Source organism: Hyperolius riggenbachi, chromosome 10 (assembly GCF_040937935.1).
Source record: "Hyperolius riggenbachi isolate aHypRig1 chromosome 10, aHypRig1.pri, whole genome shotgun sequence".
NCBI lineage: Eukaryota > Metazoa > Chordata > Amphibia > Anura > Hyperoliidae > Hyperolius > Hyperolius riggenbachi.
The window spans coordinates 43,676,039-43,820,217 of NC_090655.1; the positions used below are offsets into that span (position 1 = coordinate 43,676,039).

The 144,179-nt window shown below is 46.1% G+C and overlaps 1 protein-coding gene across 2 annotated transcripts; it reads left to right on the forward strand.

Annotated features, from left to right (window-relative positions):
• The first annotated feature begins 7,715 nt into the window (after window positions 1-7,715).
• Window positions 7,716-69,253, forward strand: CASP2 (caspase 2). 2 transcript variants are annotated; one of them, XM_068257879.1, is made up of 11 exons: window positions 7,716-7,943; window positions 33,192-33,336; window positions 35,521-35,679; window positions 46,397-46,457; window positions 48,703-48,800; window positions 51,320-51,493; window positions 53,381-53,509; window positions 55,955-56,045; window positions 58,999-59,145; window positions 60,519-60,628; window positions 62,127-69,253. In XM_068257879.1, exons 2-11 carry the CDS (start codon window positions 33,193-33,195, stop codon window positions 62,247-62,249), a joined length of 1,236 nt encoding a protein of 411 aa, XP_068113980.1. In that variant the 5' UTR covers window positions 7,716-7,943; window position 33,192; the 3' UTR covers window positions 62,250-69,253. The 2 variants fall into 2 exon arrangements, with proteins under 2 accessions (XP_068113980.1, XP_068113981.1); XM_068257880.1 differs by lacking the exon at window positions 7,716-7,943 and adding an exon at window positions 24,995-25,158.
• The last annotated feature ends 74,926 nt before the right edge of the window (window positions 69,254-144,179 follow it).

The window sequence follows — 144,179 nt, forward strand, 5'->3', positions numbered from 1 at the left end:
CTGACTGAGCTTTGAATTTCTTATCTTAGTTAAGTAGTCTGTAACCTAGCAACTCTTCATTTGGAAAGTGAAAACGAATCTTTCAACTCACGCAGTGCTCAGATTTGTAATGAAAATGGTGAAGATGAAAATTGGTGCCGCCACAAGCATGGCCGATTGACGATTTGACTCAATTTCAGGTTCAAATTGGTTGTATGTATCGATCAGACATGCGAGAAATCTGGGGGTGACGCGGTTGATCGGGTGAGCGGTGGTAATGACGTGCGATCATCGCAAACAACTAATGAGATGGAACCCCAGGAAGGGTTTTATGTGCCCATGCCAGTGCTGGCCTTTGGGCGGGGGTGAGCGAGGGAATAGCAGCGCAGGAAGGGGGAGCAGCAGGCACACAGTAGTCAGGAGGGAGACCTGACCCCCCCCCCCCCCCACTGCACCTGCCTTCGCTCCCAGAATTTAACGTTCCAGGAGACAGAGCTCTGCGTGCCGCATGGCTGGTCTTCTACGTCTGCAATGCCCCTCACTGTATTTCCTGATTAGTGTATTGGAGACTGAGAAGACCAGCGGCTCGCAGAGCTCTGGTGCCTGGAACCAGGAAGAGGTGAGTTGTTCCCCATCTACTGCCGAATTTTGGAGGGGGGAGTGTGGAAGGGGGCTCCAGGTGAGGAAGGGGTCGGATTCCATTCCCCACCGCTGTGTGCCTGCTGCTCTCCCCCCCCCCCCCTCCAGGCTACCTATACTGGGGGCACCTATGCCTGGTTACCTATACTGTGGGAACCTATAGTTGGCTACCTATACTGGGGGCACCTATAGCTGGCTACCTATACTGGGGGCACATATAGCTGGTTACCTATACTAGGGGCACCTATAGCTGGCTACCTATACTGGGGCAACTATACTTGGCTACCTATAATGCGGGCATCTACACTCACCTAAAGGATTATTAGGAACACCTAAAGGATTATTAGGAACACCTATCAATTTCTCATTAATGCAGTTATCTAATCAACCAATCACATGGCAGTTGCTTCAATGCATTTAGGGGTGTGGTCCTGGTCAAGACAATCTCCTGACCTCCAAACTGAATGTCAGAATGGGAAAGAAAGGTGATTTAAGCAATTTTGAGTGTGGCATGGTTGTTGGGGCCCGGTCTGAGTATTTCACAATCTGCTCAGTTACTGGGATTTTCATGCACAACCATTCTTAGGGTTTACAAAGAATGGTGTGAAAAGGGAAAAACATCCAGTATGCGGCAGTCCTGTGGGCAAAAATACCTTGTTGATGCTAGAGGTCAAAGGAGAATGGACCGACTGATTCAAGCTGATAGATGAGCAACGTTGACTGAAATAATCACTCGTTACAACCGAGGTATGCAGCAAAGCATTTGTGAAGCCACAACACGCACAACCTTGAGGCAGATGGGCTACAACAGCAGAAGACCCCACCGGGTACCACTCATCTCCACTACAAATAGGAACAAAGAGGCTACAAATTGGAACAGGCTCACCAAAATTGGACAGTTCAAGACTGGAAAAATGTTGCCTGGTCTCGATAGTCAGAATTTGGCGTAAACAGAATGAGAACATGGATCCATCATGCCTTGTTACCACTGTGCAGGCTGGTGGTGGTGGTGTAACAGTGTGGGGGATGTTTTCTTGGCACACTTTAGGCCCCTTAGTGCCAATTGGGCATCGTTGAAATGCCATGTGCTACCTGAGCATTGTTTCTGACCATGTCCTTCCCTTCATGACCACCATGTACCCATCCTCTGATGGCTACTTTCAGGAGGATAATGCACCATCTCACAAAGCTCGAATCATTTCAAATTGGTTTCTTGAACATGACAATGTGCTCAATGTACTAAAATGGCCCCCACAGTCACCAGATCTCAACCCAATAGAGCATCTTTGGGATGTGATGGAACGGGAGCTTCATGCACTGGATGTGCATCCCACAAATCTCCATCAACTGCAAGATGCTATCCTATCAATATGGGCCAACATTTCTAAAGAATGCTTTCAGCACCTTGTTGAATCAATGCCACGAAGAATTAAGGCAGTTCTGAAGGCGAAAGGGGGTCCTATGACGATTTAGGTTGGCACAGGGGGGAGAGAGGGAAGGAGAGGGAGGAAGGAGGGAGTAAAAAGCCTCCCTTCTGTCAATAAAAAAAAAATCGCAGCAACGATCAGAGACCTCTGGCAAAGTCCTATTAAGGACACTAAAATGAGGTAATATTCAATTGTGTGCTTAGTTGTAGGGCTGTGTAGCACGCTGACCAAGCTGCACAGCCGTGTTGTAAAAAATGGCCTGGTCACTAGGGGGGGTGTAAGCCTGAGGTTCTGAAGTGGTTATGACACGCGCCTGCCACACCTCTAACCACACCCCTCACAATGCATATTGCACAAGAATTTAGAATCTAAAGCCCCATACACACGCTCAACTGCCGTCTTTTACAGCTAGCGAAAATCAAACAATTAAAAAAAAAGTCCGACAGTTGTCACGTGTGGATGACTGAGAGAGAAAATAGATAAGAAGCGGCAAACGACAGATAAGATGAGGTTGAATCATTCCGGTTGTCGGATTGATTTCGGAAAAGACGGTGCACACGGCCGCGTCGCGCACACACATGGCCGCCCTGCTCCCAGACCCAACCTCCCGTCCCAACGGCTGTCTATACTGCGCACATGCGCAGTACAAAAAAAAAACACGGACGAACAGACAGGGTAGGTAAATGACGCAGGGACAGTTAGGTTTTATTGTATAGGATTATCGACTATGGTGAAGAGACTTCTCTGTGGAGCTTTAACGATATGGTAAACACGTCTTTAAGGAAGTCGCTTGTTTTGTCGTGCGGTGTGTATTATTATCGTGTGGGAGTAGTAGAGGCCGTCACCATCCAATGTATTATGCTCTTTTATTGTTGCATGATCTGTCACAGAAAAATGACGACGTTTTCAAGTTGGTGGCAGTCTAACAATTACGTATACATACTCAAACTTATATAGCCCACACATAAATCATAGCCAATCACAGGCTGGAATACATACCCAGCCAATAGCAAGTCCAGAAGCACTAAGCAGACCTGATGGGGAACTCTTGTGCAATAGAGAGGGCCAAAGGGCTGTCAGAACGCTCCTCTGAGTGTGCGGCGCTCCCCCCTCTACGTCACCAAGCCGCCTCGTCATCCTTGTCCATCTACGCAAATCTTCGCCCACTGAAGGACAGAGTTCACGCATTGGTGTGTCAGAGAAGGAGTGGAGGACAAATGTCATGCAGCGTTATGAGAGGGGAGAGGAAACATCGCAGCCACACGCATGTCACTTAGCCATCACATGTCTCCCCTCTCATGACTCTGCATGACGTTTGTCCTCCACTCCTTCTCTGACACACCAATGCGTGAACTCCGTCCTTCAGTGGGCGGAGATTTGCGTAGATGGACGCGGATGACGAGGCAGCTTGGTGACGTAGCGGGGGGAGCGCTGCACACTCAGAGGAGTGTTCTGACAGCCCATTGGCCCTCCCTATTGCACAAGAGTTCCCCATCAGGTCCGCATAGTGCATCTGCACTTGCTATTGGCTGGGTACCGTCTTTCCCCGAATTTAAGATCTCCCCCTAAAGTAAGACCTCCCATTTATTTAAAGTTTGCTCGAAATATAAGACATCCCCCTAATTTAAGACCTAGTGGCAGACCTGTTCCTGCCCACTCCCTTTATCTCCCCTGCTCTTGCTGCTGTCCCCCTCCTTAAAGGAGAACTGTAGTGAGAGGTATATGGAGGCTGCCATATTTATTTCCTTTTAAGCAATACCAGTTGCCTGGCTATTCAGCTAATCCTCTGCCTCTAATACTTTCAGCCATAGGCCCCGAACAAGCATGCAGCAGATCAGGTGTTTCTGAGAAATTTAGACAGATATGACAAGATTAGCTGCATGCTTGTTTCTGGTGTGATTCAGACACTTCTTTAGGCAAATAGACCATCAGGGCTGCCAGGCAACTGGTATTGCTTAAAAGGAAATAAATATGGCAGCCTCCATATCCCTCTCACTACAGTTCTCCTTTAAAGTCCGGAAGCCTCTGCTGATTATGCCTGTCATAATTCACACCGCAAATTAGCGGTGACTCGCGGTGAAAGCAGCTACGGTAATGTATCCAGTAACAGCGCTGCCCTATACAGGAAGTGATCTCAGTTTATTTTCTGTCAGCACTTTTACTGGATACATTGCCGTAGCTGCTTTCACCGCAAGTCACCACTAATCTGTGGTGTGAATTATGACAGGCATAATCAGCAGAGGCTTCCGGACTTTAACCACTTCACAACTGAGGGGTTTTACCCCTTGAGCACCAGAGCAATTTTCACCTTTCACCGCTTCTTCCATTCATTTGTCTACAACTTTATCATTACTTATCGCAATGAAATGAACTATATCTTGTTTTTTTTCGCCACCAATTAGGCTTTCTTTAGGTGGGACATTATGCCAAGAATTATTTTATTCTAAATGTGTTTTAATGGGAAAATAGGAAAAAATGTGGGAAAAAAATAATATTTTTTCAGTTTTTGGCCATTACAGTTTTTAAATAATGCATGCTACTGTAAATAAAAACCCATGAAATGTATTTGCCCATTTGTCCCGGTTATAAAACCGTTTAAATTATGTCCCTATCACAATGTTTGGCGCCAATATTTTATTTGGAAATAAAGGTGCATGTTTTTCAGTTTTGCGTCCATCCCTAATTACAAGCCCATAGTTTACAAAGTAACAGTGTTTTACCCTCTTGACATAAATATTTAAAAAGTCCAGTCCCTAAAGTAACTATTTATGTATTTTTTTTTTATTGTAATTTTTTTTATTTTTTTTTTATTATAAAAAAAAATATTGGGGAGTGTGGGAGGTAATGAGTTGATTTTTAGTGTAAAACTATTGTATTTGTGTATGAAAAATGCTTTAGGGTGTAGTTTTACTATTTGGCCACAAGATGGCCACAGTAACTTTTTGTTCATGCGACCTGCAAGCGTACAGGAAGTACGCTTGCAGGAGGTGTTAGGAGGCTGGGAAACTTTTTTTTTTCTCACAATGATCGCTGCTTCTCATAGAAGCAGCTGATCATTGCGGGGGCTTAGATCAACGAACGGGAATGGTTTTTCTCGTTCATTGATCCCCGGGCGAGCGGGCGGCGGCGTGCATGAGAGCGGGAGCCCGCGAGCGAGCGGGAGCGCGGGCAGTGATGGGAGGTACGGATATCTCCGTCCATGGGGGTGAAAGGATGGAAAAAGGGACAGACATATCCGTACCGCTGGGGGTAAAGTGGTTAAGGAGGGGGACAGCAACAAGAGCAGAGGACGTAAAGGGAGCGGGCAGGTGGGGGGAATATTCCGGTAGCTACGGTATTATATACACTAAAGGGGATCTGGCTACCACCATAGAATATAAGACCTCCCCGAAAATAAGACCTAGCACAACTTTTGAAAGACAAATTAATATAAGACAGGGTCTTATTTTCGGGGAAACACGGGTATGTATTCCAGCCTGTGATTGGCTATGATTCATGTGTGGGCTATATAAATTTGAGTGTATGTATACTTGATTGTTAGACTGCCACCAACTTGAAAAAGGAGCATAATGCTCCGAAACGTTGTCGTTTTTCTGTGACAGATCATGCAACAATAAAAGAGCATAATACATTGGATGGTGCCGGCTTTTTCTTCTCCTACATGTATATCCGTTTGGGGACCGGATAGCCTAGCACATCCTTCTGATACTATTACTGGATGGTGTGCTCCTTCCTTGATTTCTATTATTATCGTGTGCACATCAAGGCGTATCTTTTTATTGCTTAAATTTGTCTTCTCGTTTGTACTGAGCGTCCTTGGCTGAGCGTGTGTATGGGGCCTAAAGATGTAGTTTTATCATTCAAACCACACTGGTCCTCTCTCCCATCATTAGTTTTTCTTCATTTTAACATTGGCAAATAAGAAATATATTAATTTAATTGATGGGAATACAGTTTATAGTCAGTCAAATAAATGTTTCAATACACAAATACCTATATTAACACAGATCTGTATGTCAGTCCTAAAAGAAGGACAAAGGAGGAAGAAAGAGGGACGGCGGTATTTGGTTTCAAAAGAGGGACTGCCCTGGGAACTATGCATCACTAGATGTATGACACCTTTAAGGGGTTCTCTGGTATGTTTAAAAAAGCTAAAACTGACAGTTACCTGGGGCTTCTATCGGCCCCCTGCAGCTGTCATGTCCCGCGCCGTCCTCCTCCGATCAGAATCAATTTATTTCACCAAGTAAGTTTGCACTTACAAGGAATTTGCCTTGGCAGTTGCATAACAAACGCAAACACAAACAAAAACAATACAAGGACAGACCGTATGTATATTACAAGTCAAGTATGTGAGTATAGTAGCAGTAAGCAAGGTGAGAATTGTTCATTTTCAGTTCTGTGCTGATTACTTTCAAGTCCTAGCAGCTCTAGCGTGGTTCAGTTAAGTATGGCTACCGCCTGAGGAAAAAAGCTGTTCCTGTGTCTAGAGGTTTTAGTTGCAATTGACCGGAATCTTACCCCTGAAGGCATGCACTGGAAGATGGAGTGAGCTGGGTGAGAGGGGTCAGAGGCAATTTTGGTTGCTCTCTTTCTGCACCTGCTAGTGTAAAGATCCTGCAGGGAAGGTAAGCTACAGCCAATTATCCTTTCCACTATTCGGATGATGCGCTGCAGCCTCCCTTTTTCTAATGCTGAGCAGGAGCTGAACTATACAGATGCTCCATTACCCGCCGCCGGTAACCTGCTAATTCGTCTAACTAGACGAATAGAACTGCGGCCGGGCGCGTCCTCGGTAACTTACTGCGCAGTACAAGAAAACTTCATGCTGCACCTGCACAGTAAGCTCCTGACGCGCGCAGCCAGGAGCGAGCAAGCGCGTGGCCGCACAGCTACAGTTCTATTCGAATTAGACAAATAATTAGCAGCGGCAGGGAGGACGGCGCGGGTCATTACAGCTGCAGGGGGCAAAATCGGCGCCGGTAGACTTGGGCGCAGGATACAGCCGGTATATGGCTGATCCTGCTTCTGCACAAGTCCGGGCCGTTTTAATTACTATTCCCCCTCCAGGCCGACATGGATAGTGGGGGAATGAAATAATTCAGCTTCCAGCGATTGCTGGAGGCCGAATTATTGTGTTTTTTAACCAACTTCGGCTCCGTCTTATGACAGAGCTGACGTTACTCACTGAGCACCGCTATAAACTGATTCCCATTACAGTCTATGGCGGCGCTGGCTGCGCCCAAATCTAGCAGCGCTGAAAAGCACTGCTCCGCCGATAGAAGCCCCAGGAAAGTGTCGGTTTTAGCTTTTTTTTAAACATACCAGAGAACTCCTTTAAGTGGACAGAGCAGACATTGCCAGTCCTATCAAGCCCCTCCCAACACTTCTTCCGATTGGACGGCAATAAGCAGCAGCAGCAGCAGCATTGCCAGACACTGTGAGCAGCCCTGGTACTACATGTGTGTCTTGTTTATTTATATACAGTTTGCACAATGTGCAACTTCCGATACAGCAACTCGTCCCACGCAGGAGGCCGGGCAGCCATGACAGCCGCCAGCTTCCTGCTTCTTCTCAATGCGAAATACGCGGGAAAACCGCAAGTCCACCAATGGCCTCTAAGCGCGCGAAATCAGCTGTGACGTCACCACCCTGCAGCCATCGAGCGCGCAGGCGCAGCTGAGACAAGCGCAGCTCGTTCACAGGCGGAGGAGAGTGTGACGGGTCTCCGGTACTTCGTACGGGGGCGCCACTACCGGAGGTCTCGCGCTGCAGGGAGGGGCATGCAGGGAAGCCCCGCCTCTCCCCGCCATTTGTACCAGGGGCCGAAGTATTCATTTTGTTAATTACACCAACCACGTGACCAAGTGGGCCGGGCTTCCTCGCCGCAATAGCCAGGTGAGTGACAGCATGGCCCCCATTGGGACCTGCTAACTGCGCATGCGCCGTTGAGCGATGTGTGGTTGCCAGTGAAGGATCAGTCAGCTGTCACGTGATTGCCATTGTATTGCATTAGCTATTTTATGTCAGAATTTTGATTACCTCCTATGAATATGAAATGATAGATTGGAGTGAGATTTTCATTATAATGCATTTAGGTACAGGTACATCATTTTATTAATGGTTAGATTAGACTTTAAATTTACATAAGGGTCTGGTACTAGAGATGGTTTTAAAACACCTGCAGAATTTCCGATCGTAAATTGGATTTCCGCAGCAGTATTTGGAGTGTGTAAATCAGAATTATGCAGAAATACAGCATTACTGCGACTTGGACATTTTAAGCCAATCACAGGACTTGGAAGTATTTGACCAGTCAGAGAATGCAAACGTTTACTGCGGAAATTCTGCTGAAGTGATTGGGTGGATGGCACCCTCTGCTAGGTTTCAGATAGGTTGTACTAGTAAACTACGGAGCAGCGCTGCTAGATTTGGGCGCAGCCGGCGCCTCCATAGACTTCAATAGGAATCATTCCTATTGAAGCGCTCAGTGAGTAACGTCGGCTCCGTTAGAAGACGGAGCCGAGGTTGCTTAAAGGGAAGGTTCAAGCAAAAAAAAAAAATGAGATTCACTTACCTGGGGCTTCTACCAGCCCCATGTAGCCATCCTGTGCCCTCGTAGTCACTCACTGCTGCTCCAGTTCCCCGCTGGCAGCTTTCTGACCTCGGAGGTCAGGGCCACATTGCATACATTTTTACGCATTCCAGCTAGTGCAGGAACAAAAATGTACGCGTTTCACCACTAACGCGTAAAAATGTATGTGTTAATGTTCCTGCACTAGCGGGAATGTGTAAAAATGTATGCAATGTGGCCCTGACCTCCGAGGTCAGAAAGCTTCCAGCGGGGGACTGGAGCAGCAGTGAGTGACTACAAGGGCACAGGATGGCTACATGGGGCTGGTAGAAGCCCCAGGTAAGTGAATCTCATTTTTTTTTTTTTGCTTGGACCTTCCCTTTAAAAACATAATAATTCGGCCTCCAGCAATCGCTGGAAGCCGAATTATTTCATTCCCCCACTATCCATGTCGGCCTGGAGGGGGAATAGTAATTAAATCGGCCCGGACTTGTGCAGAAGCAGGATCAGCTATATACCGCTGTATCCTGCGCCCAAGTCTACCGGCGACGATTTCAAATGTACTCAGTAAACTACCCCTACACTATTTAGCCAGTCACAACCACAAAGTACCAGGGAACTGTATAGGAGAGAGCGGGCCACTAGACACCAGGGAACTGTATAGGGGAGAGAGCGGGGCCATTAGACTCTAGAGAACTTCATAAGGTAAGGAAGGGGGCCACTAAACATTAAAGTTGTCCCACAAATTGGTTCCATGGTTCAGTTTCGGCCTACTTTGCGGAGTGTTTTTTTGGCAAGAGGGGGCCCCAGTCAAAGTTTTGCAGGTGGGCCCAGTGATTTCTAGTTGGATTGTTTATCTATCGGGAATGATAGTACATACCTCCTAACTTTGTGAGATGAGAAAGAGGGACATTTAAGCTACGCCCCTGCCACACCCCTGATCACGCCCTGCCACACCCCTAGTCATGCATACCATAAAGATTTCATAAGAAAAGTGTTTTATAATTTAAACCACACTGTTTTTTTTCTATTCTGGTTCATTATCCTTCATAGTAACATTTTAAAATTTGTAATATATCAATTTAAAGGATGGGAATAAAGTTTAGCGTCAATTAAACACATATTTTAGTAGAGAAATACATATATTTACATAGAAATGGGGACAAAGTCCTGAAAGAGGGACGAATGAGGAGGACAGAGGGATAGAGGGACAGGGCTTCCAAAGAGGGACTGTCCCTCCAAAAGAGGGACAGTTGGGAGCTATGATAGTACCAGCAATGAAAGTGGACATACGTTGTTCTATTTAACTTATTTTGGAACAAAGCTTCTGGTCCCTTTAAACCAGTGGCTTTTTCTTTTTTTCAGTTTAGGAGCCAATGAAAACAGCTCTTGATCAATGTAGGAACTTGGTTGTCTTTAGACCAGGGGTAGGGAACCTACGGCTCAGGAGCCAGATGTAGCTCTTTTGATGGCTACATCTGGCTCACAGACAAATCAGTAGGGGTTGATTCACTAAGCTACACTGCTCAAGCAGCGCAGCTTAGTGTGGCAGTGCAAGTAACATTTTCAAAGTAGTACTAACTAACTTACTCGTGCTCCCCCCAAAACAAACAGCTTCTTCAATTGCCCTACCCTGGACCCTGTCAGGTCCAGTGACTTTGTAGGATGAGATCCCTGCACTTTTATTGGCCTAACACCGCTCCCTGTCACTTGACAGGCAGCCTATTTGGCCAAAGTGCAGGGATCTCGTCCTACAAAGTGAATCAACCCCCCAAGTCAGCAAGCTAATTGTACAAGCTGTTAGTCGTTATTTTTCCTGTCTGGCTATCTGGGAAATTGCTGATTTTGCTGAAATCCAAGAGACGCTGAAGGCGTGTCTGCTGCGTATGCGCTCTGTCCCAGTGTGAAACATATTGTTTGGCTCTCACGGAAATACATTTTAGGCACGGTTCACATTAGCGTTCGCTATCCGGATTTTCCGGATCTGATCCGGACCGCATACTGTACAAACGGAACGTACGTTCCGCATAGCAATGTAAAGGCTATGCGGACGTTCACACGTGTCCAGGGGCGCCTCTAGCCTTCTTGTCACTCCAGGCAAGAAATCCCGTGGCGCCCCCCCCCCCCATAAAAAATAAAACAAAAATCATATACATTATAGAACACTTCACACATGATATAAGCCTTCATAGAGGGATAACGATGAAACGGGGCCCTGGGCAAGATAACACTTTGCCCTCCACTGATGGTCATCTGGCTTATTTAGTTAGATTTGGTGGGGGCTAGCAACCACCAGGCCCCTAAACTCTCTCTAGACCCTAGGCAGCTGCCTAAGTTTGCCTTGTGGATGATCAGCATTGTATGCCATACAGCACATGCTGCCAGTATGCACCTCAAATAAATACAACACCCACACTACAAGTTCCAATGGTAGTCACATTGCAAGATTGTATTATCAAGCAAGACATTGTTACTTTCAAAATAATTTTTCACAAACATTATGAGATATGCAGATATGTTACCACCTGTTAGGGTAGGACTAGAGTGGCTATTTCATGACATTGAAGGGCTGATATGGTAAGGTGGTTTAAGGTCCAGTGCACACCGAGTGGTTTTAGCAGCGATCCGCCAACCGCATCTGTCTGTGAAAACGCTTGGCTAATGTATTTCAATGGGATGGTGCACACCAGCGGTTTGAGGTTTTTTAGAAAACTGCAAGCGTGCCTCCTGCTGCACATTTGCGGTTTGCAGAAGCGATTCTGCCTCAATATAAAGTATAGGAAAAATGCAAACCGCTTTGAAAAACGCTAGATCAGAGCGGTTTTTCAGGCGTTTTTGTTACAGAAGCTGTTCAGTAACAGCTTTTACTGTAACAGTATTTGTAATCTGCTTCACAAAAACACTCGCCATGTTTAGAAAATGTCTCTAAACATGCAATCGCTCTGAAATCTGCTCCAAATACTGCTAGCGTTTTGAGGATCTGCTAGCGGTTTTGGTGTGCACTGGGCCTAATGGTTTGATTCATAATCCATTCTGGAGATAAGCACAGTGTGTTTGTAGTGTAAGTGATACAAGAGAAGAAAAGTAGAATGGAGGGAGGAAGGGTAGTAGAGGGTCAGAATTGATGACATGGATGAGCAGATATCTATGAGTAGAATAGAGGCTCAGTGGGTAGTACTACTGCATTTCTGTGCTGAGTCCTAGGCTTGAACATTGGCCAGGGCAAAATCTGCATGGAGTTTCTGTCTTCAGATACTTCAGACATTTTCTGCATCCTAAAAAACATACTAATAAGTCAACTGTTTACCCCAAAACAATCCTATATTGAAAATATTAGACTATAACTGTCGTAGGGATTAGATTGTGAGCTCCTCTGAGGACAGTCAGTGACATGACTATGTACTCTGTAAAGTGCTGCAGGAGATGTCAGTGCTATATAAATACATAATAATAATATGAAAGGACATTATACTATAACTACGGTAGGGTTAGATTGTGAGCTCCTCTGAGGACAGTCAGTGACATGACTATGTACTCTGTAAAGTGCTGCAGAATATGTCAGTGCTATATGAATGCATAATAATAATATGGTAGGACATTAGACTATGACTATGGTTGGATTAGATTGTGAGCTCCTCTGGGGACAGTCAGTGACATGACTATGTACTCTGTAAAGTACTGCAGAAGATGTCAGTGCTATATAAAGTACTGCAGAAGATGTCAGTGCTATATAAATACATGATAATAATATGGTCGGACATTACAGTTTGACTATGGTAGGGATGAAATTGTAAGCTCCAGTGAGCAGTCAGTGACATGACTATGTACTCTGTAAAGTGCTGAAGATGTCAGTGCTACATAAATACTCAATAATAGTTCCAAATGCTACTGGTTCCCCTGAAGAGTGCTCAGACTAGTGTACATAGTTGTGCACATTGTTCCCCAAGTAGCAGTTGTTTGGTCAGAGAGACAGTGGGAGAGGGAGCATGAGCAGAGGGTGAGGGCGAGCAAAGTTAAGCTCCACACTCACCACAGTGACTGCAACAACACAGGAAGATGGATCCAGCGAGGTGTCCCCTCATGACAAGCGTCCAGCGATTCATCTTTCTGCCAGATGTCACGTGACATTACAGGACGGGCGCGAACGAGAAGTCAAGCGACCGCAGTACTTAACTTTACGGGGTGTCGTCAAGGATCTTAAAGATCCGATCCTCAGTGACGGTCACTTTTCACCACACAACGCTAAGCGATGTCACGACATCGTGTAAATCCTAGGTTCTCAACATGTGGTACGCGTACCCCTGGGGGTACTTCTGATGGTTCCAGGGGGTACTCAGGCTTGATATACTTAACCAAGAATAACAAATTTAGATTTTTAGAAAATGATCAATCTTATTTAAACAACAACAAATTAGTATTTTAGTTGATTAAAAGCAATAGTAAATGCTTGGAAATTGTTTAGAACCAATTATCATATACTACGATTAAGTATATATTTGTCAAGGGGTACTTGTGATAATGTTTACTATGCTAGGGGGTACTTGGTGAGTTCAGGGTTTTAAAAGGGGTACATACCAATAAAATGTTGAGAAACACTGGTGTAAATGACTACTTGTCGCTCAAAAAAAAAATAATTGATGGACATCGGGAAAATCGTTGGAAAAATCGTGAGGTGGTACATAGCATTAGAGAGAGGGCAAACAGACAGCATTAATGGAAATACATTATTATGCCAGCTTCAATTATAAGTAGTGATGGATGTAATTACACACATTGCTTACATGTCCATTATCATTGTTTGAGCTTTAGATGCTGCCCTCATATTCACTCTCTCACAATGAAAGACAAAACCTGCAACCCCCACTGTGTCCATTACACACTTCAAACACTGTCCTTGTGAATTCAGGGAGAAGTGCAGGCTGTGTAGGGGAGAGGATCAGATGATCCTACTGCTCCATAGCTAGATCCTCCTGACACCTAGACATGCCAGACATTCTAGCAGTAGCAGAGCACACAGCTGTCTGCAAAGTTTACTGTTTGTTTGTTTGTCTCGCTCGCTCCCTCTGCAGACTCAGTAACATTTGGGGGTAGGGCGCTGTCACAGCTGTACACTGAATAGTGAGGGACTGTCTCAAATCTTTCTATGAATCCTTATTAGATGCATTCCTAAAAACACTTGTGAGAGTAGAAAACTTTCACTACATACCCTTAAATGTCAGTCAGGCTCAGGGTGGACTCATGGAGGGGCAGAGAACAGCTATAAACCAGACACCTTCTTCTTAGGGAGTATCTATAAATCTGAACTCTGAATGATTCTTTATTAGTGACTTAGCAGAAGGCTATTTGTGAAAAGAGCAGAGTAACTAAGCAGCTCAGGGTGACCCAAGCTACTAGGAATATATAGGGGGATAAAATGAACCAAAATGCCCTCCTACTAAAAAAGCAAAGCTTGGTGTAATTTGCCTTCTTTAAACAGAAGGAAATCTATTTCTCTCCAGTCCCTTACAACGGTCTTTCAGGACAGGAATTTTTATTTCCCCTTGGACTGACAGTAATTTATTGCGCCTTCCCCATTAAAGCCGCTCCAAGCCGCTGCCTGGGTGGTCAGTAGGTTAAGGCGCCCCTGCATGTGTCCGTTCCGTACAGTACGGAGCCGGATCGGATCCGGACTCCGGACTCTTTTCCAACATGCGCTATTTTTTGGGTCTGGCTCTCCGGCCCACGCACCCGGACCGGAGCCGGACCTGAGCCTGACGGCACCATCAGGAACACAGAAACCAATGGGGAACGGAAGGCACAGAACACACTGCCTACAAAAACCTGATGTTCTACCCCACTTCCTATGCGTTTCCAAGCGGCCATTTCGGATGGGGACACATGGGCCAAGCATGTCTGGAGTGAAGCAGCAGTGACAGACGTGCTGGAGCTGTTTGGCAGAATGTCGGAGGTGGAGGTGAGGCCTACAGCGGAGGAACCTGATTCTACAGGTGCACCAGGTGCACCTTCTGCTGACCCCAACATTTTTTTTTTTTAAATTTCGCTATTTTTTGCCCACGGATCCAGATGGCAGCCTGATGCATGCCTGATACAAACGGACCGGATCGGAACCGTACGGTTCTGATCAGGATCCGGTCCGTTTACTTGCCAAAACGCAAGTGTGAACGGGTCCTTAAAATATGTGGCATTTATGACTCTCTCTGCCAAAAAGGTTCCTGACCCCTGCTGTAGACAGTGGAGATCTGTGTCAATAGGGACGTGCTAATGTGTCTTGTGCTCAGGAGCCACCGGCTTGGGCAACCACAAGTGTGGCATAGTTTTGCGTACATATCAGTTTGCCGCTCTGGCGCAGGGTAAGCTGAATGATGGCTCACCCTGCTGCTGATGAAATTTCAGACGGCGTTAATTACTATTCCCCCTCCAAGTCGTGACAACTCGGAGGGCAACGGCAATTGCAGGAATCCAGAATTACGGCTACGCGGGCCGCACACTATAGCATTGTGGCAAGAGCGGCGTCCAATTCAGGTGCTATACGGCGCGTGCCGGGCGCCAGAAAACGCTGCCTTGGTAGTGTTAACTATTGGCAGTCCTGAAATGGTTTTAAATGATTAATTCCCTGCAGAGCCTTTTTATGCATCCATATTGTGCAGACTATTATTTTAACTAGGTGCACACTTAGCAGAAACCCAAGTGTTGCAGAAAACACTGCATTTTTGCAGCTAATGGAAGTCTATGGGCTGCATGAAAAAAACGCATATGCGTTTTGTACGTGTGCGTTTTTAAAAACGCTGGTTTTTGTTGCATGATATTCAAAAACGCACATAATGAAAGTCAATGGGAACGCAGTGTATTGAGTTTTGTATGTGTTTTTTTTTTTTTTTTTTATTGTTTTGTGATGTATTTCCGCTTCCTGTTTTCTTCCTAGTGATTTGCATAAAATGCATATAAAACGCATATGCGTTTTGTATATGTGAACCAAAAGCGTAAAAACGCATGAAAAACGCTAGAAAAATGCATATGCGGAAAAAAATGCAAACACATTAAAAACGCACACAAAACCCACACATGACAGAAAACACAACGTTTCATGCTCTATTATGTGTGCACCGAGTCTTTGCCTCACTTCACACTGAGCTGTTCACATCAGTGACAACCACAGTCTAGGGAAAAGGAGTTTCCAGGCTGGAAGCATGAAGATGTTGGAGAGAGTTGCAAAGAAGAGGTGACACAAAGAGGAAGTGACCAGTGGGCATAAGAAGTTGAGGTTATTGGTGTGTTTTCTATCATTGCGGTAGCTACGAATAAGGAAGTAGTGAGAGAAGGTGGAAGTATCTCAGTTTCCATTTTACTCATACAAAGCAGGATGAAACTCTATATATGATGAATTTAGAAAAACATTATTTGGCATCCTCACAATAAATGTCCTGTCCCTGGAAGGGCTGGTTTACACTTGAGCAGGTGCAGAACAGAAATGGTAAGCAAGGCGGATGCATACCGTCCGTACTGCATCCGCATGCAACAATTTGGATCCATCCGCAGCGTTGATCATGTTCACATCGCCACTTATCTGTTTTGCTGCTGCTTTGTCCCTTCAACAACCCTGAGGCCAGCAGAAGCATGCAGCTCTCCATAGGCTGCAACAGGCCAATTCTCTCTAGCAACAGGAAGAATTTTCATTGGTCCAACATGAACCAATGAGAATTTTCCCTATTGCTGAGGATTCCCATTGGTCTTTTGCAGCCCAATGGAGGTGTCTCAGCCCCAGGCTGTTTTGAAGGGATGAGCGACGGTGTTGGGTGGCAGGTAACGTAAGTATATCGTCATGGTGAGTATGATGCAGAAACAGGCGACTAGCCTAGAATGTCCGTTCTCATAGGCTTTCATTGGGCACATTTTCCCGTCCGGTCCGGGAAAATGTGCAAAGTTGTGACTCTGTGTTCCATCTCGCATTCCGCGGCACACGGATCTGTGTAGGATCCAAGATTTCTAATAATTGGAAGAGGATTCTATTGTTAACATTGAGGAAACGGGATGGCGTGAATGCAGAAAAAGCACATAGACAGTTGGGGATTCGAGATCATAGTATAGCATTGCCAGAGGCTGAGTGACAGATTTGAGTGTCATCAGCGGAGAGGGGATACTGGAATCTAAAAGAGTGTATTCATTGTCCCAGGCCATGAGTGTAGATGGAAAAGAGAAGGGGTTCAAGGACAGAACCTTGTGGTACACCAACAGACAGCGGGTGTGGAGAGGAGTTAGTATTGGAATACTGAATGTCCAGAAAGGTAAGTTTAAATATACTAGCCTAGGATAGTCTGGAAAAGGAGAGGGTGATTGACAGTGTCAAAGGCAGAGCAAAGGTCAAGGAGTATCCGCATTGAGAATTGGCCTATGGATTTTGCAACCAGTAGTTTATTAGAAAATTCAGTAAGGGCTGTTTCATTGGAATGGAGGGGTCAGAAGCCAATCTGGAAGGGTTCTAATAAGTTTGAAAAAAAGTCAAGCAGTTCTGAATGGATGTGCCGCTCCCGCAGTTTGGAAGCAAAGGTGGTGGCTACAGAGGGCTTAGGGCTCATTCACACTTATGTATGGTGCGGTGCTGTCCGCCATGATGCACCGCACATAGTGTCTGCAAGTCTATAGTGTCCGAAAGTCTGTAGACTTTAATGCTACCATTCACACTAGTATGCTTTCCTGTGTGCTGCGTTATAACGAGGTTGAAACAGTCCTAGAGCCCGCATTTACATCCTTTTTTTTTTTTTTTTTTTCAATGCATGAAAGCTTATGCGATTTAGGGCGTTGCAACGCGTGCTTCCATCCGTTGCAACTAATGCACAAATTGCATTATTGCATGCTTTGCCGAGCGTGAATGAGCCCCTAGTTGCATATACAGGATAGTGTGTGCCGATTTCTTCGAAGTTATTAGGCAATACAGCTGTCCTTGTAAACTAGCCCTGATGGGGTGAACTCACATGGCTGTGCAAAGGGCCTGACAAGGTGCACAAGAGAAATCTCCGCCGGGAGACTTGGGCGCAGGATACAGCCGATATATGGCTTACCCTTCTCCTGCACAAGTCCCGGCGGCGTTGGTTACTATTCCCCCTCCAAGGTCCACGTGGTTGGTGGGTAATGATGTAATTTTGCTTCCAGCTATTGCTGGCGGCCGAATTACAGTGTTTTAAAAGTAATTTCAGCTCCGTCTTCTGACGGCACGAAGTTACTCACTGTGCACCGCTATAGCCGTAATTCCTATTATGGTCTATGGTGGCGCCGTCTGCGCCCAAATCTCCTTTGCTGCAATTAACGTGTTCGCTGACAAGTGGTTATCAGGCATTTGCTGTATAGCAGACCCTTTTTACAGACGCCCATTGTATGGCTTTCCAGTACCAGTCTGTTGCGGTGGTTCTGGAACTGTGTGGTAGATGCTAAGTAAGTGTTCCATAACTGCTGCCGGTATTCTTCATCGTGGTGAATGAACACACATGTAACCACCAATCTAACTGCTTTCTGCAGTGTTTCCATTGGAATAAATTGAATACCAGAGGATCTGTATTTGCACTATACTGCAAACTCAATGGGCCTAATGTTTTTATAGGGCTTTACAGGCTAAGAACTATGGAGCTTCTCCCTGTTTTATCTATGACTCCCGCTCCCTGTAGGAATTGGGCAGTGTGATCAGTGCAGAGCTCATTGCACCTCTAACGACAGAATTATTCTAGCACAGAACACAAAGCAGCAAGTTACAGGTTTGAGGCTGCAGAACATGGCTTCATAGAGAGCTGCAGGGACAGGAAGCCAGCTGAAACTCCGCCTGTAACCAAACACCCCTGTGTTCTGCTCACAGCAACTTTTCCACATGTCCGCAGCTATCTTTCTTAAAGGGGAAGCAGAAGTGTCCAATTCTCGCACCTGAAACTTCTCTGGGGAAGAGGATAAGGGGTACTTATCCGTTAGCCGGGCGCATCCGGCAGGTGGCGCTAATTACTATTCCCCCTCCAGGCCGACATGGATAGTAGGGAAAGATGTAACTCTGGTGGACTTTTGTCGCCACCTAGAGGATGCGCCCGGCTAACGGATAAGTACCGGATAAGGGTTGGTACACACAGTGCAATTTAACGTGAGAGTGGCGGGTCTATGCTCCTGATTGAGAACGGGATCGACTTTTAAATCACCACTATACAAAATTGACCCCATACTCAATCGGGATCAGATCGAACATGCCTGAAATGATCGATTTCAGGCAGGAAATAGCATCGTGTGCACTGCAGATTAGAGCTGTTACAGGTCAGAGCTGTGCTGCAGCTTTCTGCCTGGAGTTCTGCTGTCAGAGCCCATCTAATCCCAAGATCGAGGAAACGCCTCAAAGTATTCATATTGATCAATGTAATCTATACGTATGGTCTATGGAACTACACTTTCCTATTGATCTCAGATTAACCACTTCACCTCGAAGGGTTTTTCCCCTTAAAAAAACCAGAGCAATTTATTTGCCTATAACTTTATTACTACTTACCTTAACTAAACAATCTATATCTTGGTTTTTTTGCCACCAATCAGGCTTTATTTGGGAACTGTATTACGATTCATTAACCACTTGAGGACCACAGTGCTAAACTTCCCTAAAGACCAGGCTGTTTTTTTCTGTAATTGGCCACTGCAGCTTTAAGGCCAAGCTGCAGGGCTGCACAACACAGCAGAGGAGTTGTGTTGGTGGGGTCTGATTGCTCCCCCCCAGTGTTTTTTATTTTTTTTTATCAATATTTGTTTTTATTTTGTTTTGTTTTTTACTCTTTCTTTCTTTTTCTTTTTTTTTTAAACCCTCCCAGCCGGCCAGTCCTGGCGATCGGCTGTCATAGGCTTCTGCCGTGTCACGCGGCTGTCCCCAGTACAGCGCTGCTGCCGATCGCTGCGCTGTATATGTAAATAGACGGCGATCGTCGCTCGGAGACTGAAGAGGGGGTGGAGCTCCGCCCCCCGAGCAGGAGATGCGCGTGCAGCCTGCATGCGATCTCCTGCAAAGTGCAGCCCCAGGACTTGACGCCAATTGGCGTTAGGCGGTCCTGAGGCTGGCACCACGCCCATGGGCGTGGAGTGGTCTCAAGGTAGTTAATCTAGGGGCTACCGATCGGTGGTTAAGGTGTGATCTATCAGGCTGTTATTAAAGCGGATCTAAACTCAGAACTTCCTCTCTGCTCTAAAAAAAAAAAACAGCAAATAACCTTTAAAGAAAAACATTTTTTTTATTAAAGCTGACACCATTCCTGCAATAAATCTGCAGTGTATCTACTTCCTGCTTTCATGGAAGCAGACATAGGCCTCGATTCACTAAAGGGTGCTAAGTGTTAGCACGCCAGTGAAAAGGCACTTAGGACGAGAAAACGGACGCTTCACGCGCTAATATGCGCGCAAAGGTTAGCGCTGCGCGGTGTGCCTGAAAAGCTATATTGCGCGTGAACGGTGCAACGTTTCGGGCGCACCAACTTAACGCGCGATCAGTAACAGCTTTGGACGTGCAAACTACTTAGCACCCTAGTTTGCACGTCCAAAGCTTTTAGGCGTGCTAACTGTGTTAGCACCCTTTTGTGAATAACATCCTGTGTTTACAAATTAGCTGCTCTGCCATGGCAGCCAAGTTTCCTGAGCTGAGAGATCAAATTACAGGTGTGATTAGTCATATTAGACAAGCTAAACTCTCTAAATACATAGTGTGCATTTCTCTGTGTTTTCCTTCTGTCCTGTGCAAGAGTTCAGGTCCACTTTAAGTTAACAAATGCGCTTGTTTAAAGAGACTCTGAAGCGAGAATAAATCTCGCTTCAGAGCTCATAGTTAGCAGGGGCATGTGTGCCCCTGCTAAACCGCCGCTATCGCGCCGCTAAACGGGGTTCCCTTCACCCCCAAACTCACCCCCGCAATAGTTGGTCGTAGACTTGGTCGTGATTTATTTCTTCCTGGAGGCAGGGCTAACGGCTGCAGCCCTGCCTCCAGTCGCGTCTATCAGCGGCGCATCGCCGCCTCTCCCCCGCCCCTCTCAGTGAAGGAAGACTGAGAGGAGCGGGGGAGAGGCGGAGATACGCGCTGACAGACGCGCGTGGGGCAGGGCTGCGGCGGTTAGCCCTGCCCCAATGCGGAAGCGCTCCCCGGCTGTACGGAGGGGATTTGGGGGTGAAGGGACCCCCATTAAGCCGCGGGATAGCGGCGTTTTAGCAGGGGCACACATGCCCCTGCTATCTATGAGGTCTGAAGGGAGATTTATTCTCGCTTCAGGCTCTCTTTAAACATCTTACAGTTCAAAGAACATTAATATTATTTATTTGTACTACAATAAACATTAAAGTGATGTTTGAATGTCAGTTTGCACAGTAGGTCAGCTGGACATCACACTAGTGACACAACTACTGTGCGCTACCAAGTAAAAAAATGTAAAATTTCGCAAAGGTGGATCAGCGCATCACCAGGCCGCCTCCAAATGGCTACCAATCAGAGGTGCGCTGAGCCCCCCCAAGAAACTACAAACTCACCTTATAAATATTTACCTTCCCGGCTCCAGCGCAGGCTCAGTAGCGGCTCTCGGGATATGGTCGGGTCCGCTCTACTGCGCAGGTGCAAGTCGCCTGCACAGTAGAGCTGACCCAATTGGGATCGGCTATTTTCGCCTTAGCCCATCATGGAGCTGCTACTGCGTTTGCGCTACAGCCAGGGAAGGAAAATAGTGCAGGTGCTGCTGCGCCTGCCCCACAGCATGACAATTTGTCGGCTATGGTTTCGAAGGGGCCCAGCAAGACCACCGTTAAATGGGGGAGGACGGGGGAAGCCTCGTTAAAGGGAACCTGAGCAGTCGATAAAAATGAAATTGATGCTTACCTGGGGCTTCCTCCAGCCCACTGTAGGCTGCAAGATCCCCCGGCGTCTTCTAGGCTCCTCTCCGGTCCTGCTGGCGGCTCCGTTACCGGCGACTGTCGGGCTGAAGGTTGGCAGTACACTTCCTGGACGGGCACGTTACACATCATCACGCCAGCCGGTGTGACAGTCCTGTGCATGTTCGGTTTTCTAGCTCTGAACCGCGCATGCACAGGACTGTCACGCCGAACTTCAGCCCGAAAGTCGCCGGTAAGGAAGCCGCCAGTGGGACCGTGAGAGGAGCCAGGGGGACGCAGGGGACCTAGCGGCCTACAGTGGACTGAAGGAAGCCGCAGGTAAGTACCAGTTTCATTTTTATTGACTGTTCAGGGTCCCTTTAGGATCCAGAGGCTTACCCCTCCCGAGGTTAGTACTCCCCGGGGGCACTCTTTTTTTACATTACAGTGTCTCTTTAAGTGTGCTAGGCCCTATTGCGTTGTTGTTGCAGTAAAAAGGCCTAACTTAGAACGTTGCAATGCAAAAGCAATGAGACGTTCGTAGTTTGGCCATTATGGTACGGTCTGACCGCATGCGTCACCCCAATGCACTGCCCAGCAGAGTTATTCCTCCTGTGTTGATCCATGCACTTCCTCGGGGGTTTCTCAGTCTCCTCCGTGTATGAATCATTGCACTGCATACACTTTGCTTGTGTTTGGTTGTTGGATCCTCAGAATGTATAAAGCAAGTCATATTACACACATCGATTTCTTTCGGTGGTTTTTGTTTCGATGCCCAACAGATTTGGTCACTGCCAAAAATCGATGTCCTAATATGTTCCATCAGCTGTAATTTTGACCGAAAATTTATCAGTCGGCATGTACGGAAAATCTTATGCCGGGAATACACGATGCGTTTTTGCGTTCGTTTTTGCCGTCGTTTTCGCTTTCGATAGATTCTACTCTCGATTCACTGCTCGATTCCCCTCTCGATTCCTTATCTTTTCTTATCAATTACATTCACTTGAATGAGGAGAATCGAAACGAAAGTAGAATCGACCAGATCCGACAGGTTGGAATTTATCTATCGAACCCATCTATCTAAAGTAAAAACTTAACGTGTATTCCCAGCATAAGTGGATTGGGGGAGAGGGCAGGACAGGTGATAGATCTGCATTACATCAAGCAGCGTTTCCATGGATTGTCAATAGTTTTTCTTCTAAAATCTATTGAAGATCGATGTGTTGTAGGAATCTCCGAGTAGATTCCAGTCAGAGCGGGATTGATCGTTTTGCCACATCGGGTGGCAATCAATGCATGTATGGCCACCTTAAAGGAAACCTGTGAGGAAAAAAGAAAAGTGCCCCGAATGGGTACTCACTTTGGGAGATGGACGCCCCTTTTGATCCTCCAGAGATTTCCCTCGTTGTCCTCCACCTGCCCGTTCCAGTGCTATCCCATTCAGAAAACCTATTGGCAGTGGCTTGCACTTGCACAGTAGCACGGACCCGCTCTGACTTCAGCCGAAAAAGCAGAGCCTGATCATGCCCGAGCTACTGAGCAAGCGCAAGCCGCCTGCGTGGTGACACAGACCCAATCGGCTCTGCTTTTTCCACCGAAGCCTGAGAGGGTCCATGCTAATGTGCAAGCGTGAGCCGCCTGCGTGGTGGGACAAACCGAATCGGCTCTGCTTTTTCCACCGAAGCCTGAGAGGGTCCGTGCTAATGTGCAAGCGCGAGCCGCCTGCGTGGTGACATAGACCCAATCGGCTCTGCTTTTTCCACCGAAGCCTGAGAGGGTCCATGCTAATGTGCAAGCGTGTGCCGCCTGCGTGGTGGGACAAACCGAATCGGCTCTGCTTTTTTCACCAAAGCCTGAGCGGGTCCGTGCTATTGTGCAAGCGCGAGCCGCCTGCGTGGTGACGAAGACCCAATCGGTTCTGCTTTTTCCACCGAAGCCTGAGCGGGTCCGTGCTAATGTGCAAGCGCGAGCCGCCTGCGTGGTGGGACAGACCCAATCGGTTCTGCTTTTTCCACCGAAGCCTGAGCGGGTCCGTGCTAATGTGCAAGCGCGAGCCGCCTGCGTGGTGACACAGACCCAATCGGCTCTGCTTTTTCCACCGAAGCCTGAGCGGGTCCGTGCTACTGTGCAAGCGCGAGCCGCCTGCGTGGTGGGACAGACCCAATCGGCTCTGCTTTTTCCACTGAAGCCCGAGAGGGTCCGTGCTAATGTGCAAGCGCGAGCCGCCTGCGTGGTGGGACAGACCCAATCGGCTCTGCTTTTTCCACTGAAGCCCGAGAGGGTCTGTGCTACTGAGCAAGCGCGAGCCGCCTGCGTGGTGACAGACCCAATCGGCTCTGCTTTTTCCACCGAAGCCTAAGCGGGTTCGTGCTAATGTGCAAGCGCGAGCCGCCTGCGTGGTGAGACAGACCCAATCGGCTATGCTTTTTCCACCGAAGTCTGAGCGGGTCCGTGCTACTGTGCAAGCGCGAGCCGCCTGCGTGGTGGGACAGACCCAATCGGCTCTGCTTTTTCCACTGAAGCCCGAGAGGGTCTGTGCTACTGTGCAAGCGCGAGCCGCCTGCGTGGTGACAGACCCAATCGGCTCTGCTTTTTCCACCGAAGCCTAAGCGGGTCCGTGCTAATGTGCAAGCGCGAGCCGCCTGCGTGGTGAGACAGACCCAATCGGCTATGCTTTTTCCACCGAAGTCTGAGCGGGTCCCTGCTACTGTGCAAGCGCGAGCCGCCTGCGTGGTGGGACAGACCCAATCGGCTCTGCTTTTTCCACTGAAGCCCGAGAGGGTCTGTGCTACTGTGCAAGCGCGAGCCGCCTGCGTGGTGACATAGACCCAATCGGCTCTGCTTTTTCCACCGAAGCCTAAGCGGGTCCGTGCTAATGTGCAAGCGCGAGCCGCCTGCGTGGTGAGACAGACCCAATCGGCTATGCTTTTTCCACCGAAGTCTGAGCGGGTCCGTGCTACTGTGCAAGCGCGAGCCGCCTGCGTGGTGGGACAGACCCAATCGGCTCTGCTTTTTCCACTGAAGCCCGAGAGGGTCTGTGCTACTGTGCAAGCGCGAGCCGCCTGCGTGGTGGGACAGACCCAATCGGCTCTGCTTTTTCCACTGAAGCCCGAGAGGGTCTGTGCTACTGTGCAAGCACAATGCTGCTGCACTTCAGGGAACCCAGCACTGGAGTGAAGGAATGCAGGGAGACTGGAGATACCAGAGGCTTCTCCCTCCTCTGGTGAGTATCTAAATGTGGGCTTAGCAGACCTGAAGCAGGTGTGAATGCACTGCTGAAAGCAATACAAACACGATGAGAACTTACAAACTCTGGTGTGGATGGCATCCTGACTGGGCTTTGAATCCAGAACTCTAGAGCTGCAATCCCGGAGTTCTGTCCACTCAGCCATCCTGTTTGGTTGGACGTATTTGTGGTGATGAGTTCCCTTTAAGAGTTGAACAGCACACATCCCACACATGGTTCCCCCCTCCCTCTGTGTGTTTTCCTTTCTTCTGACTCCCCCTCCCTGTTACTAGATGTGTGTGTTTCCTCCTGCCCTGTTGTATTCTGTCTTCCTCCTCTGCTCTCTCCTGGCCGCCATGCAGACTGACACTGAAAAGTCCTCTTTGTTGGGCGTTCTGCATAGATCACCATGCTTCCTGTGTGCATAGAGGCCATAGCAGAACCTCTTCTGGTTATCTCAGGTATGCAGCTGCTCACACCCCTTCCGTGCTCGATGCAGAGACTCGTACACGTATGTAGCTGGAATTCACTGCAAGGTATGCTTGTAGACACTTCTATGTGTATGTGTGAGAGCTGGTGCAGGGCTGCAGAGTTCATACATGTTGTATGATGGAAGCAGAGGCAGGACAAGGTCCTTCAGCACCCAAGGCTGAGACACCAAAGTGCACCCCTCCATCCCTACCACCCCAGCCGTCACACACTGATTGCTGTTAGACTGATAGGTGCCCCAAGGCCCCCAACCTCCCCAACACCTTAATATCTAGTTATCTGTCTTGCAGTCACTGTCATGTATCCCCTTTTCTTATTTCTTTCTGCTTCAAACACAATTGGAAATGACAGCTGAATGAATTGTGCGCCCACTCCTACACTGCGCCCTGAGGCTGGAGCCTCTCCAGCCTCGGCCCGGCCCTGGATGGAAGCGTACAGATGCTGGCAGGGTTCAGACTCTCTACAGACAAGACTTTTTTCACGTTTTAATTCCGTATTTATATAGCGCCAGCATTTTACGCTGTGCTGTACAAAGTATATATTGTCTGTCCCTCAGAGGGGCTCACAATCTAATCCCTACCATAGTCCTATGTCTATGTATGTATCATGCAGTGTATGTATTGTAGTCTAAGGCCAATTTAAGGGGAAGCCAATTAAGTTATATGTATGTCTTTGGGATGTGAGAGGAAACCAGAGTGCCCGGAGGAAACCCACACAGACACAGCGAGAATATACAATCTCCTTGCGGATGGTGCCCTGGCTGGGATATGAACCAGGGACCCTGCGCTGCAAGGCGAGAGCGCTAACCACTATGCCACCGTACTGCCCACATTTTTTACACTTTATTTCTTCATTTAGTGTTTCATTTGAGTTATGCCAGCCAGCCAATACATGGTAAATGGGCATCTGATGGCGTTTTACCAAATCTAGACCACCCTCATCCTCGAGTTATGTCTAATGGTTATGCCACCGCTCCAGTTATTGGTCAGAGGGATGTAGCAGGCGTTTGTCACAAATATCGATGAATGGCTGTCTGCCGAGGATGTCAGATCCATCATCCCACACACGCTCAGACTGCAACATATTGTGCAGCCGCACAATAACGCAGGTGATGAGGAAGATCAGAAATGGTGGTGATATTTTACAACCGTTTCCTGAAAACTCCCCCCCCCCCCCCCCCCCAAAAAAAAGGCAACAGATGTCCATCTAATGCTTCATATGCATCAATGGATTTCTGAGCCAGTATGGTTGAGGTGAACCAGAGTGAAAGTCCATAGAGAGCAGTTCTCCAATCGCAGCATTGTCTACATTTTGAAGCGTTATGATTGGTTGAATAGTGTGGGCATATAGTGCTGTCCAGCCAATCACATTAGCAGAATTTCCCTGTGTTCTGTCTCGCTTGCTCGCATCAACCATACTAATGCCAGGAGAATAGTGCGATTGGACAGTTCTCAGGCTTTGGGAATCGCTAAAGATCCGGCATGCTAGATCTTTAGCAGATGTCGTTCGGCCGCTGTACTCACGCTAAAGTAACTCGTGATTTCTCGGCTAAAGCGGTCTTTATCGTCCACCACAGCCGAGTTCATCATTCCATAGTCTGTAAGCAGCTTTAACCTTTTTCCTCGTGATGTCGCCCACTTGACGACTGTATTTCCCAAGAATACTTCTAAAAAACTAAACCAAGTCATATTTAGCTTCATCATGAAACTAAAGGGCAACTGAAGCAAAAGGGATATGGAGGTTGCAATATTTATTTCCTTTTTAACAATACCAGTTGCCTGGTGGTCTGGTGGTCTGTTTGGCTGCAGTAGTGTCTGAATAACACCTGAAACAAGCATGCAGCTATTCTTGTCAGAACTAACAATAATGTCAGAAACACCTGATCTGCTGCATGCTTGTTCACGGTCTATGGCTAAAAGTATTAGAGGGAGAGGATCAGCAGGACTGCCAGGCAACTGGTATGCTTAAAAGGAAATACATTTGGCAGCCTCCATATATCTCTTGCTTCAGGTTCCCTAAAAAAAAAAGGTAATGAGAAGAGATGAAATAGTGTTTTGTTTGTACAGCTGATCGGTCATGTATCGACTAGCTTCCCAGCTCTATCTGCCGAGTATGGACACCGTAAAGCCTGTTACACATTGACGGCTAAAGGCAATAAATGCAACGGCTACACTTCAGTACACCCGTTTGGGGCTGGGAAGCACTCAGTATGGGCAGTGGGGAGACGTCCTTTACATGGAGCCACATCTGGCCACAAAGAAATGTGGGTCCTCCTCCCTCCTTTCTCCTCCCTCCTCCTCTAGCTAAACTGGGCACTGTACTAGCTATACTGGGACACACTGGGTGGATCACGCGGCCTGCACCAATCCAGCATTTCCTACCCTTGGCTTATATGGGGGTCAATCATTTTTCCCTGGTTTTTCAGGAAAAAGTTGGGGGGTCGGCTTATGTGCGGGTCGGCTTATATGCGAGTATATACGGTACTTATTTGTGCAATTTCACAATTTTTTAAGTTTATTCATAAATGTAATTATTTCAGCAATTTTGTGTTCCAGTCTTTTATTTATATGCATATTTAGCATATAAATAAAACACAGCAAAGAAATGAACAGCGCTACTTAAAAACAGATGAGTGCTTACCTGCAAAAAAGTGCACACCCCACTCATGGGATTCAAATACACAATGAGCACACACATGACCTGTCTACCACTTGGAGGATGTTAGTTTCACTAACAATTTGCAATTGTTAGGTACTTGTCCCTCCCACTGTCGTAGAAGTCTTTCCTCCATGGGAGGGGACCTAACACTAACTAAAACCTACCTGTGCATATGCATAGCCTGGGCGCGCTACCAGTAAAATTAAGAATTGCGCAGAAAAAGTGGGATCAGCGCATCACCAGGCCGCCCCTGAATGGCCTCAGCTCAGAGATGCGCTGAGCCCCCCCAGGAACTACGAACGCACCTTGAACCAAACAGAGGCTCTGCATATACACCAAAGAAACACTAACAAGTGGGAGCAGCTGACCAGAATTAAATCAAACACAGCAAAGAAATGAACAGCGCTACTTAAAAACAGATGAGTGCTTACCTGCAAAAAAGTGCACACCCCACTCATGGGATTCAAATACACAATGAGCACACACATGACCTGTCTACCACTTGGAGGATGTTAGTTTCACTAACAATTTGCAATTGTTAGGTACTTGTCCCTCCCACTGTCGTAGAAGTCTTTCCTCCATGGGAGGGGACCTAACACTAACTAAAACCTACCTGTGCATATGCATAGCCTGGGCGCGCTACCAGTAAAATTAAGAATTGCGCAGAAAAAGTGGGATCAGCGCATCACCAGGCCGCCCCTGAATGGCCTCAGCTCAGAGATGCGCTGAGCCCCCCCAGGAAACTAGTGAACTAGTGAAACTAACATCCTCCAAGTGGTAGACAGGTCATGTGTGTGCTCATTGTGTATTTGAATCCCATGAGTGGGGTGTGCACTTTTTTGCAGGTAAGCACTCATCTGTTTTTAAGTAGCGCTGTTCATTTCTTTGCTGTGTTTGATTTAATTCTGGTCAGCTGCTCCCACTTGTTAGTGTTTCTTTGGTGTATATGCAGAGCCTCTGTTTGGTTCAAGGTGCGTTCGTAGTTCCTGGGGGGGCTCAGCGCATCTCTGAGCTGAGGCCATTCAGGGGCGGCCTGGTGATGCGCTGATCCCACTTTTTCTGAGCATATAAATAATAGTTAGCATAGGTGACATAGTTAGCGCTCTTGCCTTGCAACGCTGGGTACCCGTATCGAATCCCAGCCAGGTCAACATCTGCAAGGAGTTTGTATGTTCTCCCTGTGTCTGTGTGGGTTTCCCCCGGGCACTCCGGTTTCCTCCCACATTCCATAAACGTACAGATAAGTTAATTGGCTTCCCCCTAAATTGGCCCTAGACTATGATACATGCACTACACGATACATACATAGACATGACTATGGTAGGGATTTGATTGTGAGCCCCTCTGAGGGACAGTTAGTGACAAGACAATATACTCTGTACAGCGCTGTGTAATATGTCGGCGCTATATAAATACTTAAATATGCAGAATGTCTACCAGGCTTGTATTCTGATATATTTTGGTGAGTTATGACTGAAGAATTGGAGACCTAAAATTCTTGAAAGAAAGAACCGCTTTAGACCCCTAAATCTAGACAAAAATGCACCACCAGGGAGGTTAAAACACATTTTTCAGTAGAAAAATACATTTATTTACACAGATCTGTACATCAGAGAGGGATTTGGTCCCCAAAGAGGGGCTGTCCCTCCATATAGGGACAGTTGGGTCCCTGCGCTATTACAGAGGGTCAGCAGCAGAGTGGTGTGATTTATGCTGCTTGCAGTATTGGAGAAATGTTGTGTTGTGGTAGATGAACATCTGTGTGAAAGCTGATGCAGTTACACTGCCTGTGGAAAGCATTGAATGGTGGGAGATCAGCTGTCAGCCTGCAGGGAAGTGCTGCATAACTGGGCCATATGTATTACATCCAGGGAAGCTCTGGCACACCTCACCTTACAAGCATCTGCTTTCCATTTATGCTGTTTATTATCTTATTTCTGAAATGACTCAAACTGCTCACAGCTGATCAGCGGACAAGTCAGTTACAGTACAATGCAATTCTGCATGAATCTGTAGCATTTAGGCCTGGCATCCATGCGTTTTGAGGACGATTTTTGTGGAGCAGTTTCAGGTTTTCTGGCTTTCCCTTATGAAATCCCTCTGACAATGCTGCATACAGGGTGATTCCAGCAAATGGTAATCTCTCCTGTGGGGTCACGGCTGTTCACTTTCAGCTTTTGGACTAGCCAGCGATTCCTGGAAAGCATAAATCACTGCAGAAAGCGTTGTAGTGGGTCTCAGGCCAAAGTGCCCTTTCCACTGAAAATCACACAGTGAAAACAGACACATGCAATTTTTTTTTGTGTGTGCTTTTTTCTCTTTTTCTTTTCTGTGGGCTGGTGCACACCGAGTGGGTTTTTGGCGTTTTTGCAGCCGCTTGCGGCTGCGGATACGCTTGGTCAGTGTATCTCAATGGGGTGGTTCACACCAGAGCGGGAGGCGTTTTGCAGAAACCTCCCGGGGTGAGGCATATTTTGGATTGCGGAGGCGTTTCTGCCTCCAATGTAAAGTAGAGGAAAAACGCAACCGGCTCTGAAAAACGGCAGTTCAGAGTGGTTTTGCAGGCATTTTTGTTACAGAAGCTGTTCAGTAACAGCTTTACTGTAACAATATATGAAATCTACTACACCAAAAACGCTTCACAAAACAGCAAAACGCTAGCTGAAACGCTACAGAAAAATAAGAAAAAGCATTTCAAAATCTGCTAGCATTTTGCAGACCTGCTAGCGGGTTTTGGTGTGCACCAGGCCTGAGATTGTATGTATTTCAGTGCAAATTTGATAATTACAAATACACATTTTGTGTGCATTTTTGCATGGCTCCTTCTGAAATAATATGGCCTGCACATTTGTTAATGTAAATTATGACCCTTAATACTGAAACCATTGTATACCCCTCATGACCAAGAAAACCACAGGCTGTGTCATCTGGCATATGCCCCATAGATATTTTTACCCACGATACAGTGGGTTGCAAAAGTATTCGGCCCCCTTGAAGTTTTCCACATTTTTTCACATTACTTTCACAAACATGAATCAATTTTATTGGAATTCCACATGAAAGACCAACACAAAGTGGTGTACACATGAGAAGTGGAACAAAAATCATACAGGATTCCCCCCAAAAATTTTTTAAATAAAAAACTGCAAAGTGGTGTGTGCATAATTATTTGGCCCCCTTTGATCTGAGTGCAGTCAGTTGCCTATAGACATTGCCTGATGAGTGCTAATGACTAAATAGAGTCAAAGTCCAGATCTAAATCCAATCGAAAATCTGTGGCAAGATCTGAAAACTGCTGTTCACAAACGCTGTCCATCTAATCTGACTGAGCTGGAGTTTTTTTTTGCAAAGGATGGGCAAGGATTTTAGTCTCTAGATGTGCAAAGCTGGTAGAGACATACCCTAAAAGACTGGCAGCTGTAATTGCAGCAAAAGGTGGTTCTAGAAAGTATTGACTCAGGGGGCTGAATAATTACGCACACCCCACTTAGCAGTTATTTATTTGTAAAAATGTTTGGAATAATGTATGATTTTCGATCCACTTCTCACATGTACACCACTTTGTATTGGTCTTTCACGTGGAATTCCAATAAAATTGATGCATGTTTGTGGCAGTAATGTGACAAAATGTGGAAAACTTCAAGGGGGCCGAATACTTTTGCAACCCACTGTATATGGAATTTGAAGGAGCTAAAGGGGCTATGGCCCAATGTGAAACGTCAAAAGAAATAAACCCTTTGCACACAGAATCACAGCCTCACTGGATACTTGTTACTCAGATGCTGTCAGTTCAGGATACACCCACTTCCACTATAGCTAGTCAGAGGTACATAAAGCATGTAGTCACACAAGCCAGGCAGTGACAGGTGCACTTCAGGGAGAGACCTCTGTTTTCAGTAAATACTTGTATTGTGTTTGCTGTTGTAGAGATCAGCTGAAATTACTTTCTGGTGTGACTCATAATTTTCCGTTTGGCCATTTCGTGCTGTCTCAGCGTTTTTTCTGGAAGATTATATGTTGCCTGCTCTGGTGTCTGTCAGCGCAATAGGATATGAGAATTGCCATTGAAGTCAATGCTAACATATTTTCCAATGCAAACTCCTCAGAACTTTTAAAGCGATCCCGAGCCGAAGCTCAGGTACAAAATAAGATACTTACCTGAAGAGAGGGAAGCCTCAGGATCCTATTGAGGCTTCCCTCCGTGGTCCAGTGTTCCCTAACGTTAAATGCGGCCCCCCTCCACATCAGGGCCGTGTAGCTGCTATTGCAGCATGGCCGCGCAGGAGACACGTGAGCACGGCCGCGCATGGGCAGTAGCACCGAGCCTGCGGCCCCGGCTTACTGCGCATGTGGGTTTGGGCCTGCGCGGCAATGCTGCAAGAAAAGCTACGCAGCCCCCGATATGATAAGCAACAATGCCTTGTTGCCCATACTTGGGAGGCAACACTCAGGGACGGGGGACATCAGAGCAGGGAGGGAAAGCCTCAATAGGATCCTGAGGCTTCCCTCTCTCTAGTTAGAGGAACTCCAGCCTAAACAAACATACTATCATTAAGTTACATTAGTTATGTTAATTAAAATAGATAATATAATCTCTTACCCACCCTGTTTTAAAAGAACAGGCAAAGGTTTGTGATTTCATGAGGGCAGCCATCTTTTTGGTTGAAAGGAGGTGACTGGGAGCATGAGACACAGTTCCAACTGTCCTGTGTCCTTCCTGATCACCCCTCCCAGCTGCTAGGCAACGAGATCAGACATCCGATCATGCTTTGCACAGCATTAGGGGGAAAATGCCCAGGCAGTTTTCTTTGATGGGGCAGAGCTTACCTTCTAAGCAGCTAAAATTTAGGCTTGGGTATGAAAAACAAAGTTCTGATGCTGTGAACCTGTTAAAGATACACCAAGCCTTTTCAGTGCGGCCGAGTAGATTGTTGGTCTGGAGGTTCACTTTAAGTATCTCAATTTATACCCAAACTTCAATTCGGGTACTTTAAAGGACGCTGAACACAAAGTAAATGATCAGTAAGATAATTTCTGTAGTCCTATTCCTGGTACACACAGTGCTATATCCCAGCAGATTGACGCATCAGATCGCTAATTTCCAGCATGCCTGATCTTCTACCGATCGATTATGGTAACTAAAATACCTGGTTATTGTTTTATTCTTTTATCATATTCTAAAACTTCAACGCTTATTATTGTGAATAGTCTGGCAAACACAGTACTCTGAACGCACCACAAGTACCCCTTAGGTACCAGCCATCTAGTATCCGTGCTGCAGAGAACTCTGCTGCCCTCCAGTGTTTGGATGACCATTCTGACTTCTTTGTTTCCTTTGCTGTGACAGGATGTTGGGCGGCATGCAAGAGCACCACAAAGGTGCCCTCACCAAGCTACGGGTGACACTGTTACAAGAAATGGTGCCCGAAGAACTGATAGAACATCTGCTGGCTGAAAATGTCTTAACTCCGTTCATGAAGGAGCATATTGAGGTAAAAGACAAGCCATTGGTTGTTTCACTTCTTGAGGACCAGCGCAGCCCTTTATCACTTGTTTGATAACACCATAGTATAAACTGGCCTTTTAAGTTTAAAAACGGACCTGAACTCACAACTTCCTCTCTGCTCTAAAAGATAAGCAACAGCATAATAACCTTTAAAGAAAAACATTTCTTTGTTACAGCTTATACAAATCCTGCAATAAACCTGCAGTGTGTCTACTTCCTGCTTTCGTGGAAGCAGACATAGGTTTAACATCCTGCATTTACAAATTAGCTGCTCTGCTGAGGCAGCCAGCTGCCGCAGCTGAGAGATCAAATTACACTCGTGATTACTCATAGATAAGGGGGAATTAGACAGGCTAAACTAAATACGTACAGTGTGCATTTTTCTGTTTTCCTTCTGTCTTGTGCAAGAGTTCAAGTCCACTTTAACCACTTGCGTACCAGCAGTCTCTGGTGCCTTAAAGCGGAACTGTAGATACAAATGAAACGCATTGTTTCAATTACCTGGGGCTTCTGCAAGCCCCTAGCAGCTGTCCTGTCCCGCGCTGGTTCTCCACTAGCCTCCATTCTTCTGCCGCTGCTCCGTTCCGTATCTCGACTTGCAAGTCGAGGCCAGCGCAGCCCTGCCAAGCGTATCCTTTCTTTGCGTTCCCCTCTGCAATAGCGGGGAACGCGAAGAAAGGATACGCGTGGCCAGAGCCACGCAGGTGCAGTGGCTCGGCAGCGAAACCGAAAGTAGCTGGCGGTGGGAGAACGGAGGCTCGTCGATGAGAGGCACGGGACAGGACAGCTACTGGGGGCTTGGGGAAGCCCCAGGTAAGTGAAACAATGTGTTTAATTTGTATCTACAGTTCCGCTTTAAGGACTAGAGGCTGCTGGTACCACAAACCAGCTCCTACTGACGAATCTACGCACGGACCCGCCGCTCCCACTGTTTGCGGCAATGAGTGAGCGTTGGTAGCGGCGGGTCCGTATGAGCGCGGTAATTGAAATCTATGCCCTAGCAGGAATTGGCAGCCACAAGCGGCATAGATTTCAATTCCTGCGTTCCCGGAATTGGTAATGAGACATAACCAGAGTTTTGTGGGGGTTTTTGTTTTCCCCCCTAAAAGGGCGGTGCATGCCATTGTGGGTGCTGGGGTTAGGGGAACTATTCCAGGTACTGTAATTGCCCTTAGCCATCGAAAATCTTGATACGATCACGATTTTCACTGCTTTACAAGTGTGCCATGACAGGCTTTTACACTGGAAGCATTCTTTACCCTTCCTGGCAGTATGATTATTTCTGGATTTTAGGATCTAAAAGCGTTGCAGGGGTTTTCTTTTTTTTGCATGCTTTCAGACCCTAAAACTAGGACAAAATCATGCTGCTAAAGAGATCTGCAGCTGCCTTGCACTTACCTCCCTGAGATCCAGCACTGCAATTCTCCATCCCTCCTCAGGGTGGCGGTTTAACCCTGTAGTGAGATTTCCATCTATCATTATGACGTCTTGCAGCGATCTCACCAGAGGGATGCAGAGCCTCCGAGGCCAGGAAGAAGAATGGCTACTGGCATCTAGATCCCGGGGGAGGTGAGTTGAAACACCCGTTGTGTGCAGGCTCTGCCTACACCTAAAGGCGGTTACCACGAGTCAGGCTTGGGGTTACCGCTCTGAGCTGCGGTTTTCCGCCTCGAGCCTGACTCTGGGGTTACCACCAGGAAGGTTGAAGTGGACCTGAACTCTTGCACAGGACAGAAGGAAAACCTAGAGAAATGCACCCTGTATGTAGAGAGTTTAGCCTGTCTACTCCCCCCCCCCCCCCCCCATTTGTATCTGATCACAAGTTGTAATTTGCTCTCCCCCCTGCTCTTTTGAAAGGTTAACAATATGCCTGATTCCACGAAAGCAGGAAGTAGACACACTGCAGATTTATTTCAGGATTTGTATCATCTGTAACAGAGAAATGTTTTTCTTTTTAAAGGTTATTATGCTGTTGCGTTTCTTTTAGAGCAGAGGAAGTTCTGAGTTCAGGTCTGCTTTAAGCTAAAAGCTGGGTTGTCCTTTATATATGGAGTTTATCTGATCTCTCTTGTCCCCCTTATGACTGATGTACAGAATTAAAGACTAGCTTAGGTATTTGGTCTTTATTTATTTTATTCTTTCTCTGCTATTTTCAATGGCCATCAAACAGACCAAAGGTGTGACCTTCAGAAGAAACACGGCATTGCTGGATCTTCTCCCCCGCAGAGGTCCGCACGCCTTCTCTGCTTTCTGCACCGCCCTGCGCAAAACTGGACAGGAGCACCTGGCTGAGCTGCTGGACGAGCAAGTGAGGAATGCCAGACTGCAAGTAAGTGGTGTCTCCTGTATTGGTGGGGTCAGCTCAGAATGGTTTCCATGGACCCCTATTCCATTAACTTTTCTTTTAGGTGATATGCCTTTTAAAGAAAACCCATACTGAAAAAAAGTTCCCCTGGGAGTACTCACCTCAGTAGGGGGAAGCCTCCGGACCCTATCGAGGCTTCCCCCATCCTCCTGTGTCCCACGGCAGTCTCACTGCAGCCCGCGCAACACACAGGCGACAAATCCGACAGCCTGTGCAATATTTACCTTTTCTGGCTACAGCGGGGGCGCTGTTGCTGCTCTTCTGATGGAGATAGGCGAAAATAGCCGATCTCTGTCGGGTCCGCCCTGCTGCGCAGCCGCAGGAGACTTACGCCTGCACAGTAGACCGGCCCGACTGAGATCGGCTATTTTCGCCTATCTCCGTGGGAAGAGCAGATACTGCGCCTGCGCTGGAGCCAAAAGGTAAATATTTACATCACCGCTGCTCCGGGAGGATTTTCTCCGCCGCTGTGGGACACAGGAGGACGGGGGAAGCCTCAATAGGATCCGGAGGCTTCCCCCACCCGAGGTGAGTACCCCTAGGGGAGGTTTTTTCATTACAGATTTTCTTTAAAAAGGAACCTAAGGTGTGAGATCTATTGAAGCTGCCATATTTATTTCCTTTTTAACAATACCAGTTGCCTGGCTATCCTGCTAATCTTTCTGGTCAGTAGGGTTTAAATCGCACACAAAACAAACATGCAGCTAATCTTGTCAGAAACCTCTGATCTGCATGCTTGTTCAGTGTCTATGGCTTAAAGCAGTGGTCCTCAAACTAAGGCCTGCGGGCTGAATGCAGCCTACCAAGGCTTTTCCTCTGGCCCCCAAACATAAAATGTATAACTTATAGATGTGGCCCACTGCACCTTTAAATATTGGCTACCCGCATACAGAATAGCCGTACTGGCTTCACCCATCCATATGCTGTAGAAGTCAGTGAACAGTTATTCGCTGGCATCCAATCCAATTCTGCATCAGTTGACACTGCTGTCCAACTGGTTGTCAACTGGGTATGCTTCACTGTCTGGTGCACAGAGACGTTCTTCGGTCGCCACATGACTGGATGGCTGCTGCTGGGAGTTATCCCAAAGGTAGGATTGGGGGGATAAACACCTAGATTCAATGTGATGTTTTTCAACATCATTTTATGTATACTCCGGCCCCCCAGCCGTCTGAAGTATGTTGACCCCGCACTTGCCCGAAAAAGTTTGGAGACCTCTGGCTTAAAGAGGAACTGTAACGCCAAAACGGCCCCTGGGGGGTACTCACCTCGGGTGGGGGAAGCCTCAGGATCCTAATGAGGCTTCCCACGCCGTCCTGCGTCCCTCGGGGGTCTCGCTGTAGCCCTCCGTGCAGTCCGGGCAGCGGTGACGTCATTATTTACCTTCCTGGCTCCTGCGCAGGCGCTCTGATGCCTCTCGGCGCCGAAGTAGGCGGAAATACCCGATCGCCGTCGGGTCTGCTCTACTGCGCAGGCGCAAGTTTCCGGCGCCTGCGCAGTAGAGCGGACCCGACGGAGATCGGGTATTTCCGTCTATTTCCGTGCCGAAAGTCGCCACAGCGCCCCCGCTGGAGCCAGCAAAGGTAAATATTGAACTGACAGTCGGCACAGTCGCCGGCTGTTCGGAGGGCTGCGGCGAGACCCCCGTGGGACAGAGGACGGCGTGGGAAGCCTCATTAGGATCCGGAGGCTTCCCCCACCCGAGGTGAGTACCCCCCAGGGGAGGTTTTTGTTGTTACAGAGTCTCTTTCAGGGCTCGTTTCCACTATCGCGAATCTGCATGCGTCCAACGCATGCAGATCCGCACATGTAATACAAGTGGATGGGCCTGTTTCCACTGTAGCGTTGTTGAGGTGCGTTTTTTTCAGCGTGAAAAAAACGCACAAAAGAGCCAACGATTTCGCCTGCGTCGGGAATCCGTGCGAATCGCCGCTAATGTATTTAATAGTAAAAACGCATGCATTTGTTACATGCGTTTTTACCCGCGATTTCGCGTGCGATTTCGCACCTTTTTCAATTTTATTTAGCCCTGGCAGTGTCATGGTTAATTTCGCATGGCACCCTGCCATGCGAAATCGCAGGCGAAATCGCGGGTAAAAACGCATGTGGAAACGCATCCGCATGCGTTTTTACAAGCGTCGGAATGCGGCCGAAATCGCGTCGCAACAGTGGGAACGAGCCCTAAAGTATTAGAGGCAGATGATCCGCCGGAAAGCCAGGGAATGTGCATTATTTAAAAGGAAATAAACATGTCAGCCTCCATATCCCTCTCACTTTAGGTTCCCTTTCAGCCACCAGCAAGCAAGAACATACCTATTTTTTGGTTGTTTTGCAGTTGCAGAGTGCTGACAAGTTATTTGAAATGGAAGATGAAAAATTATCTCCTAGCAGAAAACTTAAAGTGCCCCTATATCTAGCGATGTATGGGCAGATTGGCCTAGAGTCACCTGCTCCCGGTCTCGCCTGCTGCTTCCCCGTGAGCACCGCCATCACATGCAGCCACCACACCGTAGCCGCGTGCAGCAAATGGCGCATGTGTGACATCACACGCACACGCCTGACGGTGACGAAGCAGTGAATGAGACTGGAAGCAGGTGAGATCTGAATGCATAAGGGAGGGGTACATTTTCATTTGGGGGGACAGTGGCCGGGGGTTTCCGACGCTGTTACCGCTACTCAGCCGATTAGCCTGAGATTTCCGAGCATGCTTGATTGATACATTTGACCAATTTGATTGAATTGTCGATTGCATATGCTGGTTTCGGGAACGATTTTCATCCGTTTCCGTTATCAAATTGGATGGTCGATCTGGCCACAACATTGATAGATGTGTGGCCGGCTGTAGGAGAAAAAGTGAATTGAATAAGGGCGATGTTCTTTGTTTGAATGCTGGGAAAGCACATCTGCATTACAGCACATCCCACTGTATGTATCAGAGTACTGCATCATTGTGAATGGCCCTCTATACACAATGCATGGCGTTTCACTGTCACCTTCTGGAGAATGAATGGAGGCCTTGCCCTTACAGGAACTGGTTTACAAGTATTTCAGTTCAAAGTCTAGTGAAAGTCTCCAGTGTGTTACTCTATGTGCAAGAACAGCAGGATAAGAAGAAGCAGCATTGTGACTGAACAGCATGATCTTCCCACTATGTACTGGGCCAGATCACTGTTCTTGAAACTGACAGACAGGCAAAAGACAACTTTTGACAATGCCTAAGAACACTATACCTATTGTTTTTAATCAACAAAAACATCCCTCACTTAACATGCCGTATAATGTGCTATGACCCTTTATCACATGTGTAGCTAGCTTGTCCTCCATATATCAGTCATCATGTCCTCAACAAACACAACCATCATGTTCCTCGTAAAAAAAATGTAGCCAACACCCTCTCCATTTAACAAGTTGATCGTGACCAACAACACTAACAAGTGCAGTTATTATCCTCCCCATATAACAAGTGCAGACATCATGCTTGCCATTTAGCAGGTGCAGCTGTCATGCTCGCCATAGAACAGGTGAAGCCATCATGTTCGCTATATAACAATTGCAGCCGTCATCCTCCCCATATAACAGGTGCAGATGTCATCCTCATGAAACAGGTGCAGCCATCATCCACTCCATATAACAGGTGCAGCCATCACGCTCCCCATGTAACAGGTGCCACTATAATCCTCCCATGCAGCCGGCATTCTCGCCATATAACAGGTGCAGATGGTATGCTTCTACATAACCCGTGCAGCCATCATGGTCTCTATGTAACAGGTACTGCCATCATGCTTCCCATATAATAGGTTCAGCTGGCATGCTCCATATATACCAGGTGCAGCCGTCATGCTCCCCACATAGCAGATGCAGCCGTCATGCTCCCCACATAGCAGATGCAGCCGTCATGCTCCCCACATAGCAGATGCAGCCAGCATGCTCCCCACATAGCAGATGCAGCCATCATGCACCCCACATAGCAGATGCAGCCATCATGCTCCCCACATAGCAGATGCAGCTATCATGCGCTATAATAGGTGCAGCTGGCATGATCGCCATATAACAGTTGTAGCCATCATCCTCCCATGCAGCTGGCATGCTTCCCATATAACAGGTGCGGCTATCATGCTCCCCATATGCCAAATGCAGCCATCATGCTCCCCATATAACAAGTGCAGCTATCATTGTGTTCCTTTGCATCCTTAACTAAAATAACAATCCTGTATGTTGGCTAGTAAGCTCACCTAAGTTGTGGTCAGAATCCCCGGATAGCTCATGGTGACCCAGAACCACTAGGAATGTAAGGGATGCAAAGCTTTGCGCTTTATTGCAGACAGTCATTAATCTGGGCGTGTCGTGCAGCATCCTTTGTTCTCTGGCCACAGAGATGTATTTATGAAATTAGGCCAGGGTCCCTCTTTGATGCTCTGAGCTGCCTAAACCCGTCTGTGTGATCCGCCAGATGGAGAGCAGCAGTGTTGTCTCAGCTCTTTGTCTTACTAATGGCTGTACACATAATGGTTCCTTTGTTTGCAGAAGGCTTCTCTCGTGGCAGGTTCCACCCAGACCTGCATGCCTTTCCTCCACTGAGACAACAGTAAAATATAATCTGAATATAATGTGTTGTGTCTGCCAACTCCCCTCCCCCGCCTTGTTAGCACAGGAAGTGCTGCAGTAGTTTATCCAGTTCCTGTGTTACTTTAGCGTGAAATAACCGGTGTGGCCGGAGCATTAGTGACAGGGCCACCAGTGTCCCAGGGGGTTTCTGCCGAGCATCACTGTGCTAGCATGCATGAGCCAGGAGCAGAGCTGCTCCTTTATGTGGTAATGCCAATGAAACTCAAAATTGTGACAGCAGAGATTGTTCAGTGTAATTTATAAGTGTTACTTTTGGGACTGCGTTTTCAAACGTAATAATCTGTTGTTTTGGCTGTGTTCTCCTGCAGCTGTACGCTTATCTGTACAGATTCAGATTCAAGACCTCTGCTCCTTGCTGACTAGCTGTTCAGAAAGTGAGGTCTTGATATTCCACTTCCTGTGAACTCCTAAGTGTATAACAGGCTGTGTTAGCATAGTGGGTGACACAAGCTTCTGCCCATCTCGTGTGCATAGAATTGAATATAGATGAGGTGGGCGACATCTTTGCTGCTAAAGAAACAAATGTGCAAACTAAGGCTCCACCTTTGTACCTGCCTTTGCCAGCACCTCCAGCCACATGTTCAGCTGTAAGGCTGCTTTCAAAGTTGGACGTTGTGGTCTGACGTTACAGCAGCCTGTAACGCAGACCAACTCACAGCAATGACAAATCAATGGGCTGTTCACAGTGCCCACGTTGCGTTAGAGTATAACACTGCACGCTAAATGAAAGTGCAGCATGCTGTGCGTTTATACTCTTATTTCGCCGCGTTAGACTGTTTGCACATGCGCCGTTTTCGTCCGATAGTATGCGTCAAAAAGTATGCATCACGGACGCATAACGCGGCTCTTTATAACGTCCAACTTCAAAGCTCACGTGCGTTGCGTTGGGGGCACGTTATGCGACCTTAACGTCGCATCTAACGCAACGTCTTAGTGGGAAAGAGTCCTAAAGCTAGGAAATGGAGTCTGGCATTGAGAACTTGTTCACACCGGGGAACTTTTCAGGAGTGTTTCAGCGCTTTGCTGATCTCCCGCAATCAGCAGAGCGCTGCAGCTGTGTATCCCACGGGACCTCACTGAAGCGTTAGCAAATTGTATAAATCTTAAAGTGGCCACACATGATACAATAAAATGATGCGGATTTATTTATTTATTTTTACGGAAGTTCAATAAATATGATTGGATCTCCTGAAAATATCGAAAGCTTTTTTTTCCATTCAACTGAAAAATCCGATTGGATTTCCGTTTTTTTTTTTTTTTTAATCGATCCGGAATGCTGGAAATTTTTCTTCAATTTTTCTAAAGATTGTATGGTGTGTGTTAGATTGTCAATTTATTAATATACACACCCTAGCAATTTTCTCAGTTTCCAATCATTTTTATCATAATTGGAGGAAAAATTAAACGTGTGGTATATTGGTCAGATTTTTGAAATGTTACTATCAGTCAGAAAAATGTATTGCAATTCTTCAATTGAACAGATATTTAAAAAAATTGTATGGTGTGTGGTCACCTTTAAATGCGCTGTATGCAGCATTTGGGCCCTGAACGGGAATCGCAAAACACTATCGGTGGGAAATGTCCGAAGATTTGTAATGCAAAATCACGTTTTGCGATCTGAATGTGAACCAGACCTGAGAGTCATGTGATCTTGTCCAACCCATTAGCTATATTGCTGTCCCAGGCACATTTCTCCCATGAGAAGGCATTCTCCTATTCTCATTACCTCAATACCTCTATGCATGGGCACATTTACTTATCATGATTGCTGTTAGAATTTGTTTAGTAGGCTATACAAATCAATGGAAAGGAGTTTTAGTGTTTAGTTATAACAGGATAGTGGCGGCAAGGCTTAATTATATGCAGCTGCTTAAAGTCTCGGGCTTCATGTGGACTTCCTGGTTTAGAATCCCAACTAACGCCTCTCCTGCCCGTATCCCTCCTCCATCTGCCCCAGACACTCCCACCCAGCACTGATTAAACCTGCTCAGCTCCCTGATGACCTCATCGCTGGCCTGTGCAACATTACCAAGGCAGGCGTCTGTCAGGTGGGGAGGGCATTGCTAGCTGAATGACTCCATCACTGGATTTAAAAAAAATTATTATTGCAAAACAAAGCCAATCATTCCACGGGGTTCTTTTTTTCTCTGCCTGAAAGAGTTAAATATCAGGTATGTAAGTGTCTGACTCAGTCCTGACTCAGACAGGAAGTGACTACAGTGTGACCCTCACTGATAAGAAATTCCAACTATAAAACACTTTCCTAGCAGAAAATGGCTTCTGCGAGCAAGAAAGAGATAAAAGGGGGAATTTCTTATCAGTGAGGGTCACACTGTAGTCACTTCCTGTCAAGACTGAGTCAGCCACTTACATACCTGATATTTAACTCTTTCAGGCAGAGAAAGAAATAAAGGAACACAGCATAGTTATTTGTTGGCTAGGCACTGTACATACACATGTCTGCAGTGTTCTCCCCAGAATTTCTAACCAGCCGGGTGGCATGAAAAAGTAGCCGGGTGGGGAAGTAAGGTCACGTTGGGTGGAGTTGAAGGGTGATGCTGGGTGCCACTACTAGGTAGGGAGGGGCAGGGTGGATCGTGTTGGGTGCTACTTGGTAGGGACGAGTGTAGGTGGATCATGCTGGGTGCTTTCGAATGAGGAAGTGGGTAAGGAGGAATCACACTGGGAACTACTGATGGGGAGTTACACTGGATGATTTTGCATGCACACAAGCTTGTTGCTTGTCTATGTGCTAAACAGCATGCAGGGGCGTAGCAATAGGGGGTGCAGAGGTAGCGACTGCATCGGGGCCCTTTGGCCAGAGGGGCTCTCCCTTATCTACATTATTACCTCTCTATTGGTCCTGTGCTCATAATAATCATTTCTATAGATGCTGTGAATAGTAGTAATCACTAACAAACTGTTTCCCAGCCTCTTCTTGCACCTCTGACACTGTAGTTGCCATTGGCAGGTTTTAGCATGCCGTATCAATTGTTATGTCTAGAGTGCTTGGGGGGCCCCATGTAAAAACTTGCATCGGGGCCCACAGCTCCTTAGCTACGCCACTGACAGCATGTACTACAGAGGGGAGGGGGGGGGGGGGGACAAAGGACTGGGAAAGAAAAAACACGGAGGAAAGTGTGTGAGAGACAAAAGTAAAGGTGTGAGAGGGAGAGACAGACTAAGGGCCCGTTTCCACTAGGGCGGTTTCGCCGGCGATTTGGCAGAGTTTCCCCGCACATCATTCGCACGGGGAAACTCTGGCATAGGGGATGACGGCGCCGCGGCGGAATCACTTGCGGGAGCGATTCGCCCGGAACCCCCCGCAGATTTCGCCACGGAGGCTGCGAATCCCATAGCCGTGCATGTCACGGCTCATGGGATTCGCCTGCGATCCCGCCCACCGGCTCAGTGCGGTGTGCGTCTGCGAGACGCACGCCGCACTAGTGGAAACGGGCCCTTAAGAAGAAAAAAATATGTATACCAGTGTGGAAAAGAAAGGAGGGGGGGGGGGGGGGAGGCAATAACAAAAAAAAAAAAAAAACAACAACAATGTGTGGGTCAGAGAGGAGAGGATTGCAGCACTACCATCTAAATATGAATGTAATACAAGAATGCAGCACTCTCACAGCTCTTACTTGCACAGCACACTGCAGGAGGTCTGCAGACAGGTTTACATCAATGCAACATCTCTGAGCAGAGCAGTTGGGGGAAGGACAGCAATATAGTAGTTGTAAAAATGTCTGTCTCCTCTCCTCCCAGCAAAGTGCATCTGAAAGGGGGGCATGCCATAGAGGTGACGCTACACCAGGCACAGCAGCAGAGGCAGCTAATGGCTATCAGTCACCACCTTACCAGGGATTAACAGATAACCATCTGCCCTGCAATGCTGTCTCCCCGGCATGAGCGAGCGCTGCTCCACACTTCCCTGTGCTATGACTTCTGACCTGCGAGGCTGGAGGTGAGGCTGGAACACATTCTGGGAACTTTGCTTCGATGTGAAGACTGGCTGGAGGAGGAGTGCCCGTGGTCTGCACTAGTCACGCAGATCGGGATTCACTAGCTACAGCTCCTTTGAAGTTCCCGCAGTGCCTGTAACTTCAGTTACCAGACTCTCCCCGCCCCTCTACATCACGGAGATGCAGGAGCTGAGAGGAGAGCAGAGATAGTGTGACAGCGGCGGGCTCCAATAACACAGCCGCTGCTCACTGCATTGAATGTGGAGGAAGAAAATCTGATGCACGCTGTAACCACAGGCGGGCGGGAAGCTGAGACCAGCCGGGCGCTCCGCCCGGGTAATAGGCTCTGGGGAGAACACTATCTCATCATGTCACATGTCAGTTCAGGTATCCTTTAACATCCACTAGTGTGGATGTGTCCCAGCCTTCCGCAAGTCTTTGGATTAGTCCAGATATTGCACAGAGCAGAAGCCCTTGTTGCTCATTTTCAACTTATTATTCTTGGAGAAAGATGCTAATTGTAAGGTAAAATGGAAGTGCTAAAGGGGGTGTGGCTAATCAAACAGCCAAATCAATGAACCCTTTGCATACTCTTATGTAAATATTCACTGCAGACCAACCATTCAGGAGCCACTACTATTCCCTACAGCTAAGTTAAAAGATGAAATTTAAGTTTGCAAAAAATTGCATTAATATGCGAAGTCACATACGCCACACAGAGGCTCCCGTGAATTAGTATGTGTCCGAACTCTGACCCTGTAACATGCAGCATGCAAGCATACAGTGCATCAGCCTATCACATGATAATGAGCACATGTCCTTATGTCCTCTCTTGGGCCAGATAGTGCTTTGGACTAAACTCAAAGGATGTTACAATATACATCCATACACACCACACATACAACAGCGTGAGCTGTGTATATGCTGACAGTATGACAAGGGTTCATTGATTTTGCCACGTTTGTGTCTTGAAATGAGGTACAGTCATTGTATTATTCACCACGCTGCAGGTGCTCTTTAATAACACGCAATTATGACTCGTGCTGCACTGATTTATGTTGTTTATTTTTTTAATGAAAGTGAAATTTCACTACTCTCAGGGAATTGGCATCCATATAGTTGGTGTTGTAGTTAGTGTTTGGTGCAGTGTGATTGGCTGTCGAGAGCACAGACAGTCCAGCAGCATACTGCCTCTGCCAGCCCCTGTGCAGTAATCGTGCTACGCTCCATCCATGTGCAGTAGTTAGTGTTTGGTGCAGTGTGATTGGCTGTCGAGAGCACAGACAGCCCAGCAGCATACTGCCTCTGCCAGCCCCTGTGCAGTAATCGTGCTACGCTCCATCCATGTGCAGTAGTTAGTGTTTGGTGCAGTGTGATTGGCTGTCGAGAGCACAGACAGTCCAGCAGCGTACAGCCTCTGCCAGCCCCTGTGCAGTAATAGTACTATGCTTCATCCATGTGCAGTAGTTAGTGTTTGGTGCAGTGTGATTGGCTGTCGAGAGCACAGACAGTCCAACAGCATACTGCCTCTGCCAGCCCCTGTGCAGTAATCGTGCTACGCTCCATCCATGTGCAGTAGTTAGTGTTTGGTGCAGTGTGATTGGCTGTCGAGAGCACAGACAGTCCAGCAGCGTACAGCCTCTGCCAGCCCCTGTGCAGTTATAGCGCTACACTTCATCCATATACAGTAGTTAGTGTTTGGTGCAGTGTGATTGGCTGTCGAGAGCACAGACAGTCCAGCAGCATACTGCCTCTGCCAGACCCTGTGCAGTAATAGTGCTACACTTTATCCATATACAGTAGTTGGTGTTGTGGTGTTAGGAAGGTTTGGTTTGTTGTGATTGGCTGTTGGGAGCACAGACAATCCTGCAGCATACAGCCTCTGCCAGCCCCTGTGCAGTAATAGCGCTACACTTCATCCATATACAGTAGTTCGTGTTGTAGTTTGGGTTTAGTTTGTTGTGATTGGCTGTTGGGAGCACAGACAGTCCAGCAGCGTATTGCCTGTTCCAGCCCCTGTGCAGTAATAGTGCTGCACTTCAGTGACTGCGTGTTATCACTTCTGGTAAATATTTCTCCTGTTCTCTTGGTTACAGGAAACGCATGTGCCATTGTCTGTGCAGGAAAGCTCTCCACGAGGACGAACGTTCCGGCGAGGTGAGGCTGTGGCACTACCCTCTGCACTATTTACTGATCACTTACTCAGCTCTGTTCATAAAGCACAACTCTAGGCAGCTGTTAAAGTGAACCTGAAATGAAAATAAACGTATGAGATTAATTCTATGTGTAGTATGCATGATAAATACAACATTAGTACCATGGAAATGGGTCTCCTATTTTTATTTTCATTTTAATGGCTTAATTGTGCAAGATTGCATCAGACTGTCAGTTGCTGTTTAGAATCCACACTCTGCCTTCTTAAAGGGAACCTTAACTGAGAGGGATATGGATGCTTCCTTTTAAAGAGAACCCGAGGTGTGTTTACAGAAAGTTATCTGCATACAGAGGCTGGATCTGCCTATACAGCCCAGCCTCTGTTGCTATCCCAAACCCCCCTAAGATCCCCCTGCACTGTGCAATCCCTCACAAATCACAGCCGTGCTGTGGGGCTGTGTTTACATCTGTAGTGTCAGTCTCAGCTGCTCCCCCGCCTCCTGCATAGCTCCGGTCCCTGCCCCCGTCCCTTCCCTCCAATCAGCAGGGAGGGAAGGGATGCAGGCGGGGACTGGAGTTCTGCAGGAGGCGTGGAGAGCAGCAGACTGACACTATAGAGATAAACACAGCCAGCTCTGACAAGCTGTTTGTCAGCAGCGTGGCTGTGATTTATGAGGGATTGCAGGGGGACCTTAGGGGGGTTTGGGATAGCAACAGAGGCTGGGCTGTATAGGCAGATCCAGCCTCTGTATTTTCATAAAAAAAAATGTACATATAAAAAAAAAATACATAAATAGTTACCTTAGGGAATTAACTTTTTTGGAATATGTATGTAAAGAGAGTGTATTACTATTACTTTATAAATTTAGGGATGGACGCAAAACTGAAAAAAATGCACCTTTATTTCCAAATAAAATATTGGCGCCATACATTGTACTAGGGACAAATTTTAAACGTGCAATAACCGGGACAAATGGGCGAATCAAGTGTGTGGGTTTTAATTACGTTAGCTATAGTACAAACTACAATGGCTGATAACTGAGAAAGAATTAATTTTTTTCATCTTTTTTCTTATTTTTTTTCCTGTTAAAACACTTTTAGAATAAAATAATTCTTAGCAAAAAGTACCCGCCAAAGAAAGCCTATTTGGTGGCGAAAAAACAAGAAATAGTAATAAAGTTATAGACAAATGAATGGAAGGAGCACTGACAGGTGAAAATTGCTCTGTTTTTTTTTTTAAGGGAAAAACCCTTCCAGGTAAAGTGGTTAAACAATACCAGTTGCTGTCAGTCCTGGTGATCTCTTTGGCTGCAGTAGTGGCTGAATCACACACCTGAAACAAGCATGCAGCTAATCTAGTCTGGCTTAAAGCAGTAGGATCAGCCATACTATGCCAGGGAAAAAAACATATATAAGTAGATAAATACTTGATCTACTTACATAACACATGTATTATACTGTCCAAGTTTTGATTTCAGTGAATGTTATATAGTAAATTACGAGAATTCTGTTCCTGGTGGGGGCCATGTCTTTTGCCCACAGTTAAGGCTAACTCGTGATGTCGGTTCTGCCCATTACTTTTTTCTTGTCTCCTCCAATCGCTGAGTCACCTCAGCCTTGCTTTTAAACACAAGTGAGTAGGGGATTAGGTTTCAGATAAGCAGCTGGCAGGGAAATAAAGGGAAGAGGAGGAATATATTATAGATAAAAATAACCCCCAGAATGCAATTCTTTGGCACCGACTACTAAAGGGCCAGTGCTCTTTAACTATGTGATAACTCCAAATCATAACAGCAGAAAAAGTTTTGATTACAGGCTTAGCATCTTTATCACTTAATACAATCAGACCAGTTGCTATTGAAATTAGATTTTTATGGTGACAATACCGCTTTAAGTCAGAGCACCTGATCTGCATGCTTGTTCAGGGTGTGTGGCTAAAAGTATTAGAGACACAGGATCAGCAGTAGAGTCTGGCAACTGGTATTATTTTAAAAGGAAAAATCCATATCCTTCTTAGTTTAGGTTCCCTCTAAAGTGAACCTAAATGGAAAGGAAAAAAAAATGAGTTTAACTTACCTGGGGATTCTACCAGCCCCCTGCAGCTGCTCTGTGTCCACCCCGTCACTAGGGGATCCTCAAGTCCCCTGCAGCACCCCTCTTTCTTCTGGATGCATGACCCTAGTCTGTGCGCCTCCTTATTGTGCTTCTGTGAACTTTCCTCTGTTGACCGTTCGTGTTCTATATCCAGATTATCAAGAAGGCTATGAGATGAGCATAGATGACGGGGATGGACCAGGAAGCGTGGCCCTCACCAGCGTGAACTTTTACCTCTCCCATCACAAACAGGTGAACACATCTTTGTATCTACTGGATTTGGGGAGAAATTGGGAAACCTCCTTTCTGTTCATTGGCTGGCTTAAAGAGAACCCGAGGTGGGTTCCAAGAATCCTATTAGCACACAGAGGCTGGGTCTGCATATAATGCCCAGCCTCTGTTGCTATATTATCTCTCCCCAGGCCCTCCCTGCACTCTGCTGTGCCCCCCAAAGTAAACCGCCGTGCTAATGACAAGCAGCGTGTCACTATCAGGCTGTTTACATGTACCCTGTCACTTTCCGCCACTCCCCCGCCTCCTCCATATCACCGCCCGCGTCCCTTCCCTCCAATCAGAGGGGAGGGAAGGGACGCGGGTGGGGAGCAGCGACAAAGAGCAGGCGGGAGGAGCGGCGAGAGTAACTGTGTACATGTAAACACCCTGCTGGCGGCACTCCATGAGATCCAATGCAACTCTTTGGCCATCGATCTGCTGCCAGCAGCAGATCGACCTAGATTTTCCATCCTGTCAGATCAAATCGATCGAAATCGGCCGCAAATCGATCAGTCGGCTGCTTTGATAGAATCGGTTTGCGATCGATTCTATAGAATCGATTGATCGCTGAAATCGACCAGTGTATGGGCCCCTTTAGGTTTTCTCGCTTTTTGATTCTCAGCCCTAGGTATACTACAGCCATTCTGTACACTAAAAGAGTGTTAAGCGAGAATAAAACTCGCTTCAGCTCTTATATTCAGCAGGGGCATGTGTGCCCCTGCTAAAACGCCGCTATCCCGCGGCTGAACGGGGGTCCTTTACCTCTCAAATCTCCTCTGTGGTGCCCGGGGATCTCTTCCTGGTGAGGCAGGGCTAATGGCCGCAGCCCTGCCTCACGCGCGTCTATCAGCGCGTATCTCTGCCTCTCCCCCGCCCCTCTCAGTCTTCCATCGCTGAGAGGGGCAGGGGAGAGGCGGCGATGCGCCGCTGAGAGGCAGGGCAGCAGCCATTAGCCCTGCCTCCAGCAGCAGCAAAATCTATGACCAAGTTGGTCATAGATATTGCAAGGGGGGATTTGGGGGGTAAGGGACCCCCGTTCAGCTAGAGGGATATAAGCTCTGAAGCGAGTTTTATTCTCGCTTCAGAGTCTCTTTAAACCTTATTTGGCAAATAAACAGGATGTTAATGGGGAAAATGTGAATTTTAGGGGGGAACAAAACAGACTCCTACTAGTAATTAAATGTTTCCCCATTACTCCTCCTTGATCCAGATTGAACTGCTGTGGTGACCCAACCCCTCCTCCAATGATTCTTGATCCTAGTGACCTTAGTTTGACGTGTGTTCAGGTCCCCTCCTCATTTCCTGCATGGATGTTATAAGTGGTTGGCCAGGCCAAATCTTTTTGTAAGTTTGCTTTGTCCCTAAGTGCCTTTGGCCTTTCCTCCCACTTCCCTCTCTATAGCCAGTACATTCTTCTATGACTAGCCTATCTGTGCCTTGAGGTGCGTACACACATGCGACTATAGTCGTTTGAAACTATCGTTCCCCGATCGTTTCAAACGACGATCGTTTTAAAAAAAGCAACCAACGATCATTAAGTCTAACGACGGACGAGCTAGATCGTTAAAAACTAACGATCTAGCTTGGCGGATTTTTATCAACGACGATCGTTTGCAAAAGTAGTACATCGTTGGAAACGGTCGTTCGTACTAGGCTTGACATGCGCATTTCGCTATTTCTCCATGGAACTTCTCATTTTTATGCGCAAGCGCAATAGTTGCTTTACGTGATGTAACGTTCGTTCTAACGATCAGATCGTTTCACACATTTTAAAACTAACTTTACTCAGGTCGTTCTTTCATCAATTAAAAGTTTGTTGGTCGTTTACAACGAACGATCGTTGTCGCATGTGTGTACGTAGCATTGGAGATCACTGCCTGCACCCTATAGACATTGAGGTACCATGACAACTGCTAGGACAGTGGTGAACTTCATGAAGCTGGCCCCCCTACAATCAGCACAATCATGTTTGGTTAGTGCTATGTGTGCCCATTTGTGCTGCAAAAATTAGGATTTGTGCAGCTTTCATTTTGTAAATAGCACTTATTTTTCCTCAGACAATAACATTGCCCAGCCCCGTACAACAACCTACAGACATGAAACAGGTAAGGTTGGGTAGTACTGTGGTTTGTGCATATTTGTGCTGCAAAAATTATCATTCTATCTTTTTCTATCCTTTTTACAGATTTTTGAGATATTCAAGTTTTTCTAATGTTTCAATGGGGCTGATTGAATGTTTGCCTTATACAACAACTTGAATATCTCAAAAACTATTTAATCGAGCACAAATGCCAACAACTCTGTTGGTGGCAATAGAAGGGGGGGCAGATTCATTTGTGTGCTTAGTTGTACGGCCCTGCAGCAAGCCGGTAAAGCTGCAATGGCCTAAATTGTAAGAAATGGCCTGGTCACTAGAGGGGTGTAAGCCAGTGGTCCTCAAGCTGCTAATGCTGCATTAAGTGTTTGGAATTGAACTCTTCCTTGTTCTACCTCTCTAGGCCTATATTATGAGGTCCCGGCCTCGTGGTCTTGCCCTGATCATCAGCAATATTGAGTTCTCTACCCCTGAATTGGATTACCGGCAAGGAGGGGAGGTTGATTTGATTGCCCTGAAACAGCTGTTTACTCATCTGAACTATCGGCCTATCGTCTGCTGCAATAAAACTGGTGAGGTAAGGAACTGATTTCATGTGTATCGGGGAAAAGCCCTATTGTCTGGACAGCTTCTGGCCATTTAGCATAAAGGATTGCAGCAAAATCACTTTTCAATTGCTGTATAAATTCAGTTTGTATTGCTTTTACTATTAAACCTGTAGAAATCAGTGTGGAAATTACAATTGTTGCACAAATCTCTTACATTAAACTTAGGCTACTTACACACCAAGACGTTGCGTTTTAGGGAACGTTATGGTTGCATAACCTGCCCCTAACTAACGCAACGTATGGTGGTGTTGAAGTTGGACGTCAGATTGAGCTCCATTATGCAGCTCTCAAAGCAGCTGCTCCAGGTTAGTGATAGGAAGTCCGGATCTTTTTAAGGATTCGGATCATTTTAATCGGATCATTGAAAAGATCCGGATCTTTGAACCAAATAATTTGAATCATTTTACTAGGGAAGCACACTGGGTGAAATGACTAGCAGGACAGGACTTTCCCTGCACTGTACATTCTGTATGTTCCTGTTTCTTCCAGACAGACATCCACTGTGAACCGAATCTTTCATTGTGATGATCCGGATGATTCGACTCACAAAAAAGATTCGGATCAAATGAATGATTCGTTCATGATCCGGACAACACTACAGGCCTACCACGAGTCTCTGCAGTGCAGTAAATATTAATTAGCCATGTGGCTGGCTGCAGAGGAGGGGGAGACCTTCTCCTCCAACATTACTGAGCATGTGCAAGCAGTCTAATGCTGCTTAGCCCAGTATAACGTACAGCATGCAGCACTTTGTTTAAACGTGCTGCGTTACTATGTAACGCAACGTGAGCACTATGAACAGCACAATTGGTTTTACAGTGCTGTGAGTTAGGCTGCGTTACTGGCTGCTGTAACGTGGGACTTTAACGTCCCACTGTGAAACCAGCCTTAACCACTTGAGGACCTAGCCTTTACCCCCCCTTAAGGACCAGCGCTGTATTTTCAGATCTGTGCTGGGTGGGCTCTACAGCCCCCAGCACAGATCAGCTGGCATGCAGAGCGATCAGATCGCCCCCCTTTTTTCCCCCCTAGGGGGATGATGTGCTGGGGGGGTCTGATCGCTTCTGCATGCTGTGGGTGTTGCAGGGGGGGGGGGGCACCTCAAAGCCCCCCTCCGCGGCGAAATTCCCCCCTCCCTCTCCTACCTGCTACCCCTCAGGTGATCGGGGCTGCACAGGACGCTATCCGTCCTGTGCAGCCAGTGACAGGCTGTCCCATGTCACATAGCGGCGATCCCCGGCCGCTGATTGGCCGGGGATCGCCGATCTGCCTTACGGCGCTGCTGCGCAGCAGCGCCGTACAATGTAAACAAAGCGGTTTATTTCCGCTTGTGGTTACATTTAGCCTGCGAGCCGCGATCGGCGGCCCGCAGGCTATTCACGGAGCCCCCCGCCGTGAATTGACAGGAAGCAGCCGCTCGCGCGAGCGGCTGCTTCCTGATTAATTAGCCTGCAGCCGGCGACGCAATACTGCGTCGCTGGTCCTGCAGCTGCCACTTTGCCGACGCGCGTTATGAGTGCGCGGTCGGCAAGTGGTTAAAATGTGTTCAAAATGCCAGAAAAACAGCCAAAATTGCACTTTATAGTGCGTCTCCTATAGAAGATTATATCTAGCGGATACAGTAGATAAAGATAAATCGAGATTGTGTAAGTTGTTACGAATGTGACTTTGTTGTATGTTGCATTTCAGTTATTGTATAGAAGGTGTACAATATGAACAGTGACATTAGACGAGGTGTCTTTGGTTTGCTGTGTGTTGTTGCTGCAGGCCCTGGTCTCACATTACACTGAATCTGGAATGAATGAATAAATGTCATAGTTAGCATGTTACCTGCAGCTGTTGGTCTCTGGTTACAGGAAATGACTTCAGAACTGGAGCACTTCTCAGCACTACAGGAGCACTCCAACCTGGACTCGGCCATCATAGCCATCTTGTCTCATGGAGTGGACGGTGCTGTGTATGGAACTGATGGGACACAGGTTCAGGTAGGAGCATCCAGCCTTGTCACTGCTCAATCATGCAGCTTTAAAAAGAACCCGAGGCCAGATAAAACTCTGCATCCTCCAGAGGCTTGCCATGTCCTCCTTTCAAACACAGGGGCTGCCTGGGACCCTCCTGAAGACCACAAGAATCTACGCCGCATCTTTGGCTCTCTATCTCGGATGAGGCGTAGATTCTACACCACGGCCTTCCGCAGTCCCAAGTAGGGCTGCACGGTTTTTCGGTTTAAAACCGAAACCGCGGTTCGTGGCAAGACGATCTGCTGATCGTCAGTACCATCGGGTTTTCGGTCCGCTGTTTAATACTTTGCTTCTGGCCCCGCTGTGCGCGGATTGGTCAGAAGCAGTGAATATGTATGAGTGTTAATGAGCGGGGGGGGTCGGATCCACTCCAGCGAGCGGCCGGGCACATACAGCATTACCAATCACTGGCTAGCGATGGAATGACGGCAGTGGTAGGCGGAGCTGTACAGAGCATACAGCTCCGCCTACCGCTGCCGTCATTCCATCGCTAGCCAGTGATTGGTAATGCTGTATGTGCCTGGCCGCTCGCTGGAGTGGATCCGCCCCCCTCCGCGCACAGCGGGGCCAGAAGCAAAGTATTACAGACAGCGGACCGGGCAGTGCGGACCCCCCCCCCCCCCCCAGCATTTGAAAAAAATCGGGGAAAAATCAAAATTGCAATTTCTGAGAGAAAAATCGCTATTTCGTTTTCTCCCTAAAATCGTGCAGCCCTAGTCCCGGTGTGGAGCCGAGCTTCCTCCTATGGGTAAGGAGCTTCCGCCAGCTTCCTCCAGGCTGATCGCTCCCTCGCCGTCCTTCTGCGCCGCCTGGATTCTCCGCAATTCACCATGGAAAGTCCTTCAGTCGGGGACAGCTGATGCAGGTGCAGTCCGACCGCTCGCGCTCCCCCATCGTGCTCCCGTTGCACATGGCCGGGCCGCGCATTTGCAGTACTCCTCAGACCAAAGGACTTTTCGGGGGTGAATTGCAGAGGTTCCAGGCGGTACAGGATGATGGCAAGGGAGCGATCAGCCTTGATGGGATTTTAGGAAGACCCAGCCATGCAAATTGAGGGCGGAGTTAATACTCTCCCTCTGTGTGTGTCGCTGAGCCTTTCAGAGCTCATACAGCAGGATTTTAAGGATACCAGAGGTGAATAGACCTGTTGAAAAGTGTGGCCACAGGCATGTATGGACAACCATCCTCATGCTATTTGTTCCCCCTGTTTACTGCCACCCCCCTCTGTTTGCTTGTAAAGAACCTTGTTAGTGTGTGCAAACTGGCCAAGTCTCACGCTACTGTGCATGCGCACGATGTTAAGACTTATAGACATGCATGCGCAGAACGCTCCTGACTACAGGAGCGTGATTAAGGAGGCACTCCGCTGGGCCAGCTCATGTGCAGTAGGGCGTGACTTGGCCAACTTGCTCGCACTAGTGGGGACTTTTACAGACTAATAGAGGAGGACAGCAGTGAATGGAGGGAGCAGAAAGCAAGAGGACTCCTTCCCACACATGCCTGTGGTCATTATTAACAGGTTAGCTCACCTCGGGTATCCTTCAAGCTCCGTACACATGCTAGATAAATCTCTGCCAAGCCAGCTGATAATAAACACTTGTGCCAAGATACCCAGTGTGTGTACAGCAGCCCTCGGCCCCTCTCGGCCACTTGTTCAGTGATCTGACTGGCAGATAGCTTGCCTGCAGGCTACCGACACATCTGCCCGGCATCTGCCCTGCAATGTCGGGTTGCTGAACTCTGCCAAGCGGCATACCTTGTACTGATTTACTGGATTTTGAAAGAATCATAGCTGGCTGAATAATGAGGCACTGGTGTTACATAATGATTAGCAAGTTAAACAGATCTCCTGGGCCCATCCAAGTTCATCTCTACCATCTACAGTTGTGTTATACATATTTTCTAAATTATAATAATAAATAGCAGCCTTTTTTTCAGCTGCATGATGACAAATATAAAATATTTTACATTTATTGTAGGAACTCTTCCCTTCCTTTCATATTGTCGGGACAGAATCCGGCAGACTGGTGGAGGAGATAAAAAACAAAAACATAACACAGGCTGCTACTGATGATGTCACAGGGGAGGTGATCTCAGCTTGTGTGAGATTTCACATAGACGACGCCCCTGTGAGGGAGGGTAGCTGATGACACACACTTATGATCTAAAACCTCCTACTAAGCTCAAACGTAATGGCTGCCACGTGTATAACCCTAATTATGAAAAAAGAATGGTGAAAAGTATGCACTGAAATGATCATAGGCTTGAAAGAGTGTTTATTTATCTTTGTATGTGTCAGAGTGGTGCAACTAAATATTTTGAATTAAAAAAAAGTTTGGTTTGGGTCTGCTTTAATGTGTACTGTATACATGTGTATTACTGCGCCTGGTAAAAGCTTCTTCTCTGCAGTTGCAGGAAATCTTCACCAAACTGGACAATGCGCACTGCCAGCGGCTGCAGAACAAGCCAAAAATGTTCTTTATTCAGGCCTGCCGGGGCGGTGAGTGCCGGTCACACGTTCTGCACCTCTTACCTTCACTGTCCATGTAAAGTGTCATCATACCCCTGGGCTCCCCCCACCATCTCTCTCTCTCTCTCTCTCTCTCTCTCTCTCTCTCTCTCTCTCTCTCTCTCTCTCTCTCTCTGAGCTGCCTCTCCTTATTGGCTGAGGGTTTTTCTGCTCAAAGCTTTTTCCATTCCTCAAAGAGAACCCGAGGTGGTTTGTAAGAATGATATCCGCATACAGAGGCTGTGTCTGTCTATACAGCCCAGCCTCTGTTGCTATGTAGTGTCCCCCCAGGCCCCCCCTGCGCTCTGCTATGCCCCCATAAATCACAGTCGCGCTGTCGACACGTAGCGTGTCGCAGCGGGCTGTGTTTACCTCTGTAGTGTCACTCTCGTGGCTCCCCCCGCCTCCTGCATTGCTCTGGTCCCCACCCGCGTCCCTTCCCTCCAATCAGCGGGGAGGGAAGGGACATGGGCAGGGACCGGAGCCATGTAGGAGGCGGGGGGAGCGGCAAGAGTGACACTACATAGGTAAACACAGCCGCTGCGTGTCGACAGCGCGGCTGTGATTTATGGGGGCAGAGCGCGGGGGGGGGGGGGGGGGCCTGGGGGGACACTACATAGCAACAGAGGCTTGGCTGTAGAGGCAGAAACCGCCTCTGTGTGCGGATATAATTATTAGAAAACACCTCGGGTTCTCTTTAAAGGAATTATCAGGCAAAAAAAATTAGTTTCACTTACCTGGGGCTTCTACCAGCCCCATGCAGCCATCCTGTGCCCTCGTAGTCACTCACTGCTGCTCCAGTCTAGTCTAATTCCCTATAAACTAAACAAGCCTCGCCCACAGCTTTTTCACAGTGCCTCGGCACTGTAGCAAGGGCTTATGGGAGCTCAGTCTGGGCAGGAGGAGGAGGAGGTTACTAGCCAGAGATTTCAGGGGAGGAGAGGGGACTGCATTTACACACAGGAAAGCTGATAGCATCTCCAGCCCTCAGCCTGTGACAATGTGACAAACAGAACATGGCTGCCCTCATTGTATCACAGGAATAAATAATCATAAACTGTTGAAACTGTTTGCAGCTAGATATGCTGTGTAAACTATCTAAACTTTAGATAAGATATATAGACAAGTTACTTGTTATATTTAGCTTTTCATCTTGGATCCGCTTCAAAGGAAACCCAAAGTCATTGGGAATAAAAGCAGTTTAACTTACCTGGGGCTTCTACTGCCCCTTGCAGCTGCTCTGAGCCCGCGCCATGACAAACCGATCTTCCAGTCCAGTACGAGAAAATCTCGTATGCGCAGGATGCTTCCAGCATGATAGAGGACACACAGGGCTGCGCAGGCGCAGTGGCCATCGACTTGCTGAGTCGTGGGTAAAGAAATTCTGTCTCTGGGGGACCGGAGAATTGCTTTGTCACGGCGTGGGCACAGGGCAGTTTCAGGGGGCCAGGTGAAGCCCCAGGCAATTTAAAGGGATACTGTAGGGGGTCGGGGGAAAATGAGCTGAACTTACCCGGGGCTTCTAATGGTCCCCCGCAGACATCCTGTGTTGGCGCAGCCACTCACCGATGCTCCGACCCCGCCTCCAGTTCACTTCTGGAATTTCTGACTTTAAAGGCGCAGTGGTTTTCAGACTTTAAAGTCTGAAATTCCAGAAGTGAACTGGAGGTGGGGCCGGAGCATCGGTGAGTGGCTGCGCCAACACAGGATGTCTGCGGGGGACCGTTAGAAGCCCCGGGTAAGTTCAACTCATTTTCCCCTGACCCCCCTACAGTATCCCTTTAAATTATCACAAGTAATTGATCTATATCTTGTTTTTTCCGCCACTAATTAGGCTTTCTTTGGGTGGTACATTTTGCTAAGAATTATTTTTTTCTAAGTCCATTTTAACAGGAAGATTAAGAAAGAAATGGAAAAAATTCATTATTTCTCAGTTTTTGCCCATTATAGTTTTTAAAATTAATACATGCTACCGTAATGAAACCGTAATGAAAAGTCATGTATTTTATTTGCCCAGGTTATTCCCGGTAATTACACGTTTAAATTATGTCCCTATCACAATTTATGGCGCCGATATTTTATTTAGAAATAAAGGAGCATTTTTTTCAATTTGCGTCCAGCACTATTTAAAAGCTTATAATTTAAAAAAATATAATAAGATACTCTCTTGACATGTATATTTAAAAAGTTCATTAGTAGTACACTAGTCCTGTGAACACAGCACCCCTTCATCATTGTCCTCTAAATTGTATCTTCCTCTGTGTCCTAAATTCTATCTTCCCCTTACGTCCTCCTCTGAATGGTATTTTCCTTTAAGTATATTTTCCTGCATTCACCTCTGAATGGTTACTTCTTCTGTGTCCTCCTGCACTGTAATTTCCATTGTATCCTCCTCTAAAAGTGGATCTGAACTCTTGCACAGGACACCCTGTATGTATTTAGAGCATTTAGCCTGTCTAATCCCCCTCTTATCTGTAACTAGTCACCACTGTAATTTGATCTCTCAGCTGTGTCAGCTCAGGAATCTCCTCTCCCATGGCAGAGCAGCTAATTTGTAAACACAGGATGTTAACAATATGTCTGCTTCCATGAGCAGAGAGGAAGTTTGGAGTTCAGGTCTGCTTTAATGGTATCTCCCTCTGTGTACTTTTTTGTCCTTCTCTGAATGGTGTCTTCCTCTTGTTAACCTCTGAATGGTGTCTTCTCCGTGTCCTCCTCTGAATGGTATCCTCCTCTATGTTCAACTCTTAATGGTGTCTCCCCCTTTGTCCTCCTCTGATTGGCACTTTCCGCGTCCTCCTCTGAATGGTGTCTTCTCCGTGTCCTTGTCTGAATGGTATCTCCCTCTGTGTTCCCCTCTGAATGGTATCTCCCTCTGTGTCCTCCTCTGATTGGCAATTTCTGAGTCCTCCTCTGAATGGTATCTTCCTCTTATTTCCTGCAGAAGAAGCAGACCGGGGTGTTGACCAAAGGGATGGCCGGGAGCAGGCTGCTTCTCCTGGCTGTGAGCAGAGCGATGCGGGAAGGGAAGATGGGAAGATCAGACTGCCAACCCAGTCCGACATGATCTGCGCCTACGCGTGTCTCAGGGGTAAGTGTAGACATTTTTTTTTTTAACTGAAAATAGTGTGCGACGCTGAACACCCCCCCCCCCCCCCAGCTTGATCATAAAAATTAAGCTGTAAATCTCTTGGTCATGTGATTATACCTGTGATAAAATAGGCTGTAAGGGCCCAATTACACTAGGGCGATTAGTGGGCGTTTACCACTAACCGCCGAAGCGCTAGCGCAATTGTAAGTATGTGGCAGTGATCTCACTGCTGCGATTGCTGCTGATCGCGGGCGTTTGGCGATTAGCGGCAAATGCGTTGCATGCAGTATTTTGCCGCGATCACGATTAGCATGCTATTGAAGCGCTAATCGTGATTGCAAAACACATGAATTGTACAGTCATTTTACCGCAATAATCGCGGTAAAATCAACCCCAACAAAATGCTAGCGCTAAGTGCTAGCGTTTTTGCGTTTTACGAGTGTGAATGGGCCCTAAATCTCGGTCATGTGATTATGCCTATGAAGATGCATACTTTTTTTTAATGCATTTTTGCATCATCAGTGAAAATGATGTAATAAAAAAAAGTGCTTCATTTTTACAATAATTATGTATAAATGATTTAGTCAATGTTTGCTCATTGTAAAATCTTTTAAATCCCTGATTTATATTCTGACATTTAACACATGGTGACATTTTTACTGCTGGCAGGTCATGTAGCTGCTGCTTGCTGTTTTGGCAGTTGGAAACAGCTGTAAACAGCTATTTCCCACAATGTAACAGGGTTCACAGACAGGAAACTGCCAGAAGTACTTAGTACTCAGAGCTTCTTGTGGGAGGGGTTTCACCACAGTATCAGTCATGCAGCGCCCCCTGATGGTCTGTTTGTGAAAAGGAATAGATTTCTCATGTAAAAGGGGGTATCAGCTACTGATTGGGATTAAAGGGGAACTGAAGAGAGAGGTATACGGAGGCTGCCATATTTATTTCTTTTTAATCAATACCAGTTGCCTGGCAGCCCTGCTGGTCTATTTCTCTGCAGTAGTATCTGAATAACACCAGAAACAAGCATGCAGCTAGTCTTGTCAGATCTGACTTTAAAGTCTGAAACAGCTGATCTGCTGCATGCTTGTTCAGGGGCTATGGCTAATAGTATTAGAGGCAGAGGATCAGCAGGGCAGCCAGGCAACTGGTATTGCTTAAAAGGAAATAAACATGGCGGCCTCTATATACCTCTCTCTTCAGTTCCCCTTTAAGTTCAATTCTTGGTCGGAGTTTCTCTTTAACTTATAATTAAGTGTGTTTTGAAGACGAGGACGTCCTTATTGCAGGCATGCAGGGGTTTGGCGGTTGATTCTGCAGTCTGCATATCGCACCTAACTGTCACATTTTAACTGTCAACTGATCTCTTCCAGGTACCGTGTCACTCCGGAACACAAAACGAGGCTCCTGGTTCATCCAGGACCTCACTGAGGTGTTTTCTAAGCACGCCAAGGACACGCATGTAGCAGACATGCTGGTGAAGGTAAGAATGGCTGGTAGTGCATCTTGTTTTATACATTAATGATAGAGCGTGAGGATTGTTATGTCAGGTTTGCTTCTCTGCTTGTCACGATTAGAAGCACAGATCTGTCCCAAAACAAAGGAATATAGAGAACTCTCGGACGTCATAGCAGTCACGCTAGTGAAGTATTGCGGTCACGTGACCAGCACATTGCAATAGGAATGATCACACGTAAGTTAAGAGCGCACACTACGCTGACAGGACTGCACATAGCATGCGCTTTCTAATAATAACTCGAGCTGCTCGTGTGCTAGGTTTAGTAAATCAGCCCTAAAGTACTGATGAAAGAAACCGAAGCACCCTCATGTGTTTACCATATATATCAGCAGGAACATTAGAGAAAACACCTACCCTGCTCTCTGTTTCATTCTTCACTGCTCAGCCTGCTTGTTAACAGCACTGATAAAATCCCCGACTGAGCATTCAGTCTGGCTTTGCTCAGGAATCAGTATAGCTGAGTCATTATAGCAGAGCCACAAGGGGTAAGGCTTGGGCTTGAAAAGACATCAGAGAAGATAGACTCTGCTATAATGATTCCTGAGCAAAGCCAGACTGAATGCTCAGTCGGGAATTTTATCAGGGCTGGTAAAAAGCAGGCTGAGCAGTGAAGGATGAAACAGAGAGCAGGGTAGGTGTTTTCTCTAATGTTCCCACTGATATATATGGTAAAATACATTAGGGTGCTTAGTAACTTTAATGTGATCTGGTTTCTGTGAAGTAGAGTAAATCTGTGAAAATATTATGTAGGCTGACACTAGTGCTCACTAATGCTGTCACCAATATCACATGATTAATATTGTGAGGCAGGGATGGGTGGGCACAGTTTATGACTCAGACTTCAGCATGAGTTATAAACTGTGCCCGCCCCTTCCTGCCTCACAAAACTCTTCCCTTTGGCCAACTGTCACTATATTGTTAGTCATGTGATATCGGTGACCGTATTAGTGAGCACTAGTCTTCATAAAACAGTTTTTCCTGTGAGAGAGATAAAACTTCAGCCCAGAGCCGTACGTGTGGGAAGTATTTGGGACTCGATGTACATGGGCACCGGGCACATTTCTGGCTTCATTTGTAAATCGGTGCTGTAATGTGGGCTAGAAGCATGACAAACATTTCAGAGGAACCAACAATCTCTCTTGCTTACACTGAGGAAGGCATATGCAGGGCACACACTTCCTGTGCTCTTGTATACCGGTCAGAGATGTAAAACGTGAATCCTTATGCCCACTATTTATATACTAATGTTTACATAACTTGTTAGGCACATTTTTACCACAAGCTTACTTTAATTGGTGCACGGGAAGATGTGTGGCAGTCATGCCTCGCCCAGACTGGAGGTCACATGGTGGTCTCATAGATTTGTGTGTTTCAGCTGTTTGGCTTAATTTCTGCAGGAAACCAATGAAGCATAGCTTGATGTAATAGAATTTTTTCCATTACACCGTGTTCTCTCATGCAGGTAAACGCTTGTATTAAGAAGCGAGAAGGCCACGCTCCAGAGACCGAGTACCATCGCTGCAAAGAGATGTCTGAGTACAGCAGCACCTTGTGCAAGGACCTTTATCTGTTCCCCGGCCTCTGAGCCCCCCTATCCTGCAGTACATAGTTATACACAGAGAGAGAAAATATCTTGTTTTTTTTTTTTTTTTATTACAGACTTCTCTTCATGTCTTCCAAGTTTTGTATTGTCTTGCACCAGATTTGCACGCTTTCCTCGCCTGCGGCGGTATTCAGAGATCGGGAACAGGACACCTCCTCAGAGAATTGCTTCTACTCCTGCCATGTGCTTGAATCCAACATTGAGACCCCTTATTTTGGATCTCGATGAATCTCAGGAGTCTAGAAGACGGGGATCCTGGGAATTCCGTTGATTTGAATTCTGTTGATGCGTTGTTTTCACCGCCTCCTTCACCTTTGTTCTTGGCTTTGAGCTTTGGCCGCTTGACTCCTGAGTTATCTGTTTTGCACACTTGGAAGAGTCAGACAAGGGCATTTAGATTCTGCAGTTCATGAATCGTAACGCTCAGCATTTGCTGTGCTCAGCATTGGTGCTTTATGTGATTTTATCTCCCTCACCGAACAAGTGGGAAGGGAGGGGAAAGACCTATCCTAGGAAATATCACATCTTCAGCCTGGATCTTTCAGCTCTGCATAAGGATTGTACACCTAGAACCGCTTGTTTGACCTTTTCTCTGCTTTTGGCATTTTGATATCTCAGAGTGGTTTTGGTGTAATGCCACTGCCTGTATCCGTTTTTTGAAGCATTTTTATAATTTTATGCCTTTTAAAGGATTGTTTAAAAATGTAGGTTTACCACGTTTTAATTTTGGAGACTGTTGCTTAAAGGATATCCGAAGTGACATGATGAGATAGACATGGGTATGTACAGTGCATAGCACACAAATAACTATGTTGTTCCTTTTTTTCTTTCTCTGCCTGAAAGAGTTAAATATCAGGTATGTAAGTGGCTGACTCAGTCCTGACTCAGACAGGAAGTGACCACAGTGTGACCCTCACTGATAAGAAATTCCAACTATAAAACACTTACCTAGCAGAAAATGGCTTCTGAGAGCAAGAAAGCGATAAATAGAGGAATTTCTTAACAGTGACAGTGAGGGTCACACTGTAGTCACTTTCTGGATTGAGTCAGCCACTTACATACCTGATATTTAACCCTTTCAGGCAGAGAAAGGAAAAAAAGGAACACAACATAGCTATACCCATGTCTATCTCATCATGATACATGTCACTTCGGGTATCCTTTAACACAGGTCTGATCCGTATGGCAGATAACGGACAAAAAGCAAGTCTGTATTACATGCAAGTGTTACTCACAACTCACAGCTGTTTGTTGTTAAATAGGTCTCTACCCTGAGCTCCAGCAGGGCCGCCACAGTGAAGGAAGTGATGTCGAGTTACTCCGCCCCCCTGGCTCACCGTTCCATAATGTGAACAGGTTCCGACCTCTTTTGTGGTGTAGAAATAGAAGGATGATATCAGAGTTGGGTCTATTCAGAGGTGGAGACATAACCCAGCGCTGCTCAGCCTCAGAAAATAACACCTGTAAATAAGGTCGCATGAAAGAGTCACTAAAGGCCCGTAAAACGCTCTAGTTTAAAGTTGGTTGAGGTAGCCGATGAAGACCGCCTCTGCCGATAATCCGGCGTGTGTACAGCAGCCCCCAACCACCACCACGCCCGCTATCAGCCAGGTGGATCCACTCGGCCGATACCTTTGTGTTCACCCCACTTGCCGTGTGACATGGCATCAGTCTGTAGGTTGACTATGCTTCTGTACAGTCTCGGCCTAGCAATGCCATCCAAGGGATCTGTGTCTCTGTCCTAGGCCTGGAACCCACCAGCGCAAAGCGCTATTGCAATTGCTAGCAGGGATCTGGCAATTTATTAACTTTAAAGGACAACTGAAGTGAATAGACTATGGAGGCTGCCATTTTTATTTCCTTCTAAATAATACTAGTAGTGTCTGAATAACACCAGAAACAAGCACACAGCTAATCTTGTCAGTTCTGACACTAATTTCAGAAACAGCTGATCTGCTGCGTGCTTGTTCAGGATCTATGGCTAAAAGTATTAGAAGCAGAGGATCAGCAGGACAGCCAGGCAACTGGTATTGTTTAAAAGGAAATAATTATGGCAGCCTTCATATACCTCTTGCTTCAGTTGTCCGAAAATGGTCCATGCATCGCTTTTCCGATCGGAAAGCGAACGGAACGCCCCAATCTGAACTAGCGCATAGGAAAGCATGGTGTAATCGCTTCCAGGGCGATTTTAAAAAATCACCAGCTCTTAGGAAAAAAAAATGAAAAAGCACCTCTAGTGTGAACGAGCTCTAAGTGAGGATTTAGTCAATCCTGGAGGTTTGTAGTGATGAGAGATCTCGAGCTGATGAAATCCCATCTACCTCCTATCCTCTATGATGTCACACCAGCAATACAAGTCTGTGCAACTGCAGGTCACATGCTACAGAGTGACGCCATTGGATGGCATCACCAGTAGAGGTAGAGAATGAGATGCTAAAAATAATTCTGTCTCCCAAGCAGCTTGAAACCGATCTGGCCAAAATCGTTGAGAGGTGCGTTTGGCCCAATTCCAAGCCCCATGCAGTTTGCATTAAAGGACAGCTATTGCACACACAATTTTTTTTTTTTAAATACATACAAATAAAATGTGCTTTTCTCCCAAAGTAAAATACCCTATAAGTTACTTTTTATATGTATGTATTTTAAATAAAATAAAAATGTATTTGTTGCGATGGTGGTCTTTACCTGCAAGCCAGATGTATCCGTATCTGGCAGACCATTTTCAATCACCAGCAACTATAGTGGTGAGATTTGTAGTCTCTACAGATCTCTGCGTGTGTGGCCTTATCCTCCCTGTTAGTCGGGCTTGCCTCGGGTTTACACACGGGATGCTACAAATGCTTGTTTTCTCTCTGCAAGGGGTCGACTCGGTCAAAGAAAAACACAAACCACAACAAATTTTAAAAATGACTTATTTTTTATTATTTTGCATTCATAGTAATTTTAGAGACTTGGTTTTATGTATGTTATGATTCTGACCTGTAACCTAACCCCCAGTGATGGCAGATCGGGGATTTTTTTCTGTTGGATGTGTTTGGTTTGATCTGTGCTGAGTTTAAAGAGAACCTGTAACAAATAGGTCTTTTGTTTAAATCTCTGCTCTGAAATTCCCACAGCGAGGCTTTTCCACCCTGTTAGGCCCGGTTCACACTTGCGGTGGCCCTCCGGAATCGCCGTGCCGGAGCCGCACCGCCTGCAGAACGGACGGAACGGACGCACGGCATAGCAATTAAAGCCTATGCGTCCGTTCACATGGGTCCGTTCTGCAGAACCGGAGCCGGACCGGATCCGGGCCGGATCCGGACTCCGGCCTCCGTTCCAACATGCGCTATTTTTTCATCCGGCCCCTCCGGCAGCCGTATCCGGGGCGGAGCCGGACTGCACCATCCGGCCAATACAAACAAATGGGAACCGGAGGCCGCACAACACACTGGCTGAGAAATCCGGATGTTCTACCCCACTTCCTATGCGGATTTTTGCGGCGATATTGGCTGGGGACACATGGGCAAGCATTTTGGAGTGGAGCAGCACGAGCTGGAGGTGTTGGCAGGATGTTGGCAGCATGTCGGAGGTGGAGGTGAGTGCTAAACAGCAGAGGGCCTGATTCCACAGGTCCCCCTTCTGCTGACCTCCCAGACCCCAACATTTTTTTTTTTTTTTTTACGTTAACTTTGCCAAACGGATCCGGATCGCATCCTGATTACCACCTGATGCAACCTGACCGGATCCGGATCGGATCCGGATCAGAACCGTACGGTTCCGATCCGGATCCGGTCCGGATCCGGTCAGGTCATCCGGTCCGTTTGGCAAACAACCGCTAATGTGAACCGGGCCTAAATGTTTTATCCTTTTATTTGCATTGTTTGTAGTTTTATGTTCCGTCAGCAGGAAGGACCCCGCTAAAGCTGTCCGCTATACTGCCTGGATTCAGTGCTTCCCAAGTGATCATTCCAGCTGCTCATGACTGTTATGCTGGGAATACATGATCCGTTTCTGCGGCTCGATTAGCCGCCGGATCGGCTCCCGCCGCGCCCCCGCGGGCGCCTGCATTGATTCCCGCTCGCCCCCGCGGGCGCTTCTAATCTTCAGCTCGTTTTCTCCCATTGTTCCGCATGCGGGTATTGAGCGTGGAATCGATTCAGGCGCTGATCAGACACGTCGGATATTATCAATTGAGCCATCAGCGGCTCGATTGATAAGAAAAAACGACCCGTGTATGCCCAGCATTAGTAAAGATAACCGGTTCCTTTGTTTTTGTGGACCCCTTTAAAGTGTAAAAGCTGTATGACTGTAACAAGATTAGTCATCTGATCAGGACACAGCTCAGCCAGGTAGTGTAGCTCACACACCTTGAACATAAGTAAGGAGCTGAAACCCAAAAGCCAATCAAGAGAGTAGAAAGGTTCCACGCACTTGTGATTAGAACCAATATTTGTATTGCCCTGAATGATCATTTCTGTACCTTGATAAAGGGGGACCCTTTGTAACCCCAAACAATTGACGGTTGACGGGGATTGTATGTATATGTGCAGCAGCATGGAACAATAAAACTATTGGTCCTACTCACAAGTGTGCGGAAGCTTTTTACTCGGTTGTATTGGCTTAAAGAGGCAAGAATGTGTAAGTGAATAGGGGAAAGAGCTGTGACCCACTGATAACATTTCAATGAGATGACAACTTGAACCGGGACTACAGTCACTACATGTACTGTGTCTTAAATGAAAGTCTTGCACTCACTTTAGTATAAAATGTATAGCATTGCAAAAATAGGTTCCTTTCATTTTCCCTGGGCTGTGGTCACATGATTATGCCTACAGGAAGCTGGCTCCTCGATCAGTACCAGGACCCAGCAATGAAGACATGGAGTAGTAGAGTTCACAGGAACTGAGGAGGGGGAAGAATGAGTGGGCAGCATAAGTGGGTGATTTCACATCGAGCTGTTATTGCTTCCTGCACCACTCTGCATGGGGGAGGAGTGTCCTGGGCAGCACTTGTTATATGCAGGAGACAGCAGGAAGACAGAATTGGTTTGGTTCAGGGGCAACATGGCAACACCAGTAAAGGGAACATGGTCACTGATCATGATATATGGGAGGTGGGGGCAGAGGCAGCACAGGTTATATGAGGAAAACGTTTGTTATACGTGGGACACAAGGACGGCACTCGTTGTGGGGAGGGGTGGCAAAATGGCAGCTATTGTAGATTGGAAATTATTATTATTATTATTATTATCTGGTGAGCATAATGGCAGCACTTGTTTTATGCAGTCAGACGAATAGCACTTATTAATATTATTATTGTTATTTTATCATTTGGGAGAGATAATAGCCAATCTTGTAATGGGGAATATAACCGCAGCTTCTGTTGTAGTTTGAGGAGAATAAGGGAAGGGCTTGTTAGAGGTGGAACATAATGAATCCCTGTGAAGACACGCCCACCATCTTAACATTTCCATTATCCCCACCTTGAAAATCATGTACTTCCCCAGCTGCAGAGTGCAAAACCATTTTAAATGCAGTAGTATATGCAGTGACTGTAGTTCTACTTGAACAATTGTTATGAAAGAGCATTTTTAAAGCGGTTTCCACCTTAATAAATGGAATGCTCTTTTATGGCAATCACATTCGCTTCTATTTTCCTAGGTCTGCATGAGAAGTTACTTGTAAAATCTTACCTTTTAAATGATGCAATTTGAAGGTGTTTGTGTACTTAGTTATACATTAGTGGACCTGAACTCTTGCACAGTTGTAATTTGATCCCTCAGCTTTGTCAACCGACTGCCACGACAATTGGTAAATTGGTAAATACAGGATGTTAACCCTATGTCTTCTACCATGAAAGCAGGAAGTAGAAATGCTGCAGATTTATTGCAGGATTTGTATCAGCTGCAACAAATGTTTTTCTTTAACCTCCTTAGCGGTAACCCCGTGTGTGACACGGGGTAAGCCGCCGGAGGGTGCCGCTCAGGCCCTGCTTGGCCGATTTACTTAATTTTTTTTTTGCTGGACGCAGCTAGCACTTTGCTAGCTGCGCCAGCACCCCGATCGCCGCCGCCGCGCGCCCGATCGCCGCTATCCGGTGCGGCGCGCGCCCCCCCCCAGACCCCGAGCGCTGCCTGGCCAATCAGTGCCAGGCAGCGCCGAGGGGTGGATCGGGTCTCCCAATGACGTCCCGACGTCGGTGACGTCATTCCGCCCCGTCGCTATGGCGACGGGGGAAGCCCTCCAGGAAATCCCGTTCTTTGAACGGGATTTCCTGATCGCCTATCGCCGGAGGCGATCGGCGGGGCTGGGGGGATGCCGCTGAGCAGCGGCTATCATGTAGCGAGCCCTCGGCTCGCTACATGATTTAAAAAAAAAATAATTAAAAAAAAACTGCTGCGCTGCCCCCTGGCGGTATTTTTCATACCGCCAAGGGGGTTAAAGGCTGTTATGCTGTTGCATATCCTATAGAGCAGAAAGGAAGTTCTAAGATCAGGTCTGCTTTAAGATACCAGCACATCACCCCCTGTATGTGCCAAGTAAGCTGTGACACCATGCTTGTGCTGATACAGTGTCTGGGGGCTGCTACAGGCCTATGCCTGTTTAAAGGTCCTGACTTATGACTGTTCCCCTGGCACAGATACTTTTGTTGTTATCAGCCATAATTTTGCAAATCCCATCTGGGCCATATTAGAATATTAACATTCCTGAAAGTTTTTCTTTTCTTTTTTTTACATTTGCAGCAAATGCTTTGGGTAAATGTTTTGCTGTTGTCTGCTCTTGTTGGTTGGGGGGATTGTGACTGAAATGTGATGTTTTATGTGAATGTTCTGAACTGCCATTGGTCCAGGAATGGTATATGGCCCCTCCCATCTTTTTGCCTCAGGTCTTTTTCTTGCTGTACACACTGCCGCATTCCGTATTGTTTTGATACTATGCCAAATGTGCCGCCACGTGCGGAATTCTGTCCGTTATAAGCCATTCCTTAATAAATTTTTATACCTATCCTCTGTGTGAAGTGTTTTTTTTTCCCACTTTCTTTTTTTTTACAATGTACAGGACCAACAAAAATGTCCCTGATCAGGATATTGGGTGCTTTGTGTTTTTAAAAAGTTGCCCTATATGTTACTCATATTTCAGTCTTTAAGACATTAGAAATATCAATTGAAAAAATGCTGCGCCACCAAATAAATAAAATCACTGTATTACTAATAAGTCCCTACATAAATGTCACCAAACCTTGGTGAACACAAAGTCCTTGAGTCCAAAGCAATCACTGGAGTGCGCTGTGTTGAATCCTCTAGATGACTCCTTAAATCAGTTAAATCCACTGCGCGCTACCGTATCTGCAGAAAACAATCTGACATAGCGTAACCTGCTTTCCTTGCATGAATTGAACACTACAACCCACATCAATCGTGTTGAAAGTGAAATAAGTGTTCATGCGTGACTCCCACCAATTCTAATAACAGAGCAGCTCACCAGCTGACGACCACCAATTTACAGGTGGAATTCAGGTTCAAATCGTGGTACTCGGGGCTCATCAGTAATCCACATCCGAAATCTCATAAAAATAGACCTTTATTCCTCCAAAAAAAAAACTTATAAAACTTCATTGCGCAACATAACAACTCCATGTAAAACACACTGCGCCTCTCGCGCCCTCTATATACTTACAAGCTCCAGAAGGTATATAGGCATATCACAACGGCAGGGCTGTCCGATCTCCACTGTTTTAATGCAAGGTCCGTTCGCGGCGTCCCGCTCGATTCCCCACAACCAGCGGCTCTCCCGGACTTCCGTATTGTGCATCAGGCGTACTGGCTCCGCGGTGGGTGCATGGTGGAGTGGGATACATGCCAAAAAAGGGGAAAATTATGGATTTGACGCACAGCAGGGTTATAATCCCTAAAAGGCAGAAATCACATTGCATTGCTAGATTGGAGGCCTAAAGTGCTTGAAAACATCTTGCGTGTGTATACATGGATCAGCAGTTAGTGTAAGTAGTGTACTGCTTCACACTGACAGACCAAACTCACTGTGTAACGCACCGCAAACAGCTGTTTGTTTAGTGATGGCCGTGCTGGACTGGTGCACAAGTTGGCGAGAGTGCAGGCCATGGCGGCTTTCAAGCCCATATGGTCGGGCTGAGATAGCTCAATGACAGAACAACTGTCCACAATGAAGCAACAATATTATTTTTTTGGGTCAGGTGTGCCCCCCAACACGCTCATATAGCCGGTCATTGCTTCATTGTTATACGCATGCCCCTTCACCGCAGCAAGGGTAACGATCACGAAAAGGAATTGACACATGTACATGCCTTTTTGTTTTTGTTGCAGCTGCAGTGCAGCCAGAAAAATTAGGCATGTACACGCACCAGAAAAATTATGTTTGGTAGCAGCCGCTGGGCCATCAAAATTCAGGAATCCACCTGGAGTCCTGGACCCTGTTGGTGGTGGCGGAGAAGGCAGTCAAGCGGCCTGCAGGCAGAGATGCTGTGTGGGGACTGACTTAGTCTTGGGGCAGGCAGACACAAGTAGTGCAGGCAGAGATGCTGTGTGTGGGGATTGACTTAGTCTTCGGGCAGGCAGTAGCCCTCCGGGATCCATGCCTCATTCATTTTGATAAAGGTGAGGTACTGAACACTTTTTTGACCTGACTGCTGGTGGTATAATACAATGTGTAGTTACACAGGTGCAGTGAAAAGGTATGCAATGACTGCCGCTATAATGCAATTGTGCAGTCACACAGTGGAATTTAAAAGGTATGCAGTGACTGCTGGTATACAATGTGCAGTCACACAGGTGCAGTGAAAAGGTATAGTGGTATAATACAATGTGCAGTGAAAAGGTATGCACTGACTGCTGCTATAATACAATTGTGCAGTCACACAGGTGCAGGGAAAAGGTATAGTGGTATAATACAATGTGCATTGAAAAGGTATGCACTGACTGCTGCTATAATACAATTGTGAAGTCACACAGGTGCAGGGAAAAGGTATGCAGTGACTGCTGCTATAATACAATTGTGCAGTCACAGGTGCAGGGAAAAGGTATGCACTGACTGCTGCTATAATACAATTGTGCAGTCACACAGGTGCAGGGAAAAGTTATGCACTGACTGGTGGTGGTATTGTACAGGTCCTTCTCAAAAAAATAGCATATTGTGATAAAGTTCATTATTTTCTGTAATGTACTGATAAACATTAGACTTTCATATATTTTAGATTCATTACACACAACTGAAGTAGTTCGAGCCTTTTATTGTTTTAATATTGATGATTTTGGCATACAGCTCATGAAAACCCAAAATTCCTATCTCAAAAAATTAGCATATCATGAAAAGGTTCTCTAAACAACCTATTAACCTAATCATCTGAATCAACTAATTAACTCTAAACACCTGCAAAAGATTCCTGAGGCTTTTAAAAACTCCCAGCCTGGTTCATTACTCAAAACTGCAATCATGGGTAAGACTACCGACCCGACTGCTGTCCAGAAGGCCATCATTGACACCCTCAAGCAAGAGGGTAAGACACAGAAAGAAATTTCTGAACGAATAGGCTGTTCCCAGAGTGCTGTATCAAGGCACCTCAGTGGGAAGTCTGTGGGAAGGAAAAAGTGTGGCAGAAAACGCTGCTCAACGAGAAGAGGTGACGGACCCTGAGGAAGATTGTGGAGAAGGACCGATTCCAGACCTCGGGGGACCTGCGGAAGCAGTGGACTGAGTCTGGAGTAGAAACATCCAGAGCCACTGTGTACAGGCGTGTGCAGGAAATGGGCTACAGGTGCCGCATTCCCCAGGTCAAGCCACTTTTGAACCAGAAACAGCGGCAGAAGCGCCTGACCTGGGCTACAGAGAAGCAGCACTGGACTGTTGCTCAGTGGTCCAAAGTACTTTTTTCGGATGAAAGCAACTTTTGCATGTCATTCGGAAATCAAGGTGCCAGAGTCTGGAGGAAGACTGGGGAGAGGGAAATGCCAAAAGGCCTGAAGTCCAGTGTCAAGTACCCACAGTCAGTGATGGTCTGGGGTGCCATGTCAGCTGCTGGTGTTGGTCCACTGTGTTTTATCAAGGGCAGGGTCAATGCAGCTAGCTATCAGAAGATTTTGGAGCACTTCATGCTTCCATCTGCTGAAAAGCTTTATGGAGATGAAGATTTCATTTTTCAGCATGACCTGGCACCTGCTCACAGTGCCAAAACCACTGGTAAATGGTTTACTGACCATGGTATTACTGTGCTCAATTGGCCTGCCAACTCTCCTGACCTGAACCCCATAGAGAATCTGTGGGATATTGCAAAGAGAAAGTTGAGAGACACAAGACCCAACACTCTGGATGAGCTTAAGGCTGCTATTGAAGCATCCTGGGCCTCCATAACACCTGAGCAGTGCCACAGGCTGATTGCCTCCATGCCACGCCGCATTGAAGCAGTCATTTCTGCAAAAGGATTACCGAGCAAGTATTGAGTGCATAACTGAACATAATTATTTGAAGGTTGACTTCTTTTGTTTTAAAAACACTTTTCTTTTATTGGTCGGATGAAATATGCTAATTTTTTGAGATAGGAATTTGGGGTTTTCATAAGCTGTATGCCAAAATCATCGATATTAAAACAATAAAATTCTTGAACTACTTCAGTTGTGTGTAATGAATCTAAAATATATGAAAGTCTAATGTTTATCAGTACATTACAGAAAATAATGAACTTTATCACAATATGCTAATTTTTTTAAAAGGACCTGTATAATACAAAGTGCAGTCACACAGAGGCAGTGAAAGGTATGCACTGAATGTGCTGGGCCTGGCATAGTACAGCAATTAGCAAGGGCAAGCTACGACAGACAGGACTGTATATGCAGTGTCAGTGGCACACACATACACAAAAACACCCATCAGAAGAACATTAGCTCTCAAAAGAGCTGTTTTGGGGTGCTTTTCATCAACAAATATCAGCAAGGACCTCCTATCTATCGCTTTCCCTATCTCTCCAATGTCTCTCCCTTCTCTCACTAATACAGCAGCACACAGAGTGAGAACATGGCCGATGCTGCTGCCTTTTATAAAGGGGGGGCTCCAGGAGGGAGTGCAGCCTGATTGGCTGCCATGTGTCTGCTGACTGTGATGTAGAGGGTCAAAGTTTAGCCCAATGATGTAGTATAGGGGGCGGGTCGAACTCACTAAGTGTTCGCAGATCACCGCAGTTCACCGCGATCTCAAACCAGTTCACCGCGATCACCGCAGTTCACCGCAGTTCACCGCGATCTCAAACCAGCTCTAAGTTTGCACGAACAAGTTCTTCGGGGAACCGTTCGGGCCATCTCTAATGATGGCAATCAGTGTTAGTTTCTCCCTGGACAATCTCAGCAAGAGACGATTGATCAAGGGTATTGGTGGAAATACATATGCCAGATTGGATTCCCAGGGTGCTGAAATCGCATCCGCAGCTATCGCCCTGCTGCACCGATACCTGGTTGGAGTAGCCATCAGATCCGGCGTCCCAAATTTGTCGCAGACCCAACGATAAACCTCCTCAGAGAGGCACCAAACGTTGTTGATAGGATGCCTGCTCAAGTAATCCGCCGTAGCGTTGTATTCCCCTGGGATGTAGATTGCTTTCAGATCCCAAATGTTTTGTTCTGCAAATTGGAATATCTTGGCTGACTTTTGTAGCGGTTGAAGGCTCCGTGTACCCCCATCTTCTCAGGTAGGCTACTGCCGTGGAATTGTCCATTCTCAACAACACCGTTCTCCCCACAATCTTGAGTTGAAACCTTAATAAGGCCTGATAAGCTGTTCGTAGCTCCAGAACATTTGCCGGTGTCCAACTCTGACGTGTTTCCCAGCGGCCCTGAGTAGTTCGTTTCTTGCAGTGGGCTCCCCAGCCTTTGGCCCTGGCGTCTGAAGTAACAGTGATATGTTGGCCAGGCTGGATTATATGATTCCTGGACAGGTTTTCTGTTAATGTCTACCATCTCTTGATTGAAGTTGTTCTTGTCCCATAGGGATAGAAAACCCCATTGAAAAGGTCTTATATGCCAATGAGCCCATCGGATCATAGGAATAGTAGATGTTAGTCCCTATGTAACTCAAACATTGTCTCGCAGGTGGGCTCTTAGATTGAATTTGCTGAGTCTTGGCTATCAGTGTTTTCATCTTCTCCAAAGGTAACGACAGGGAGTTGTTCTCAACACGAGTAGAGCCCCTAGAAAGATCATCTCTCGAGTTGGCTCTAACTGGCTCTTCTTCGTATTGATCTTCCAACCAAAGTGAGTCAGAGTCTTTAGTAGCATATCTCTTTGTTGTCTGATTATGTTTATTTCCTGCAACAATAGTAATAGGTCGTCAAGCTAGTGAAAAATTCGGAGAACTTGTACACGAAGAAGAGCTACCAGTGCAAGAAGGACTTTGGAGAATGTCCGAGGCGTTGTGCGTATCCCAAAGGGAAGACTGAATTGGTAGTGATTGTCCCCCACTGCAAACCTTAGATACTTTTGAAAAGTAGGAGCAATAGGGATATGTAAATATGCGTCTTCCAGGTCCGCAGAAAGCATCCAATCTGACTTCCTTACACATTAGACTATGGACTGCAGTGCCTCCATCTTGTATTTTCGTAAGTGGATGTGTTGGTTCAGAAATCTTAAATCTAGGACAGGGCACAGTTGCATGTCTTCTTTAAAACGAAAAACAAGGGGGAATATAGGCCTTGCCTTCTCTTTGTCTCCGGAGTTGGAACTATAGCTCTCTTCATTAATAGCGTGTGAATGTAATCTTCCAGTATTGTCTGCTGCTGTTGGTATTCTTGGGACAAATCTCGACTGAGGGATTGGATATAAACTTCCAACGATGACCCTGGGAAATCGTCTTTACAACCCAGGGGTTGGCAATATTCTCCGCCCAGATTTGCCCAAAGACTTCTGCTGTGATGAAGCGGTGGAAGAGGTATTCTTTTGCCTAGTTATACGCTGAAGATTACCCTGGGTACTCTGCCAGTTCCTCTTGAACTCTTTTCCAGGCCTGTAAGTTCTAGCCGACTTTAATCTTTGTTGCTGGTACCTGCCAGCTTGTTGGGAAATGGGACGTCTGTTTTTTTTCTGTCCTGTGGTATTAGTCCTGATTTACCACCTGTTACCCTTTGTATGGCAGTGTCCATTTCTTTACCGAACAAGTGGTCTCCATCAAACGATATCTTAAACCAATCCTGGCGTGAAGACTGGTCAGTGATCCAAGCCTTAAGCCATAAAGCTCTTTTGGCGACTACTGAAGAATACCTCGTCCTAGCAGAGCATCTTACAACATCTACAGCTGCTTCTCCGATATAGTCCACAGACAACTTCAGATCTTCTAAGCCGGCTATAATTGCTTCTTTGTCCGCATCAGCTCTAATAGCCTCCTCACTGTTTGTCGTCCACACTCTTAATGCTTTGGATACTGATGTTAAAGCTATCGCCGGTCTAGCCGCACCTCCAGCAGTCGTGTAAATCTTCGTAAGCTCAGAGTCTATTCTTCTGTCAATCACATCTCTGAACGTCACAGCATCCTCTCTAGGTAAAGTAGTTGGCCTAGCTAATCTCATAACAGAAGCATCCACTATAGGCGGGTTGTCTAGCTGTTTCGCATCTTTATCCAGCATGGGATACAGCTTCGCCAGTCTATTATGCAGTGGGGGTTTCTTCTCCGTCTTCGCCCACTCTTTCCGCTATCTCATCCATCAGCGGAAAAGGTGTAAATTTCTTTTTACGACGAGAGTAATGTTTGTTTGTGTTTTTTGGGGGGTTTTCTGCTGTATCAATTTCTTCTTCATCCTCCCATTTGATTGCCTGTCTAACAGCACACACGAATGGTTCCACCAGCGCAAAATCGAAACCCACATGTAACTTTTCTGGATCTTCAGTCATCGGAGTTTGAGGCTGATCATTCGATGTGGAAGGTAGGGAGGGGAGAGAAGCGATGTACTCCTTCATCGAGTCTTGAACTGCTTGTTTAATTAAGTTTTGATACAACCACCGGCGTCTGATCCGGTTCTCTTGACATCTCATCAAAACAGGCTCTAAATACTGTCTTCCCTGGAAGGACAATATTGCCACAAGCCCAATACTTCTTTGTAGAACGTTCCCTAGATCTTGATCTGGATTTACGTCTTGACCTTGTTCCACGTCCCCTCCGTGATCTACTTCTTTCACGTCTATGACGTGAGGAGGAGCTTCTTCTCCTAGACCGAGATCTGAATCTTGACGATTTCTTGGTATGTTTTCTGGGGCTGTTTGTAGAAACAAAGAGTAACGGGTAAGAACCTACCTTGCACACCCCTCCCTCTCAACCCGACACTGGTCTGTTTTATGTGCACTGGGATCCATAGAAGCAGCAGAATCCACTGCAAGAGAAATCTAATAGAAAAGACAGACGCAAAGCTAACAGAGTGTAATATGTATACAACGAACTGTGCCTAAGTGATAGCACCTACAATTATCCTGAGTATCCAGAGGTTGGAGGTCCATAGTGGTGGCAAACCGCAGCGTTGGCGTGCTCCCACTCTGTGCAGCAAGCAAAGCCGGCAAAGGAGCACCTGGCATGCATTTAAGCAAGTTTCCCCGCCCACCACCGCCCAGCCAGTGCATCCAGCCAATCCTTCGCATTAGACGCGAAGGAAGTTACGCAAAAGTAGGAGGGCGGTAGGTGGAAGCTGGAAGTGGTGGAACGCACGCCAGAGCGGTCGCAAATGGCACAGGAAGCAAACGGAAGGCCCGGAACTCAGTGGAACGCACGCCAAAGCGGCCGCGTCCTGAAGACAAACTGGTGAGAAAGATCCCAGGCGCAGAAAAAATCCTTGTTTAACCCCCTTGGCGGTAATCCCGAGCTGAGCTCGGGGTATGCCGCCGGAGGTCGCCGCTCAGGCCCTGCTGGGCCGATTTTTAATCTGAAAAAAGCAGCACACGCAGCCGGCACTTTGCCAGCCGCGTGTGCTGCCCGATCGCCGCCGCTCCGCGGCGATCCGCCGCGTGCAGCGGCGAAAGAGGGTCCCCCCAGCCGCCCGAGCCCAGTGCAGCCGGAACAAACAGTTCCGGCCGGCGCTAGGGGCTGGATCGGGCGGCTCTGACGTCAGGACGTCGACTGACGTCCATGACGTCACTCCGCTCGTCGCCATGGCGACGAGGAAAGCAAAACAAGATAGGCCGCAATGAGCGGCCTATCTTGTTACTTTCGATTGCCGGAGGCGATCGAAAGTACGCTTCCGGAGCGCCCTCTAGTGGGCTTTCATGCAGCCAACTTTCAGTTGGCTGCATGAAATAGTTTTTTTTTAATTTAAAAAAAACCCTCCCGCAGCCTCCCTGGCGATTTTAATAGAACGCCAGGGAGGTTAAAAGATGTATGGACATAATGTGTTAAACACTACATGTATACTAGGCAAGTGCAGAGGTAATTTATACCTATACTAGTATACATGCCAAAAAACCGTGAAAGACCAGCAGAAACCGGAGGTTCCCTTTCAGCTAATTTATAGCTATATGGGGCTTCACTAGTAGATGAAGCTAGTGGTTGGCCAGAAGATCCAGCCAGGTAGGGGTGGAAAAAAATAAAAATATTAGTACCAAAAGGTATCTCTGGGTTTGAAATTAGGTCCATGGAGTGAAGTGATCTCGAGGATAAAAGACTGGGGGGCGGGGCTGACAGCAAACATTTATAATGGGGTCCCATGGGGTGGAAGGGGCGGGACATCTACCCAAGTGTGACGACATGGAAGCATAGGGAAATCAAGCCTATGTATATACACAAGGACAAAAAAAAACAACAAGCAGTCAGTCTCTCTCTCTCTCTCCTGCCTGCGTGTGCTCCTCCCCTCCCTATCTACTGCATGTGAGAATAACTGCAGAGGTGATAACTTAAAGGACAACTGAAGCGGGAGGGATATGGAGGCTGCCATATTTATTTTGTTTTAATTAATACCAGTTGCCTGGCTATCCTGCGGATCGAAGTTCCTTAGGGAGAGAAGTACTAGGATGGCACTAGATGCTTGGACCGACAAACCTGATGGGGGTAGGATGGATCCTACTGTGCCTCCAGACTAGGATCAATAGACAAGCAACAAGAACAGAAGATGTCCGGGCCTCTGAGGAAGCAACGTGTGTTGTGAAACGGCTGTTAGGCCTTGTCTTTTTGCCTTGTATCTGCTGGTGATGGGGATGTAAATAAAGTGGTGGATTGCTCTGCAGCTGCTGGTGCCCGGACATCTTCTGTTCTTGTTGCTTGTCTCTCCTGTGGATCCTTTGCTTCTAATAATTTTAGCCTTAGAGCCTGAACAAGCATGTGCAGATCAGGTGTTTCTGCCATTATCTTCAGATCTGGCAAGATTAGCTGCATGCTTGTTACTGGTGTTATTCAGATACTACTGCAGCCAAATTCATCAGCAGGGCTGCTAGGCAACTGGTATTGTTTAAAAGGTAATAAATATGGCAGCCTCCATATTCTTCTCACTTCAGTTGCCCTTTAAGGACTGGAGTGATAGGATAACATGCTCCCTGTGAAAACATATCACTATTTGTTAATAAGGCAAGCTTCTTTAGTGAATTAACCGATCGATGTGTGGTGATAAATTGTCACTTGACTTACTATTACCAGCATGATCTTCGTGAAATGTGGCTATTGTCTGCCCCCACAATCTCCATAGTACAGAACGCATACGCTGCCACTGTGCAGGGAACCAGGGACGGAGCTACCATAGGAAAAAATGGGCAATTGCCCCAGAGCCTGTAGCGGCCCCCAAGTTGTCCCTCCCCATTTTAACTGTTGCTCCCCAGGGACTCTGCAGAGTCTGTTAAGTTGGGAGGTGATTGGGGGAGGGTCAGCAGCCAGCTCGGGGGCCCAGGAGGGAAGTTTGGCTGCAACAAAGGGCCTCTAATGACACTTTTTGGTCGGGGGTGTCTGTTGGGGGGGCCCCCAGGCTAATTTTGCCCTAGGGCTTAATTGTTACTTGAACCGGCCCTGCAGGGAACACTTGTTCAGCATGACTGTTATGCCATATCTGGCTTCTCTCAGGGGTCCGAAAAACTTGTGCATGCTGTGAGTTTGCATTCCATCACTAGAACGCACGTTGGCACGTCGGAACGGATCCTGTGTTTAACTCAACATCTCCGCTGTGATCCATTCCTTGAAGGTATAAACAAGACTTCAGAAAGAAGAAAGGGTTAAAGAGGAACTTTAACTCAGGATTGAACTTCATCCCAATCAGTAGCTGATACCCCCTTTCCAATGAGAAATCTTTTCCTTTTCTCAAATAGATCATCAGAGGCGTATGTATGGCTGATATTGTGGTGAAACCCCTCCCACAGTGAGCCTGGTTCTGACAGCTCTCTGTGAACCTCATTGCATTGTGGGAAATAACGGCTGTTTCCAACTGCCAAGCATGCAATATCTCCCTCTGTGCATAGAACTCTTGCTAACGAACATTCCGTACAGATCACCTGGCAGAACTAAAGATGTCACCACTAGTGATAAATGTCAGAATGTAAATCAGGGAGAGGAAGGATTTTACAATGGGCAAACCCTGACTAAATAACCTATAAGTGAATTTTGTAAACAATAAGCAATATTATGTTATTTTCACTACAGTTCCTCTTTAAAGAATGGGCCTGGGCTGATAGAACGCCTCTCAAGACAGCAATTAGACACCATGCACAGAAAATATTAAAATGCTAATATATTTCATGCAACTGGGACAGATTTTTTTAAATGCTTACCACCCCCACATTGTACCATATGCAAGCCAGTGAGCAATATCTGTAATTACTGCCTGCAGTACCCAGGAGAGTCCATTGGAGGGCAGTGCAGCTCAAGGGATGAGATCACGAGAGAGATGAGGAGTAAAGTCCCAGCAACAAAATTGTTAACATAGTAATTCATAAAATAATCATGGCTGGGTGGCGGAATGCTGCCGTGGTGGCCTTTCAAGCTCTGAAGTCTTAATATGCTGCTGGGCACGGGCCCACGCCTGCTAAGTGGTGCTGTTTACAGGCCTAATTGGGTATTTTGGAATCCCTCAGCTCAGACGTGTGCCCAGTGACATAAATAATACAGTGGGGGATGGACTTGCATTTCTCTAAATGGATCAGCATAACCTGTATTTGCATTGCTGTCTGCAGGGAGGTACATTAAACCGACCCTGCAGCAACCCTAATCGATGAGACCGGATTATTGGATGATGGAACTCACAGAGGTCACCTTCAGTACAAAGCGCCTCGCTTCATGCTAGTGAATCATGAACAGAAAATGTACTGCGTATGCAAATCTTATATCGACCAGAAATAGAGGTGACATCATCCAAACCAAAACCAGGAGCTGCCAATCCATTAAAAGATTATCCAGTATAATCTCATAGAAAACTGATATAGTAAACATTCGGGTATATAAACTAAATGTCCAGGTCCCAGCCAAGCACCATTATAATTATAAGGGAGTGACGCCTATCAGGGCAGAGGAGAGAGAGGCTCCAGCCTCAGGGCGCAGTGTAGGAGGAGGCGCACAACTCACTCGGCTATCATTCCCCTACTGTGTTTGAAGCAGAGAGAAATAAGAAAAGGAGATACATGGCAGAGATACAAGTCAGATAACTAGAGATTAAGGTGTTGGGGGGCTTGGGGTGCGTCTTAGTCTAATAGCAATCAGTGTGTGATGGGAGGGGGGGGGGCGCATTTTGGGGTCTCATCCTTGGGTGCTGGAGGACCTTGTCACGGCTATGATGCCTAGTATAGTAAACTCTGATATAATAGAACTCCAGTTATAGTGAACCTGTTTTTTGGCCCCTACGGTATTCGGTATCCGACTATAGTGGAAAGTGGGCGGATACATGCGTCATACGTCAGTTTAGACACATGAGCCGTGGGCAGGCGGGCTGGCAGCCTCTGGCAGCTTACTCCCTATTTGCACACTACTCTGTAGTGTGATACTGATATCCGATCATAAAAATAAAATGTTTCCTGTAAGCTGAACTTGTCACTTAGGGCTAGTGATTGCCTTTAGAAGTTTTCCCTAATATGATCATAAAGTGCTAATTCATATTTATATTGTGAGCATTCGATTAAAGTATAACTGAAGTGAGAAGAATATGGCTGCATATTTATTTCCTTTTAAACAATACCAGTTGCCTGGCAGCCCTGCTGATCTTTTTGGCTGCAGTAGTGTCTGAATCACACACCAGAAACAAGCATGCAGCTAATCGTGTCAGATCTGACAATAATTATTATCATTTATTTATAAAACTCCAACGTATTCCGTGGCGCTGCACAAACTAAGAAACGAACATGGGGTACATAATAATAATACAGGCAAATGGAATCCACCAATATACAAAATACAGAATTAGTGACAAAATACAGAATTGATGCAAAATACAGAATTGATAATGACCGTGACAAAAGTAACACGATGAATAAAATGTATGATTTCCAAGACAAAAGGGGAGAGAGCCATGCCCTTGCGAGCTTACAATAATGTCTGTAACATCTGATCTGCAGCATGCTTGTTCAGGTTCTATGGCTAAAAGTATTAGAGGCAGAAGATCAGCAGGACAGCCAGGCAATTTGTATTGTTTAAGGGCTCTTTCACAGTGTGACGTTAAAGTCGCACGTTACAACAACATGTAACGCACAATAACTTACAGCAATGAAAAATCAATGGGCTGTTCACAGTGCAGACGTTGCGTTGGTGTCTAACGCTGCACGTTAAATGAAAGTGCTGCATGCTGTTCGTTATACACGTTTTTAGCTGTGTTAGACTGTTTGCACGGGGACAGGCAAAAATGGCACACAGCGCCAATAGTGTCAGAATGGCGCTGCAGTAATTAACTTAAAACGATATTTATCGTTTTATATGTTAATTGTTTTTAGCAGGGATCGGGCTGGAAGCGGGGGTCGGGCTGGAGAGGCAGCGGGCAGTAGGCTGGCAGCGGGGGTCGGGCTGGAGAGGCAGCGGGGTGGAGGGAGTACTAGGATTAGGCAGCATTGATATACATTACCTTGTCCCGGCCGGCGATCGCTCCTTCACTTCATAGCTTGCAGGAGTCCTGCATCCAGCCAATCACCATGCGGCTTCAGTTTCCGCATGGTGATTGGCTGGATGCAGGACTCCTGCAAGCTATGAAGTGAAGGAGCGATCGCCGGCCGGGACAAGGTAATGTATACCAATGCTGCGTAATCCTCCCTCCACCCCGCTGCCTCTCCAGCCCGACCCCCGCTGCCAGCCCACTGCCCGCTGTCTCTCTAGGCTGACCTCCTCTGCCAGCCCGACCCCCTCTGCTAGCTCCCTGCATTTTTCAATGGCGCACCGTTCTGCTGTTTTATAAAACGCTATTTACCGTTTTAATGTATTTACATTAAAACGAGCGTTTTATAATCGGCAGAACGGTGCGCTATTATTTACTGCGCGCCATTTTTTACTGTATGCGTTTGCACATGCTCAGTAATGTTTTCTTTTTCTTTATGCATGCGCCGTTTTCGTTCTATCACTGTGCGACGAAAATGGCGCACCAAACGCAGGGCTAAATAATGTCCAAGTTATAGTCTTTCAATGCGTTGCGTTAGGGGCACTTTATGTGACCTTAACGTCGCATCAAATGCAACGTCTTACTGTGTAAGAGGCCTTAAAAGAAAATAAATATATCAGCCTCCATATCCCTCTTATTATAGTAAGTACCTTCAAGCCACAACGTCTGTGAATCTGCAGAGGGCACTCTTGCACACAACCCTCAGCTTGTATGTTCTGACCCAGAACTAGTATACAGATGAAGTGCTCTGACCCCACTAGTGTCTTGCTTGTTCAGAATCAGAATCAGAAAAGTTTATTTCGCCAAGCATGAGCGATCATGCCCGGAATTATTTTTGGCACATACATATAGCTCGGGAAGAGAAGACAGAGAAAGACAGAGAAGGAGTACATAGGGTCAGAGATAAGTTACATTTACATAGCGCATAAGGTTTACATATACATGCTTCACAGTTCATTTAGAGGCCTAGAGGTGACCAGCGGTTAGTCCTGTTTGCCTTGTGGGGTGGTTAGTACAGTTGCCTGACCGGGAGTGGCACAACCCACCCATCCGCCTGTTTGGGCTTGTACTGATGGAAGTATGTGGAGGGAGTTCAAGTGGCTGACAGCCGATGGAAAGAAGGAGTTTCTATGTCTAGTAGTCTTTGCAGGGATGGCACGAAGTCTCCGGCCCAGAGGGAGCAAACTGAAGTAACGGTGACCTGGGTGCGAGGGATCATTTGCAATCCTCAATGCTCTGGATTTCAGTCTCTTGTTGTGCAATAGAGCAAGTGAGGGGAGGGGGCAGCCGGTGACCCTCTCCGCCGACCTGATGACCCTCTGTAGTTTGAGCTTGTCGCTGGCAGTGGCGCCGGCATACCAGACTAACATGGAAGAGCAGAGGATTGACTCAATGGTGGCGGAGTAGAAGCTGACCAGAATTTCTTGGGTCATGCCGGCCTTCCTCAGTTGCCGTAGGAAGAAGAGTCTCTGCTGGGCCTTCCGTTGGATGACAGTGATATTGGACTTCCAGCTGAGATCGCAGGAGATAATAGTGTCCAGGAGGCGGGCGCAGGGCACTTTGGCCACCTCGATGCCATCAATATGGATTGGAGGTGGGGTGGGAGCAGACCTCCTGAAGTCCATGAATAGCTCGACAGTCTTTGCTGTGTTAAGCACCAGCCTGTTCTCCTTGCTCCAGTTGCAGATTCTCTCCACCTGCTGACAGTACTCGTGGATATTATCCTTAGTGACAAGGCCAATGATAGTGGTGTCATCGGCGAACTTGATGACCTTAACTGAGTCTGCCTCAGATCTGCAATTGTTCGTGTAGAGGGAGAACAGCATCGGGGACAGCACACAGCCTTGAGGGGCCCCTGTATTCGTTGTCACTGCTTGGGAGCGGATGTTGCCCAGCCTGACGACTTGGGACCTGTTGGTGAGAAAGTCCGTGATCCATAGGCGTAGGCTTGAGTGAACGCCTAGTGCAGCTAGGTCCTCATGAAGTATGTGCGGACAGATGGTGTTAAAAGCCGAGCTAAAGTCAAGGAGAAGTATTCTAACATAAGTGTTCGGCCTGTCCTCCTGTTCCAGGAGTGACTCGGAAACTACTAAAGGCAAAAGGTCAGCATGAAATAAAGAGGGCAGCTCCATATCTTTCAACAATAAGTGCATTCTTTCTGATTAAAGGGGTTCTGTTGACGTTTTCAAAAACAAAAACTGCCACTTACCTGGGGCTTCTATCGACCTCCTGCAGCTGGAATGTCCCGCGCCGTCCTCTTCCGATGCGCTGTTCCCTGCAGCCGGCATCGGTTTAATTATTTGTCTAACTAAACGAATAGAAGTGTGGCTGCGTGGCCGAGGCCGCGCACGAGCTCGTTCCCGCACGCATCAGCGGGAGCTTACTGCGCAGACAGGAAAACTTCATACTGCGCTGGCCCATGGCCGTGCAGCCGCACTTTTATTCGTCTAGTTAGATGAATAATTGCACCGATGCCGGCGGCGGGGAACGGCACATCGGAAGAGGACGGCGCGGGACATTCCAGCTGCAGGGGGCCGATAGAAGCCCCAGGTAAGTGGCAGATTTTGTTTTTGAAAATGTTAACAGAACCCCTTTAGGTTGACTGTAGTCCCTTCACTGGTTGGGTTGAAATGATGGTACTTCCTGCTGCTGGGGAAAAAATAGCTTCCCCTTCTGGCCACCAGAGGGTGCAGTGAGTATAGGGAAATTACAGTCATGAAAATGAATGGAAACCCTGCTCAGCTGGAATAATTTACTTGAAAATCAGTAGCCCTAAATGACAAGTTCAGTTTACAGAAAACATTTTATTTTTAGGTTCTGATGTTATCAGTGCTATACTGGGGCTCCAGGGCAAAGGTAACCCCCCTCCCCTCCTCCTCCTCAGCAAAGTCAGCCCCAGGGACCCCCAAGCCGGCATTTTGTGTTTTTGATTTTCTCATTCTACTCCATCACCAATTACATGTCCTTATTTGCAAAAATAACAGTAATACACCCTAACGGCATACATATTTTAAAAGCCCTAAGGTAACAATTGTCTTTTAAATTCTGACACTTTATCTTTTTTTTTTTTATCAAGTGTGTTATATGGGGGAGGTAGCAGAAGGGGTCTATTGGCATATTCTAGGTATTGTGAACTATTTCTTTAGTGTAATAGTTTTGGGGGCCACCAGATGTCCCCACACAGTCTCCTGTCTACTTGGAATGCTGAATCACAGTGTTCCATGTTAGCAGAAAGTGAAAGTTTTTTGGAATGACCACTGTTCCTTGCTGGAAGAGTGATCATTTGTTCATTAGACACTTTGATTGGGTTTGGGAGCACATGGTCCCATTCATCAATCTGTGCACTGCCGTGTGACTCTGGGCCCATGCGCGCACTGCTCATAAACAACACACAGGGATGAGTTGCTGTGACCCTGCTAGCTTTAAGAGAGACTCCGACCAAGAATTGAACTTTATCTAATTCCTTTTCACAAACAGACCATCAGGGGACGTTGTATGACTGATATTGTGGTAGCAGTAGGGTATTGTACCGTGTTAGTCATCAGTAAAAGCAAGAAGTTTAAAATCAGGATGATACCATTTATTGGCTAACTACAAATGAATAAGAATGAATAAGATATTGTGGTGAAACCCCTCCCACAAGAAAATGAGGACCGTAGTACTCCTGGCAGTTTCCTGTCTGTGAACCTTGTTGCTTTGTGGGAAATATCTGTTTACAGCTGTTTACAACAGCCAAAAAAAAGCATGCAGCAGGTACATCACCTGCCAACAGTAAAAAAGGTCACCATGTAATAAATGTCAGAATGTAAATCAAGGATTTAAATTTTTTTACAATGGGCAAACACTGACTAAATAATTTATACATAATTATTGTAAAAATGAAGCACTTTTTATTACATTATTTTCACTGGAGTTCCTCTTTAAAGAGAACCTGAACTGAAAATAAAAAGTCAAAGTAAACATACACGGGTCATACTTGCCTCCCATGTAGTCTGCTCATCAATCTTTCTCCTCTCCTGCGCCCTGTTTGTCCACCATGATCAATGGAATTCTCTGTCCTCCATTTTGAAAATGGCCATTACCCCATAACAGCTTCTGAGTCAGCATGTGAAGCACGTTGGTGGAGGCGCCCAAAAGTATGTTATAGCAACAGCTAGATAATTTTACTCATAAAATTGGATAAAAATAAAAATAAGTAAATAAAAATATATATGGTATGATGAGGAGGTCTCTTACCTCCAAAGAAGACTCACGTGGGTAGAAAAAGGAGTCTTTATTAAAATAACGGTTATACTGTAGACAACGCGTTTCACGGGACTCAGCCCGCTTCCTCAGGTCAGCATACTGTTAAACTGTAATATCACCCACTTGAGCCATAGAGAAGCATGGACATTACCTTGCACATTCAGTTGTAACTGACATCTGCTCTTATATAACTGACAGCAACTGGTATATTTCAGTTTTGACAAAATGTTGTCAGAACTGGAAGGGATCACTGTAAGAAGAAAATGGTGAGCTTCTGATAGGAACTGACAGTGAGGTAAGTATGTAATATTAATTTGCAGCTACATCATGTCTTTATTTTAAATAATTTTACTCAGTTCAGGTTCCCTTTAAGTGAAGTTTTCAGAGACATAGATAGTTGCTGGAGGGTAAACTGTCAGTGTCAACTGTAAGTAAGTAGGCACAGTTGCTGTTAAACTCAGGTTGGCAGGCCAAGAAAAATACAGAAGCTGGATTGGCTGCATGATGGTTTCTGGTGTGATTCAGACACAGAACTGCCAGGCAACTGGTATTGTTTAAAAATAAATAAAAATGACAGCTTCCATATGCCTCTCACTTCGGACTCATTCACACTAGGGGCGGTTTTGCCCTTTTTTCCAGCGCAGGTGATTTTCAAAATCGCCTACAAATTTTTGGGGCGTTTTTACTATATTGGAAGGTATAAGAAGAGCGATAATCGCTCACAAAACCGCTGCGGCGATTGTGTTCGCATTTTTTAGAATAAATAAACTGTATTAATTATTTTCCGGGTCAAAGAGTTCACTTCCTGACTTGCGTCAGGGAGTGAATGACAAAACCGCTCTGGAAAAGCACTTTTACCAGAAACAGCGCGCAGTGGTGCGCCGGGAGGGCAAAAAAGGCTGCACCAAATCGCGAAACGTTTGCGATTACGATTTTAGCTTTTTTTCCTTTCATTCCAAATTCTTTGCTCAGCGTGGGGCCCCGGATGGTCTTCTCTGATGCTGAGACCGAGTAAGGATCAGTACATTTATCTTCTAACAGTCAAAGCCAGAACTTCAGTGGCCAGTAGCCCTGGCATTAGACTCTGGCATGGTTGGTTGCATCTCACCTAAAAGTGTGTACCATGGGTTACTCCAAGGCACAGAGACTGGTCTGAGGACTATCACAAACATGTGAGAGTTGGGGGCAGGGGCGTAACAATAGACCCTGCAAGGAATGCAGCTGCAGGGGGGCCCAGTTGCCACAGGGGGCCCCATGGGGGCGGGGGAGTTTATTTTCCCTGTCCTGAAAGACTGATAACTATGGGCATGGAGAGAAAAAAACTTTCTGCTCCCTGCACAATTGTTTTAATGACTGCATCTGTTCAGCCACTGATAAGGAATCCTACAAAGTTTTGCAGACAAAGATTTATAGAATCAGAATCAGAATCATTTTATTTCGCCAAGCATGACTGGGTCATGCCCGGAATTGGGTTTGGCACAATGGAGCGGTACATAGAAGGAAAGGCAGGAAAAAACGTTAGAATGACAGTAATACATCATCCTCAAATATAGACATACACAATATACAATCAGCATTAGATATAGATATACATATAGCCAGTGGCGTAGCTAAGGAGCTCTGGGCCCCGGTGCAAGTTTTACATGGGGCCCCCCAAGCACTCCTTACATAACAATTGATACGGCGCACCAGAACCTTCCAAGGACAACCACAGTGTCAGAGGTGCAAGAAGGGGATGGGGAACAGCTTGTTATTGATTGCAACTATTTAGAGCATCTATAGAAGTGATTATTAACAGCTAGAGATGGCCCAGCTTTGGAGAACTCATGGAGAAGCACATGATCAGTTTGATCAGCTGATAGATTTGTAAGGCTCTGATTTGCTGGTCATGATCATGTGTTAAACCAGGAAGTCATCACAGCAAATCAGAGGCTTACAAATCTATCAGCTGATCAAACTGATCATGTGCTTCTCCATGAGTTCTCCAAGGCTGGGCCATCTCTATTAACAGCACAGACCAATAGAGAACAAATACTGTGTTTGAGGGAGGGCTCCATGGGGCCCCTCTGGCCCAAGGGCCCCGATGCGGTCGCAACCTCTGCAACCCCTATTGCTGCGCCACTGCATATAGCTCAGTATCCCTCTTTCAAAAAGTACACTGCTGAAGTTCACCCCTCTAATGCAGGTGGTAGGGCGCTCCTATGCAGGTGGTAGGGCGCTGATAGAGGGTGGTAGAATTTTAAGGGAGTTCAAGAGGCTAACGGCCATCGGGAAGAAAGAGTTCTTGTGTCTGGTGGTCTTGGTGGGGATGGCCCGGAGTCTCCGACCCAGTGGAAGAGGGGAGAAAAAACAGTGCCCTGGGTGAGAGAAGTCACTTGCAATCCTCAGTGCCCTGGCTCGCAGTCTTGTGTTATACAGGTGGTCAAGTGGGGGCAGAGGTCTCCCAATGGTCCTCTCCGCCGACCTAATGATCCTCTGTAATTTGTGCCTGTCACTGACGGTGGCTCCCGCATACCAGACCAAGATGGCGGAGCAGAGGATAGATTCAATGGTGGCAGTGTAAAAGCATGTTAGGATCTCCTGCGCCATGCCGAACTTCCGCAGTTGGCGGAGGAAGAAGAGTCTCTGCTGGGCTTTCCGTTGGGTTGACGTGATGTTGACTCTCCAACTGAGATCACTGGAGATGGTGGTGCCCAGCAGGCGAGCGCAGGGCACTCTGGCCACCTCGGTGCCATCGATGTAGATGGGAGGTGGGGAAGGAGCCGACTTCCTAAAGTCAATTATAAGTTCGACGGTTTTGGCCGTGTTGAGCACTAGGCTGTTCTCCTTGCACCAGTGGCATAGCCTTTCCACCTGCTTCTGGTAATCCTGGATGTTGTCTTTGGTGACGAGGCCGACGATGGTGGTGTCGTCCGCAAATTTTATGACTTTGACAGAGTCTACCGTGGATCTGCAATCGTTTGTGTAAAGGGAGAAGAGCAGCGGGGACAGGACGCAGCCCTGGGGTGCCCCTGTGTTGGTTGTCACTTCTCGTGAGTAGATGTCTCCCAGCCTGACAACTTGGGATCCGTTGGAGAGAAAGTCAACGATCCATAGACGTAGGGTGGGGTGGACCCCAAGCGTGGACAGAACATTCTGGAGGGTGCGTGGGCATATAGTGTTAAATGCCGAGCTGAAGTCTAATAGCAGTACTCTGGCATACGCATCCTTCCTGTCTAGATGGTTGTGGATGTATTCCAGACAGATGTTTAGAGCGTCATCAGTGGACCTGTTTGCCCTGTAGGCAAACTGGAGTGGGTCAAGTAGGGGCAGGGTGGATAGCTTGAGGGTGGATAAGACCACTCTCTCTAGGGACTTCATGATGACGGACGTCAGGGCCACAGGCCTGTAGTTGTTGAGGTCGGAGATGCCTTGTTTCTTGGGAACAGGAATGATGGTGGACCTCTTGAAGCACGCAGGGACTCTGCCCTCTGTCAGTGACCTGCTGAAGATGGCGGAGAGGATGGGGGCAAGTTGCTCCGAACAGGATTTGAGGCAGGCTGGGGACACGCCGTCGGGTCCCGAGGCTTTCCTGGCATTTAGTGTGGACAGGAGGTGCCGTACGTCTGCCTCCCTCACTTCCAGAGAGAGTGAGTCCACGCTTGGGTCACTGTGCGCGGGGGCTGGGGGGGGAGGGGTGGAGGGTTCCCCCCAGGCTCAGCCTGCCTTTCAAACCTGTGGTAGAATCTGCTAAGTTCCTCCGCTAATTCTGGGCTGGGTGTAGCGTGTTGAGGGGGAGGCTTGTAGTTGGTGGCAGCCTTGAGCCCTTGCCATACAGCTCGTGAGTTGTTCGAGCGCAGGTTCTGCTCCATCCTCTGAGCAAACTCCTTTTTTGCGGCTCTCAGCTCTCGCTTCAGAGCGTTCCTCGCCATCCTGAATTCCTCCTGGTTTCCCGCCTTGTGAGCCGCCTCCTTACATTTCCGCAGTAGCCGTAGCTTGTTGGAGAACCACGGTTTGTTATTCGGGTAGACCTTGAAGGATTTGGTTGGGACGCAGGAGGCCTCGCAGAAGCTGATGTATGAGGTGACGTTGTCTGCCCACTCGTCCAGGTCTGGAGCTGCCAGGGACTCCCAGTCCGTGCAATCAAAGCAGGCTTGAAGGTGGAGCTTGGCCTCGCTGGACCATACCTTGGAGGACTTCACGGCCGGTTTTGCCGATTCCAGGATCCTCCTGTAGGTTGGTATGAGATGAACAAGGCAGTGGTCGGAGGAGCCAAGTGCCGCCCCAGGGATAGCCTTGTAGGCATTCTTCAGTGGCGTGTAGCAATGATCGAGTGTGTTCAGGCCTCTGGTAGGGCACGCAACATGCTGATGGTAGCGTGGCAGCTCTTGTTGAAGGTTTGCCCTGTTGAAGTCACCCATGACTATGAACAGTGAGTCAGGGAGGGATATTTCCCACTGCGAGATGGTGTCGCTGAGGGTATTCAGGGCAGATTTGGCGTCCGCATCAGGGGGATATACACTCCGACAAGGACATAGGAGGAGAACTCCCGTGGTGAATATGCCAGTCTGCAGTTGACGAGTAGAAGTTCTAGGTCTGGGGAGCACATCCTGTCGAGTACTGGTGGGGTGGGGCACCATGAAGAGCTAACGTAGAAGCAGATGCCACCTCCTTTTTTCTTCCCAGAGAGGGAAGGGTCACGGTCTCCCCGTATGAGGCTGAAGCCTGGAAGGTGTAGGGCATTCTCCGGGATGTTTTCATGTAGCCAGGTCTCCGTGAGGCAGAGTACTGGGGTGTTTCTCCCGAGCTCCCACCTGCCGCAGAGGAGACGCTGTTCGTCCAGTTTGTTAGGCAGGGAGCGGACATTTGCCAGGAGTACCGAGGGGATGGCTGACCTCAGGCCTCTCTTCTTGAGTCTGACACGGGCCCCAGCTCGACAGCCCCTTCGCCGCCAGCCTGCACCGGGCCGAGGGGCGAAGTCCAGGACTTGCTGTATGTAGTTCTGGACCTGGTCCGGCAGGAGATTGGCCTCAGGGAGTGGTGGGCCGCAATGCTCCCACCGCAGAAGTTGCTCCCTGGAGTATGTGGCGCGTGTAGTGGTGTGGGGGGCGGGGGCGTGGCCGACGGCGGGAGTGGGGTGCCTACTGGGGGTGGAGGAGCCTGGCATTTCCCCGGGTCGCCTAGTATGCTGCTGTGGGTGCGGCAGTCAGATGGGAGAGTAGGGGCACAATACAATACAGTTCAGCTCGTACAGTTAAAAGGCAGTTTGTCCCGTGCGCCGTGCGGTACTGACTGTCACATGAGCGGTTTAATACAGTCCGTGACGGACATGAGCGGTGCGATACAGTTTGTCACGTGGGCGGTGCAATACAGTCCATCTAGTGAGCAGTGCAGTGCGGTTCACCTCGTGAGCAGTGCAATACCGTCCATCACGTGTGCGGTGCAATACAGTCCATCACATGAGCGGTGCAATACAGTCCATGACATGAGCGGTGCAATACAGTCCAACACATGAGCGGTGCAATACAGTCCATCACCTGAGTAGTGCAATACAGTCCATCAGCTGGGTAGTGCAATACAGTCCATCAAGCAATAACAATTAAGCTAACAGTCCGTACAGATAACAGATAACAATTAGAAAATGGCAATCTATAACACACATAACAGTCCATGCTCAGGCATGACAGATAAGGCAGTAGTGCAGTTCAGTGCATGCAGTTCAGTGTGTGCAGGCAGCAAGCGGATGAGGAGTTGTGTGCAGGCAGCAAGCAGGTAAGGAGAGCAAGGTTCTTACCAGCCCAGCGCTGTATCTGAATCTGAAGCTCCAAGAAGTGCCATGATCCAAGGCTCTGTGATGGTTCAGGACGATCCTGTGGCAGGATGCTGGATGGTGGCTGCTAGAGATTAAGGCATCTATCAGCTGTCTGCGGTGGGGGTCAGAGAGGGAAGCACTGCATATTCCATTTCAGCCTCTCCACGTGGGTGGCCTGGTAGGCCAGCGGACCAGAGGCAGGGGGGGGGGGGGGCAACAGGGGATGCAGTAGGCTTGCAGCGTCCTCCTGCCGGCGAGGTCTCTCCGTCAGCAGGCTTCCCTGATTGTGGGGGATGGATGTCTACTGTTGCCTTGCCTGGCCGTCGATGTCCTGGCCAGCACCAGCTGCGGGGGTTGGCTGTGGAGTGGCGACGGTGAGCCGGGGACTTCACCACGTGGGTGGTTGCCCGACTCTCCTGCGATGAGCTCCCCTGTGATGTGCCGGCTCCCCAGTGATGCGGTGCTGGGCTCCCTGCGATGTGTCCCTTGCCGTGCTGAGCCGGTTCCCCTTTGCTCAGCAGTACTGCGGTAGTGCTCCGGGGGCTTGGATTCCACGTGGGTGGCCTGAGCGCAACCGTCCCCGGAGCTACTGTGGCAAGCCAGACTGCCCGATGCGGGCTTGGACCTGGAGCATGTGTGCTAGGCACACATATGCACTTACGTGCATCAATGGTCTGCAATGTCCAGGATATGCGGAGAAAAAAAGGAAGAAAAGAGAGGAGCTCTGTGCCAAGGCTGCCGTTCAGCGCCATATAACAGTCCCTATTTAGTTTTCTGCACATCATGTGTGTCTGTATGTGTGAAAACATGCACATTTTATCACAGACGCTAATGTAATTGATAAAGAAAATGTGTGCAGTGCTTCACTGCTGTCCGGTTTTATCTGCCTGGGGAAAACACATTCAAGTGTGCACTAGCCAATCGAATAACATTGGTTCTTAATTAACATGCGCAGAAAGCAAGAGGAGGCGGGGTGTAAAGGAGTTACACCCCTGGTTGGGGGCCCCAGGCTCTGCCACTACCCAGGAACCCCACTCCACATGCAACACCAAAAGGGCGGCGTGGGTGGGCCCCAGTTCTCCCACCACCAGGGGAATCACCTGCAGCTGCCACAGAAGCAAAATGCAAAACGCAAGAAGCGAATGCTCACTCCAGGACAGCAACTCGCCACCTAAATTGGTCATCATCTGTCAGGCTGTCTGCAGACCAATTTAAATGGCAAGTTGCTGTCTTGGAGTGAGCATTCGCTTTTTGTGCCCGGGTAGTGACAGCCCAGGGCCCCTGCCTCTCATGTGCACCGGTGTGTTTTGTGATTTTAAAATCTTGCTTTTGCAGCTTGTAGTGATAGGTCTGCGATAGGGAGGGGGGCTTTGGAGAGGACAGACATGTGGTGCCCCCTGCTGGCCACATAATCTACCATTGTGTGCCACTGAGCTCTCTCCTGTCTATGGTCGCCGGTCTCAGCTTTTGCTAGATTTGGTACTGCAGACACAGGTGCAAGGATTTGCATCTTTTTATTGGCCGACAGGCTGTCTGCGGACCACTTTTACCTCCCTGGCGGTAAGCAGTTTATGATGCTGCATCCGCGGGAGGGATTTTTAGAATAGAAGTTGTTTTAAACCTTGTAGCGAGCACTAGGCTAGCTACCTGTGGCCCCCAAGTTCCCCAGCACCTATCTGCTCCCCCCGATCGCCACCGGCAACACTCACCCGTCCGCGATCCCGCGAGAGCCGCAGCTTCCCAATTAGCTTCAGTCGTCGCTATGGCGACGATTGGAGATGACGTCATGCGCAGTCCCGATCCTCTCCATAACAAAGCCGGGTGCTGATCGGGAGGCTGCGCCATCGCGGGATCTCTGGGGCGTATGTATTGCGGAGGCACTTGGGGGGCACAGCTAGCTAGCCAAGTGCTAGCTGAAGACTACTGAACACATTTTATTTAAAAAAAATCCTCCTGGGGCCATGCGATCCCCTGCGGCGGCTAGCCCGACACTGTGTCTGGCTTACCGCCAGGGAGGTTAAATAGCAAGTTGCTGTCTTCAAGTGCGCATTCGCCAGTGGCGTAGCAATAGGGGGTGCGGTGGTTGCGACCGCATCGGGGCCCTTGGGCCAGAGGGGCCTGAGGGACCCTCCTTCAACCACAGTATTTGGGCCCGTTTCCACTTGTGCGGTGCGAATCGCCGCGGTTAAAATTCGCATGCGGATGCGAATTTCTCATGTGGCTGTATGCGAATTTTCGTGCGAATTCGCATGAAAATTCGCATGGATGACGCTATATGCGAATTTAACCATGGCAGTGCCGGTGTGTTTTTCCATTGATTTCCATGCGAATTCGCATGCAAATTCGCATGAAAATTCGCATGCCAAAGCCGCAGGCGATTTCCCTATTAAATACATTAGCGGCGATTCGCATGCATTCCACACGCAGGCGAATTCTGAGGGCTCTGCCGTGCAGAAAAATCCTGCACAGAAAAACGCTCAGGAAAACTGACAAGTGGAAACAGGCACATCCACTTGTATTGGCTGTGCGAATCTGCATGCAGGAAACGCATGCAGATTCGCGATAGTGGAAACAGGCCCTTAGCTCTTTATTGGTCCTGTGCTGGTAATATTCACTTCTATAGATGCTTTGAATAGTAGTGATCATTAACACATTGTTTACCATCCCCTTCTTGCACCTCTGGTACTGTGGCTGTTATTGGCAGGTTTTGGTTCGCTGTATCAATTATGTATAGAGTGCTTAGGGGGGGCCCCAGTGGTGGCTCCAGGAAATTTTTTTAGGGGGTGCTATGCAGGTGCTGGACCAATTTCCGGGGGAGCTGACGACCTGCGGCGCGCGAAGCGCGCCGCGGCAAAAAATGGGTGTGGCTACAACCTGCGGCGCGGGAAGCGGGGCTAACTGTAATTTAAAGTGAACCCAGGGTGAGAGTGATATGGTGGCTGCCATATTTATTTCCTTTTAAACAATACTAGTTGCCTGGCAGCCCTGCTGATCTATTTGGCTGTAGTAGTGAACTGAATTACACCAGAAACAAGCCATGCAGCTAATCTTGTCAGTTCTGACAATATTGTCAGAAACCCCTGACCTGCTGCATGCTTGTTCAGGGTCTATGGTTGAAAGAATAAGAGGCAGAGGACCAGCACGGCAGCCAGGCAACTGGTATTGCTTAAAGGGAGATAAATATGGCAGCCTCAATATTATTCTCACCTCGGGTTCCCTTTAAAAGTGCAACGCAAAGACAGAGGGCCCAAGTTTTGGTGACCCTTTTCCCAGAAAATTCACATAATTGTGCAGGTTTTCTCAAGAAAATACACGTAATGTGAGCAGATTTCAACAAAAAACACGTCCAATGACCCCAATATGCACAATCGTTATCAGATATGGCTCCAATATGCACAATCGGTAGCAGATATGACCCCAATATGCACAATCGGTAGCAGATATGACCCCAATATGCACAATCGGTAGCAGATATGACCCCAATATGCACAATCGGCAGCAGATATGGCCCCAATATGCACAATCGGTAGCAGATATGGTCCCAATATGCACAATCGGTAGCAGATATGGCCCCAATATGCACAATCGGTAGCAGATATGACCCCAATATGCACAATCGGTAGCAGATATGACCCCAATATGCACAATCGGTAGCAGATATGACCCCAATATGCACAATCGGTAGCAGATATGACCCCAATATGCACAATCGGTAGCAGATATGACCCCAATATGCACAATCGGTAGCAGATATGACCCCAATATGCACAATTGGTAGCAGATATGACCCCAATATGCACAATCGGTAGCAGAAATGACCCCAATATGCACAATCGGTAGCAGAAATGACCCCAATATGCACAATCGGTAGCAGAAATGACCCCAATATGCACAATCGGTAGCAGAAATGACCCCAATATGCACAATCGGTAGCACAAATGACCCCAATATGCACAATCGGTAGCAGAAATGACCCCAATATGCACAATCCGTAGCAGATATGACCCCAATATGCACAATCCGTAGCAGATATGACCCCCAATATGCACAATCCGTAGCAGATATGACCCCAATATGCACAATCAGCATCACCTGAAAAAGAAAAGAAAAACCCATTTACTCACCTACAGCCAGAAGACCTTCTTTCCCGACCTCCTGTCCCGAGTCCCGACCTCATTGTGGCGCGCAGCGCCCGCGCGCCCACGATCCTCTTCCTTCCCGACGTCACGACGAGACTTCCTGCCTGCATGCAGAGAGCAGGGCTACGGGAAAATGGCCGCCCGAAGTCTGCAGAACAGGGCTCCGGGCGGCCATCTTACCGTAGCCCTGCCTGCTGCTCCGTGCTGCCGCTGTGTGAACTGACTTGGCGTCTTTTAGACGCCTGAAGTCAGTTCACTTTTGGGGGTGCTTGGACAATTCTAGGGGGTGCTCGAGCACCCCCTTGCACCCCCCTGGCGCCGCCCCTGGGGGGCCCTAATCTAAAACTTGCACAGGGGCCCACAGCTCCTTAGCTACTCCACAGGCATTCGCTTCTTGTGTTTTGCGGCTATCACAGACACACACTAGCAATAGGCGACACTGCAGAGAATAGACTCCCTGGCATGGCTGGTGACACCGGAGGAAGAGGAGGGAATTATTGATAAGTGGTCTCAGATGCACTTAATACAGTCCTGGCCAAAAGTTTTGAGACTGTCAAAAATATTGGAAATTAGAAAAGTTGGTGCTTAAGTTTTTATAATAGCAATTTGTATATACTCCAGAATGTTATGAAGAGTGTTCAGATGAATTGCATAGTCCTTCTTTGGCATGAAAATTCACTGAATCCCCAAAAAACCATTTCCGCTGCATTTCATTGCTGTCATTAAAGGACCTGTTGAGATCATTTCAGTAATCGTCTTGTTAACTCAGGTGAGAATGTTGACGAGCACAAGGCTGGAGATCATTATGTCAGGCTGATTGGGTTAGAATGGCAGACTTGACATGTTAAAAGGAGGGTGATGCTTGAAATCATTGATCTTCCATTGTTAACCATGGTGACCAGCAAAGAAACACATGCAGCCATCATTGCAATACATAAGAATGGCTTCATAGGCAAGGCTATTGTGGCTACTAAGATTGCACCTAAATCAACAATATATAGGATCATCAAGAACTTCAAGGAAAGAGGTGCAATTCCTGTTAAGAAGGCTTCAGGGCGTCCAAGAAAGTTCAGAAAGCGCCAGGATCATCTCCTAAAGAGGATTCAACTGCGGGATAGGAGTGCAACCAGTACAGAGGTTGCTCTAGAATGGCAGCAGGCAGTTGTGAGCACATTTAACACACAGTGAGGCAAAGACTTTTGGAAGATGGCCTGGTGTCAAGAAGGGCAGCAAAGAAGCCACTTCTCTCACAAAAAAACATCAGGGACAGATTGATCTTCTGCAGAAAGTATGGTGAATGGACTGATGAGGACTGGGGCAAAGTCATATTCTCCGATGAAGCCCCTTTCCGATTCTTTGAGGCATCTGGAAAAAGGCTTGTCAGGAGAAGAAAAGGTGAGCGCTACCATCAGTCCTGTGTCATGCCAACAGTAAAGCATCCTGAGACCATTCATGTGTGGGGTTGCTTCTCATCCAAGGGAGTGGGCTCACTCACAATTTTGCCAAAAAACACAGCCATGAATAAAGAATGGTACCAAAACACCCTCCAACAGCAACTTCTTCCAACAATCCAACAACAGTTTGGTGAAGAACAATGCCTTTTCCAGCACAATGGAGCACCGTGTCATAAGGCAAAAGTGGTAACTAAGTGGCTCGGGGACCAAAACGTTGAAATTTTGGGTCCATGGCCTGGAAACTCCCCAGATCTTAATCCCATTGAGAACGTGTGGTCATTCCTCAAGAGGCGGGTGGACAAACAAAAAAACAACTAATTCCGAGAAACTCAGAGAAGTGATTATGAAAGAATGGGTTGCTATCAGTCAGGATTTGGCCCAGTAGTTGATTGAGAGCATGCCCAGTCGAATTGCAGAGCTCCTGAAAAAGAAGGGCCAACATTGCAAATACTGACTCTTTGCATAAATCTCATGTAATTGTCGATAAAAGCCTTTGAAACGTATGACGTGCTTATAAATATATTTCAGTACATCACATAAACAACTGAAACAAAGATCTAAAAGCAGCGCCAGTTTAGCAGCAAACTTTGTGAAAATTAATATTTTTGACAGTCTCAAAACGTTTGGCCAGGACTGTACTCAGTCATGCTGATGTGCCAGCTCTGCAGGAGGTCAGATTATATATAAAGAGCACAGACATTGCCTTCCTGCACCGCACATACTTGTCACAGCAACTTCCTGCCCAGCATGGAAAATAACACATTGATATGCCGGAACCTGCAGAAGAAGCTTCTGAAAACCAGGGCAATATTTAGTACATGGGCAGGGTATGCCAGGGCATCGTCTGTTCTCTGTGAGGAGGACTCCCAGCAGGGAGATCATAAGTGATCCAGCAAATATGGAGCCAGATATTTTTAGGTTGTCTATTATTAGGCAGTAAAACATCCAGACTGCTACCTGGGTAATATTAGGACGCGGTGGGGGGTTCTGAAAAGTAATGGAATTAGCATTGTGTGATTGTCCTCTCAAGCAGGTGACTCAGGCTAGGTTCACAGTGGACAGTTGCATAACTCACACGTTATAATGACTGTGAACTGCAATGAATACTGGCCATAGACTTTAATACAAAACCTGCATGCAGCAAGTTAGAATAATGTGATCAGTTACTGTGAACAGGCCCATAGAATTGTATGGGCAGTGAGTTGTCATTCAGAATTATAAGACCACCTCCTCATGGGGGATTCTCAGGGTTTTGTTTTTTCCACAAACAGTTGAACTGTGTGCTCAGCAAGCAGTTATCAGGCAGCAGTGAGCAGTTACCAGGCAACAGTGAGCAGTTACCAGGCAGCAGCAGTTTCCAGGCAGCAGCAAGCAGTTGTGAGAGTTTGAGAAGCATTTCACTGCTTATCAACTGTTCATGGAAAAGAGGCCTTAGCGAATGGCAGTTGCTCTGTCCAACTGCCAAAAAGGTATGGTGTGAGCTTGGAAGCTGGCCAGCATTATTGTATAAATCCTTTCAGGGAATGTCTTTATAAAGAATAAAAGCCTTACTGAGAATCCCTTATGAAGAGATGGACTAGTCCAAAACCTGTCGGTTCTGTCAGATTTCTATTATCTGCTGTAAATGACCGAAACACAGGAGAAAGGTAATTTATGGCTCCTTTTACTCTGGAAGAAACCTACTTCTTATTTGTGGTCCTTTAAGGCCTCTTTTCCATGAGCAGTTTATAGGCAGTGAAATGCCTCTCAAACTCTCTCAACTGATTGCTGTTGCCTGATAACTGCTCACTGCTGCCTGGTAACTGCTTGCTGAGCACACAGTTCAACTGGCCGTGGAAATTAGCCCGTAGGGCCCGTTTCCACTAGGAGCGGTGTGATGCGGCTACATAGCTGCATCGCACCGCAGGTGTCCTGAAACACATGCGCGGCAATGGAAGAGTTTCCACTGCGTGCATGTTGTGCGGAGCGATCCGAGAATCTGCAGCATGATGCAGATTTTCGCACGCCCACAGCCGCGTCCCACTCTCCTCAATTCACATTCACATCGGGAGATGCGGAAGTGATGTGGCCGGCGGCGGAAGTGATGCGATGCGGCTAGGTAGCCGCATTCGCATCACTTACTAGTGGAAACGGGCCCTTAAAGTGAACCTCCAGACTAAAAATCTACTCAGCAGCACTGAAAAGGCTTGGTGTTTCTTTAACAGTTTCACAGCATCAGAAGTTTGTTTTTCTTATCAAAGCCTTATTATTAGCTGCACAGAAGCTAAGCTCCTCCGTATCAAAGAAAACTGCCCGGGCATTTTTACCCTGATGCTGTGCAAAGCATGATTAAATTTCTGATGATGTTCTCATTGCCTAGCAACTGGGAGGGGTGATCAGGAACAGGACAGTTGGAATTGCGTCTCATGCTCCCTGTCACCTCCTTTCAACAAAAAAGATGGCTGCCCTCATGTAATCAAAAACATTTGCCTGTTCTTTTAAAATGGGGTGGGTAAGAGATTATATTACCTATCTATTTTAATTCACATATCTAATGTAACTTAATGACAGTATGTTTGTTTAGGCTGAAGTTCCTCTTTAAGGTGGCCATACAATTCAATTTTTTTTTGAACAGAGAAAACTGAACGGTTTTTGTGCTTGATTGAATAAATAGAAAAATCTAACCAATATAACATACTGTACACCATGATTGATTTTTTTCAAAAATATATTTTAAAAAAAAAAACCATACACAAACTATCTCTGCCGAGAATTTACCGTGTGTAGAGACGCAATTGCTGTACTGTATGTATGATTACAATTTGCCCTTAGCTTATAATCTGCTCTTGAGGGATTGTTAAATACATCATTTCTGCTCCTGCACCAGAAAGGAAGCAGTTAACAGATGTCAGTGTAAAGGGCAGAATGTTGGTGCTGTGTTATGTACATCAGCAGTGATGTCACAGAGGGCGGATGATGTCATCTTTCTTCCCCTTTTGCTCCAAATCTCAGCCCCCCCTTCTGGGCAATGAGCATGGTCTTCCTGTGCTGTAATTCACCCTATCAGAATGGCTGACAGCTTTGTGGAGTGCCTGTGATTTATGGTGCTAATTGGTGCCCTATAGATCTTATAAATCACCCACAGTTCCTACCCAGCATGCTCCCTGGTAAACATTTAAAAACTCATTGCAGTTTGAATTTCTTCACCCAGATTATCAACAGCACCAACCGTTTAACTCCTTCAGTGCTGGAGCAGCCAGACTCTTGTCAGTAGGCAAATAGGTCTGTTCAAGCAAAATTTTTAGTTTTGAGAAGAATTGTTTTGATAAATATCTTTTTGAAATTTGTTATGAGAATTAAAGTATCGTTTTGAAGTTTATTATTTCAGAAATATATCGCTTTTTGTATTAACTTTATGTACAGCGGAGAAAGAGGGGTTTTAAGGTTAGGCATCAGGAAGGGGTGTTTTAGAGGTAGGTGTCAGGAAGGGGGTTTTAAATGGCAACTGTAGTTAGAGGAATATGGAGGCTGCCATTTGTATTTCCTTGTGGGTTAGGCGTCAGGAAGGGGGTTTTAGGGTTAGGCGTCAGGAAGGGGGTTTTAGGGTTAGGCGTCAGGAAGGCGGTTTTTAGGCTTAGGCGTCAGGAAGGGTTTTTTTTAGTTATCAGGAAGGGGGGTTAGGCACGGGGTGGGGGGGGGACGTTAAGGGTTAGGGTTAGGAATTGGTAGGGAGAGGGTCCTGTGTGAGATGAGAGAAGGGTTAAGTTTAGTTTAGTATTATGTACCAATGTTTTACTATGGTTATTGCGACTGTAAATTATATTTTTGTTTTCATTGTTGTAGACCATATTTTGCAATTTTATTACTGTTATTATAACCTCTTGACCACAGTGTTAAACCCCCCTAGTGACTAGGACCTTTTTTTTAAAAAATAGGCCACTGCAGCTTTAAGGCCAAACTGCAGGGCCGCACAACACAGCACACAAGTGATCCCCCCTTTTCTCCCCACCAACAGAGCTCGGTGTTGGTGGGTTCTGATCACTCCCCCTGTGTTTATTTTTTATTTATTGTTTTATTTTTAATAAATATTACTATTTTTTTTCCCTTCCCTCTCTCCCCGCAGCCGGCCAGTCATGGCGATCAGCTGTCATAGGCTTCTGCCTATGAGAGCCTACCGCTCTCTGGTGTCCCAGGGTCACAATGTAATTAGATGGCGGTTTCACCATCTAACAGTCTCCCGAGCGGCGATCAACACTCCGCCCACCAACAGGAGATGCGCGTGCAGCCTGCGTGCGATCTCCTGCACTGCGAGCCCCAAGGACCTTACGCCTTACGGTCGGCAAGCAGTTAACATGGTTATTATTCTATTTCAGATACAGATAAGGAAACAATAAAAATATTGTAATGGACAATATCTTTACATTTCGACTATACCCCACATCCTTTTTTCCTGGTTGCACCCTTATTTGATGCATGGTTCCAGGTAGCCCACAAAGAGGTTACAGCACACTGCAGGCTGCAGGACTCGCATTTAATAAAAACACCAATCAGTGGGATTCCAGGGCGTGGCATAATGATTGATGAACTCTACACTGACAAACCAATCGTAAGAAAAAAAAATCAGAATGTATATCTGATCACTGGATGTAGTTTGATCAGTGTATGGCCATCTTAAAGCAATCTTGTGACCGGGGAAGAAGGAGCGGGGTGTAAGGTTGTGATACTTACCTACAGTACATCTGGATTAAATTAATTTGCTTCCTTAGAATTCTACACACAACAGCCAATAATGACAACATGAAAAAGTTTACTTAGGTTTTTGCAAATTCATTTAAACTTAAAAAAAAAAAATAGAGAAATCCAATGTACACAGCCTTTGCCATGAAGCTCAAAATTGAGATCTTTCATCATTGAGATGTTTCTGCAGCTTAATTGGAGTCCACCTGTGGTAAATACAGTTGATTGGACACGATTTGTAAAGGCACACACCTGTCTATATAAGGTCCCAGAGCTGACAGTTCATGTCAGAGCACAAACCAAGCATTCAAAGGAATCATCTGTAGACCTCCAAGACAGGATTGTCTCAAGGCACGAATCTGGGGAAGTTTACAGAAAACACATCGGCTACCTACACTGGTCCGACCATTCTGTAAAATTTAAAAACCTTTTGTGGCCCAAAAGACAAAAAGTTTATCCAACCCAGGTTACCACATTCTTACTGGACTTTAGTCCATTAGTGCATCCAGCGAATAGTGAGATCAGCTGACATAAAATATGACCACTACCTAGCTAGCTAGAGATAAAGAACTAAAAATAAGGTGATAATCGGCCTTCGCTTCATCAGATTAGTATGGTTGAAGTACATTTTTGCTGAACCGGTGCGTTATAAAACATTAGAAAGATTACCGAATCAGAGACACTGGAGAAAAAACGGTAATATGGGTTACTCTTCACTTCATTTGACTTTAATTAAAATTTGCATTTTATAGTGAAGAGATGAGATGCTGGTTTTGCTGTAATTCATGTTATTGCACAGGGACACCGTGCTGGAGGAACATAATTGGCTTCCCACTAACCAAATCAGTAGGTAGTTAAAGGGGCACTAAAACGAAAAACTGTAAAATTTAAAATATGTACAAACATATACAAATAAGAAGTACATTTTTCCAGAGTAAAATGAGCCATAAATTACTTTTCTCCTATGTTGCTGTCACTTACAGTAGGTTGTAGAAATCTGACAGAAGTGACAGGTTTTGGACTAGTCCACCTCTTTATGGGGATTCTCAGGGATATATTTATTTTCAAAAGCACTTAGTGAATGGCAGTTGCTCTGTCCAACTGCCAAAAAACTGTGTAGGGAGCAGGGAAGCCGGCCAGCATCTTTGTATGAATCCTTTTTAGAGAATATCTTTATAAAGAATAAAAGCCTTGCTGAGAATCCCCTATGAAGAGAAGGACTAGTCCAAAACCTGTCACTTATCTGTAAGTGACAGCAACCTACTATAAGTGACAGCAACATAGGAGAAAAGTAATTTATGACTCATTTTACTCTGGAAAAAATGGACTTCTTATTTGTCTGTTTGCACATTTTTTAAATTTTTAAATTTTTTGCTGTAGTGCCCCTTCAAAGAAATTCTGTACTCTAAAATTCTTACAATAAAAACCATACCATTCTATTAATTATGTTCTCCTGGGCCCCTCTGTGCTGTTTCTGCCACTCCCTGCTGCGATCCTGGCTTGCAATTGCCAGTTTTATGCAGTGTTTACTAACAAAAGACATGGCTGCTAACAGCATGTGATAGGCTGAGAGGAGCTCAGTGTGTGAGTCATACAGAGCTTGGAGGCGGCCTGGAGTGTATAGTTGTGTATAGCTTCTATCCTATCACAAGCAGAGCAGCATATTCCAGCCTGACCCCGACAGAGCCGACAGAGGAAAGAAGATTAGATTATATAACAGAGATAACACAGCCACTGTGCAACTAGGAAAGGCTGCAGTAAGCCAGAGCACATTAGAACATGTATAAGAACTTATAGGATAGAAGAACTAAGGCTGAAAATTTTGTTACAGAGTTTTGTTTAACTTTCTGGTGGAAGGGGGGGGGGGGGGAGAGGATCAGAGCAGGCGCCCCCCTCGCTCTACCTGCGGACAGCAAACTGTGGATTATACTCTGCAGGTTTTCTATCGCACTACAGAATGCTAAGTATGACTCACTGCTCACACTGTGAGAGAGAAACAATATACTGGCGTCTGTGACAAGGCTGTGCGTTTCTTCTCACACCTCCGGCAACGTTTGTTAATGTTTTATTGCCTGATCCCCCCCTCTAATAGAGCTTGTTGTGGTGGGAACCTGTGTGATGATGTCACCTGTCACCCATGAACATTCCTCTGTGACATCACCGATCCCGTTTCCCACATGCCACACGCATGAAACATTAACCCGGCAGCTCTGCAGAGCGACATTTCTGTGAGATCCGAAAAATCTAAACAGTAATCCCTTTATGAAAGATCTCGGCCAAACCCTGACTCACATCCACTGTGATATGTGCTGCTGGGTCTCACGCCTTTCAGTCTAATGATGCTATTTCCATGAAGGCTTAGGCAGGGAAAACACATAGTAAAATTGTGTACGTTTCCCTGCTTCCGAAATCGCGATGTAAGTCAATAGGATGACACATACTTGCAATGTGATTTACAATGCGGTAAAAAACCAAACAGCCTGCAGGATAATATTTTACACCATGGGTGACGTAAGCATTAACAGGTGCGTTACAAGCAAGGTGGTCAAACAAAATCTTGCTGTTGACTGTGTCCTCGATTTTTGGGGAAAATTTAAAAACATGAAAATGAGAAACGAAAGAAATCTCAATCCGGCTATAAATAACTATGAGGCCTCTTTCCCATTGCTTTGCATTCGCGTTAGCGTTTTGTTATTTTTGACGCCATTTTTTTCCTGTCCCAGTGCTTGGGTGGGGATGTGGTTTTGAAAAGAGCTTTTCTAAGCGCTTTTCCCGTGCGTTTTTTTTTTATTCACTCTCTGACGCAAGTCAGGAAGTGAACTCTTTGACCCGGAAAAGAATAAATACAATGGGCTTGATTCACAAAGCGGTGCTAACAGTTAGCACGCTGGTGAAAAGTCCTTTATCACGCCTAAACTCAGTTTAGGCGTGATAAGTTTAGGTGTGATAAGTTTAGGTGTGATAAATTTAGGCGTGATAACTATAGCACCAACTGGGTTAGCACCACAGTGCACAGCTGATCAAAAGTTTTGCGCTAGCAAAGTCTGGTGCACTTTGCATAGAGTTTAATGGCGGTGCTTTGCGTGCGGAACTTTGCGCGCGATCTAAACTTATCTAAACTTATCATGCCTAAACTTTTACGCCTAAACTTATCACGCCTAAACTGGCTTTTCACCAGCGTGGTGCAATGGTTATCACGCCTAAAGTCTCTAACTGGGTTAGCATCGTTTTGTGAATCGAGCCCAATGTATTTACACTTTAAAACGCGAACGCAATCGCTGCACAAAGCAGTGCGGTTTGCATTTTTCCTTTACCTTCCATTGAGGCAGAATTCTCCTCAAAAATGGTACAGGCAACCCTTTCCTGAACAGATCGGAAACTAACCGCTCAGATGTGCTTTTTGTCATAGAGAATCATTGCACAAACGCTTTCAGGGCGGTTTTGAAAATCGCCAGCCCTTAAAAAAATTCACAAAACTCCTCCAGTGTGATAGAGCCCTGAGAAATGGAAGTGGCAGAACACTAAAACCACCTGCCGTAAATTATGTAGGCCCCCGTTTACTAGCATTGAGACTTGCATCGGGCCGCGTACCTACAGATTATCAGAAATGGTTGGTTCAGTTAACTCAACGTTGTTCATAATCTCTGGAGCTTACTTGGCTGTAGCTTACTTTCCCTGCAGGATCTGTACACTAGCAGCTGCAGAAAGAGAATGACCAAGATTGCCTCTGACCCTGCTCACTAGTCAGTACATCTTCCAACTTATGCCTTCAGGGGTAAGATTCTGGTTAGTCACAACAAAAACTTCCAGGCACAGGAACAGCTTCCTGAGGGTGATAGCCATGCTTAATTAAAGGAATTCTTTAAGGTTTACTGAAAAAAAAAAAACGTTTCACTTACCTGGGGCTTCTATTGGGCCCCTGCAGAGGTCCTGTGCCCATGCCAGTCCTCAAGTATCCTCCGAATCGCCGCTGTGGCTAACGTTCCATTTCACCAAGAACGGCCATTCCGCCTTCACATGTCCTCGCTCCCGCTCTCATTACCAGGTGTGTACTGCGAAACCGTACTGCGCATGCGCAGGATACTCCTGATGATGTGATCTGGAGCGAGGACACGCACGGCCGTGCATGCGCAGTGGCGGTCAACTTGTAAGTCGGCCAAACAGAAACTTTGGAGCAGTGGTCCTCAAAATACGGCCCGCGGGCTCAATGCGGCCCCCTGAGGCTTTTGCACTGATCCCCAAACACAAAATGTATAACTTGTAGATGTGGCCCACTGCACCTTCTAATATCCAGGCCTGTGGAGTCGGAGTCGAGGAGTTGGAGCAATTTTGGGTACCTGGAGTCGGATTCAGTGGTATCATAAATTGTGGAGTCGGAATCGGGATGACTTTTGTACCAACTCCACAGCACTGGTAATATCGGCGACATCCACATATTGTAGAAGCTAGCGAGCAGTAAGTTGCTGGCTCCCAATCTAGTTCTGCATCAGGTGACGGGGTGCATGTCACCTGGGTATGCTGCAGTGTCTGGTGCACAAAGACGTTCTTCGGGCACCGCATGACTAGATGGGTGCTGCTGGGAGTTCTCCTCCCGGGAGAATCAATACCTAGATTCAATGTAAAAAACAGAAGTTGGAGGAGCACTCATCCATAGGAAGGAACTGTTGTGTGCCCAAGCCTTGGATCCCTGTATCCTCAGAATCCCCAGTAGTCAAATGTAGAAAGGAGGCTGGCACCACCAGAAGTAGAAAAGTAAAAATTAGCTCTTTATTGATCAGTCATAAAAAGACAGCATGGTCAAAAATAAGGCTTTGGCGGCGACAGCCCGCTGTTTCGAGCTATTATAGCTCTTTCTCAAGCCGAACAGCCCATACAATGTTAGCAACAATGACCACACCCTTATATAGTGGTCTATGCATCAATTAGCCAATCATTTCAAAATCAGAAACACCAATCAGAGTGCAAGGGCATGTGTATGGACCTGATGGGGAACAGGCAGTGTGTGATGTCATCAAAACATACCTCCCAGTCAGCTGACCAAGGACAGCCCATCGCAGCATGGTAGAGAAAGTTCCACATGTAAAAGCAGGAAGTGCATTGTAAACAAAGATCACATGCACCAATAGGGACAGGCTCCAACGGCCCACCCATCTTAATATGGCATGGTATACGCGTACAAATGTCCGCATAATACGCGTCCTATAGACGCGATATCAATGCATAATAGCCGCCGTAACTTGCCATCTAAACACATTACATTACAAAAAGACGCATAATGCGTAATAATGGACGCTAGAAAACCGCATACCGCTACTAATGCCAACGCAATAATAATGCGTAAAAAACCGACGTAAAAACGCCCCCTGGCCGCATAACTCTATAATGGACGCGTACAAAAAGACGCATAACGCGTGGTATAGTCGCATACTGTTCATACCAATGCCATGTTAATGCGAAAAAAACGACGCAAAAATGCCTTCCGGGCGCATACAAAATGAATGCACAAAAAAAGGATATAATGCATATCATCATGGCGGAACTCAAATCAAGTCACGCCTAGAACTAATGCACAACATTATACACGTGGAAATCGCATAGCTAGAAAGAACAATTCTCACCAGGCCACAAAGTTCTTCCCTCCATCAGCTCACAGGGACTAAAGAAAAAGAAAGAGAAAAAGCACATCACTGCAAAAAGTATCAGAGTATTCAAAAATATTATAATGCTCCCAACCAGTACTCCACACCTCCTAGCACAGCATAATAGTTGCCTCTTATCATAGTAAATATCCCACATCACTATTTACAGATTCAACAGGAAAATTAAACACAAAAACTTAGATCGTATTCCCTATTAAGTCCTCCCTTTCCCATCACATGCAACCTTTTAATCCACCAGGCCTCTCTTTTGGCCAACTCATCCTGTCTATTTAATCTCCCTCGCCAATTACTCGGAACGCTGTCAATAACCTGAACTTTAAATTGGGACAAATTGTTTCTAGCTGAAACAAAATGGCTGGACACAGCCTGGGTCATATCCTTGCCACGTATGGCTGTCTTATGGCCAGACATTCTGACCTTCAAAGCATTGGTGGTCATACCCACGTATCCCAATCCACAGGGGCATTTAATTAAATACACTACGTAACTAGAATCACAGGTGTATCTGTGTCTAACCATAAATCTTTCCCCTGTGGTGGGATGCGTGAAAGACCCACCTTTAGCTATATGGCTACAAAGATGACAACTGAGGCACGGAAAAGTACCATGTCTGTTTTGCATGACCTGTGTCCTCGGCTGGTGATGATGGAAGACCTTGTCTCTAACAGTAGGGGCCCTTCTGAAAGACATTAATGGAGGGTACCTAAATTCAGGTATCGTGGGAAACGCATCTTGTAACAGATGCCAATGGTGTCGAATTGCCCGTCCAACCAGTTCGCTACACGTGTTGTATGTAGAGACAAATGGCATTCGAAATTGCTTAAGATCACGACGAGTTTTGTGTTTTCTTGGAATCAGGGTCCTGTCAGGATAACCCCTGTCCAAAAACTTTTGTTTCAATATATTCTTCTGAGTTACTCCCTCAGCATCACAAGAGACTATTTTTTCAACACGTTTTAACTGGCCGGTTGGAATGGCATTTTTTATTGGGGGAGGGTGGAAGCTTTGGTAGTGTAGCAATGAATTTCTATCGGTGGGTTTTACATATAAATTGGTAATTAATTTATCCTGTCTCCCAATAATACGTGTATCTAGAAAAGTTGCCTCACAGCTGTCAGCATGTACAGTTAGTCTAATCGCTGGACAACAAGAATGTAGGGAGGCAACGAAGTCAACGAGGGTCGAATGTGGCCCCGCCCACAAACAAAAAATGTCGTCAATATATCTCCACCAGCACTTAGCGTGCTGGTGAAAAAGTGGGTGGGTGTATACAAAACTGTCTTCATACTGACCCATGAAAAGTCCCGCATAGGACGGGGCCACATTCGACCCCATCGCAGTACCTCGTTGCTGGACATAAAAGGAATCCTGAAAAGAGAAATAATTACGTCTCAAAATAATATTCAACAGCTTCACAATGAACTGTCTCTGAGGTTCAGACATATCTGCATATTGCATCAAATACCATTCTACAGCCTCTACACCCCCATCGTGAGGGATGGAGGTGTAGAGGCTCTCGACATCAAGAGTAACAAGGAGAGTCTCATCTCAAGAGATGTCAAGTGATCTCAATTTGGTAAGGAACATGTCAGTATCTCTAATGTAGGATGCAAGAGAGGTAACAATAGGTTGGAGTAAACGATCTACATATTGGGCAAGGGGTACAAATACAGAACCCATGCCGGCCACAATGGGTCTCCCCAGTGGCCGGCGTGGGTCCTTGTGTATTTTAGGAAGAGTGTAAAAAGTTGGGATCTTGGGTGAGTCCTGTTGGAGGAAAGTAAAAAGGTTATCATCAATAATATTACAAGATTTCGCATCATCAAGTACAGATTTGATACACAGCTGCACTGCTCTTGTCGGGTCCCCCTCCACCTTAGCATATACATCCTGTTGTGCTAATTGTCCCAAGATCTCCTGTTCGTAATACAATGTATCTAACACTACAACTGCACCTCCTTTATCTGCTGGACGTATTTTGTTATCTCCGTGCGTTGTCCTAAACCAACTAATGCTATATGCTCCTCCCTACTCAAATTAAAGTCCACACTAAAGGTACCGGCCCTTGACTTTACCCCACCTATCTCTTCCTTAACTCTCTCCATAAACACATCAATCATTGGGTGGCTAGGGGGTGTAAAACGACTTTTGTTCCTAAGTCCAGTGTTCCTCAGTGACAGCACATCCATGTTTTCTCTATTTTCCACCGGAAAGTCATGTCTAGTACCAAAAAAATGCTTTAGTTTGATGTTACGGAAGAAGCGAAACAGTTCCTGATCAAGCACAAAAAAATCTGGTTTATGAGTCGGGCAAAAAGAGAGTCCATAATTCAGTACTCGTTCTTCAATGGTAGATAATTCTACCATTTGTCTCTACATACAACACGTGTAGCGAACTGGTTGGACGGGCAATTCGACACCATTGGCATCTGTTACAAGATGCGTTTCCCACGATACCTGAATTTAGGTACCCTCCATTAATGTCTTTCAGAAGGGCCCCTACTGTTAGAGACAAGGTCTTCCATCATCACCAGCCGAGGACACAGGTCATGCAAAACAGACATGGTACTTTTCCGTGCCTCAGTTGTCATCTTTGTAGCCATATAGCTAAAGGTGGGTCTTTCACGCATCCCACCACAGGGGAAAGATTTATGGTTAGACACAGATACACCTGTGATTCTAGTTACGTAGTGTATTTAATTTAATGCCCCTGTGGATTGGGATACGTGGGTATGACCACCAATGCTTTGAAGGTCAGAATGTCTGGCCATAAGACAGCTATACGTGGCAAGGATATGACCCAGGCTGTGTCCAGCCATTTTGTTTCTGCTAGACACAATTTGTCCCAATTTAAAGTTCAGGTTATTGACAGTGTTCCGAGTAATTGGCGAGGGAGATTAAATAGACAGGATGAGTTGGCCAAAAGAGAGGCCTGGTGGATTAAAAGGTTGCATGTGATGGGAAAGGGAGGACTTAATAGGGAATACGATCTAAGTTTTTGTGTTTAATTTTCCTGTTGAATCTGTAAATAGTGATGTGGAATATTTACTATGATAAGAGGCAACTATTATGCTGTGCTAGGAGGTGTGGAGTACTGGTTGGGAGCATTATAATATTTTTGAATACTCTGATACTTTTTGCAGTGATGTGCTTTTTCTCTTTCTTTTTCTTTAGTCCCTGTGAGCTGATGGAGGGAAGAACTTTGTGGCCTGGTGAGAATTGTTCTTTCTAGCTATGCGATTTCCACGTGTATAATGTTGTACATTAGTTCTAGGCGTGACTTGATTTGAGTTCCGCCATGATGATATGCATTATATCCTTTTTTTGTGCATTCATTTTGTATGCGCCCAGAAGGCATTTTTGCGTCGTTTTTTTCGCATTAACATGGCATTGGTATGAACAGTATGCGACTATGTTGCGTTCAGTACCACGCGTTATGCGTCTTTTTGTACGCGTCCATTATAGAGTTATGCGGCCAGGGGGCGTTTTTACGTCGGTTTGTACACATTATTATTGCGTTGGCATTAGTAGCGGTATGCGGTTTTCTAGCGTCCATTATTACGCATTATGCGTCTTTTTGTACGCATCGTTTTGATAATGTGTTTGGATGGCAAGTTACGGCGGCTATTATGCATTGATATCGCGTCTATAGGACACGTATTATGCGGACATTTGTACGCGTATACCATGCCATATTATGATGGGTGGGCTGTTGGAGCCTGTCCCTATTGGTGCATGTGATCTTTGTTTACAATGCACTTCCTGCTTTTACATGTGGAACTTTCTCTACCATGCTGCGATGGGCTGTCCTTGGTCAGCTGACTGGGAGGTATGTTTTGATGACATCACACACTGCCTGTTCCCCATCAGGTCCATACACATGCCCTTGCACTCTGATTGGTGTTTCTGATTTTGAAATGATTGGCTAATTGATGCATAGACCAGTATATAAGGGTGTGGTCATTGTTGCTAACATTGTATGGGCTGTTCGGCTTGAGAAAGAGCTATAACAGCTCGAAACAGCGGGCTGTCGCCGCCAAAGCCTTATTTTTGACCATGCTGTCTTTTTATGACTGATCAATAAAGAGCTAATTTTTACTTTTCTACTTCTGGTGGTGCCAGCCTCCTTTCTACATTTGACTAGATTCAATGTAATGTTTTTCAACATTTTATGTATGTTCTGGCCCCACAGCAGTCTGAAGTATGTTGACCCGGCCCTTGACCAAAATACTTTGGGGACCCCTGGTTTGGAGGATCCTTAAGGACCGGCTTGGAACAGGACGTCTGCAGGGGGCCAGTAGAAGCCCAAGGTAAGTGAAACTTAAAAAAAAAAAAATGCTGAACCACGCTAGATCTGCTACCTTGCCTAGGGCTCCACTACATCTTAATCCATCTCTGACCCATAGGGACAGTTTACACTAGGAGCCAAAGCCCGATTCGCAAAGCCGTGTCATGCACAACTATAGGGATTTGGCTGCATGCTGCATAAAACTGCAGCCTACCATCCAGATTTTTACTGCGGTGCAATGTGGATGGCAAGCCACTAGATAGATAGGCATTCTTTTCCCGCCCCTCTCGTATGCAGGGACACTCTGCAGATTCGGCCCGGATTCGAGCTTAGTGGAAATAGGCCCATAGATGGATTACAACTGGCCATTCATTTTCTAGTGAATATAACTTCACACATTCTGCTAAATTGTCAGTAAGTTATGCCTCTAATGGTGGCCTGTTGTGAAAATGTATGTTCTAAAAACTAAACTAAATATAAATATATGTTTATTGTCTATATAAACCCCCCAAAATTATATTTTTTTAATCTTAACCCCATTTATGCGGCATTATACTCTGAAAACTAAAATTTCAGTAACTACTCTTGTGTGTAAAATTTAGTTTCTTTACTGAAGAGAGCAGTACGGGCTTGCTAATCTCTGGCTAATCTGCAAATGTGATCATTGCCGGCTAGGAGACACTCTCTGCCAGTGTCTTAATTCTGCCCCTCCCCTCTCTCCCTATGCTGAATAGACACATTGCCCTGGCAACAGCTAAGTCACTTCAACAGAAAAGGAGAGGAACAGAGTGAAGACACAGGCAAAGAGATACTTGCCGGCAATGACTACATTTGCCAATTAGCTAGGGATAAGCAAGTCTATACTTCTCTCTGCAGTGAAAATAAAGTTTTTTACTCACAGGGTATGCTTGGGAATGCTTCCAAATGTTCTTTTATGTACCTCAGAGTAGGTACTGAAATGTAAGGTTTCCGAGTATAATCCCACTTTAACCCAATAACAGCTTCAAACAAAATGCTTCATTTGAAAGCTGCTTGTGCAGTGACAGCCTCTGTCTGCATTTCTCATTTGGCTACCTGGTGCAGCCAAACGAGTGCGTTTCAGTAAGAATTTATATTTACCTGTTCTTGATGGTTTCTTCTTCCACCGGTGGCTCTAAACTTCCGTCAGGTCATCTGGGTCCCGATCACATCCGATCACATGATGTGGCATGTGATCGGCATCCAGGAGACCGTGTCAGCATTACAGCACCATCTGGTGGTGGAAGAACGGTTATGGAACAGACTCTTCCATCTTCCACCACCGGGTTGTGCTGTAAAGATGACACGGTATCCTGGGTCTTGTTCATATCACGTGATTAGAACCTAAAAGACATGTCAGGGGTATGTCGCCAACCCCAGTGCAGGAATCAGAAGCCGATCCAACTCTCTGGACAGGTAAGTATGAGAGTTCCCTGCTGCCACCCCTACCCTGCCGCCCCGTACCCTGCATAGCCTGCCAGGCTGGGGGAAGGCACACTTCCCCAGCAGCAGGAAAAAAATCAGCCCTGAAGACAAATAAAGTGGCTGCTAAAGGGTTAATGCCCTTCTTACAATATGTGGAACAATCTCCCCCCAAAATGTATTTTTTTCCTAAGTGTAAGGTAGCATTGTTGTATTTTCTATTTATAATGCTGTCAGTGCAATATATTCAAAGCTGTTTTTTAGTTCAATGCAATTGCTGGCTGCACTGCGGCTATCCTAGTCACACTGAAGGTCATACCTGCCTCTATCACACACAAAAAGGAGAAATAGTCATTCACTCAGTAGCGCCATGTGGAGCTCACAGTGGACATCAAACACACAGGAAAAATGAAGAATATGAATCTAACAGATACACATAGCAGCTCCAATAATCAGAGGTTGTTGGTTCCACAAACAAACCGATATGAGGGGAAGCCCCCAGCCATAGCCACTGCCAAGACCAGTCTCATTCTGGGGTGTCTCCTGTTTTGCACAGAGGCTACCCCACCTATCTCCTCCCTCTGCCAAGACATTAACTCTTTGTAGCTAACGCCAGGGGCGATGCTACGGTCCCGGGAGATCCGGGGCACCTCTGGGCACCAGGTCAGTGTGGGGCGGGCTTGGCCTTGAGAAGGAAAGTGAGCATGGTCATGAGTGGGGCCAAGTGTACATGAACTTAGCAGCAGTGTAATCTAGGCTACATTCACAGTATTGCGGTGTGACATTACGGCTGCTTTTAACATGGCTTGCCGTACTGCAATGCACCACGTATAGCGACACTCGCAGTGCAGTAGGTGTGTTCCCAGCATTATGGGCACTATGGCCTCGATTCATCATTGTCTTTGAGATAACTTTTTCCAGTTTGTTAAATTACCGAATTCGAAGTTTATCGATTTCTAGTTGTATTCATCAAGGTTTTTCCGCATTAGGTGGGAATTCGATAAAATATCGATAACAATTCGGTAACCATTCACTAACGTGTCAATATTTCCATTTTACAGCGGTAATTTAACACAAGGCCATAAGATTCCCGTGGAATTGTGGGTAAAAAGGCAGTCCTTTGAACACTACGTAGCAACATTCCGAATAGGGCTTAACACCTGGACCAGGATTCTGGAAGTGGCTTGGGACTATCCCACAATTTCAGCTGTGGCTTGATAGGAGCCTTTTCTAAAAAAAATGTAGTGCATCTAGCAAATTAGTTAACCCTGGCACTGCCTGTGTTCTCTTACAAGATGATTCAAGAGAAATGCCGATGTCCTGGTATAGCAAATAAATCTATTCTCTTGTAAATTGATATGGTTCTAGACCTTATTCTTGCCCTTCTGCGCCTTTGAATCACTCTCAGCTGATACCTAACCACTTCAAATGGCTCCATCTTCTCTGTCAGCAATGATCTGACAGGAATAACGACAGAGCAGTGAAGGAGATAACTAATCCTAAATGTAACGCTAAACCACGCCCACTTTCTTTTTCATGAATTGCACTTTCTTCCGTTTTAACGCATCACTAACGAATGATTACCGAATGCTCGCTAACAGATGTAGATAAATTCGATGAATCCTGAAATCAACTTAGCGAATTCGGTATTTGTCGTTAACCAATTCGATAAGTCTTGATGAATCGAGGCCTATGTGCCCTGACAACCAGGGCACAGTAGGCGAAGATTCGGAGCTCAGGCCCCAGATCTTCAGCCCTAACAACGCGCCTGGCTAATGCTGTGGCTAACAAGAGTTATTTCCCTGTCTCTGGTTGAGGTGCACAAACATGGAACCCTTCCCACACCTTTTCCTGTGTATTTATTAAAATGGTTAAATAAATAGCAGTAAGACATGGTTACTGATTGCAGGCAGGGTAGGGCAATTACTTTTGTCTTTTAAAACCACAATGGGAATGGTGTGGAAAGGCATTAAAAAAAAGTGTAGAATTTAAAGTACGTGTATACATCCTTGTAAAATGTGCATTCGTCCCAGAGTAAAATGTACTATAAACGCCTTTTTCTTATGCCGCTGTTACTTCCAGCAGGTATTATTAATCGAACAGTTCTGACGAGTTTTGGACTAATCCAACTGTCTCCCTGCTTGCATACTATTCTGGCAGTTGGACTTTACTACTGCCGATCAGGGGGTGGTTTTGAAAATGAAGGAATACCTGAGAATACCCCAAGAGGCAAGGACTACTTGAAAACTTGTCAGAGCTGTCAGATTTTTACTACCTACCGTGACAACATGGGACAAAAAGTAACTTACGTGCATTGTACTCTGGGAGAAATTCACATTTTATATGTATGCATACATGTAGGACCATAACTGCAAATCATGCCCCCCCCCCCCCTCCCAGCAAAATTTTGATAGGGCACCCAATGTTCCCTTGGTGACTTTCACAGCCTGGGGGGGGTGGGGGGGGGCAATTTTGCAATGGTCATGTATCAGATGCTGTAAAGTAGTAGTTAGGGGTTCCTCACTGCTCTGCCCCTATGATCACAGGGGCTGCTCCCATATAGTTACACCCCTGCATACATGTGTATTTTACATTTTACAATTTTGTGCAATAGTGGTTCATTAAATACTTTATTTCACACTGAGCAGGGATGAACTGTAGCTGCAGTGCTGACCATAAAGAGTTATCCTATGAGCTCACAAATGATGTAGGTGGAGTCAGGTGATCTACTCTGTGCTGAGGAAGCAACTCCCACTCTGCTGGCAGAAAAGAATGACAGGAGCCAGCCAGCCAGCCAGGTATTATAAATACACGTATGTTTACTGCAAAAGGTACAGATGCACAATGCAATATTTCTAAATTAATGTAAACATTTTCATATGTAATTAAGACAGGGAGGCTGAACTTTTAGGGCCACATATTCTGTGCAGTAAATAGGTTAGCCTTTTTCCTTTTTTTAATACTGTTACCCTTTTGCAGTATTTTGAAATTGAAAAAGTACCATAAAGCATTACAAGAAATAACACCTAGGGTGAAACGTTGGGGAAAATGTGAATTGGATCAGGGCCTCTTTGTCTATAGAAATGAATAAATAGGGATCATCAATGGGATGTAAATATTTCCGAGGTTCATGGAGGATTATGTAAATTTGTAAGCCAATGTATGCAGCTTGAAAATGGACCAATCAAGACCCACCCAGGTTTAACCACTTCAGCCTCCAGTCGTTTTCACTTTATGCATCCGAGCAATGTTCACCTCCCATTCATTAGCCTATAACTTTATCACTACTTATCACAATGAACTGATCTATATTTTGTTTTTTCCGCCACCATTTAGGCTTTCTTTGGGTGGTACATTTTGCTAAGAGCCACTTTACTGTAAATGCATTTTAACATGAAGAATAAGAAAAAAAACTGAAAAAATGCAATATTTGCCAGTTTTCATCCACTATAGTTTTAAAATAATACATGCCTCCATAATTAAAACTCACGTATTGTATTTGCTCATTTGTCCCGGTTATTACACCATTCAAATTATGTCCCTATCACAATGTATGGCGACAATATTTTATTTGGAAATAAAAGTGCATTTTTTCCGTTTTGCATCCATCACTATTTACAAGCTTATAATAATAAAAAAAAAAATTGAAATATTTCATCTTTACATTGATATTTAAAAAGTTTAGACCCTTAGGTAAATATTTACATGTTTTTTTATTGTAATGTTTTTTTTTTAATTAAACATTTTATTTGGGTATTTTTGGGATGTAAACAGTAATTTTTTAATGTAAATATGTGTTGATTTTTATTATTTTTTACATTTAGTTGTAGTTTTACTTTTTGGCCACAAGATGGAAACCTGGAGTTTGTTTACATGACGTCACTCTAAGCGCAACATGTACACTTAGAGGGACGTAGGGGGACGTAAGAGACAGAAAAAGCGGAGCTTCCGAGAGAAGCTGTCGCTTCTTCTGCAGGGGAGAGGAATCAATCATCGGCCACCATGGCCCAATTGATTGATTCCCGGGCTAACGATCCGCGGCCGGGAGTGTGCGTGCACGCGCGCGATCGGCCGCTGGAGCACGCGCGGGAGCGCACATGGCCTCCTGGACGTAGCTTCTACGTCCAGGAGGCTTAACTTCATTGGCCCATTTTCAAGCTGCATAAATGTGCATACAAATTTACATATTGCTGCATGCACTATGAAATATTTGCATCTTATTGATTATCCCTACAAAGGCCCAGTGTACACCGAGTAGATTTGGATGCGATCCGCCAGCCGCATCCGCCTGTAAATCCGCTTGGCTACTGTATTTCAATGGGCTGGTGCACACCAGAGCGGGTCGGTTTTAGCTGAAATGCAAACCCCCGGGCTGCAGCATTTTTTGGATTTCGGAGACGTTTCTGCCTCCAATGTTAAGTATAGGAAAAACGCAAAACGCTTTAAAAAAACGCCAGATCAGAGCGGTTTTCCAGGCGTTTTTGTTACAGAAGCTGTTCAGTAACAGCTTTACTGTAACAATATCTGTAATCTGCTACACAGAACCGCAAAATGCTAGCAAAACGCTTCATAATAATAAGAAAAAATGCTTCAAAAACCGCTAGCAGATCCGCATAACGCTAGCGGTTTTTGGTGTGCACTAGGCCTATGAAACATTTTTTATCTCTTGACTTCCATTCACCTTCAGACACTTTAGAGATGTGACAAACTCACAAACTGAACTTTCAACACAAAAAAGTATTACGTTTTTTTATTTGAACACTAGTTTATTTTTTAGTAAATGGAAAAAGTCACACATAAATCCCAATTTTATATACTGTGTATATATTGTTTACCACTATTTTATAACCACAGTTTTACTAATAATGTTTGGAGCACATTTTAACGAAATTGTATAAAAAATGACCATGCCTCCTATTGTTTTATATATTTTTTTCAATTGTTTTGTGGTTTTTATTTTTTATGTAAGGGCTCGTTTCCACTACAGCGAATCCGCATGCGGGCACTGCACGCGGATTCGCATAGGCAATGTAAGTGGATGGGGCCGTTTCCACTTGTGCGGCTGCGGGAGCGTTTTTTGGTGCGGCAGAAATCTGCACGGCAGAGCCGTCAGATTTCGCGTGCAGAAGGAATGTGCGCGAATCGCCGCTAATGTATCTAATAGGGAAATCGCATGCGGGGTGACCATGCGTTTTTTGCCGCGAAATAGGTATTAATGTTAATTTACACAGGCAGTGACATGGTTAAATTCGCATATACCTTACCTATGCGGAATCGCATGCGAAATCGCGGCAAAAACGCATGCAGAATCGCACCCGCATGCGATTTCGTCCGCGGTGGAATGCAGGCGATTCCGCACCGCACTAGTGGAAACGAGCCCCAATACACACAGGTCTAAAGGTGGCCACTGGCCACACATGATTCAACCAAAACATTTGATTTTCCCATTTTTACAATAAAAATGTAGATAGTGTAGAATAATTGAATGCTTTATTTTAAATCAAATATAATGTATTGCATTTTCCAAATATTGTATTCTTTTGATCTGTCTGCTGTGGTGAATTCTAATTTCATAGGAAAAAAATAATGTATGATGGATTGGTTTAATTTTTCAAACAATGCAATCAATAAAATTGATTGACTTTAAAATATCTAAAGAAAAAATAAACCATTGTCTAGTGTACTGCCAACTTAACACAATGTAATCAAATAATGATATGCTCTTTTTATTCATGATATTGCAGTAATGTATAGTATACTGTATAATGATGTATAATATAATAATATATCCATCATTTTTTAAGGACTACTATTGCAAAAAATGTAAAATGCATGTGTATGCATATGCAATGTATTTGTTCCAGAGAAAATGCATTATAAATTCATTTTCTCTTCTGTCACTGTCACTTACAGTTGTCTGTAAAAGCCAGACAGATCTGACAGGTTTTGGACTAGGTCATCTCCTCATGGGAGATTCTCAGGGTTTTCTTTATTTTCAAAATCACTTAATGGCAGTTGCTAAGTCCAACTGCCAAAATAGCGTGCAAACTGGTAGGGAGCCCAGCCGGCATCCTTATGTAAATCATTTGCTTAGAGGGCTTTTGTAAAGAATAAAGGAATTACTGAGAATCCCCTGTGAGTAGATGGGACTAGTCTGATACTTGTCAGATCTGTACTGTTTACTATAAACAACAGCAACATAAGAAAAAAAGTAATGAATTGTGCCTTTTTCTCTAGGAGAAATGTACTTATGTAAATATTTTTTTTAATTTTACATTTTTTTTACGATAATGGTCTTTTAAACAAATGAGTGTTATGATAAACTGCATATCCTATCATTGTGTTGTGTTTTCACCTGAAGAAGTAGGCTTGTCCTTACGAAATGCATTGGTTTTCAAAGTCTGGAAACTCTTCAGAATCTGTATTTTATGTCTCCTCCACAGGCAATCCTTCCACTTACTCCCAAAGATTTTCGAGCGGGGCGTGAATGCGGGCACAAAATAACTCAGGGTGTCTGTTTTAAGATGTGATGGAATTTCTACATTGGCCACCTCACCAAACTGCATTTGTCTTCACAGTATACCAGGTGAAATAATGAAGGATCTCATTTTTTGAATAAAGCCAGCCGTGCTTCTACCTGGAATTCTGGATGACGTCTAGGCAATGCAGGAAGAGTTTTGGAAGCTCCGTGCTAATGCAAAGCAAGCAGTCAGTGTCCGTAAGAGACAGACGGTGCCACATGGATATTCCAAGGGATGCATGTGACAAGTCGGATGTCTCCAATGACAGGTGATGTCTCCAGCAGCAGGTGACGTCTCGTGTAACGGCCGGATGTTTCCCTATGTTACGAATGTTGTGCCCCCCCCTCTGGGTGACAGACTCTTAATGAGAGATCTGTGCAGAGGGTCCAAGAATCTGAAGGGACAGAAGGGAGGGGAGGGGGAGCTGAACTTAGCAGTGACAGCACTGGTCCCCTCCTGCCTGCACCTTCCTCTTGCCTGGCTCTGGTTATGCCCGGGGAAGATTTGCCCAGAAAAACTTTGGTTTATCAACATACTCTGGTGAGTGTGCGCAATCTGTGTGCAGTGAGCCTTGCTATGCAGCAGAGATCGAGTATCATGGGAATGTGGGTGTCGGGAAGTACAGTCCATGCCTGCTATGGTCAACTTGCTGCTTCTGAAAAAAAAAACCCTGCAGGTCTCTAGCCTTACTGTCTAGTGTCTATTACAAAGTCTCTGGTAAGGATTGTAGGTTAGGACTTCAAGTCTCAGCACAGTCTCTGTTGCAGCCTTAAAGTGAACCGAGCACCTTTTTTTTTATCACTCAGGACATTTCTATAGCACATGAAAAATGCATGCTGACAATCTGTTTCATTATTGAAATAAACTTTCATTTTACCTTGTATTTTACATTCAAAGTAGTTTTAGTAGTCTGTTTCAGCAGGCCTGCCGCCCGTCCCCATCCGCAGAGCTTTCAGGAACCTAATTGTTTTATTGAGCTAATTACCAAGAGGTAAACAATGCCTTTTCATCAGCATAGGGGGTGAGTAATTAGGACTGTTTCTTCAAAGCCATTGTGTGTGTCAATGTGTCAAGATAGCATCTCTGACTTCTGTAAATAAGGAATGTGAGAAGGGGAGGGGGTAACATGGCAGCTTCTATGCCAGGAGAGATTCCAGTGAAAGAGAATGTGCTCAGTTCCCTTTAACAAAATTGCTATTCCTTGACTGTGGAGGTACCAGAACTACCATCATGATCTGTAGGCATGAAGTGGGCAAACCTGCAACCTTACAGGTCTTCAGGAGGAACCTCATGCCTCACCAGTTGTTAGCTTGCAGTTCTCTAGCTGTAGACCATAAGTCCCAACACCTCCCCTGAGAAAAATACGAACACCTGTAAGTCGTTGGTGCACTATAAGTTTCAGCATGCAGTAGACAAACCTTGTCATCTCCAGACTGCTTGTCACCTTCAAGTCCCAGAAACATATGGGCACTCATCAATTGCTCAGGAGGCACTACGAGTTCTTAGCATGATGTTAGAGACTGTCGTCTTCAGACGGCTGAAGAGTTACAAGTCCAAGAATGCTCTCCAAACACCTTTTTGGAACTTCTCACCTTCCGACTCCTCTGTTAGATATCTAACTGCTGCAGAAAGCTTTCTGAGCTACTTATGGAAAGCTGAAGGCTCATAAGCTGTTGGGGACCTACAAGCCAAACCCAATTTATGAGCCAGTTATTGCTGTGTTGCTAGTTATGGAAGAACTAGTTATACTAACATGGTTCATAACCTTACAGATACTGAGGAGCTATGTGCCTCAGCATGCCTTCTAAAAAGCCTATAGCTGCTCGTTAACTGTGCAGGATCTAAAAATACCAGTTTGGTTTCTGAGAAAGACATAGCTGCTCATCAACTGCTAAGAACCTGTAAATCCCAGTATGCCTTCTAAGAAAAGTATGTCATTTTTGGGGTGGCATAAACGTCACTACATGCCCACTAAGAAAGACATGGCTTCTCATCAACCACTGAGCACCGTATATGTCTCAGGCGTGCATGAAAAAGGGGCGCAAGGAAAACTGGGTGCGGGTTTCGTAAAAATATTGTTAATATCTATTTTGTTAATAAAAACAGTGTTAATATCTACCAATATTCTTTGTTTTTAAAGTGTAGATGGTGTTTATTATTGTAATAATTTTGGCACATGAAAATTGTTACTAACAATAATAAAAACAGTAGAAAACTGTCAGCAGAACTGAAAAGACCTGGTGTTTCTTTAACAGTTTCACAGCATCAGAACTTTGTTTCTCTTATACAAGCCTCATTTTTAGCTGCACAGAAGAAAACTGCCCGGGCTTTTTTTCCCTGATGCTGTGCAAAGCATGATGGGATTTCTGATGTTGTTGTTCTCGTTCTGCTGTTTTAGTGCAATTTTTTTTTTTTTACATTTTGAATTTGACATTTGAAGCCTAGCGTGTGCAGCTGGGAGGGGTAATCAGGACACAGGACAGTTGGAACTGTGTCTCCTGCTCCTTGTCACCTCCTTTCAACCAAAAAGATGGCTGTCCCCATGACAAAGATGGCAGCCCCCATGAATCACAAACATTTGCCTGTTCTTTTAAAACAGGGTGGGTAAGAGATTATATTACCTATCTATTCTAATTATCATAACTAATGTAACTTAATGACAGTATGTTTGTTTTGGCTGAAGTTCCCCTTTAACCTAACTCTACTCTCACACAGCCTTCCACTACCGATTCCTAACCCTAAACCCCCCTTGTGGTGCCTAATCCTAACCCTGCCCCCCCCCCTCCCCCCCGGTGGTGCCTATCATCCCCCCTGCACAAACACCCTTTCAAATGTAAAATATGTACATACAAACCAAAATAATATTACAAAAACTATAATGTTGCAAGTTTTAGAACAATAACCTATTTCAAAAACTTTCTTGTTGTAATGTTGAAAACGATATTTAACGGGGGTCCAAATTTTTGCTTTGGGCACCGCATTAACAATTTTTGGATAATAGCCTATGGGGAGCCCAAATCGTCCATTAGCCCCAGGTGCCCAAATTTCCTGCTTCCTGTCTCAGTACACTTTATAGGAAAGGTATTTGCACCCATCAACTTCTGAGGATTGTGTAAAACTACAAGTCTCATCATGCCTTCTGAAAAAAGACATCACCTTTCATCTACCAAGCCATCTAATGTTAGCCATATACTATGCAATACAATTATCACAAGATTTTTTATTTTTTTAGCCGATCATCATTTGATCAATATTACAATCGATCTAATGAACTTATGGAGTAAAGTCAATACGTTACAATTTTTGAACAATGTTCTGTCTATCTAATGGTGGCCACACACCATACAATTTTCTGAATTTCTTTTCAATTCAAGGATCTCAATCAATTTTTCTGATTGTTTGAAACCTTTAAAAAATCTGACCAATGTTTACCACGCGTGTGTTCAGTTTTTCCCCAGCTAGTCAAAAATTATTGAAAACTCTAAGAAATATGTTTGGATATATATGTTTAGAAATTGACAATCTACCACACACCATTCAATTTTCATAAAAAAAATAATAATAATAATTCACCACTTCTGATCGGCTTATGTTGAAAAAAATGTGAAATCTGATCGAATTTCTTAGAAAAAAACTTTTAGATTTTTCGGGAAAACCAATCGTTTTTATCGAATTGCTGTAAAATCGGAGCATTTTATTGTATGGTGTGCGGCCTTAATCAAGATTGCAATGAGGGTTATTATATACTGGATGTGTACATGATCTATATAGAAATCAACATAAACCAACGTAATAGACCTAGTTTCCATGTAAATGATCATAAAGTGATTGATCTTATATCGATAGTGTGAGAAATGTATGAACTGTGACCTCAACAATTCTTTTACAATCGACAAAAAGAACCAACAACGCTGATCAATCTTTCGATCTCTTTTAGTTCTTAATATCTATTGAAAGTTTTGATTTATCGATTGCAACTGTTGAAAATTAACTTACAATTTTGATCGACTAGACAATGGGCCTGATTCACAAAGCGGTGCAAAGTGTTTGCACGCGAGTGAAAACCCCTTTATCACGCCTAAACTCAGTTTAGGCATGATAAGAAGAAACTCGCGCGAAGCTCCTATTAAGCCCTATGGGACTTTGCGCGCGCGCGTACGCGCGGTAGCTTCGCGCGAGTTAGAGCACAAAGCGGTGATAACTTTGCTAGTGCAAAGGTTATCACGCCTAAAGTCTTTTAGGCGTGATAACTGAGTTATCACCGCTTTGTGAATCAGGCCCAATCTGTCTGATCAAATACCTAATTGGGCAAAAACATTGTACAGTGTGTGGTTACCTTAAGCCCTTGCAGGGTAACTTTGAACTCTCCAGCCTTTTAGGATCTCCAAGTCCTATTGTGCCCTCTGAAATAGAAATGGCCACCCAGCAACTGCTGTGGCACTAAAAGTCCCAGCATGCCTTCTGAGCCAGCTAAGGGTGACATAGGCACTCCAGTCTGTGGGAAACTACAAGTCCCACGATTCTTTCTTAAAGTGTCATTTAACGGTACAATTTCCCCGGTGGTTGACCGTATAATTGATCACATTAGCTACCGTTAATAGTGCTGATCGACTGCGAACAATCGCTTTATCAATTCAAATTTTGGATCGATTCTGTGTAATCAGATCACTTATTTTTTCCTCTGTTTATGGGCCCAATGGATCGTTCCCGATCAATCGCAACGATCTGATTGGACGGCCGGTGGTTTGGGAAATTGGACTGTTAATGGACACCTTACAAGATATAAACTGTTGAGGGCCTTGAAGTGCCAGTATGCCCCCAGAGCCAGCTGAGGTTATCTCTGAGCTCTCCAACCTTTGGTGAACTACATGTCAAAGCAAGGTATTTGGGTGCCGGCACCCCCATAGGCGTCTACTGAAATATCGGCATTGAGGGGTAATTTGGGCACCTGTGGCACCTGGTAAATAGCGGTGCTTTCCCCGCTATTTATCGTGCACCGCAGGTGCCCAAATTACTCTTCAATGCGGATTATTTGAATAGTCACCTATGGCGGCCCCCCAGAAATTAAATTTTTTTCTTGGGGGGTTTGACAGGGGGGTTTGACAGATTGACAGAAAGGGGGTTAAAGTTAGGGATGGGGTTATGGATAGGCATCAGGCAGGGTGTTTGTGTGTGGGGGGAGGGTTATTGGGAAGGGTTGGTTAGGTAGAAAATTTTTGCAGGGGGAACGGTTAGGGTTAGGCATCAGGTAGGGTGTTTGTACAGAAGGGAGCCAGTCAGAGTTAGGTGTCAGGTAGGAAGTTTGTGCAGGGGGGACAGTTAGGGTTAAGCGTCAGGGGGGAGGGTTCTCTTTTGGAAGGGGGGGGGAGGGTTCTCTTTTGGAAGGGGGGGGGGGGGTTATGGTTAGGCATCATTTAGGATGTTTGTTGTTTATGCTGGGTAGAGGGCAGTGGTTAGGGTAAGGCACCAGGAATGGTGTTTGTGCAGAGGAACAGTTAGGGTTAGTCATCAAGTAGGGTGTTTGCGTGGAAGGGGGCAAGTTAGGGTTAAGTGTCACGTAGGAATTTTGCGCAGGGGGGGGGGGCGGTTAGGGTTCGGCGTCAGGGGGGGAGGGTTCTGTGTGAGAGTAGGCTTAGGTTTAGCCATAGTAAAATATCTATATTATATAACGACTAGACCTCAGAACCGTTACAATAACGGGTGCTAGGCCTCGGCCACTACACCGCTCACAACCCCCCGTCCCCGCTCCGCATCACCCGCACGGCTGCAACACGTACCCACCCGCGTATCGCGCCTCCCTGCCCCTGTCCTCCTGTAGTGTCAAACGTCCGCCCCCGTGCCGCGCATGCGCGCTGCCAAAAAAGCACTGATACAGGGACAGGAAAGGACACAGGGACATGGGTTTTATTAGATGTTTTACTATTGGGATTACAGGGCGCCCAAATTTCCATGCGCCTTTTTTTGATGCACGCACTACATGTACCTGCATGCGCTCTTTGCCAGTAATGAGTCTTCTTTAGCAACCAGTGGGTGTCAGAGCAACTGATCTGCTTACTTGTTCTCGGTCACTGACCCAGACAGTAGCAGAGAGTCACATCAGGCAGCAGGCAAGTGGGATTTTGTGACAGGAAATCAACAATGTCTGCCTGTAAATCCCTTTCACTCCCTGTAGAGACCATTATTAGCTTTGTTGTGCTTCTTGTCCCCACTAGCTGGTCACAGAGTGAGTTTTATAACGTTCGCTCCCGTACCTGCGTACGCATTGCGTCATGGCGACCAGCCTTATGTCCGTAATCATCCTTTGTCAGTGGAGTAATTACAGGCTGGTTGTGTTGGAAGATAACAGATGTTTTCCTGTTTATAGGACAGGTTTATATAATCATTGTGGACAGGAGTTGTGTTCTGTTCCACCGAACAATACCGTGATGACATAATTATAACCAGCATATGCTTCATACTCACCTACTATTCTGCCTGGAGCGTTTCCTTACACCATCTCCAACGCAAAATGTGCTATTTGTGAAGTAGAATCATCAGTGATTTACGCTCTGCGTTCCACGTGGTGACGAACGCAAAATCCAAAGCTGAAGAAACTGTTTTCCCGGCCAATGAATTCCCTGCTTTGAAAGTATATCGTTTTTGGTGACGGTCACATAAAGTAGGTCTCCGGGCACAGAAATAGCATTGCTTTGTTGTCTAAACAATTCTCTGCTTTAATGTTAGGCACACACGATGCATTTTTTCAGTAGATTTTCCTTCCGATCGATTTGATTTTCCAGTCGATTTCCCGCTCAATTCTCTTATCTTTTATCTATTTCCATTCACTTCTATGAGAAATTGATCAGAAAAAACATCGAAAATAAGATCGGACATGTCGGAAATTATCTATCGAACCATCTATCTGCCGAAAAAACGTATGACGTATTCCGAGCATAACAGATTTCTTTGTTTGCCTATTAAAAAAAAGTCAGATCTCCTCTTTAAAGCACACCTGAAATGAGTGGGATGTGGGGCTGACATGTTAATTTCCTTTTAAATAATGCAGATTGCCTGGCTGTCCTACTGATCCCTCTGCCTCTAATACTTTTACAAGCATGCAGATCAGATGATTCTGACTGAAGTCCAACTGGTTTAGCTGCATGCTTGTTCAGGGTCTATGGTTAAAAGTATTAGAATATCAGCAGGACTGCCAAGGAACTCGTATTGTTTAAAATTAAATAATTATGGAAAACTTAATATCCCTCTCAGTTCAGGAGTCTTTAGTAATAAGAGTCAGGAAACCAAGAAAAAGATAGCCGCAGCAAAATCGCAAGCGCGTCGCAAGTGCACAAAAATCGCAAGTAGAAATCTTTAGTGGTAATCCCGAGTCAGGCTCGGGATGGAAATCCTCAGCTCAGAGCGGTAATCCCGTGCCTGAGTGAGTTATGTGCAGGAGCTGCTGCATATAACTCTCTGTGGTATGTATTTTTTCTTCTTGTTTTTAGGGTCTAAAAGCTTGTGAAAAAAATTTCACGTCTTTAAGACCATTAATCTGGAATTAATCATAATGCCAGGGAGGTTAAACCGCAATCCCATCCCACTGCGTTTGCAATTGCGCTTGCAATTTTCAGTGTGTACAGCCCTAAATCTACGTCCCTCTCTAACCACCACCCTTAGGGCACGTTTCCACTTGTGCGGAATCGCCGCTGATTCCCTGCTGACGAATCGCATGCGGGTGCGATTCCGCATGCGTATTTTACTGCGATTTCGCATGCGATTTTGCATAGGTTAGTATTTATGCGATTTTAACCATGTCACTGCCTGTGTGATTTAACATTAGTTTCTATGCGAAATCGCATGCAATTTCCCTATTAAATACATTAGCGTTTTGCAAAGAGGTGCGCGGGGTGCAAATTCTGAGGGCTCTTCCGTGCAGATTTCCCCCGCACAGAAAAACGCTCAGGATTACTGACAAGTGGAAACCGGGCCATCCACTTGTATTGGCTATGCGAATCCGCATGCGGACAACGCATGCGTATTTGCGATAGTGGAAACGGGCCCTTACTCACCTACTCCTTGTATGTAGCATCCCTGCCTAGGCAATGACCTGTGGGACTTTTGAAGGAATCAGTCCCTAGTCGCCTTAGGAGCAGGACCATCCACCAGGCAACCTAAGCAGATGCCTGGTGCCTAGTGGGTGTCAAGGGGCTCACCTGCTACCTTCTCTGACCTCTTTTCACTTAAGCTTACCAAAAGGACAGCAAGGGGTGGGGGGGGGGGGGGCAAATCTACTACCTTGCCTAGTTCCCCATTACATCTTTATGCATCTCTGAGTCAATGCTGTGATATTACTGCCTGGGTTATGTCTGAGTCTTTATAGCATGACCCCCCTGTGTGTCTGTGCCAGAAGAGGCTTTACTATAATTGTCATAATCTGCTGAATGAGGAGGTGATGACAGGGATGCTACCTGACGGTCCAGACTAATCAGCCCCCAATCTATTCTCCTCCAAATATCTCTGCATCATCCAAACACACTTTCTGTGCAATCGTTCCATTCTCTCCTCACCACGATGGATGCACAGGGCGAGGACTGCGAATTTACAGGGTTACTGAAGGTAGGAAATGGTATAAAGAGGACCTGTCTCTTCTCTTCTCCCACTAGTCCTTTCCCGTCTCTTAGGCTGCATTTCCACTTGTGCGGGGCGAATCGCCGCGGTTAAAATTCGCATGCGGATGCGAATTTCGCATGCGACTCTATACGAATTTTCATGCGAATTCGCATGGATGACGATGTAGGCGAATTTAACCATGGCAGTGCTGGTGTGCTTTTCCATTGTTTCTATGCGAATTCGCATGAAAATTCGCATGAAAATTCGCATGCCCAAATCTCATGCGAATTTCCTATTAAATACATTGTATGCGATTCGCATAGCGGTATGCGGTATGCGAATTCTGATGGCTCTGCCATGCGAATTTTTTCTGCACAGAAAAACGCAAAGGAATCCTGACAAGTGGAAACAGTCCCATTCACTTGTATTGCTATGCGAATTTTCATGCGAAAAATGCATGCGAATTCGCTATAGTGGAAATGAGCCCTTATTGATTTGTATCTGGCTCCTCAGTGACAATAGATTTTTAAATATTGCTTTTACCTGGCACCTCTTGAGGACCAAGGCCGGGCTTAAACCCCCCCCCCCCCCCCTAAAGACCAGGCCATGTTTTACAAAATGGGCCACTGCAGCTTTAAGGCCAAGCTGCAGGGCCGCACAACACAGCGTACAAGTGATTACCCCCCCTCCCTTTTCTCCCCACCAACAGTGCTCTCTGTTGGTGGGGTTTGATCGCCCACCCAGTGTTTATTTTTTATGCAAATATTTTTTATTTTTATTTTATTCATAAATCTGCCTATATTTTTATTTTTTATTTCCTCTCCCTTTCTCCCTCCCTCTCCCCAGCCAGCCAATCACAGCAATCGGCTGTCATAGGCTTTAGCCTATGAGAGCCAATCACTCTCCAGTGCCCCAGGGGGACAGCCGTGTCACATGGCTGTCCCCAGTACAGCTGCAGATCGCAGCGCTGTACAATGTAATTAGAAGGATGTTTCGCCATCTAACAGTCTCCCGAGCGGCGATCGCCCACCAACAGGAGATGCACGCGCAGCCTGCGTGCGATCTCCTGCACTGCGAGTCCCAAGGACCTTACGCCGATCCATTGAACGGGCCCATCGGGGTGACTCGGTCGGCAAGCAGTTAAAGAGGAGCTTTAACCAAGGATTGAATTCATCCCAATCCATAGCTAATACCCCCTTTCCCATGAGAAATCTTTACCTTTTCTGGAATAGATCATCAGGAAGGTCTGTATGGCTGATATTGTGGTGAAACCCCTCCCACAGAGTGATGTCATTACCATGGTCCTGACAGCACCGTGTTGCATTGTGGGAAATGCAACTGCCAGTGCCAAGCAAACAGTATGTTCCTCTGTGCATAGAACTCTCAGTAACAAACATTCCATACAGATCACCCGGCAGAACTAAAGATGTCACCACCAGTGATACATTTCAGAATGTAAATCCGGGAGAGGAAAGATTTTACAATGGGCAAATACTGACTAAATAATTTATAAATGAATATTGTAAAAATGAAGCAATTTTATTTATTACTAGCCACAAAGCCTGAGACCTGTGCGCATGTGACCTGTGCATGTGACCTGCACGTACCTATCGGCACACACACCCCCTGCCCGTTCCAACCACTGCCTGAAGCCCGTCCGTGAGCCACGCATGCATGCCAGGCACGACAGTTGGACACAGGAAGGATTTTATTATATAGGATACTATTTTCACAACAGTTCCTCTTTATAGGGTTAGGGCCCATTCACACTTAGAACCGCAGAACGCCGGCGATTACCGCCGGCGTTTTGCGGGAGTGATTTTCCTCCGATTATCGCGGAAAAATCACTGGACACTGCAGCGGTTTTGGAGTGATCGCGATTAGCGTGCTTTGCACGCTAATCCCGATCGCAAATCGCGGAGCGCTCGTCGCCGGCAAACAGCTGCATGCAGCGCGGTTGCGGTTATCGCTAACCGCAACCGCGGCAGTGAGAACACTGCCATTCGCTACATTGTGTAGCGGTTCTTGCAGAACCGCTAGCGGTTTGCCGTGAGCGGGAATTGTGCGATTCCCGCTCAAGTGTGAATGGGCCCTTACTCACCCAAAACTGATATCTCAGCTTTATGCCCCTTTCACACACATTACGTAGCTTCGCGGTACACCCTCCCACCACTCCTTAGTCGCAGCGACTATTAGTCTCTATGAGACTGGCCACACTACCCACGGTGTGACGTAATGCGGCAGAAGTACTTCGGATGACGCAGAGGTGATGCAGAATCTTCAGTGCGTTGCCGAGTGGTACAGGCAGTACCGCTGAAATTGCAATTGCATTGGAGTCAATGGCACCGCAACAATCTAAACAGATCTATTTAGATTGTTGCTGTATCAGTGCAGTGCACATACACCAATTGTTCAAATTTGGCATACAGAGAGTACATCACTGAGTGGAGGGCGGAGCAATGCAAATTTACCTTTTGGCGCTCTCTGTCACAGGGTGTGTGAAATAAGTAATGGTGCGGTGTGATTTTCCTGAGGCGGGCTCTCCTGCCTCATGACAATTGCACCACACCATGGCCTATACACCACGCCATGAGTCTATACGGATCATTGTGCATGCGCAGAAATATTATTGCCCTTTTATACATATACAATTCCGCATTGGAAGGTGGAATGTACGCATATATTAGTTCACCCATGCGCATAGTTAGCGGATTATTGCGGAAATTTTTCCGCATAAGGGTATAAGGGTCTGCATAAACTACGCATCGCACTAAGCTTTTCCGGCTTTTAATGCGTAGTCTACAAAATGCAGACGTAGCGAAGTTTCTGATTTCGTAGCCATAGTTTGCGAAGCGTAATTGTGTAGAACTACAGTTAGTTCCAGTGTAGCGAAGTTGGCTGACTACGACCATCCCTGGTCTGATCTTGAGCCTGTACTGTTGTCTTTTAAGCACTGCTACTGACCTGAAGAAGCTGCTTGTAGCAGTGAAACGCGCTGTCTAGTACTGAAATGGTTTCCCCTTTTTTGAATCATGAAGGGAGCCTTTATACTTCCTTGTACCTGGTTATGGAAGGGCTGGTGCACACCACACCAGAGCAGTTCTGGAGCGTTTTTAAAAATGCTAGTGGTTTGTAAACTGCTTGGGTAATGATCTCAATGGGCTGGTGGTGCACACCAGAGCGTTTTGCTTTTTCCACAAACGCAAATGCTGCATTTTTTAGATTTCTGAGGCATTTCTGCCTCAATGTTAAAGTATAGGGAAGTGGAAAACAGCCCTGAACAACTCTATATAGAGCGGAATTCCAGGCGTTTTTGTTACAGAAACTGTTCAGTAACAGCTTTTACTGTAACAATATATGAAATCTGCTACACAAAAAAACACTCCAAAAAACACTAGGCATGCTTAGAAAACCTCTGTAAGGGCCCATTCCCTGGCAAAACGCTCAAACGCTTGCGCTTTTCAAAGCGCTAGGGTAATAAAAGTCTATGGGCCCGTTCTCATTCGGGCGATTTGCGCAAATCGCCCAAAAACGCTAAACGCAAACACGTAGCCTGCACCATTTTCAGGCAATTTCCCGGCGATCGCGTTTCAGTGCTATAGAAGCGCAAGACGCGATCGCAAAAAAATCGCCAGGTGTGAATGGTGATTTTGTGGCGCTAAACGCCAAAAAACGCCAGAGCAAAATGCTAGCAAAATCACTAGCATTTTGCGATCAGCAAGTGTGAATGGGCCCTAAACATGCCTAAAATCGCTCTAAAAATCTCATTCAAAAACCTCCTAGCGTTTTGCGGATCTGCTAGCGGTTTTTGGTGTGCACTGGGACGAACATTTGGCACCTCCTATCCACTGTTTCCCATGACTTACATCTGCATGACTATATGCATTACACAGCTTCCACGTGATTGGCTGACAAGTGCTGGAAAAACAGCTCTATGGGTGTTACTAATAGATAAAGTATTCAGTGAGTCTATGTATGTGGTTTGTTATTGCTATTATATTTTATTTATAACGCATGTGGTATATACAGTATGTACAGTATACATAATGATTACTACCTCAGAGCAGTGCATAAATAGCTATGCGCATGAGAGTCTATTTCCTATAGAGTGTTGGTATTTTGGGGATGCCCCGGAGTGGGGTGACCTCATCCCTCTGACAAGCGCTCAGAGCTGGTGGCTGTGAGTGACACGGAGCATGTCATGTAGCAGGAGGTGTCACATTGCAGAGATGTCCCTGCTGGGGACACTGGCACAGCGCGCCCTCCTCCTGGTACGCTGGTTATTCCCTGCCTGGCCTTCTCTATTACCAGCTCTGTCCCCTACTAAATCTGTATAAAGCAGAGGGATCCCACTTCATTCAATACTATAAATAATGGCGCTCATACATTACTCAATATCTGGCCAATTTGATCACAATGATAGAATCCAGTAGCTATCGACATGGCTCCCAACTGTCCCTCTTTTGGAGGGACAGTCCCTCTTTGTAACCCAAATCCCGCTGTCCCTCTTTCTCACCCATTTGTGCCTCTTTCAGGAACTATGCAAATATATGTTATATATAATATTATTATTAATATATAAAATTATTCTTATAAATTATCCAACTCTGTGCGATATCTAAAAACCTGGGTGATATTACAACCACCCTTCCTCCTCTGTATCCTTAAAAATGCCAGGCTCCATTTGTCAATTTGTCACCTAAAATGCTACTGTGTAGAGCAAACTCGCCAGGTCTTTGTTGGCAATAACAACATGTTATTTATCGCTTCCTTACCCCTCCCCCTTTCTTTTTTCATGAATACACTTCATTCAGTTTACCGACACAAACAACGTTTTCATTACCGCACTATTACCCGGTCCAGCTCTCCCTGTGTCCCTGTGTTTTGCTACTGCGCATATGCGCAGTAACAGACATCTGGTTGGGACCAGCGAGCGAGGCGAGCAAGCGAGGTGGGCGGGTGTGGGTGCACGGCGGTTGCGGGCGCGTGCATGGCTGGCGCGCGCGCATGCGTACTGGCGGCGGCAAAAAAAAAAAGACCTAGAGCCCGTTTTTAAACGGGCTTGGGTCTACTAGTAGAATGATAAAATTGCATTAAAAACAAAACAGAAAAAAATACAGAGGTGGCTTACTTCACAAATCACACTAGTAAAACAGGATAAAGTAGTTTTTATAAGTACAGGCAATGTGTTTTTTGTTGGTGCAAGCCCTCTTTCTCAAGCCAAGTAAAGTTTGTATAGCCAAAAGCTTGGAGCGCCTTTAAGCTTTTGGCTATACAAACGTTGGTACTGTAGCAGTAGCAGCCACTGATTAGCAGCTGCCACTGTGCCAGCAGCAGTAACAGCCACTGATTAGCAGCTGCTACTGTGCCAGCAGCAGTAACAGGCACTGATTAACCACCACTGTGCCAGCAGCAGTAACAGCCACTGATTAGCAGCTGCCACTATGCCAGCAGCAATAAGAGCCACTGATTAGCAGCCATCAGTGTGCCAGCAGCAGTAACAGGCACTGATAAGCAGCAGCCACTATGCCAGCAGCAATAACAGCCACTGATTAGCAGCTGCCACTGTGCCAGCAGCAGTCACAGCCACTGATTAGCAGCTGCCACTATGCCAGCAGCAATAAGAGCCAGGGCCGGATTACCGACCAGGCAACAAAATCAGTCGCTTGGGGCCCCATTCAGAGTCAAAGGGGCCCCATCAGCACATAATTTGTTTAGGCAGAGAAAGTTCAAAGTGGCACTCCCTATGCTGGCTTGTGTGGAGACAGTGTGAGTATAGTAGAGTTTAAACAGTTCTCACCAGATCACCGACGTCTTCCAGAATCCTTACTGCTGGAACGTGTGCACAACGGATGTTATGAAGAAAGATCATGCATACCGTGGATTGGGAGAAAAAAGAAACAAAATTCCGGGCACCTTCCGTCCAATCTGTTTATTGGCAGTGGCATCAAATTAGATGGCTTGTATGTGATACATCCATACGGTGGATACTCAGATGATGGTGAGATGGAGGTGAGGGGGCACCGGGCACCAGATGGTTTAAATAATTGCTCTGCTAAAGTGCTTATAACACGCAGATCGATTCGAAAAAAAATAATCACTTGGCGCGGGCGCAACACAGTGTGAACAAGGCCTAACTGTTTTAATCAAAATGATAAAATTGCATTAAAAACAAAGAAAATATAAGAAAATAAAGAGAGGTGGCTTACTTCTCAAATGACACTAATAAAACAGGATAAAGTAGGTTTTTATAAGTACAGGCAATGCATTTCGTGGGTGCAAACCCTCTTCCTCAAGCCAAGCAAAGTTTGTACAGCCAAAAGACAGAGGCGCTCAGTGTGGTTTTGATGCTGTTAAGCTGTATGCTCCTTTTTGATTGGCCTGATCAAGCGGGATTGAGCCTGTGAAGCGCGTTGCCTATTTTTACTGTGGAGTATAAATAAATTGTTGTTTGACTGTTGATGCCACAGTCCTTCCTTTGTTTGCTTTGTCCGCATGGATGGGATAGGCCCACCACTGCCCCATCGGTTTTAAGCTCGTTTAAGTGACTTTTATTCTATTGGCGCCTCTGGAAAGCTTCTACATATTGTATAGCCAAAAGCTTGGAGCTCCTCTAAGCTTTTGGCTATACAAACTTTGCCACTGTAACAGTAGCAGCCACTGATTAGCAGCGTACGTAATGTGAATGAGGCCTCAGGCCTCGTTCACATCTAAAATTGCAATAGCTGACGTCAAGGTTTTGCGATTTTGTGAGTGATTTTTTTTACCTGTGCATTAGTTTTTTGTTTTTTTTGTACAGCGCTTTTCTAAGCGCTTCTGCAGAGCAATTTGTTTTTTCACTTCCTGACACAAGTCAGGAAGCTCTTTGATCCGGAAAATAATACATGCAATGTATTTATTCTGAAAAGCGCTCGGGAAATTGCTATACAAAAGCGCTTTTTCAAATGCTTTGCGACTTCTCTATACCATCATTGAGGCAAATTCCCCAAAAATGGTACAGGCAGCGCTTTGGAGAGCTCTTATGTGAACATTCTCATAGGGAATCATTGAACAAGCGCTTTTAGGGCGATTTTGAAAATTGCCAGCACTTGAAAAACCCCGAAAGCGCCCTTAGTGTGAGCAAGCCCTTAACCTATTTTGGTTTCTGGACGTAGAAACTACGTCCAGAGACCATGTGCGCTACCGCGCGCCCCCGCGGCCAATCGCGCACGCGCACTCCCGGCCGCGGATTCGGTAGTCAGGGAATCAATATATCGGGCTATGAAGCCCGATCACTGATTCCTCTCCCCCGCTGAAAAAGCGACAGCTTCTCTCGGAAGCTGCGCCTTTTCTGGCCGTTCCCTTCCTGATGCGCCACTCTAAGCGTGTTACGCTTAGAGTGACGTCATGTAAACAAACTCATGGCCGCCATCTTGTGGCCAAAAAGTAATACTACACCTGAAAATGAAAATAAATTAAAATCAACACACATTTACATTATAAATCTATTGTTTACCCCCCACCCTCCCAAAACTACCCAAATAAAATGTTTACTATAAATAAAAAAAAAATTACAATAAAATTTTTTTTTTTTAAATATTTACCTAAGGGTCTAAACTTTTTAAATATGAATGTAAAGATGAAATATTTCTATATTTTTTTTTATTTTAAACTTGTTAATAGTGATAGATGCAAAATGGAAAAAATGCACCTTTATTTCCAAATAAAATATTGTCGCCATACATTGTGATAGGGACATAATTTTAACGGTGTAATAACCGGGACATATGGGCATATACAATACGTGAGTTTTAATTATGGAGGCATGTATTATTTTAAAACTATAATGGCTGAAAACTGAGAAATAATGAATTTTTCCATTTTTTTCTTATTCTTCCTGTTAAAATGCGTTTACAGTAAAGTGGCTCTTAGCAAAATGTACCCCCCAAAGAAAGCCTAATTGGTGGCGGAAAAAACAAGATATAGATCAGTTCATTGTGATAAGTAGTGATAAAGTTATAGACTAATGAATGGGAGGTGAACATTTCTCTCGTGAAAACCACGGAACCTGAATGGGTTAAAGAGACTCTGAAGTCTAAAAAAAAAAACGTCGCATTCCCGCCGCTGTGAACTAAATCCCCCCAAACTCCCCTGGGGGCAATCCGGGCAGCGCTTCTGTGAGAGGCAGAGCTATGAGCCGCAGCTCTCAGCGTGTCTGTCAGCCTGGATTGCCGCCTCTCCCCCGCCTCTCTCAGTCTTCCTTCACTGAGAGGGACGGGGGAGAGGTGAATATCCGCTGCTGACAGACGAGGGGCTTCAGTGTGAGGCAGGGCTGCAGCTCATAGCTCTGCCTCACACTGAAGCGCTTAGGGCAGCAAAATTCATGACCAAGAAAGTGGTGGATTTTGCAGGGGAGAGGGAGGGCGAGTTAGGGGGATTTAGATAGTTTACAGCGGCGGGAATGTGGCGGTTTAGTTAGGGCTAAAATATTAAACATATTTGTTAAATAAAAAGACTTTTTTTGAGACTTCAGAGTCTCTTTAAGCCACAACCCTGTCACACCCCTAATCACGCCCCGGCACACCCCTCGACACCATACAGATTTCATAGGCAAAACTTGTTTTATAATTCAAACCACACTGGTCCTTTATATCTTGGTTCATTTTCCTTTATTACATAGCAAGGAAATGAACAGCGCTACTTAAAAACAGATGAGTACCTACCTGCAAAAGAGTGCAAGCCCCACTTATGGGATAAAATACACACCTAGCATACACATGACCTGTCTACCACTGGAGGATGTTGGTTTCCTGTAACAGCTTGCATGCAACCTATTAAGTACTCGTCCCTCCCACTGCGAAGAAGTCAATCCTCCATGGAAGGGGACCTAACACTAACTAAATCCTACCTATGCATATGCATTTTTGGTCAGCCGCTCCCACTTAACAGCTTTGCTTTTGGTGTATATGCAGAGCCTCTGTTTGGGTTCAAGGTGCGTTTGCAGTCTCTGGGGGGGCTCAGCGCATCTCTGATCGGAGGCCATTCGGAGGCGGCCTGGTGATGCGCTGATCCCATTTTTTTGCGCAATTTTTAATTTTACTTGGTAGTGCGCCCAGGCTATGCATATGCATAGGTAGGATTTAGTTAGTTAGTGTTAGGTCCCCTCCCATGGAGGATTGACTTCTTCGCAGTGGGAGGGACGAGTACTTAACAAGTTGCATGCAAGCTGTTACAGGAAACCAACATCCTCCAGTGGTAGACAGGTCATGTGTATGCTCAGTGTGTATTTTATCCCATATGTGGGGCTTGCACTATTTTGCAGGTAGGCACTCATCTGTTTTTAAGTAGCGCTGTTCTTTTCCTTGCTATGTACTAATTTAATTCATTTTTGGTCAGCCGCTCCCACTTAACAGCCATGCTTTTGGTTTATATGCAGAGCTTCTGTTTGGGTTCAAGGTGCGTTTGTAGTCTCTGGGGGCGGGGCTCAGCGCATCTCTGATGGAGGCCATTCGGAGGCGGCCTGGTGATGCGCTGATCCCATTTTTTGCGCAATTTTCAATTTCACTTGGTAGCGCGCCCAGGCTATGCATATGCATAGGTAGGATTTAGTTCGTGTTAAGTCCCCTCCCATGGAGGATTGACTTCTTCGCAGTGGGAGGGACGAGTACTTAATAGGTTGCATGCAAGCTGTTACAGGAAACTAACATCCTCCAGTGGTAGACAGGTCATGTGTATGCTCGGTGTGTATTTTATCCCATAAGTGGGGCTTGCACTCTTTTGCAGGTAGGCACTTGCCTGTTTTTAAGTAGTGCTGTTCATTTCCTTGCTATGTACTAATTTAATTCATTTTTGGTCAGCCACTCCCACTTAACAGCTTTGCTTTTGGTGTATATGCAGAGCCTCTGTTTGGGTTCAAGGTGCGTTTGCAGTCTCTGGGGGGGGCTCAGCGCATCTCTGATCGGAGGCCATTCGGAGGCGGCCTGGTGATGCGCTGATCCCATTTTTTTGCGTCATTTTCCTTTATATTAACATTTGAAAATAGGAAAATATACATTTTTAGGGATGGGAAAGTTTAGAGTCAATAAAACACATTTTTCAGTAGAAAAATACTTTTATTTATTATTTACATAGATCTGTACATGATTCCTGAAGGAGGGACAAATAAGGAGGAAAAAGGTACAGAGAAACAGGGTTCCTAAAGAGGGACTGTCCCTCCAAAAGAGGGACAATTGGGAGCTCAGCTATAATCTCATTTGGCAGAAGCCAAACGTTATAACTATTGATCAGCAAAAATAATGGGAACATGATGAACACATTCTATGCATTTGTTTAGCACTGAGCTGGTCACATTGCTCTGCACATACCCAAATACATGAAACTGTACTGCTGATATAGGAGATGAAAGTGCGTGTGGCGGGCGGAGCTGTGATATAGAATGCGCAGTGCGTGACTTGTGTAAGGCTGGGAACTCTTACCTATGGCTGATTAGTTATAAATGGCTTTATAGTAGGACTGGGCTATTATTTAGAAATTAGGGGCAGTGTGACTTTGATAGGATAAGCCTGGAACTTGCTTCAAAACAACAAGGGAATCGATAGGCCAGTACTGCCATGTCATTGTGCTGGCTGCAGATGAAAGGCCCGTAGCTGGCATGTGTCGCTGAGACGCACACTGCGCTTGCGGTGCTGCCGCATCCGAACCCCTCCCTGCCGCCATGCCATGCACGGCTAAAGGGATTTGAATGCATGATGCGATTTTTTTGCTGCATACAGGTCCCCTTCACACTGCAAATCCGATTTGCAATGCCGATTTGTGATTCTGATTTTCCCTGCATGCTATCAAATCAAAAAACGCTGAAAACACGTAGCATGAAGTACCAATTCAAAATCGCAAATCGGAGTCGCATGTAAAATTGCATCAAAATCACAAACCGGAATTGCATGTAAAATCGTGTCAAAATCGTAATCGCATGTAAAATTGCGTGAAAATTGCCCGTAGTGTGCAAGAGGCCTCAGGGCTCTTTTCCACTATGAAACGCGATTGTGATTGCAATCGCATTTCAGATTCCACTATGTGATTGCGATTGAGCTACTGTACTCAGTATAGTAGCGCTCAATTACAATCAAAACGCCTCAGGACGATGATTGCGCTTGGACCAAGATCGTGTCGCAATCGGATTGCACAAATGGCAATAGCTCCTGCTGTTTCCACCAGTTTACTGTACCTTACGTTTTGCGATCCGTTAGCAATGTGAATCAAAGGGTAAGGGAAAAAGGCCCTAAGGCTTCTTGCACGCTGCAAATCGCAAATCTGACACAACACAAGAAGAAAAACGCAGTACCGATTAAAAAAATCGCAAATGGAAATCACGTAAAATCGCAAATCAGAATCACATGTAGGGCTTGATTCACTAAATCGTGATAACAATTATCACGGTCGCGCTAGTGTTTTGCACGCGTTATAATGCGTGTAATGTTTCTCACACGAAATCACAACCGTTTCGAGTGAAAATTTGCATTTGCGCGCAAAAACGGCTGCGATCCGTGATAATGGTTAATACGGTTTAGTGAATCAAGCCCGTAGTGTGCAAGAGGCCGCAGTCTGTTTTTTTTGTGTGTGTGTGTGTGTTTTGCTTTTTTTTTGCATCCGATGCTTCTTTTTTTGTTGTTCGAGGTTTTTTATGCTCCCGGTGGTGTGGGCGGTGCACTGTTATGAGGGGCGGGCGCATGCACAGAAGACACCAACCCATCAGGGGTCAGGAATACTTCAGATGCTGCCAGTGGGACCCGGGAGAAGACCGGAGCTGCAGCGAGGGACACACATGCATTCTAGTAGCTGGAAGAAGCCCCAGGTAAGTTAGATACAGATTTTATTACTCGACTCGGATATCCTTTAACCTCCTTGCCGGTTATCCCGAGCTCAGCTCGGGGTAACCTGCGCAGGAGGATTTCTCAGGCCCCGCTGGGCCGATTTGCATAATTTTTTTTGTTACATGCACTTTGCTAGCTGCTTGTAACTTTCGATCGCCGCCGCTCGGCGCCGATCCGCAGCTATCCGCTGCGCCGCCCCCCCCTCCAGACCCCTTGCGCAGCCTGGCCAATCAGTACCAGGCAGCGCTGAGGGGTGGATCGGGATTCCCTCTGACGTCCCAATGTCCATGACGTCGGTGATGTCATCCTGCCCCGTCGCCATGGCGACCGGGGAAGCCCAGCAGGAAATCCCGTTCTGAACGGGATTTCCTGCTCACTCCGATCGCCGGAAGCGATCAGAGTGGCTGCAGAGCTGCCGCTGCTCAGCGGCTATCATGTAGCGAGCCCTGGGCTCGCTACATGATTTAAAAAATAAAAATAAAAAAAAAAGTGCTGCGCTGCCCCCTTGCCGGCGGGAATTGGATCGGCAAGGGGGTTAACCTTACATTCGTATGTGAAAATTTGCATTTCCATGGACTTGCAATGTATGCGATTTGCATGTGCATTTCGAGAAAAAGCATACATGTACGCTGTTATTTTTCTACAGAAAGTTTGAATGAGAAAATTTGTGTTAAAATCCACAAATATGGTGCCATTGACTTGCATTAGAAGTGCGGCAAATGCAAATTTGCAAAGTCGCAATTGACATAAGATTTCTGTCATGTGTGAAAGGCCCCTTAAAGCGATGAGCCTGGTGTTTACCTGGGGGTCTTAAAGATCCAAATAATCTCCGGTGCAGGAAGTAGTGCAGGACAGGTCACATGGATATCATCTGCAGTGCAGGAAGTAGTGCAGGACAGGTTGCAGGGGGATATAATCTGCAGTGCAGGAAGTAGTGCAGGACAGGTCACAGGGATATAATCTGCAGTGCAGGAAGACATGCAGGACCGGTTGCAGGGATATCATCTGCATTGCAGGAAGTAGTGCAGGACAGGTCGCAGGGGGTATACTCTGCAGTGTAGGAACTAGTGCAGGATGGGTTGCAGGGATATAATCTGTAGTGCAGGACAGGTTGCAACAATATAATCTGCAGTGCAGGACAAAGTGCAGGACAGGTTGTAGGGATATAATCTGCAGTGCAGGAAGTAGTACAGGATAGGTTGCAGGGATATATTCTGCAGTGCAGGAAGTAGTGCAGGACGGGTCACAACAATATAATCTGCAGTGCAGGAAGTAGTACAGGTCAGGTCACAACAATATAATCTGCACTGCAGGAAGTAGTGCAGGACAGGTCACAACAATATAATCTGCAGTGCAGGAAGTAGTGCAGGACAGGTGGCAGGGATATAATCTGCAGTGCAGGAAGTAGTACAGGACAGGTCACAATATAATCTGCAATGCAGGAAGTAGTGCAGGACAGGTCACAACAATATAATCTGCAGTGCAGGAAGTAGTGCAGGACAGGTCGCAGGGATATAATCTGCAGTGCAGGAAGTAGTACAGGACAGGTTTCAGGGATATAATCTGCAGTGCAGGACAGGTCACAGATAGTAGTGCAGGAGAGGTCACAGGGATGTCATTTGCATTGCAGGACATGTTGCATGGATATAATCTGCAGTGCAGGATGAGTAAAAGAGGTATAATCTGCAGTGCATTATTGAAGCTTGTATGGTGATGTGAACGCTATGACGCAGAGTCATATTTCAAACGTGGCAGCTAAGGCATAAAACTATCCTGTGGACCGTGCGAGTGAATGAATGCAGAATGTTTATGCAGTGCGCTGTGCTGTACAATCACTGATAATCCAGGCTACTGAGATTAGGTAATTGGGAAGACATGGCCTCCCGTAATAAACCTGTGGAGAATAATGAGAGCCGCTCTCATCCAAGGCCACAGGTGAAATTGGGCCATAAATCACAGAAAGGTCACATGGTGACTCCTGGGAGAAAAGGGAACTCTCATCGCTACGAGGGAGCGGCCACCTACTGTACTACAGCCATGGGGTGGGGGGAGCCAAGGTAGGTGACAAAGTGACAAACCTCTATATAAAGAGACCAACAGAAAAATATACACAATGCTGTCAGTAGAACGTTAGTAAGCTCCATTCCTTACAGAGGGCTGGTAACACACAGCATCAATGTCCTTCAGAATCGTCCTGTCCGAGGAATGGGTGAGTCCAACGCTGCACCTCAGCACCACATTGCATCTCCGGGGGCGCTCTACTATATCTGGGATACTGGTGTAAGGCGGGGCTTCTGAAGGAAACATGGAGGCAGCATACAAACTCCATGCATATAGTGTTTTAGCGGACATTTGATCATGAGAGATTATTCTTATTATTATTAATGGATAAGCACTGTCACTTTACAAAGTGCTGCACAATACATGAAGCAGGAATACATTTCATCAGGGATGGTCGTAGTCAGCCAACTTCGCTACGCTGGAACTACGCGTAGTTTTACGCAATTACGCTTCGACAAACTACGGCTTCCGCGTTAAAATACGCAATCACACGTAGTGCGAAGCGTAGTGTATGCAGATCCTTATGCCCGTATGCAGAACATTTTATACATTAATTCCTCTTTAATTGCTTATACCGGGAACTCTTCTATGCGTACATTCCCCTTTCCAATGCGTACATTTCTAAGCATACAATCGCACATGGAAAATTAGACGCGAGTAACGCATTCATAGCTCACTACGCAATACACATGTTAACTATGCATTGTGGGCGTAGCCTACGTGTAGCGTTACTTCGATACGGGTAAATTCGTAAGCGTAGTTTTAAAACTTCACCTACGATGCGTAGATGCGAACTACGATGCGTAAATTCACACTGGCGTAGTTTCTACTCATCCCTGCACTTCACACACTAAAAATCACCCTGGGCGTTATGCAATTCACTTTTTCTTCTGAGTTTACTCCTGGGAGATAATTTTTCATCTTTGATGAAATACCTTTTTAGCACTATGCAATGGAAAAAGTACCAAAAAGTTGGTGAAAAAGTACTGTCAACATGATTTTGAGTATTTTCTTGCTTGCTGGGGGCTTAAAATGCATTTGATTTACAAGTTGTGGAAATATCACCTAGGAGACTCGCATATGGCCCAGGACATGAAGAGTATACTCGCCAAAAACGGGCTGACAATCGAATGGTGCCCAT

What these genes read in the sequence shown, in the direction of transcription:
- CASP2 (XM_068257879.1), top strand. Translation starts at nt 33,193, where the DNA reads ATGTTGGGCGGCATGCAAGAGCACCACAAAGGTGCCCTCACCAAGCTA. An exon ending in TGAGGAATGCCAGACTGCAA is followed by an intron (nt 35,680 to 46,396) that starts GTAAGTGGTGTC and finishes TCTTGGTTACAG; the next exon opens with GAAACGCATGTGCCATTGTC. An exon ending in CGCCTACGCGTGTCTCAGGG is followed by an intron (nt 59,146 to 60,518) that starts GTAAGTGTAGAC and finishes GATCTCTTCCAG; the next exon opens with GTACCGTGTCACTCCGGAAC.